General features: G+C 44.2%; 6 protein-coding genes and 1 long non-coding RNA gene across 8 annotated transcripts in view; 4 read left to right on the forward strand and 3 right to left on the reverse strand.

Moving 5' to 3' along the window:
- The first annotated feature begins 7,828 nt into the window (after positions 1–7,828).
- Positions 7,829–17,442, forward strand: Fkbp14 (peptidyl-prolyl cis-trans isomerase Fkb14). Its single transcript, XM_075688778.1, has 3 exons — positions 7,829–8,131; positions 13,146–13,422; positions 14,816–17,442. Exons 1-3 carry the CDS (start codon positions 7,947–7,949, stop codon positions 14,981–14,983), a joined length of 630 nt encoding a protein of 209 aa, XP_075544893.1. The 5' UTR covers positions 7,829–7,946; the 3' UTR covers positions 14,984–17,442.
- A 9,647-nt stretch (positions 17,443–27,089) lies between these two features.
- On the reverse strand, positions 27,090–80,069 carry LOC142579003 (prolyl endopeptidase). Its single transcript, XM_075688774.1, has 19 exons — positions 79,841–80,069; positions 78,194–78,321; positions 76,503–76,598; positions 74,362–74,530; positions 71,969–72,070; positions 71,415–71,557; positions 66,515–66,627; positions 60,903–61,048; positions 54,641–54,745; positions 51,148–51,252; positions 50,390–50,470; positions 45,984–46,097; positions 43,184–43,326; positions 37,670–37,786; positions 36,137–36,232; positions 35,198–35,299; positions 33,987–34,146; positions 30,280–30,348; positions 27,090–27,294 (listed from the first exon to the last, which is right to left on the reverse strand). Exons 1-19 carry the CDS (start codon positions 79,904–79,906, stop codon positions 27,229–27,231), a joined length of 2,121 nt encoding a protein of 706 aa, XP_075544889.1. The 5' UTR covers positions 79,907–80,069; the 3' UTR covers positions 27,090–27,228.
- Positions 80,070–83,107: 3,038 nt separating this feature from the next.
- Positions 83,108–83,602, forward strand: LOC142579007 (uncharacterized). Its single transcript, XR_012827347.1, has 2 exons — positions 83,108–83,213; positions 83,267–83,602. It is a non-coding gene; the product is annotated as an uncharacterized LOC142579007 (long non-coding RNA).
- A 1,174-nt stretch (positions 83,603–84,776) lies between these two features.
- LOC142579004 (E3 ubiquitin-protein ligase RNF14-like) lies at positions 84,777–118,462 on the reverse strand. Of its 2 annotated transcripts, none has more exons than XM_075688776.1 (9): positions 118,344–118,462; positions 117,651–117,836; positions 111,404–111,531; positions 109,275–109,446; positions 107,154–107,261; positions 104,879–105,105; positions 95,257–95,485; positions 91,144–91,316; positions 84,777–85,203 (listed from the first exon to the last, which is right to left on the reverse strand). In XM_075688776.1, the coding sequence occupies exons 2-9, from the start codon at positions 117,820–117,822 to the stop codon at positions 85,006–85,008; spliced, it is 1,407 nt and encodes a 468-aa protein (XP_075544891.1). In that variant the 5' UTR covers positions 117,823–117,836; positions 118,344–118,462; the 3' UTR covers positions 84,777–85,005. The 2 variants fall into 2 exon arrangements, with proteins under 2 accessions (XP_075544891.1, XP_075544890.1); XM_075688775.1 differs by lacking the exon at positions 118,344–118,462 and adding an exon at positions 117,997–118,307.
- On the forward strand, positions 118,395–120,474 carry Tim9b (Translocase of inner membrane 9b). The gene is made up of 3 exons (XM_075688777.1): positions 118,395–118,548; positions 118,766–118,861; positions 120,130–120,474. The coding sequence occupies exons 1-3, from the start codon at positions 118,522–118,524 to the stop codon at positions 120,280–120,282; spliced, it is 276 nt and encodes a 91-aa protein (XP_075544892.1). The 5' UTR covers positions 118,395–118,521; the 3' UTR covers positions 120,283–120,474.
- An 8,044-nt stretch (positions 120,475–128,518) lies between these two features.
- mRpL30 (mitochondrial ribosomal protein L30) lies at positions 128,519–134,706 on the reverse strand. The gene is made up of 3 exons (XM_075688779.1): positions 134,449–134,706; positions 130,863–131,168; positions 128,519–128,973 (listed from the first exon to the last, which is right to left on the reverse strand). The coding sequence occupies exons 1-3, from the start codon at positions 134,491–134,493 to the stop codon at positions 128,692–128,694; spliced, it is 633 nt and encodes a 210-aa protein (XP_075544894.1). The 5' UTR covers positions 134,494–134,706; the 3' UTR covers positions 128,519–128,691.
- Positions 134,707–135,024: 318 nt separating this feature from the next.
- LOC142579009 (uncharacterized) overlaps positions 135,025–135,311 on the forward strand; it is a 19,308-nt gene continuing 19,021 nt past the window's right edge. The window contains exon 1 of the mRNA XM_075688780.1: positions 135,025–135,235. Within this exon, the coding sequence (XP_075544895.1) occupies positions 135,185–135,235 (51 nt within the window). The 5' untranslated portion in view covers positions 135,025–135,184. The remainder of the gene's footprint in view (positions 135,236–135,311) is intronic.

Below are 135,311 nucleotides of genomic sequence, written 5' to 3' on the forward strand. Positions count from 1 at the left end.
AAAAAGAAGTCGGAAATGTCGTGTCAGTACCCTTTGAAGGAGAACGACAACGACCACCGCTCTGAAAACGACGAAAAACAATTAACACAGCCTGTTCCATATTGGTCAGCATTGCGTCTCTTGCATAAATACACCGTCCAAAAAAGTGTTTTATCTCCCTAAACAGTTTGATGGAAGTACTTCTACGATTTATCGTTCGTATATGCATTTGCCCTTGAATTTCTTTCTTTCTTCTTCTTCTTCTTTTTTTTTATAGCGTTTGCATCCTTTTGAAGTCTTCAGAGTCATGACGCTCGCTCAGCCGCTCTTCATTTTCGTCACTAGACAGATGAGTCTTGAGCAGGTAACATTTTTTTATACTTAAACTTCTGGAATGGAGGTGATTCTCCAAAAAGTGAAGCCGGTCACCACCATCCTTCTAGAGGCAAGAACACGGTATTCTTCTATCGTGGGCAAGAAGCCCCAAAATACCGTAGCCGCTGTAGCAAAACCTTTGCTTCAGTTGGGAACGGTTGGGTAGGCGCTCGTGTGTATACCTCACGCCAATATTAAATTTAAGCTTTAATTACCCGTTGGCACGTCATTGCGCGCGGTTTTCATGTAGTCAATGCGCGGGCTCCATGTTAGAAGGAGAGGTTGGGACTTCGCCACTGGCTTGCATCGGGTTCGTTGTGTTCTAAAACACAGTCGTAAGTTCAGCGCTAGTCATGCGCACTTGTTCCTTTGTCTACGGCGCGTCTGCATGTTACGCTGGTTTCCTGCTCGTTGACACGTATATACCAATAAACTCGCCCAGCAAGAAATTATGTTGTAGTGTAACGTGAACACAAGGGAGCTTGTGCTCAATCGCTAATACAAAAAAAAAAAAAAAAAAGAGAGAAGATTGCAGACTGCTATGCTATATCTAAGGTTTCGGATACACCACATCACTAAGAAAACTAAGCGAAACAATTGTGAAGAAAAAGCGTGAACACTGCTTTCAAGACTTGCAATATCTAAAATTTAATGGGCACCTGACGTGAGCTTCTAACTGAGCTTGTAGTGGACCTATATGCATTTAGAAATATTTAGGTGTTAACTGGAAGTGTTTTCTACTGTTGCTACGGCTGTCTAGCGTTACTGTTACAATAACAATAGTTGTTCTGTTCTAACAATAACGCCCTGCATGTCTGGTAGCTTTTCTCGTATATGGACGCAGGAACTTATTTTCGACAACGACGATACACAATTGTCAACTGACACATCTGAAAGGGACACTAAAGTGAAAAATGATTTCTTCTGCATCAGTTAATTACCGTTCTACAACACCAAAAACACCCCTCTTACAACGATAAGACGTTTGGTAAGCCAGAAAAAGCGCAAGAGCGAAATACGGGTGGCGACGCCTACTTAAGCTCCCGCACCTGGGGGCTGTGACGTCTTGGATTTTGATGGCATCTTCTAGGGCCTACTAATTATATATAGCGGTACAGATTGAATACATTGTGTTCTAAAGGAACTAAATATTAAACATGGTAAGTTTCGGGAACCTTTATTCAGCCAACGCGGCCTGAATGCGAAGACATACTTTGGAATCCCTGACGTCACGATGACGTACCGGTGCTGGGCTTTCGGCGCGAAATTCAAATACTGATATTTGGACCTTCATTTTCTCATCTAATAATCAAACTATCTTTTTTAATGACTGCCTGCAAGGTTCTCAAACAATGCTTTATTAGTCTAAACTGATTTATTGTTTCGCTTTAGTGTCCCTTTAAAGAGGTTCCTTCTCCATTTTTCATCGTGGAACTGCGAAGGCTATCGAGTGCCGCAGGTATATTCTGAGGCTGCCTATGCTGGGTCCGCCCTCTGCTTCTTCCAATACGGTCGCCGCGGCTTCACTCGCTGCTGTAGGCCACTGTAGGCACTGCCACTCCAGAAGATTTAGGTAGTAATCTCCTTGGGTAAGCAGTTTAAGCCACGTTAGACACCACTAAGGGATCTAAATGAGGAAAAAAGGAGGGGTGGGAGAACGAGGGGCGGCGCCAGAGGGGGGGTGCCGCCCCCCCCCCCAATTTCCGCCAGCCCTCCCCCTTGCCCGCCTCCCCAAAGAGCGCCGAAAAACTGATCCAAGGGAGGCCAGTTCGTTTGCTCGCTCGCAAGCAGTGCTCGTATCGCGGGAGGAAACGCCAGCCCATCTCGCCACCGGAAGAGGCTCCAACGTGTGGTCAAAGCCACAGGACCTTTGGGTTCCCTCAGGATGTCGCAGAAAAGGTCCATTGCCGACTTTTTTTTTTTTTTTTTCGAATGCAAGCAAGTGGGTCAAGCGACAATGCGTCCACACCGTGATTTCTGCTTCAACAGTGGGAGATTTGGAGACGCTCCATGAACAAGGAAATCCTTCTCGTCGCTCCGTTTTGACTCCGCTTGAAGAGGCTGTGAACAGCATCGCTTCCGACGACGCTTGTCCGTCCTCGTCGCTGCAAACGGACAGTGAGTGCGACGAGCTTTGCGCATCGTGTGCAGCGACGGATGAACCTGATTCCGCGACCGAATTCACCGCCTCGGATGTGGATGGCGAACATGCAGGCCAGTTGGAGATTTCGAAATTTAAAACGGAGTCACTCACACAGCCAATACTCAACCCATTTCCACCTAAGAAGTACAGCAAATTTGAGCATAAGCTTCCACTCGGTCTGGTACCGCCTATTTCCGTGGTTGGAGTACAGCGCGCAGGCTGACGCATGTTTCTGTTACTCTTGCAGAATGTTTTCTTCTGGTGCCAATGAGAAATCTTCATTTGTCAACGGTGGATACAGAAACTGGAAAAAAGCCCTGGCAAAGGATGCTGGTTTCAGAAAAGTAAGAAAACTCACTCGCGCATAAGTCTTGCCAGACATCGTGGGTTTCCTACACGCAGATGAAGTTGAGAGGACAGAGCAAGTAAGTTGCAACACATCTCAGCGACGGGAGGTGGGGGAAAATTGCCTCCATATAGCAAGAGTCGCAGATATTTTGCGATTCACTGCCGTTCAGGGAATCGCTCAGAGGGACCGCGGTGAAAGTGCCACAAGCGAAAACGAGGGAAACTTCGTTCAGCTCTTCAACTTGTTTGGCAAATATGATGATATTGTCAGAAAGAAACTGAATGGTGGAGCAGCGAACGCGAAGTACGTTCATCATTCGACACAAGACCAGATCCTCGAAATTCTCAGCCACATCACATTAACAAGTATAAAAGAAGAGATGAAAAGCTCCAATTACTTTGCGCTTATTGTCGATGAAACCAAGGGCCTAAGCAAGACGGAACGATGATCAGTTGTAGTAAGGTACTAAGCAAGTGAGGCTGTTTTTGAGCGGTTTCTCGGATTCCGCAACGCTGAGCACTTGGATGCGAGGTCGCTCCTGGGCTACGTAAGGGAAACGTTGAATCGCTGCTGCATAGATACGCAGCTGTGTATTGCTCAAACATACGATGGCGCGAGTGTCATGAGCAGTGGCGTAGCAACAGAGGGGGCCGGTGGGGGGGGTGGGGTGGGTGTCATATACGTCTAAAGACACCCCTCTTTCCGCCGGCTATACCCGGGGAGGGGGGGTGACAGAAGACCTATGGGCCCCGGGTGCCAGACGACCTAGCTACGCCACTGGTCATGAGCGGTACATCGAGGGGCGTCCAAGCGCTGTTCAGGCCGGAAGTGCCGCAGGCTGTGTACGTCCCCCCACCGCATGAACCACCGCCTGAATCTACTCATCGTGGATGTGTGTAAGGTGATAAAACCGGCGAGGGATTTTTTCTCTGTTTTAGAACGCCTCTATGTTTTCCTGAGTGGATCTGCAATTCACTCTCTGTACGTAGATGTGCAGAAGAGGTTGTCTTTGGCAGTGATAGAGCTGCAGCGTCTCAGCGATACACGATAGACCTGCCGGATAGCGGCTTGCACAGCGGCAATGAAAAGCTTTCCTGCTATCCTTGTATGTCTCGCCGAATTTATCGCTACAAACAGCAGGCGGGCAATGGAAGTTAGTGGTCTAGGCTTTACTTTTGACAAGGTCAAGCACGTCGTGTCCTGTAATTCAACGCGTCCTAACGTTATATATATGGCGAGGCAAAATGGCGCGTTACGACGTGAGACGCGACGCCCTGCAGATTTTAGTGACCAACGTGTCAATCAGCCACCATGGTGGACATTGCAGAGAAAGCGGAAAGTTTATTCAGCGCTAAGACATGTTGAATAACAAGACACGACGTGCTTGACCTCGTCAAAGGTAAAGCTTCATGTAGAAAGGCGCCAGAATACAATGAGAGACGCGCAGCGAATTTCGGCACCGAACGCTTCTCAATATATATATATAGTGGTATAGAGTGCCCGCATCACAGCTGTGGAATTACTAATTCCAACGTCCAACTGATGACGAGATTCTTTCTTTATTCACACTGCTGAAGAATTCGAGCATGACGTCACATGATGGTGCAGATAGCCCGGTCGGTTCTGAGCTCTTAGCGCACTGAAGGTCTGAGAAGTGTAGGCGAGCCGGATGTATGATTGAAGCCCCGTGTTATATATAAATAGGCGCACCCAAGTACCTTGTTCCATTGTTCTACACGGTTCGACAAACTCAGTTCCTAACTCATCACTGCGTGGCTGTCATTCAATCACATTTTCTTTTAACATACAGCGCCGTACTCGAAACAGCCATCTGGCTTACCAAGGCATCGATATATAGAGAACAGGGAAAACAAGACGTCTCGCAAATAACAGTGGCCTTGTTCAGGTGATTGAAAGTCCACGACGACAAAAAGACTTCCGGCTCAGGGTAAAATGAGCGAGAAAAAAACTGCAGTCAAGGCTGCCGTCGCCAGCAACTCACAACTTCTAAAAGCATCATTTATTTTCGTTATGAGCCCTGCGGCAATGTTAGTTCTTACTGGTGTTGCAGAGGTCACGGGGCACCCTCTTTCTTTTTCTTTTTTTTTTTTGTTCATCGCGCACACTTGTAATACGCGTCTTAAGAACTTGACTGGCGTCGCATATGACCTGCCAGCTAAGCCCCGAGGGAGGTCAGAATTTCGGCAAGCGAAAAGTGTAAAGAACGTGCCCTTATTTAAACGAATCATCAAATTAAGCTGGAACTCGGGACTATTTCCGTCGCGTGCTGAGGGCGTGTAAAATCGGCTGTCCGATTGAACTCGCGCTCAAAAACTGAACGCCGTACAGTAAATTCATAGGTAATTCATAGACGCAATTGCCACAGAGATAAGACTATAACTTTCCAAACGACATATTGCTAGGTGCCGGCTGAATTAATCGTGCGATAACCACCGCGATTGACTGCTTAATTAAATGCGATTAATTCGTTAGCTTCCAAGTTACTTAAATTGGGAGGAATGTTAAAATTGCGGTATTGACGCCCTTCCCGTAAGTGCTGAAGGCGTGTCCGCATATGTATATACGCATGGTGCGCCGTTATAACTGTCACACACGTTGATCAATTAATTGTGCCTCTAAGTTTTAACATTTATCCACATCGTTTCGTGAAAGATTTCTTCAATCTTTCTTCTGTATTTAGGCCGCGTCTCAAGTTGGTTTGTTTTACATTGCGCAAAATGGGCACGCCCTGGATCTCGTCGGCCCACAGTCTGGTCACTGAGCGCGAGGCCAGACAGCCTCTCCTTCCGAAGTTGCCAAAATTTTATAATTTCCGCGCAAGGTTGTCCATGGGCTCTCAACGTAACCCGCAGTGGTCGTCCTCTCTCAGTGGCCACTTCTCACCTTAATAAAGTTGTGAGGAATTAAGGGAACCCAATGCTAGCCACGGAGAAGGCCTTGGAACTGAACGTGTCGGCGACAACACTGAGAAGAGCCGTGCTGAGGGACCTCAAGGTGTTTCCCTTCAAGTTCCAGAGAAGACATGGACTGACAGAGGTACAGAAAAAGGGAGGATGGGAAAAGTGCCGGCTGCTGATGGCACGGGCCACGAACGGGGAACACTAGGAATTTCTGTTGTCTTTGAGATGAAAGGCGGAAAGATCGACACTAGCACGTACTTTTAAAGTCATTCTAGAGCCTAATTCGCTGCCCTCATCCTTGTCGCACTTCGGCGAGCAGTCACGGAATTGGCAGCAGGACGGCGCCCCAGCGCAACAATCGAAGAATCAACAGCACAGCAGTGGCATCACGCTTTCATGCCAGTCTTCAAACCAGTTGAAAAGTGGCCGGCGAACTATCCTGAGCTAAACCCAATGGACTTATGTGCGTTGGCTAGTCTTGAAAATGAGGCACACAAGCGTGGTCGCCCTGAAAGCATCGCTGGAGCGAGCGTGGAGACAAGTTCTGTTGGGGATACCTTGTGCAGACAGTGACTGAAGCGTATACCCAAACGTTTAAAGGCAGTGATCGAGACCAGAAGCGGACACATTGAATAAATGGTTTGTGTTGCATTCCTAATATATCGGGTTAATGCCCTACAAAAGCTTCCTCAGATTTTTTTTTTATTCTTAACCAAAATATTAGGCGCAAACATTGTGACAGTACTTGCATGTGGCGCAGCTTATAAGTAACACAAAGCTTGTCAGCAATGTCGCGCGCCTGTTCAGTTTTTTTGTCCTTACTTCGAGCGGTGCTGCTTTACACGTATCCGACTCAATGCTAATAAAGTTTGGTTGATTGATCGATCGATCGATCGATTGGGCCCCAACTTGCCCGATTTATCACACTGTATATAGCTTTGCAGTTCCGCAAACTCAGGAAAGCGTGCTTTAGTTGAACGACCCCATTGCCTATTGCAAGTTGCAACATCCCCATAAAAGAGTGAGGTGCACGAACTCGTGGAGTTTTTCGGTCAACGCAACACCCAGGCCATAGCGTGAGGTACATAGCGTGCATGTCGGTACTGCTCAATTCGGACCACATATGGCTGTTTGACGTGTACGTGAGTGTAAGCACATAAATGCGCTGCTGCAATTGACGCGAGAATGAGTGGACGAATGAAATTTCATTTAAAACGCCTCTTCGTTCTTGAGTCAACTAAGATGCTTGGAGCGTCTTGTAAGTTCTCACCGACACGATAAGGCGAGTTACAGGACACACCAAGGCACCTTTAATGTTATAAATTGCCATAGAACATGGCCACTTTACATATTGTGCTGGACGCTTGGATTTGCTTCGTGAATATAACTATCCTACTACAATCATACCACGCGCCTTTCTCCGCTGTGCTGCAAACTTTCTCACAGTTCCAGCTGCTATATGACGGTGTCGAAAATGCGATCGCTGTTCGACGCACAACGTACATGAATATTTATGCCGACTTCTCTGCTGTTTTAATCGGACGTTAAAAAAAAATGGCATATATATGCACGCTGACGCCGCCCCTTTCAGCGATCTTATATCTCCACGTGGACATATCTTGCTTTGAAGCATATATTCAAATTTCAGTGACCTTCCCCGCTCACTCATAACGCTCTTTTTTCTACACACACACACACACGCACAAATTCCAGTAGACATCCAACGTGAGAAAGGACGAAGCTTTATTGAAGAGAAAGGATGAGAGGTCATCGGGAGAGCGTGTCTCTACTCTCTAGCTTGCTACTCCTTACCGATGTGGGACATTTGTAAAAACACACGTAGTCTATGGTGCCCAATTAGCGTCAAGTGGTAAATATAACTCCCGTACGTTCCGTAAAGTGCAACGAGTCTTGGTCCGCAAGTCACTCGCGCCTAGTTGTATAACACGTACAGATTGAGCAAAAAAACGTTTCTCCCTTCCTGCACGATACAACTCATCCACAGCGATTTCTCCACATGTAGCACGGAAAGCCCGCGGAGGTCTGGCCACTGTGGCGTTGTAGCAGACGTGGCTTTTTCGCTGTCCGCCGTCCGGTGCAGCGTGGCCGGCTTCAAAAAAGTTTGCGTCTGCAGCTGCGTGATCGATCTCGCATCGCTCACTTTTCAAAGAGGAGCACGATGAGGTGCCTCGCGGTTCTGATCGCTGTCGCCGTTTGCGCGCAACCAGCCCTGAGCGGCGAAGAGGAGCTCAAAGTCGAAGTTGTAAAAAGTTCCGAGAGCTGCAGCCGCAAGAGCAAAAAGGGAGACATCCTGTCGATGCACTACACCGGCACTCTACTAGACGGCAAGGAGTTTGACTCCAGGTGCGTACTTGCCGACCCTGCGCGCAGATGCCGCCAATTACGAACGCGACACGCGGAGGCGTGTACTCCGCGCATCTTTTCAAAAAACGATGGTGAGAAATGTTGCGGTCTTTGCGTTGTTACTGCGTCTCTTTGAGCATCGCTGGGTTAAGTCGAGAGGATGAAGAGCCCTGTTTGCTAATTGGTATTTTCTTGTTTTCTATCCATAGCCATTCATGGGAAGTGTCGGGACGTAGACTGTAATTAATTTATTACCGTGGTTTCCGGCACACCCTACCTTGACGTGTACATATTTGAATGGTGAGTTGTGCACTGCATATTCAACGGTCAACACGTATACGTGCCACGTAACTGCAAGACAGTTGCTGATACAAGCGCATTTCCACAGCGGTTCGTGCGAACCACTCGAAAAGTGATACGGCTTTTTGTAAAACACAAGATTCCGAGTATAGATACTATAACAAACTGGAACCCATATTTTTCTTTTTGTTGCTTTCCTCGCGTTAGTTAGGATGTGTATGTTGCATACAATTCAGCCTCATTACTGTGGGTATACGTGTTAGTAAATGTATACGGACCACAGGTTCGCCTAAAAAAAAAAAAGCAAAAAAGCAAAAAAAAAAGCTGCATATATAAATTTCCTCGTAATTCAGACGTACAGACTGAATGCACAAGTGCACTGAAAAGTTCGCAATGCCAAGTTTGGACTACCGTCATCAATCTCAAGTTACGTTCATATGAGGAGAAGACAGTCGGTTTTATCGCGAAATCCGTTGTCTAGCTGTACACTTTTTCTCATGGGAACATATGCCAGATCACTTTGCAGATATCAGCCAACTCCAAAAATTCGAATGGTCGATTAAAAAAAAAAAATCACCCTGTCGTGGCGATAAAAGCAGTTTGCTCCTGGACCAGGATGTATAGACACAGTTTTCACACAGAGGGACACGAAATCGCGATCCAAATGCTTGCGCTTTCCCAAGCTGCAAAATTAAAATGCACCTGGCGGCGTCCAGCGACGGACAGTTCGACAGCGGAACACACGTCGCGATTTCTGAAAGTATCCCGTTTCCGTTTTTTTTTTTTTCTTGTTGCGTCTCTCAGCTCTGGATGAACAGTGCCGATTGTTCGACACGCTTTTTTTCGAAGCAAGCGAAACATGGCGCCTGGAGCCCCCTATCTGCAGTCTCTGATAAGTTTCCGTTTCACGCATGGAATGGCCTTGTCGGATAGCGCCGCCGACACTCTATAGGAGTTAGGTTAGGATAGTTATCGGACACTTTAACAAAGGCACTATTGATCGAGTCGCTCGTAGAGCTGACAAGGAAAGGACAGACGAGAACTTGTAAATTTCGCCAGTGACATCATAGTGTGTGCAAGTGGATGTTGTTAACAGCGTAATTTTTTTTTTACCTCGGAAAAGAAATTAGCAAAGTTTACTCGGATCACGTCACTACAGATTATAATTATCTGCCCTGGCGGACCATACTCTGCAAGAAAAAACCAAAGCAGTCTACTCAACAATTAATTACTTCAACTAAATTCTTAGTTACAAATCTTACGATGCAGGTTTGTGTTGTCAAGTTGAAGGGAATCATTATACGAGTCGAGTTCCATGTTTTTACAATTCAAATCGCCCAGTAAACCGAAATAACTGGCGTCAAATTAATTATATGATTTCACATGCCGCACTACGAAGCGTGCGGGTCGCAGAAAAAAAAAAAAAAAAGAAACATTACCTATGTTTTTGTGCTGTCACGTGCCTTTTGTTCAAATTTATTATTTCCTAAACAACGCCGAGCAGGATGTGCGTTGCTGCTGCCTAGGGAACAGAAATGTGATGATATCTCCGACTTCCACTTGGTTCATTTCGTGTAAGGCACCTCGGCAGGGTATTCCCCTGCGAGAGCACGTGAGTTGCAATTTACCCTGGTTAATGTGGACTGCTTGCAGGCCACATACTTGCGCAAAAAGAATAGCGCGTTAACGCAGTCGTTGAAACGTTGCTCTTGAAAAAAAAAAAAAAAAAAAAAAAGAGGACCAGTCGAAAGTTTGATCCTTGCAATGAAAACCTGCGGATGGGATGAACTTCCTTGATGAACCTAAACCGCAACATAAATTAAGCGCAGAGAGCGCATTGGAAGGAAACGCACCACTAATAACGGCGACTATATATTGTCGAAGAGAAAAACACAGTGAATACCGCTGAAGACACATTTTGTGTGAATTAAACGCATTCTTATGGTTTAATATTCCTAGGTTATATCGTTCACTGTGTCGGAGACGCGGCGTATAAAATGGTCCTGTGTGTTCCTGCCTTCTGTCTTCGTCATATTGCGCTCTCCCTTTAAGATGTTCACGTGTACTTTCCACGATAGAGCAGAACCCTGCAGTACAGCTGACGAGACAGATCTGCGCGCAAACGCCCCATAACATCTATAATGCTGTCAATGAAGCTGCTCAGTGGGCGACTTATTCATCTATTGAGGGCGAGCTCCACCACTGGAAAAGCTGGCGCCACCGCCGGCGTGCATGACGTGGCATGAGGGATCATGTGGACACAGCGGCCGCGTCGGCTGCTTCCGAAGCGCCGAAGCGAGCTGCAAACGAAATTTTCAAGTCCCACCTGCGCTGCGGTTCTGATTAAGTGGTGAGGCTTTCCCGCCTTAGGTGTCTGTTTGACAACATTTGAAATCACTATAATAGGTAGTGGCTGCCTTTGGAGGCGTGCAGTATGGTAGGCTACTGCTCGGTGCCGCAGTGTCGGACGTACGCAACGGAGCCCGGTGTCAGCCTTATTTTACACGTAGCCGCAGGACAACAAGCTGCGTGAAGCTTAGCTCGCGAAACTTAGAACCGGCAAACAGGCATCGGCTGCAACTCAGGTATGCAGCAAGCACGGACGCGAGGAATATTTCTGCTACGGAGCCGGGACTGCGATGTTCGGTGATTAGCAGACAACGCGCACTAAGACCTTCGCCCGCGCTCCCTGCCCGGCTAATGCCACGATGGTTTGGTTGCTAGACACTGGCAAGTTCACTGGAGTGGAAAGGGAGTGGTAAGAAGCACATTAAATAAAGGCATGATATATGGTCATGTTTGTGTTATGAATTAAACTGGATTACGAAAAAGCAGCAGCGCGAAATTGCCCGCTGATTGCATACAGTGCGACGCAACTTTAGAAATATTGAAACGTCCAAGAATTTAGAAGAAAAAAAAGTATTGAATCGTCGCCACGGCACATCACAGTCGCCGTAGGCGTCGAAGTTCCTTGTTAAAACGAAATTGTCTTTGAACAGCTCTGATAACGTCCACGCAACAATGGTTGCTTGTGGACTGTCAAATGCTCATATGCTGCAGCCTAAAGCTCACAGCAAGGTGCGAAAACGCTCTCAGTGAAAGCGAAATATTGCGCTTGGACATGCATGCAGACGCGCAGTCCGTCGCCGCGAACCCGTGCGATCACTGCATGCATTGAGGCTTCCATCTGTTATGCGCCAGTTGGTTATACAGACCGCCCACTATAAGAACATATTTCACATAGTTTGCGCTCAGCGATTGCCGACCTTTCACCCAAGAAGCCGGTTCGGGAGACCATCGCGGCGACCGCGCGCAGTGGCGTTCACTGTACGCATTCGGTAAAAAGATTGCGTCTGTAAACGATTATGTGCTTTCAGTCTGCCCAAGATTATTATTTCGACAGTAACAAAGTTCCCTCGTTTTGAGAGTACTTACACAAATGTACAGGAGGGCTGCCGCATGGTGTTTTTATTAAGCGCCGCAAGCCAAACCTATGAGGAGCGCGCCGCGTGATCCCTTACTACGCAAGGGAGGCGCTTCCGACAGATGGCGACTCCGTAAGTCCTCGCCCCCAATACGGAGTCATCGTTTTACGGAATTCTAGTCCTTGAGCTGCGCTAATCGAAGAGGCGGACATTACGTATACTTGCACGAGAAATCGAAACACTCATTCGACTAACTAAAAAATTCACTAATTAACGTAATTACATTACGACGCATATTACGATTTGCTCTTTGTAGCCGGTGAGTTTGCCATGGCGTATCAACTTGGAATCATTTTCAAGATGAGACCAATTTGGAGGTATGCGTCATCAAACTCGCCGTAAAAATGCACTGTTATTTCACACATTTTAACAAAATGCCCTTTTACGCATTGAAGCACAAAAGTAACTGGAACGCCCATGTATTTCGTCCCACACTTTAGGAAATAGTATCTCGAAACTGGTGTCATCCTGGAGATTGATTTCAAGTGAATAGGTCTTGCAAACAATTCGTAAATTTCGACATATGCCGTAATTTATTTAGGACTAGTGATATTTTGTTAATTAGTCGAATGTGTGTTTCGATTTCTCGTGCTTGTAATGCCCGGCTCTTCGAATAATTAAACTCAACGGCAAGAATTATGCTGGCAAGAATTAGGCGTTCTTTAGAAATTCTGGAAAAATTAAACTGATTTTTGAGCTGCCGCATGCATACACGAGCACCGTGCAGGTGCTATTTGCTATTTATTTAAGTACAACAAGCATGTATTTGCCATGGAGGCGTTCTTTTGCAGAGTGTGACGTCACGAAGATGCGCCAGCACTGCTGTCGGATTTGTGCTGGTAAAAGTTCGAGGAAACTCCTCCGAGGTCAATTTGCAGAAAGGCGAGAAAACAAAAGTTTGCCTAAGTTGCTAAGTAAAGATTATACAGGGTGTGTTTCGTCTTTTTTTTTAGACCATGCAAACTTTCTGTGGTTTTTGCAAAGGAGTTCCTAGGCGATTTGGACCTACTTTGCAGCTAAAAACGTGAGCTTCGGAAGAGTAATTAACAAAAATTTCGTAATTAAATTTCTTTTTGTTAATGCTTAAGGGGCAGTTGTTTAAATGCTAATTTGAAGACAGTAACATTCTAATGCACCCTCATTTAAAAAAAGAGATTTTGAAAGCCGAACCCAATTTGAGACATACACGACTCGTCTAATCTGTAACGTTTCGTGTGCTGCTGCCGCAGCCGGCAACGGGGCGAGCCGTTCCGCTTCCAGATCGGCTTGGGCCAGGTGATCAAGGGCTGGGACCAGGGCTTGCTCGACATGTGCGTGGGCGACAAGCGCAAGCTGACCGTGCCCCCGTCGCTGGGCTACGGCGAAGCGGGCGCCGGAGACCGCATCCCGCCTGGCTCGACGCTCGTCTTCGAGACCGAGCTCACCAAGATCGAGGACGGCCCGCCGCCTGTCAACGTCTTCAAGCAGATCGACAGCGATCAAGACGAGCATCTGACGCGTGAAGAGGCGAGTGAACGCTTGTCGGTTGGCGGTGTTTCACGAGCAGCGAAGAGTCGCCGATGCGCGCAGTGCTTGAAGAACGAAAGGAATAGTCGTACAGGGTGTTCAGTCACAGTTGTGAAAGGACGCGCTGCATTCTCGCTGGATCACCTTTCGGGGACACACTATATCAATTTCGCGGAATTTCGCGCGACTCTGCACCGAATACGTCGGCGCCCCTGGCACCGCGTCTTGACCACGTGGTCTCCTTGACAGAGTGCCAGTTACTGAGTGCTATAATCTGAACACTGTCACATTTCGCCATCTTGTCAGCTCTGATTGGCTCGCAGGGCTGCTACGGCATTTCCGATTTGCTCAAAACACCGACTTGGCGGAATTCGACATGGCGAAATTTTGAGCTTCTGAACTAGCACACACGAACGCTGCTGCTCGCAAACGCCGACGTGTCCGGTGCCGGGTTACGCAAAACCTTGCGAGAGTGATGGTATCCCCGAAAGGGATCTAGCGATTTCCCGGAGGTCGCTCGTGGCTTTTCGCGATTCCGGGATGTTATTCCGGACATTCAAATTCGTCATACCGTTGAATTCCGCTATATGTTGGCTCTTTGAGCCAATAAGAGGAGCTGTAGCAGCCGTGTGAACCAATTATAGCGGAAGATTAAGAGGCCGAATTCGAAAATATGGAGGAGTTTGACACCATCCAAATTAGCACCACCGGAGAAGCTTCCCATGCACAGGGTAGGGACGTGGCGATTTCACACCCTGTGCTGCAGGCAGCATGCGAGCGCGCGTTGGCGGCGGCATGACTCGGCACGCGGGCATGCGTCGCCGCTGACTTTCGCACAACCACTGTGTCAAGATGCGAAGGAATGTACTTGGCGGTTTGCGAAGACGCTACCGGTGCGGAGTGACACGTCGTCGCGCGCTTCTTTTTGCATTTCCAGTGACAGTAGCCGACGCCGAATGATGCTAAAATGATAGGTGTTTTCAAAGCTGTTTTGAACACGAGTTTCATACAATAATTGCTTATTATTGTAGGAAACTCCATGGTTATTCGAAGGCCAAAACAGCTGTCGTTAGCCGCAAAACGCATTCCTGTGTTCTAGGTAATTCTGCTATTCATGCATATTGCCGTCGTTCTGACGAACTATTTTGTTGCGGTCTCTGCTTACGCGGTGCTCCGAGGTGGCGGCCCCGGATCAGTCATATGTCTCCACTTTGCTTTATGGAGCACCTTTTGGCGTTCTGCATGGTTAAATGCCACACGTGCGCACATAAATATGGAGGTCTAAAATTTAGTCACGCAGTAAAGGCGCTGAACGAAAACCGCGAAACGGTTAATGCTACCACCTCTACCAACCGCAGCTCATGGACTGGACGTATATTGTACTTCCTTGCAGATCAGCAAATACTTGAAAGAGCAGCTCCCAGCCGCACAGGCTGCTGGACTCAAGGACCTGCCAGACACGGACAAGATGGTCGAGGAGATCTTCCAGCACGAGGACAAGGATCGCGACGGCGTCATCTCCAAAGAGGAGTTTAGCGGCCCCAAACACGATGAGCTCTAACCGCGTCTTTCTTGCAACAACCCGTCTTGACTTGGTGTGAACACGGGACACGACAAGAGCATGCAGTGTCCATTTCTGGGGTGCCCATTTGTCACACTGCACTTGCACTTCAAATAGGGCGTTAAATGTTAAACTTTTCGCTAAGCTTCACTAGTGCCTCACTCACCACTCTACGTGCCAACCAAAAACGCATCTTCGGGGGAAAAGAAGAAGGGAACAAATCATGTGGCAGCTACAGCTGCATCCATTGCTCAGTTTTGTACTCGTGTGAAAAAAAAAAAAAAAACCTCCTCCTGATATTTGAACACCTTTTCACCTTCCGACACGTTGCTTTAGTGGTGACAGGAATGTTTTAGCATAGCGGAGTCATACTCACATAGGCATAATTGAAGGTGCAGAGGCATGCGACAATGCTAGTTGCGACACCATGCGGTAGTGTGTTCCAACAAAAGCATGCATTGTTTTTCTTGCAATAACGACTTTGTTACGTGTATCCTAAGACACAAACGTGCCAAAGCGACTTAATCATGAAGATATTCTTGTACGTTTTCAGAAGTCTTGAACGACAAGATTGTCATCAAAGGGAGACGAGCGGTGCAATATTGATGAGGACCAAATTGGCAGGACGTATGCCAACTACCAACCGAAATATATTCACAGAATACATTCTCTTTTAAGCACACTGTGCCATCATAGATGACTGTCTTGATTTAAGTTCACTGCATCACTTCTAGTGCCAAATGGCAGTGATAGAATGTGCAAAACTCTGGCATGAATGACCAGCTAGCTCAAAACAAGATTCTGCATGAATATTATGTGAATAACTGTGCAATTATATATCGCACTACAAGTTGACCACACAGCGACACAATGTGTTGCCACCATTGCTATCGAATACACTTTACAGTATTCTGGTGAAATGCCTATGCCAGTAAATCTCCGTTGTGCTAACTTAAGGGAAAAGGATTCTTTAAATATTTGTACTAGAGGCCAAAGATTCATTCAGATTCGGAGTTTTTAAATCGGAATTCAAGCATGTTATTAATTTTTGTGTAGCAGCTATAGATTTTGAGTTATGTCTTACACAACTACACATTATAGCGACTTCGTGGGCACTTTATTGTGTATTAAATTTTAGCGAAAAGCATTGTGCGGTAGCTTATTTAGCTCTTCGTAGACTACGAAGTGCCGATATCTATCTGAATTCCACGTGGGCCAAAGTTATACAATATTGTGAAATGTTGAACCTCCTTCCCCTTAGGTGTATACAATGTCTTTTGTACTCTACAGGTAACAGTTTGAAAACCTGGTGAAATTCTTGTTTGGTGTTGTTTCACACACTGCAGCAACAATGTTAATGTATAAGTATATAAATTATTTATTAATCTGTTTAGTTCTTTACAAGTCAATTTTTAGAACACATATTGTGGCTGTTTAACAAATAGAACAAATTACAACGCTGACCTTTTACAAGGAATGAGTATCTGTAGATCAAGTATGCATCATATACATATTTTCTTGTCTAGCACGTATTTATTGCTGCTTATGACACATGTTTTCATATGTATATCGCAAGACTGTATGTTCACAACCTTGTTAAATTTCTCAAACGGCCTTTGTTTTTGTCAATAAACTATTCTGAACAAAAGTTGCTTAAAGATGTTATTAATTACTATGCTTGTAGTAGTGCTGATGTCGTCACAACTGTAATGCTGGTTACTTTAGGAACATGTACCACGAAAACTTGAGCATTCTGCCTCATTCGCACACACTACAGTAGCCTCGATGAAAGCTATGAAAGGTGCATGAATTTAGTGCTTGCAACGTTGGGTCACTAAGAAAGATTGCAAAAATGAAAGGGCCTGCATAGAGCAATCTGTAGTACTGTATTTATCATGTGCATTAGCAGCCTGCAGGGATGCCCTTGATTCATGGCTCCGAAGCTGCAGAATTTATATAATAAGCAGGGTATCTAAACTTAAAGGTGCAGCAGTGGCGTACAAGTAGAGCATCTGCCTCGTGTAAAAGAGGACCGTGGTTCAAATCCCGATGCCGCGGAATTTTCCACTGAATTAAAAGAAAAATATGCATGTTGATAAAATTGTATAAACACGCCTGGAGTGCGGCCTGATCCCAGTGACCAGAACCGGTAACGCACTCCCTCACCAGAGCAGGATTGGCAACCCTGGGGCCGTATTCTGTAGCGGTTCGCTTTGGAACCGGTTCGGTCTGGCTGTTACGTCTAGATTAAGTCACTCGGAGAAAGGGTGGAACCGTGCGGCGTGAGGGGAACCAATCAACGAGCGGCGGTCTGCCGGAAGGTCACGTCATCATATTTGTTTGTACTTGGGGACGGTATAGCAATTCAAGGATGTTGCTGGTTTGATAAAAAAACATTGCTTTGTATAGAACACTTGCAAATATAATTTTCAGTAATAAACGTGAGCTTGCGGCGCAGACGGCTACTGGGAGTTGTAATTTTATTTGTGTTTTCTTATTTAGTTGCTAGGTGGTGGGCCATACGTTATGCAAACAACTTGCCTCGCTTTGTTTACGTTTTGGACTTGTTCGTGCACCGAAACCGAAACGATGTCGTCGCACAAGGACATGCAGCTGGGTCCTCATGTTTTAGCGAGGCAGCGCGAAATACTTGTTTCATTTGTCGAGGAGCACCCCTACCTAGCAAAGGTGTCGTGTGTGTTGGGCCAGCAGCTGACGGCGGCTTTCTGTTACGCCGTGGATGGGAATCTAACCCATCCTTGTTCTTTGCCCACAACCGTAATGGCCTTGGCGAAGGCTGTAATGATCCGGCTGACCGAAGGCTGCGACAGTGCAATCGCCTCTTCATTCCCGATGCACCGTTGAAAGCTCCTGGTGGCAAAAACTGCAGCGCGCACAGCAATTTCATCGTAGTGTGTCAACACCACGAAATCTTTGAGGTCCGAGATGTTCTTCCAGCTCATCGCAAAGACGTCGCACTAAGTCTTTGGAGAGCCTAAAATGCCTTCGAAGCTCTTCGGCCATGCCAAACGCGTCGCGTCCTTGCCTCTCGTCGCGTCGTTGTCTTTCGGCGCTCGCCAGCAGCACAACCAAAGGAGCCGACATTGCTGTCTCTGTCTCGTCTCGTCTAGGTGCTGGCTCGTCAGCTGGCGCGAGACTAGCCGGCAGCCACGGTTGCCCTAGCAACCCTCGACATCATGCTCGCCGCCGCGCGCGACCCTCGAGCGAACCACTTCTCCGCGGTTCCTCTCGTAGCAGGGAACCAGTTCCTTTCCAGATGATTGACAACCTGTGTGACGTCAACAAAATTTGTCGTCCCGCCCACAAGAGATGACGACAACGAAGCGCTGACCAATGGCAACAGCCAGACCGAACCGGTTCCAAAGCGAACCGCTACAGAATACAGCCCCTGGTGCATTACTTGACCACAACCTCCTGTATGAATACAACAATCAAACCCCGGCCCTCAGTCCCCAGCAGTTGCGAAGCAGCTGACCACGGCGGTGGTCAGACCTGTGACGCAGCAGAGGGTGCTAAGAATCCCTGGGTCTGCACAGGCTGCCATTGGCAACGTTTAATGCTAGACTGTTATCTAGTGAGGCAAGTCTAGCAGTGCTATTGGAGTAATTAGAGGGCAGCAAATGGGATATAATAGGGCTCAGTGAAGTTCAGAGGACAAAAGAAGCATATACAGTGCTAAAAAGCCAGCACGTCCTGTGCTAGCGGGGCTTAGCGGAGAAACAAGAACCAGGATTCGGATTCCTGATTAATAAGGATATAGCTGGCAATATACAGGAATTCTATAGCATTAACGAGTGGGCGGCAGGTCTTGTTATGAAACTTAAAAAGAGGTACAAATTGAAGGTCGTACAGGTCTATGCCCCAACATCCAGTCATGATGACCAGGAAGTCGAAAGCTTCTATGAAGACGTGGAATCGGCGATGGGTAAAGTCAAAACGAAATACACTATGCTGATGGGCGACTTCAGTGCCAGGGCAGGCAAGAAGCAGGCTGGAGACAAGTCAGTGGGGGAATATGGCATAGGCTCTAGGAATAGCAGGGGAGAGTTATTAGTAGAGTTTGCAGAACATAATAATATGCGGATAATGAATACCTTCTTCTGCAAGCAGGATAACCGAAAGTGGACATGGAGGAGCCCGAATGGCGAGACTAGAAATGAAATAGACCTCATATCCTGCGCTAACCCTGACATCATACAAGATGTGGACGTGCTCGGCAAGGTGCGCTGCAGTGACCATAGGATGGTAAGATCTCATATTAGCCTAGACTTGAGGAGGGAACACAAGAAACTGGTACATAAGAAGCCAATCAACGAGTTAGCGATAAGACGGAAAATAGAGGAATTCCGGATCAAGCTACAGAACAGTTCTTTGGCTTTAACTCAAGAAGAGGACCTTAGTGTTGAAGCAATGAATGACAATTTTATGGGCATCATTAAGGAGTGTGCAACAGAAGTCTGTGGTAACTCTGTTAGACAGGATACCAGTAAGCTATCGCAGCAGACGAAAGATCTGATCAAGAAACGCCAATGTATGAAAGCCTTTAACCCTACAGCTAGAACAGAACTGGCAGAACTTTCCAAGTTAATCAACAAATGTAAGACAGCTGACACAAGGAAGTACAATATGGATAGAATTTAACATACTCTCAGGAATGGAGGAAGCCTAAAAGCAGTGAAGAAGAAACTAGGAATAGGCAAGAATCAGATGTATGCGTTAAGAGACAAAGCCGGCAATATCATTACTAATATGGACGAGATAGCTCAAGTGGCTGAGGAGTTTTATAGAGATTTACACAGTACCAGTGGCACCCACGACAATAGAAGAAGAGAGAACAGTCTAGAGGAATTCGAAATCCCACAAGTAACGCCGGGAGAAGTACAGAAAGCCTTGGGAGCTATGCAAAGGGGGAAGGCAGCTGGGGAGGATCAGGTAACAGCAGATTTGTTGAAGGATGGTGGGCAGATTGTTCTAGAGAAACTGGCCACTCTGTATACGCAATGCTCATGACCTCGAGTGTACCGGAATCTTGGAAGAACGCTAACATAATCATAATCCATAAGAAAGGGGACGCCAAAGACTTGAAAAATTATAGACCGATCAGCTTACTGTCCATTGCCTACAATGTAGAATAGAATCAAGAACAAAATGGAATCACGAACACCTTAGACTTCTGTCAACCAAAGGACCAGGCAGGATTCCGTAAAGGCTACTCAACAATAGACCATATTCAAACTATCAATCAGATGATAGAGATATGTGCGGAATATAACCAACCCTTATATATAGCTTGCATTGATTACGAGAAAGTGTTTGGTTCAGTCGAAACCTTAGCAGTCATGGAGGCATTACGGAATCGGGGTGTAGACGAGCCATATGTAAAAATACTGAAAGATATCTACAGCGGCTCCACAGCCACCGTAGTCCTCCATAAAGAAAGCAACAAAATCTCAATAAAGAAAGGCGTCAGGCAGGGAGATACGATCTCTCCAATACTATTCACAGCGTGTTTACAGGAGGTATTCAACGACCTGGATTGGGAAGAATTGGGGATAAGAGTTAATGGAGAATACCTTAGTAACTTGCAATTCGCGGATGATATTGCCTTGCTTAGTAACTCAAGGGACCAACCGCAATGCATGCTCACTGACCTGGAGAGGCAAAGCCGAAGGGTGGGTCTAAAAATTAATATGCAGAAAACTAAAGTAATGTTTAACAGTCTCAGAAGAGAACAGCAGTTTACGATAGGTAGTGAGGCACTGGAAGTGGTAAGGGAATACACCTACTTAGGGCAGGCAGTGACCACGGATCCAGATTGTGAGACAAACAATCAGAAGAATAAGAACGGGATGGGGTGCATTTGGCAGGCATTCTCAGATCATGAACAGCAGATTGCCATTATCCCTCAAGAGAAAAGTGTATAACAGCTGTGTTTTACCAGTACTCACGTACGGGACAGAAACCTGGAGGCTTACGAAAAGGGTTCTACTTAAATTGAGAACGACGCAACGAGCTATGGAAGGAAGAATGATGGGTGTAACGTTAAGGGATAAGAAAAGAGCAGATTGGGTGAGGGAATAAATGCAAGTCAATGACATCTTAGTTGAAATCAAGAAAAAGAAATGGGGGGCATGGGCAGGACATGTAATGAGGAGGGAAGATAACCGATGGTCATTAAGGGTTACGGACTGTATTGCAAGGGAAGGGAAGCTTAGCAGGGGGCGACAGAAAGTTAGGTAGGCGGATGAGATGAGTTTGCAGGGATAACATGGTCACATTTAGTACATGACCGGAGTAGTTGAAGTATGGGAGAGGCCTTTGCCCTGCAGTGAGCGTAACCAGGCTGCTGATGATGATCTAAACTTAATGGATGCTGTCAGTCCTCGTATATGAGCATGCACAGCATCGCCACCACTTTTGAGAGAGCTTTAGAGATTTTAGAAACGGGACCGAAAGTAGAAAGGTGCCACCAGCCGTGCGTACAAAAGATTGCAGAATGAGTGCAAAAGAACCCAAATGGAGTTTGGAAATTGTGTATCCGCCTTCTGGGCTTTCTATGTAGCTAGAAATGGGGGACCCAAAATCAAGGGGTGCTATCAGATGTCTGCTACGAAGAAATGCAAGCAAAATCCACAGCAGTGGCTATGCCCCACCATGTCCTTCACAGCTTACTGCATGGGCTGGTTTGAAACGTTAAAGGCCAACTGTAATGAAATTTGGATTCCTAAAGCCCCTACTTACATATAGAATACATACTTAGCATCCTATATGTAAAATATGACATCTGAAATACGGGTGTATGCATAGCGGAAAGGTAGCAAAAATAGCCTTTTTTTATTAGGATGGAAAAAAGTTACGTTGCCACTGCCTCTCATTGGAAATGACGTACCACTTGAAACATCCAAAAACAGCGTGCAGTTCCTTGGCACATGTTTTCAAGATTTGGCGATGCCTATGGTGGCAGTGGTGCGCTGAAAATGCGCAGTGCCAATGACATTACTTCTGGTTCAGATAAGCGGCATGGGCCATGCTATTTCCTTTAAAACCTCTATTTACTTCATTATGCTATGGTTCGTTTAGTGTTAGCAAGCCATCTGCAAAGGATACCTCTACTTATATTGAAGCATGGTTTACATAGTGCCAGCGACCTTTGGAGGAGCCTTATAACAAGATCTGGTGGGTGTACAAGCACAGCCGAATATTGTGAAATCCAGTATATATCAAGCAGTCTCGTCTCAGATTTGAGCGTGTGAAGTTGATTTGCTTTGTGTATATTGCATCTCCTCGAGACACGGTGTGCACAATTGGGTGCGCCAAGACTGCATCACCAACAAAGCTCACCGATGCAAATATGTACCGTGGAATCTTGATAAATAGAAATCGCTTAAATGGAACTGCCTCTTAAACGAAACACCATCCTCATGGTTGGTTGGTTTGTTTTGTATTCATGAAATTGTATTCAGCTTTGTCTCTCAGTAAATGGAACTCCTGATAAACGGAACCAATTTCCATGGTCCCTCAAGGTTCCCCTTAAACAGAGTCCACTGTATGTTTAAAATGTGTTGCATACATCTTGAAACATTTTTTATTGTACCTGTGCTTGAATAGTATGTGTAAAGTGTGTTAGTAAAACAAGTTGGAAGGCAGACAGTTGAGTGTTTGTTCTTGGTCTCAGTATGTTGTACTAATGCAGCGGGTTCACTTCTTTCATGGTTTTCTGTACTGTTTTACATCAAGCAGCTTTTCCAAGTGGCTGGATGGATGCTTTACAAGTAGGTTAGACATGAAATAACCGATTTTCTCATATCTTATGTTCTTCTAGAGAATTCCCACACCGAGTTCACATTCCGTAAACTTGATAAAACTCGCTGAAGTATTGAAAATTCTTAATCTGTTCTGCATTTGTATGCTTTTCGTGATTCTCACAAGATGCGAGAAATGGAGTGAAACTAATTTTTTAATGGGAAGAAATAATTGTACTTAAAGGGGATATTCAGATATCAACTGTTTTAGTGGTTTGCGTGTATGCGTGCCCTCACATGCATAGATCATAAACATACTTCCCATATGAACGGAAAGTTTAGTCTCTATATCATGCCAGATCGCTCATCATGCTCTTAACTTTTATTTGTCATTGGCGTGGCGACTGCTGTGCCGGTGTTACTGCCAGGATCAGTCGCTCAGCGTGATGCATGACAAAAGAACAACAAATGAAACGGAATGTTACAAATTAGGTGCCCCAAGACTGCGATACGCTTAGCCGAGGTGTTAGATAACAGATGAACATGCATGGCATTTCCCACACATTGCATACATGCAGATGGTGGTAAAGTATAAAGCCCATGCAAGCGATCTTGCGTGTGACGACAAGCAACGTGATGGAGATGGCTGTTGCGTTTGCTCTTCGCCCACAACTTGTACCCCATGCGAGTGACGACTTCAAGCGATGTCTCCCTGGTATTGCCGGTATGAGGGCAGCAATATAGGCGCTGAAACTAGCGTGATGCGCGCTTTAACTTAAGTTGAAGTGTTTTACTGTAAAAAGCAGCATGAAATATTTCTGAAGGCTTTCCAGTAAGTTCTTATCGTTTTAATTAGCAAACTTAGCAATTAGCAAACTCAATCGTTTGCTCGTTCTGTGCCACAATTCGTAGTACTTGAGTGATGTACATCCAGTTCCGGCTTTGCGCTATTGGCTAGTCGTTCATAGCACTTCCGGGCGACGAGCGACGAAGTCTAGATTTGCAGAACCAAGTGAACACGCGACAAGACTGAGTGATCTGTTCAAGCGACGGCCCGCTTGTCGCTGTCGCACACAAAATCACGCTCATGAGGTTTAGCCTTAATGCACTAGGAACCAAACGCAGTGCTGGTGCTCTGCACTGCTACTTGCAAACGGCAGCTGTGCCCCCCCCCCCCTCATTGTGAGGACGTTTTCCCAATTAAAGTATGTTCAAAGGCACGACATGTCTAGGATGGACACAGTAATGCTTAAAGTACAAATTATAATGTATGTCAACAAGGGCTTGCAAGACGAGAAGCACCACATCTCTTCCCATTTGGTGCACTTCACTTCTTATGTTAAAAAACATATGTCCAGACAACAAAGGAAACCAGAAATCGCGAAGCACATCTCTACACAGTCAACGAATTATTTTTCAGATGCCCAATTTTTGGACACACCTGGTAATTTGGACACCTTCGCAGTGCCACCAACATACTCCCCCCGCCCTCCCCCATAGAGCCAATGTGTAGGGACGTCTGAAATTTTGGATGCTGAGACCCTTCTCCGACTGATATTTCTGACTTTTTGCCGTGACCGCAGGTTCGAAATGGCATTAATTCAAGCGACCACCACTGCCATTCTGATGATGTTGCAGCCCCAAACCAGCGCTCATGCCTGCAGATTCACTGGCAATTGTAGTACTGTGCTGTCGTTAGGCCTGGCTGCTTCGACGTTCACTATGAAGCTTCCTGCTGTTTGCCGCTGTCAGTAAAAGCGCCAACTCCGCCTTCGGCATTCTTGCTGATGGCATTGAAGCGCAGAAAGCGCTGCAAGGGTCTGAACCATTGCATATCAGTTACGGAAAGTCAGCTTCGCCGCAATACAGCTGTGTTACGCTGTCAAGCATACACAATGCATTGCCTTGAAGCATACCCAGAGTGAACAGAGGCCACTGCCAAGTGATAGAAAACTTTGTTACACACATGCACACCCTCCATCTCCTGTTCCAATACGAGCATCGAGACACTAATAATTGTACTGGCAGGTCTTTAAAGCTATTTCGATTTGAACCCTTGAGGGCATTAAAGGCATACATTCATTTTTTGTTGTTGACATTTTTACAGTCCCTAGGGTGTCTGATAAATCGGACACTGACTTATTTTTGTGCATGTGGTTTCTTTAAAAAGTAAATAATGCAGGCCAACGAGAATTTGCGTAGATAAGCTTGTAACATGACTTTCAAGCAGATTTCTCTCATTATATGCTATAGTGATTCAACTTGTTTTTGACTGAAATATTTGTGTCCAAAAGCAGATTATTGCCTGCATTAATCGTTTGTGAATGTTATGAGGAAAATCCTGACTTCAGGCTGCCAGAGAACAAAATGCCAAATTTCTCCGTGGTTTTTCTCTAGCAAGGAAATCCCCGATTTGTAACACCAAACTTTAAAAAAAATATATAAAACTAGAAAACAAAGGGCCGTACATATGAATTTATACATAAAAATTATTCTGTAGGCCACAATGCCATATCTCAGTAATGATCACTGGCAGAATATGGAGCCATGTCCCCTTTAACAGAGGACTACACTGTCGTGATTTGCCAGCTTGAACAGCATTCACAAGCCAAATTGCAGCTTACCACACTAGAACTACAGTATTTCCAATTTTTACATGTTGGACAGGCCCTTCGCACTCATATGCAACACAATGCTCATAGGTGGCAACCCAATGCCACTGTGTCATGCTAAAATTACCTTGCAAATTATTCTAAAGACATGACATGCTGCTGAAATCTGTGATAAGTGCATCATAGAGATAAGCCAGAGCCTACATGTTTGCAAAAACTAAAAAGCATGCATAACTGTAATGGTTGAAACGTACACTGATCAAGTTGAACTCAGCCTAAACACAGAAGCAGTTAAGAGGAAGCTTTAGCTCAGAGCCACCTCTGATTTCCCTATTCAAGTACATGTAAAATGCAGAAATGCATGCATATAGAGGCAAGCACTCGGCCCAGTTAAATTAAATTTGTTGCATTTAAGAGAGTAAGATAATTTCCATCGATACTAGGAAGCACAGATTTAATTTAGGGCTTTGAATTTTTACAAATATTGATGGAAATTGGCAAGCCAGAAACAAAATGCTAGAAACCTGAAGTTTAAAAATGCAGAATTCTGCACCAAAAATAAATATTACAGTTCTGTGAACTACATCTGTTACATAAACCTACAACTTACGTGAATTCATTATAATGCTTATGAGGGCTTTTGCAAAGTTGTACTTTCAACTTAGTGATAAATTTTAGAGCATGTAAATACATCAATTTTGCCTGCTTTAGATGCAACATTAGATCAGTTTACAGAATTGTGACATCACTATTCATTACTGAGTTACTGCGTTGTAAATCCTATAGCCCATCCTTTTTTGCATTTTTGCCATTTTCAGGAATAAAAAAAAAATAACAGATGATTACGATACTCCCCAATGCAAAATTTCAGTGCAGCTCTATGCGTGTTTTCATTTCACGATATATTGGCTGTCACGGACAATCTGTCTCGTGCGGCACATTGCAAATGGAGCGATTGTGGCACGACGGCCTCGCTAATCTGGTGATCGCAAGAAGCAGTGCGTGGGTGACATGTGGGTGACGCGTGGGCGTGATTCACAGCAGCCGCTAGACAGACAGACCTCCCAGACGACGTGCACTACTTTGGCACCATCTCGTAGCCATCGTCACCGCACTACGCTTTAATCTCACGCTTTTGCCATTCCCTCCTCCTCTACTTTACTCCTTGCATCTTTCATACCCCACTGCACTCTGCGTTCACTATTTCATCCTTCGCTGTGCCCGTTCGCCGAGTTAAGCCGGTGCTCGCCGCAGGAATGGCCGCCCAAGAGCTGCACTCTAAAACTGATGGCCTAAATAAAAATATGCTTTCTACAGTCACTCAGGTTTTAACTTTCTTTTTTAAATGCAATAAACCTCATCAAAATTGGTGCAGAAGTTGCCAAAAGAAAATGTTTCTGCACCCATGTATTCAGAACTTTCTTTTTTAAATGCAATAGACCTCATCAAAATCGGTGCAGAAGTTGCCAAAAGAAAATGTTTCTGTACCCATGTATTTAGTTAAGAGCTCCCGAGCTAGAGCTACACATATGACAAAAGTAAGGCCTGTTTCTAAAAGAAATAAGATGGCACGCATGCTTGCTCGCCAATGTTTTTTATGCACATTCAGTAGCACTGCTCTAGCCAATTAGCATGCACTGAAGACGATATGCTTAAAAATGACTAAATTTGAACACAGCTCCCCGTCCACTGCAGGTGTCAAAGTAGTGCTTGAAATTAAAACATCAACCATTCGTGGCAGCACACAGGTTGACAAAACCTTGAGCAACTCTATAATTTTTCACAGCAAAAACAGACTGTTGGTGACACCAGTAAGAAACAAAGAAAAAATAAAATGTGCGTGGCAAGAAGACCAGCTTGTCCATGGCACCTACTCCTTGAATTCCAAGTTGAGGCAATTCACCACAAAGCTGTACGTGTCTGTCAGTTCATCAATCTGAAGAAATGAAAAACATGACAATTATGCATAATCTAGTAGAAAAAATACCCTAAGCAAATTGCATATATGTGTTTACTTAGCAAGGACACCATGGGGGGGCATTGTGTAAGTGTCCACCTTACAGAATGTAAGTGGACTGTCCATTTCGGCTGCCGCTGGTTGCCTGGATAAGTAGAAGCGAAGAGGACTGGCCAGGGGCGTCTGCCTCATTCTCGCTCATACCCCAGCCCAGCTAACCAGCACTTCACCAGCAGCCAAAATGGACAGCCTACTAGGTGGACACTTACACAATACCACTCCGGGAGGCATTCAATATATGACATCAAGCAATCAAGAATGTAACAAAGATCCACATGGACACAAGACGTGCAATGCAGTTATAAATATAATGAAATTGACTTGCCAATGGCAGGAAAGAAGTTTTACCACAGGAAGCAAGTGTGGAGTTTTCAGTGGTGCAGTGCATCAGATGCTTTGCAATGCAATCTCGCACAGGTAATTTTCTTTTGGACAAGATCACTACGCTGCATCCCAAAACACTAAATTTTTTAGCAAAAAGCCACTAAGAGATACTTCTTACTTTCATAAAATTTTGCTTCTTTCGTGTTTCAATAGTTCCAAAATATCTTTCTTTTCATATTTTAACCCCCCCCCCCCCCCCAGCATTAAATTACCTCCTTCTGCGGTGAGAGTCAAATGTTGCAATGTGAAAAGCAAGAACTCCAGATTTTCTATCAGATCTCAAAATTGGCCTTGCCTAGGAAAGCAACTTTGATACACCTATATGACTCACTAATAAGCACTTCGGTATGTCTTTAAAGGGGCCCTGAAATACTTTTTATGATGGATTTGAAGCTAAACTAGACTATTTCAGAAATACTTCGCACCAGAAAGCAGAAGCAGTTACTGTCAATCAAAAGATCACCTTTGATCTCCTTTGCAGTGCTCCAGCTCCTTCTTCAATACCTTGTACTGCAAAGGCTGTGACAGAGTGTGGTGTGCTCTACTTAATGTTGCTGTGGTATGTAGTTTGAATTTGGTTTTGGATGTTCACGTAGACGGTGCTTCCGATTTTGGCATCTACTCTGCACCAAATGCAGTTGTCTCAGCAAGCCGCTGTGCACTCCGCAAGTCGGCTTGTCACGGCATCCCGTCAAGCACTGTCATCAATACGAAGCGATGTCTGCCAAGGCGTCTAGCCAGAAGTGGCCAGGAGTGAGCACGCACTTGCAAGCATATGTGTGGGTCTGACCTTAAGTTTCGCGCGGTTTGAATCTAGTTCAGTGTCTAAAGCTAATCAGAATTAAGTAATTAGTTTAATTCTGATGCAAGCGTGCACGGCCAAGCGTACGCAGACGGGAGTCTGCTTATGCTCTTATGATGGTAGAGATGCAATGGGGTCTAAGGAGCCACTGTGTAATTTTTGTTACACTTATTACACATACACATCATCAATGCAGACTATCTGAAGGCAAGATAAGCACACAAAAGTCAGTAAAGATTCTCCATATACAGTAGAATCTTGATGACACGAACCTTTTGGAATGGCACAAAAATTCATACTACCTGAAATTTGTCTAATTCACAAACGTAAAATAATCGGGAAATGAAGGGGGGACGTGGGAATGAGATGGCTAACCTGCTCAAAATTTCCGATTTTTGTGCCCCGCAATAACACCTTCCTTTATGCCATGACGAAATATTTGGAAAAATGCAGCAGAATTTGAAAAAAATTTCACTTTTTAGTGTGCTGTCATCAGGAAGAAACTCTGGCTTCGGGAAGTGCTATGCACCAATGATTGAGTGGCCGCGGCTTTCCATTGACACTGTGCCGCCATTATGGTATTACTGCGAACACAAGATATCGGAGGTTTAGATAGCTGCAGCTTTGTATTTCTTCATGCAGAAATAAAAGCAACAAATGCGAGCGCGAGAAGGGTCAAATTCCACCGCAATTCATTACTGTAGTTACGTGGCTTGCAGGGAGCGCGCTCTTATTGGATGATGCAAATTTGAATTACTGGCGCACTTGTTTTACACACATTTTAGCAGTAACTAGCTGCGCACTTCGTGTTCCGAGGCTGACATATCAGGATCTGCCGGGTTATCTCAAGTTTCTTTGGTTGCTGCATTCTAGCTGATGGTGATCTGTTTACTTTGTTTTTGCGGCGGTGAAGCTACTTCGTATTGTCTGATCTGACGAGTGCAAAGGTAGAAAAGTTTTGCATCGTCACCAGGTGCCGAGGACGGTGGAAGGTGTGAAACACAAAGATAAGGTTACTCATGGAAGCGAATGCTGCTGATCTGGCTTACACAGCAAAACTGGGTTGCCTGTGATTGCCAACTCCTGATACAGTTGCAAGGTGTTTGAAAATTGCTTACAAGTTGCATGATATACTGCACAAAGCGAAAGTTTCTTTTTGATGGGGGGAATGCATGGGGGTGAAGTCAAGGTGGAGTGATGCAAGTTGTCCTGGCAACAGGAATGTGACCGATAGATTGGTGCGGCTGCTCTGCTGGCCTGACTACAGCCAGTGCCTGGTACAGCTGGTACCGGTGCAGCTGGGGCCTTGCCGGCTCCACCGAGGATCACACGGTCACTCGATTGTTTTTATCATCCGCTGCGCCGCGAAACGTGCTTCGGAACATTAGAAATGTAACATGTTGTAAGCTAATGGACTTGGGTCAGGTCGTGTGAAAAATGAGTTCTATCATCTTGAAATTCATATCAGGCGTGATCGTATCACCGTGATTCCACTCTAGGTGGGACTAGTGGATTATTATGGCTTCTCACTGCAGAGGAATCAAAAACTTTGCTGTGGTGGAACTGCGGAAATGCTGTTAGCTGTAGCAGAATTTGTTCTTATTAAAACAGAGTACAATGTGAACATGTTCCAACGGGCACTACAATGCTGTCGTCGAACAGCCTGTCATGCCACTTCACAAGAGCCCTGCAGCTGTTTCAAAGATTCCAATGCTTACCACTTTGGAAATGGGCTTGCCATGCCCATGTCCAGCCTTGGTGTCGATATGGATCAACAGAGGGTTTGTCTGCACAGAGAAGAGCAAAACAAAGATGCAAGGAAGAGTTACTACGAATTCAGCGCACCATATTAAAATTTTACGTTCACAAGAAAATAGAAGTTTGATCCCGCTCAAATGGTAAAAATAAATCCAGATGAACATACATGAGTACTCTTTCTTGCTGAATAACACTTGCATAGCTAGCACACAATGCAAAAGTTGCAAACAATGTCACAAAGTTTCTGGGACAACATGGTGCTAACACTGACACTGGCAAAGCAGCTTGGAAGTCCTCGCAGCGGCTCCAACTGTAAAGAACACACCGTCAACACTGCTGGGTCCGGGGCATATCTGTTCATACACCTGCCAATGTGGCATTGTAGAGTGTGCTGACCCCTTGTGGATGTTTTGAAAGGTGTTAGAACTTCACATTGCCATTCCCTGACTCTGTATAAGCACCACATTCAGTTGTCTGTACATGTGACATTGTCTAATGCTTTAGGGGACAGTGGCAGCACTGCCCTTTGCACATTTGGACAGGTATCATCACCACTGACACTGTGCAGCTACCATATTTACACAATTGCAAGTCGACTCGAATGTCAGTCGACCCCCCCCCATATCGCGTGACAGGAAAAAAAAAAAAGAGCATACCCGAAGGCACATTCGATAACGCGAATTTATTAGTAGCTGACATGGTCACTGGACAACTCGTCTTAACTAGTGCTGCCATTGTCAGCACTGCTACGGTCCCACAGCGCATTGTCGTCCAGCGAAATTCCACATTTGGCAAACGACTGCACCACATCTTGTGGAACAGCAACCCACGCCGAATGCACCCAACCACACGCAACCGTCAGGGAGGCTCTTCTGACATGTTCGGTTGGCGTAAGTTCGTGGTCTTTTGCTGCCAGCCACTCGTACTCACAGCGGAGCAGGTCCTTAAAAGGCGAAGATCCGGGCTTGTTTCATGACCATGTCGCACTTCACTGGCAGGGACCGATCATGCATTTCAGCGATGTACGCCGCAAGCTTGGCTTACAGCTCCGGAAAGCGTCCAGACTTCGGCACGTGGGAAATTCCTCACTTGCCGTCACAAGTGAAAATTTCACTTCGCTGCAGTCGCTACTCTTGCGCCAAACGTTCAGAAACATCGAACTTGCGGCCCGCTGTGCAGTGATTTGTTTCTTAAGTGTAAAGGATGGCAGCCCTCTTGAACGCTGCTGTGGACGAGTGCCGAATGATTAGTGGGCCTGGAGCACTCATGATGACTGAAGAAGCATGGAAGTAGCACGTAGACGGCAGTCAAGTCGAACGCATCAAACCAATGCCTTTGGTCAAACTATAGAGAAAAACCTGTGAGCGGCATCTGCTCTTCCGTGAACTACCGATACTCCCCGCAAGCGCCGCCGTTCTGACGGTGCCACAGCGAATGGAACAGTGGCGCTTCCATCAACTATTGAACCCCCTCTCCCTCCATGAGTATTGTGTGCACTGTAAAACTCTCAAAAATGTTGAAAAACCCTTCCGAACAGAGAACAAACACGCGGGATAGCGAAAAGCTACAGGTAGGGCCATAGAGCAAGCATAAAATTGTAGCTACGTTGTAGCTCCCGTTGGTTTCACTTCTTTGGCAGTGCCATGTTTTGGTTTCGATTGTAAGTCGACCCCCCCACTTCAGATTTTCAAATTTAGAAAAATGGGTCGGCTTACAATCGTGTAAATACAGTACACTGTGGGTGTGTCGGGCTGTGCACTCCTCTTCTATCCTCATGTCGCAGTGTTCATGCTGTGCTTTCCTTCAAGCTTCTTTTCAGCTCTTCCAGAGATAGCAACGCCTTAACTCAGGAATCTTGGGTGCTCCTTGAGGCAGTGCACTCAGGAGTTTGTGTCAATCCTGAAACCAGCGCACTACTTTGCATAGCCTGTCATACTGACTCACGCATATATCATTTTCACTTTCCACTGATTCCACAGATGTGCGATAAAGGGTGAGTGAGTGACGAAGGATGTGAGCGGATTTTGGTATGATTGGGAGTGAGTGCCAATGAGTCTGAGTGAATGCGAGTAGAAACAGGAGTGAGTGCCGCTTAATGTGAGTACGAATGAAAGTCAGTGACAGTGATCTTGAGTGGGTACGAGCACGAATGCGAGTAACTGTCGGAGAGTGGGAGTAGATGTGAGTATGGCTTTGAGTAGGTGCCAGTAAGTGTGAATGGAAGTGACTATGAATGCAAGGGAGTGTTGGTGAGCATGAGTGGGCGTGAGTAAGAATTTGAGTGCTTATGAGTGCACATGAGTGCAAGTGATTATGAGCGAATACCGGCTTTCCTGCCAACCCATGCTACTTTGTGCTGTGGGCGTGCAAGGGAGCGTTGGTGAGCATGAGTGGGCGTGAGTAAGAACTTGAGTGCATATGAGTGCACATGAGTGCAAGTGATTAAGAGCGAATATCGGCTTTCCTGCCAACCCATGCTACTTTGTGCTGTGGGCGACAATAACTTGAGTTTTCTGTGCCTGCAGCCCCATAAAACTTTCTGTCCCATTTACTTGCACTGGACTGTCAAGAAAAAGGAAAGCATGTCTATTTCTGCACTCACTTCATAGGTGGTCATTTACTCAGCACTAAAATAAAGGAAATGCTCCTCACACCTCAAACATATGCAAGCAGCATTAGTTCTGCACTGCATTTACATAAAAACTTATTAGATACATCGAACAGAAGGAGAGCAAGAGTGCTGAAAAATGAGGATGTCTCGCATTTGGCAGGCTACTTCGGCCTGCCACTGCCTTTTGTTTTTTCCACTAAATCTAGCTGTCAATTCCAAAGGGCGAAACAGGAAGTCATCCAAAGCCTTTTTCCATGTGCAGCAAAACCATCTATCATAGCTGCTGCCAGTAAACACATAGTGTATTGACCTGATTGCAGCGTGCACCCGTTCTTTACGGTCAGAAATGGAAAGATGCCCTCGGCTGTAACACAAAACCCAGACTGCAAAACGCAATAACCTCCCCTAACCAGATTTTCATAGTAAGAGAGAGAAATAATGACTTGTTCTCACTTGGAAAAAAGAAAATTTGATACATCCAAGCCACTGTAGACCAGAATCATTCGTCGTCATTGTCCGAGGCTTTCACACCATCATCAGCTGCCCAAAGCGTAATGCCTGGTACCCACAGTACAGCAAAGCACAGATTCCAAACTTAGAAGGTGAGATTAAAATGACTGACAGCTGGGCAAGATGAGATCGATTCAAGCTGTGGGTAGCGCAGAAAACAGATAGAAGACAAGGAAGGAATGGATGACAGGAGCGCTCATACTGTCCATTCATTCCTTCTCATCTGTGTGTTTCCTGTGTAACCCACAGTATGTTGGATCAGAGATTGGGGTGTAGGATTTGGTCACACGCCTATTGCAATTTTGCTTTTGTTCTCAACTCTAATGTGCATACTTTGGAAAAATCATGCATAGTACTCAACTGCTTCTCAACAGAAAGTCCATCAAGGTAACCAGAAGCTCAGCAGAAACACAACATAATTTCTATAATGAATTTTTTTAAGAAATGTAACATTGTAGAGAATGTTTGTCTGTAAGCAAAACTGTGCGTTAGAATCGAGTGAACACAGTAATATGTGTGGCAGTATGCACCCCTCTATGCCTGTACCTGCTTGTTGGAATTCCCGTGGGTGTGTTGCAGCTGAGCAATGAACTTGAGCGAATGGCATGGCACGACACGATCATCATGGTCGGCCGTCAGCAGCAGTATGCAGGGGTACTGGACGTCGTCACCCATCACGGCCGGTATGTTATGCAGAGGCGAGTACCTGGCACCAGGGCAAGAAAAGTTGCAAGATGATTTCTTAGGCTCGACCACACAAAGACAAGCAGTTGAAGACAACAACTTCAGTTTGTTTTCTCACTACCAAAGCATGGGGTGTAGGACGAATAAGGGTGTTAAATGCATGAATAATTAAATATAAGCAAATCACATGAAGGCACTAAGACTTTCCAGAGAACCTAACAAGTTCCCTTACTTTTTTGTGAAACCAATGTCTATGCATAAGCAATATGCTGTGTGCCAGAAGGTCACTCCAGTGACTTTGAAACGCTACAACAAATAGGTTGATGAATTAGTACTAATTTTCGAGTTCATATCACATGTAAACTCAGTAAGAAGAATTTCAAAAGCAAAGCTTTTCTTCGGGAACCTCGCTGAGCTTTTGTGACTGTGGGTGCTGTGTGGCGTTTCTCTAGCCAAATAGGCCAACCAAATACAGCGGAGGACACGTGCGACATCACCGCCGCTGGGTTCCTTCAGCTGCCATCAGATGGCGATTGCCTCCACGCATACACGGCACCGACCGTGCGAAAACGAAAAAAAGAGAAAAATAAAGAAAATAAAATAAAAGAAAAGACAGATAGCTCGCCTTTACGTGGAAGTGGCAGCAGCACTGCATTAGCCTCGCTATGATGCCCGACTAAAGCCTTCCGTGTCGCTCTGTTTGGGCATTCAATAAACACAAACTCTTGTTTTGTCTCTTTATGCACTTGCAGAAAGCTTCACTGTATATTGAGTCCAACTTGTTGAATCCACTGAATTTTTTTTAAAGCTGAGAATCATTTGGCAACAAATATTACGTTCACCAACACTGGTATCACAAAAATGTTATAGAATGATGCCATCTGTTCACAGCATGACACAAATGTCATGCTACATGTGCTCCGATTATATGCAGCCTACTTGTACCAATAAATAAACGCATAAGGAGGTTAAGTCACTTTGAGTTGATGCAGAAAGCAACATCCGAATGTGTGTATTTCGGCAGGTACCATGGGCACTCTAACAGACAAAAGACTGTAAAGGATTTCACTGACCTGTACAGGTAACTGAACATTTTTTCATCATCTGAGCTTCCATAGTCTGATGTCCACGCATAACCAATGGTAAACTTGTGGAAACGTAGCATGTCCAGCACGCTGCACAGAAAAAGGTAAGGGAGTAAGGCACAAGCCCGTGCATCAGCTGTGGCAAATTCTGTTTTGCAGCTAAAAGGCATATAGTGGGAGATCATGAGAGTATAAGTGCATATTTCTGCACAAAAAGCACAATTCGATTTTCGGCAAGGCCCTGGGGGATGCAAACGGTTCAAAAATTAATTTTGAAGTCTCACTGCACATACAGACACGGTACACCGTTCAAGGCCAACTGAAAATTTTACTTTGGCTAAATTTGTTGTAAATTATTAGTGAATATATACTACAGAAGCAACCTTGGCAATGTTGCAGGGCCGCTAATCATCAAATTTATTTATTACCTGTTTTTAAGCACTGACACCTTTGCAGATGACAAGGGCACCTGTTGGTTAAGAGATATGGTACAGATCTCAGAACATGGCCTCTGAAATTTCAAGCACGCAGCGGGCATCACCTTATCTAAAAGGTCTTCTCCAGGTGCCGTACTGGTCCTCAACATTCCAGGTCTTTTCATATTCAAGCAAGTGTTATCGGCAGTGCATTTTTTTACTTTTCTATGGAAAATGCCCATTCTTGCAAGCTTTTTGTAATGCACCTAGTTGAATTTCGACACAAACAAACTTTGGCTGCTCCATATCTACATTGTCTGAAATTAGGCTTTTACATAATCAAAAATTTTATTGCAGTAGACTTTACGGGCAAAACATTTTTTTTTTTCGCATACAACTTTCAATTTGTACAAAGTTAAGCTAGAAGTGCCCTGCAAATTTTATCATCTAGTAGCTTGAGCATCACTATAGGATTAACTTGGCCAACTCAATAACCTAAAGAGACACTTACCCTACTTGGCAGATGACGCACTTGAACAGGTCTGGCCGCTGATTGGCACATGCTGCCACCACCAGGCCTCCATTGGAACCACCCTGCACCACAAGCCTGTGCAGGCCACACAAAGACTGCTCAAGGCAATAATAAGCACATGCCTAATGGTTGCAACGCTAGCACAGAAGGTGTCTTGGCTGCGTGATCAATAAGAGATCAAAATGCAACCAGCGACCAATCAAGCACACTGTGAAATGTGCTATGAAATGCGGTGCACGCTGTGCAGCGCGTTGACACCAGAAACGGTTGGATTGGATACAAAATGCAAGCTCACAGACAATCACGTGGCATTCTCCAAGTCGACATTTTATTTTAAACTCAATAAAACGGACCGGTAACTGATTACAACACACGTCTAGATACTTCATGGGCAAATAAGCTATATGTATATATATATATATATATATATATATATATATATATATATTACTTTATAAAAGTGTCCGAAGTTCTTTTTTTAAATTTTATTTCACTACCCTGAATTTGGCCAGAGGGCACTGCAACTAGGAAATATTCGTTCCGCTATGCTAAATGCATAACTTAAGGGTGAAAATCGGCCGCCACTCCGACGTGGCTGAATGAGGCAACTAGGAACAGAGTGCACCATAAAGACGCTCAACTAAAGCAGTCTAGTAGCGATCCCTTTAGTGGCAGCGTCTCTCTCGGCAGCGCTTAGAAGATAATGAATGCATTGAACACACATCATCTCTCATAGGAAGAGCCTATTTCCAGTTTGCCGTAGCTCACAATGTCCAACTACCATATTTACCTGATCCTAACATGCGGCACTTTCTTTTTTGAAAAAAATTGGGCCATAAATTGTCCTGATGGTGCAATCAGACGCAATACCAAAACCACTTTTGTGGCATTTGTATGCTTTATCGCACAACAAAAATGTATTGCAGCAAACCTAAATTTAATAAGTGTGTGGCAAAGATGATTTTAAGAAATTGGTTGCCATTGTGAAACCCATACTGCCGTGCCCTTGCCCACCCTTGCCTATTTTTCTTGCTAAAAAATTGGCTGCGCTTCTGCTTTCTACTTTGTTTAGGAGAGTTAATGTCATTTCTACATTAGTTGTCTACTTTGTACCTGTAGAACCCGGCGCGTGTTTGATTTGAGAGCATGTTAGAATTAGGAAAATACTGCCATATGAATCAGCTTTGTGTTTTGACGTTTTTTCTGTGTCTTGTTTAATGTGACCTGCAGGACAATTCAACGAATTTAGCCAGACCCGTCATGGTCGAATTAACTATAGCAAGCATATGCAGGCTAATGCTGCCATTATGCATGTGTTATGCCTATATAGTATTACAAAGGAAAACTTGTCTAGAATAGCACCAGTGAATATGATCAGGAAGTTTAACATAGTTCCTAACACTGGCTAACTAAATTATTAAGCTCACAACTTCAGCCTCTTTTATAGAAGTTCTCATTCCCCCTTTCGTTGTTTGCAAATGCACTACAGTGAGCCACATTGCAAGCACTTACTTCTCCTTGGTGGTGTAGCTGTTCTCGACGAGGTACTCAGCGGCTGACTGAAGATCGTCAAACGTGTTTTGTTTATGGAAAAGGCGGCCTGCATTGTGCCACGCCTCGCCATACTCCCTGTTTAGAAGACAAAGAGCACGTCACATTTCAGGACTACTTGGGGCTACTTCTGAGGCATAGCACTACAACATTACCACAGCAAAGACACACTTTTTTAGGCAAAGATAACTCTGTGCAATAAGGTTGCACATATAACTAATGAACAATGGTTAGGGCACTAAAAGGTAGCCTGGGATGCAAACTTTTCCCTATTTCTGAACACTGCTTTAGTACCAAATAGCCATTCGCACATGAGGTACCAGCTACCAACGCTCGTACTTGAAGTACGACAGTACTTCAAGTACTGTCGTACTTCCGGACAGTACAAAACAGATTAGGAAGTACAAATTGGACAGTACAAAACAGATTAGGAAGTGTTAGAATGACATCATTTCGGACATACCAGGCTGTAGTTTGGTATGACAAAGCTAAATAAATTCAGTGTCAGAGAAAGTACCAGTGCATGTAGTGTATAATCAAACTATTTATTTTTACATATAACCTACAGCAACAATCAGCAGTCAACACAAAAGAAGACAAACCTGCATATACAACCCATGCGAATAACCACATAAAATATCATTAAAATCTTTATGAAGCAATTAGTATGTTTGGTTATCACAGCTCTGACTGCTCCTTTTTGGTCAACCAAGGTGTGGCTTCATTGCGCTGTGCAGTGCATAGCTGTGAACCCACTGTGAAGACACTTGTAAGCAAAAATTATTGCATAGCCATACACTCACTCCATACTTACATTTTATAATACCTGGAGTGGGTCATACAGGTGCAAATACAGTATATCTATCATCAGGCTAAATGGCAGCCAGTAAATAATCTGCAGTCACAGCACTATGTTAATAAATGATGCAGTGAGTGCTCAACAATGCTGTTAAAGACCAAAGTAAGCAGTTATACCTCTGTCAGCCGTGATATAAATGATGCAATCATATATGAACAAGTTAATTTTGGTTGGAAAATCATGATACTACAGTGCCAATAAATTGGAGATACAAGATCCTCAGTTTGAACACAAGATATAATACAAGATCCTCACATGAACAAGCATCAACAAGCAGAGCATATTACTGTGATGAAATTATTTACAAAAAGCATCCTTAAAAGCTGGTTCCACATTAAAGTACAGAGGGGTCACAGGCTCCCCTGCCTGCATTCTGCGTGGCAGATGAAAAATAAAAAAGGCTGATTGACTGACCGATTGATTGTTTTCACATGACAGCTTGTTGGCACGAGAGAGAACAATAAGGGGAACTGGGGGCTATGTTTCGCCTGGCTTCACTGTCTGTTGCCTTGATGCGGTTGAAACAAAAAAGAAAAATCACAAAAGACATGAGAGTTCGCCCTCCCCCCTCTGGCAAGTTATATTCTTATTCACTTTCATTATTAAAGCGAATAGCTTTCTTCGTCTCTTCTGGCCATTTTCGTGGTGGTTGGACTTTCACCGCTGCTACAAAGGTAAGTATGCAAAAAACACTCTTATGCAACCGCATGGCGTGATGTGTTCATCATTGAACGCCAACTATTGTAGCTTTGTGAGACACATATGCTATAGTGCGAGAGCTTTGGGACATCTGAACGTTTAGAGGTGGCAGCCACCTTGCTCGGTGGCGCTTGCGCCACTTGAGACAACTCACATATGATGGATTGGCTTATATGTCTAGCCACATACAGTCGACTCCCGATAATTCGAAGCCGCTTAATTGGAATTTTCGGTTAATTAGAAGTGAAGTGCTGGTCCCGTCAGTTTTGCATGTAATCCTATAGAAGAAATCGCTCAATAATTCGAAGTCCTCATCCAGTAATATTGTTTAATTGGAAGTTAATTTTCAGCCGGGATCCTCGAGGTGACCGTCATTCTTTGGTAGAATGTGCAATTTTTCAAGTGTTGCAACAGTTCCGTGCTCCGTGTTGGTGTCATCGCCACCGCAGCCGCCCGCAACGCCATCCTTCTTGGAACGGTGCGATTATTCATTGCTACGGCTGCCGTGGCCTCCGCGATCAACTCCGGCGGGAGGCGAAGCGGCTTCCGCCGGAGGCCACGCGCAGCTGCCGCGCGTGGCCGGAGCTGATCGCGGAGGCCACGCGGGTGCCATAGGTGCACGCAGCGCTGCATACTGGCAGTGGCGAGATTGTGCGAGATTAGTCTTGCAGCGTGCGCAGCGTATGTTGAGGCGTTTGTTGGTCGAGCGCCTTTGTGCGGGAAGCTCGTAGGCTAGGTTGTTCCAAGGGGTACCTAGTCGCGCAGTTTATAGCCATGGCAAACCGTGGCTCTTATCGCACGCTCCACCTGGCAACGAAAGTCGAGGTTTTGAAGGAAGTTGAGAAGGGAGGTGCCGACAAACAAGACATAGTGCAGAAGTACGGGATCAAGCCGAACACGCTCTCAAACTACATCAAGAACAAGCGCACAATAATGGATGCATTTGAGAACGACAAGTTCAAGACTTCTCGGAAGCGAATGCGCACCGGCGCTTACCCAGAGTTGGAGAAGGCTCTGCTGGTTTGGATTAGGGAGGCCAGGAGCAACAAACTTCCTCTCAGCGGAGACATCGTTGCGATGAAAGCCCGAACGCTTGCAGCAATGTTGGGGATCGATGACTTCGTTTCGTCAGATGGATGGCCGACGCGCTTTAAAGATCGCCATGACCTGGTTTTCAAGAGCGTGTGTGGTGAAAAGGCGTCCATTAACCAGGAAACATGCGCCACGTGGAATGACTGAAAGCTGCGTGAATATCTCGCCGAATACAGACCGGAAGACATCTTCAATGCAGATGAGACTGCACTCTTCTATCGGCTTCTACCAGAGAAGACCCTGACATTCAAGGACGACGACTGTGCTGGGGGCAAACGCAGCAAGGAGAGAGTGTCGGTGCTGATCGCGGCAAACATGACTGGCACGGAACGATGTCGGTTACTTGTGATCGGGAAAGCCGCGAAGCCGAGATGTTTTAAAGGCGTGAAGACGCTGCCTGTGAACTATGAGGCGAACAAAAAAGCGTGGATGACGGCCGAAATCTTCAAGAGCTGGATAAGCAAAATGGACCGCAAGTTTGCTGCTTCGGACCGCAAGGTGTTGTTCCTTGTCGATCACTGCAGAGCTCACGTGAATGTGCCAGCCTTGAGTGCAATACGCCTCGCATTTTTGCCTGCAAACACAATGGCTGTTTTGCAGCCAATGGACCAAGGCATCATCAAGAATGTTAAAGTCCTGTACAGGTGGCACCTCCTCGAGCGCATGATTTTGTGTATGGATAGCTCCACAAAGTACAAGGTGAGCCTGCTTAGTGCCATCCACATGTTGGCGCGAGCATGGGATCGTGTGAAGCAAGAAACAATCGCAAACTGCTTCAGGGCTTGCGGTTTTGTGGCAGCTTCTTCGGAGGATGCCTCTGAAATTTCAGCGGAGGAAGCGTCAACAAGCGAGCTTGACGGCACTGATTTTGGTGATGCTCTCGGGGACGTCAATTTTGAAGATTACGTCGCCGTAGACAAGGCGGTCGAAACGTGCGGTGCGCTGACGGATAGCGAAATTGTAGAGATTATTCGGCCCCAGGAAGCGACCCAGGAAAGCGACGATGACGTTGAAGGCGAGCTGCAACCTAAGGCTGCCGATGTAGCTGCGGGCCTTGCTCTCACGGAGCGCTTCTTTGCCGCTGAAGGTAACGCGGAAGAAGCGTTCCGCCACATCTACAGCCTGCAGAACTTGCTTTCAGCAGCGCGATTCGGCAAGAAGAAGCAAAGCAAGATGACCGACTATTTTTCTTAGAGAAAATACTCGATTTCGCCACAAATAAAGTGCTGTTTTTTGTGTTTTGTGCTTAATTGGAAGTTCGTTTAATTCGAAGTTTTTTGCTGTCCCCGTGAACTTCGTATTAACGGGAGTCGACTGTATACTATGGCTACAGATGTGTTGACTAACGGCCTTGTTCTCTATGGAATTACGTAGTGAAACAAGAAACACTACCTAAATATTATGACCGCGTTCGTCAGTGCTTCTTTTGGCCTGGTCTATACCATGACGTCTGCCATTATATCCCTGTGTGTGACCTTTGTCAACAACGCATAAAGCCGACCAGACCCTTGCTGGTTGCCTTCAACCGCTTGACGTACCATCCGAACCATTCTTCCGTGTAGGTGTTCATCTTTTAGGCCCTTTTCCTATGTCTGCTTCAGGAAACAAGTGGATTGCTGTAGCAACAGACTATACCACCTGACACGCAATCACACGAGCTCTTCCGACAAGCTGTGCAACCGATGTTGCCGACTTCCTCCTAGAGAACGTCATCCTGCTCCCTGGTGCCCTGCGACAGCTCCTCACCGACCGACGCCGCTACTTTCTTTCTAAAGCTGTCAATGTCATTCTAGACTCATGCGCGACTAAACACAAACTTGCTACTGCTTAACATCCACAAACAAACGATCTAGCTGAGCGTCTCAACCGAACCCTTACTGACATGCTGTCCATGTATGTCTCTGCTGACCATCGCGACTGGGATGTTACATTGCCGTTGACCATCGCGACTGGGACCGTTACATTGCCGTTCGTTACTTTCACCTATAATTTGTCTCACCATGATACCGCAGGCTTCTCTCCATTCTTCCTCTTGTTTGGCCGCGACCCTACTCTACCTTTCAACACCCTTCTTCCTGCTAGTCTGAATTTCACATTCGAGTACGCACGTGAAGCCATACTCAAAGCACAAGAAGTGCGCCATATTGCCCAACATCGACTTGTGGAGTCACAGGAAAATCAGTGGCGCTTATACGACGCCTGCCATCATGATGTCCACTACACACCAGGCGCCTTGGCTCTTCTTTGGTCACCGTCTCGACGCGTTGTGGCCTCTCGGAGAAGTTATTTTCACGCTACTCTGTCCCTTACCGTGTCTTGCGTCATGTAACTGACGTTGCGTATGAAATCGCCCCTCTTGACCCAATCGTGGCTCAGCATTGCTCAGACATGGTCTACGTCGCGAGTCTTAAGTCGCATCACTTGACTGCCTCCCAACCAGCACCATGCCGGTGCTTCAGCCGCCGGGGGTCATATGACACGTTAGCAAAGAAGACGTTTTAAGCTTGGTCCAAAGAAGACAATGCTCTGAACATCGCGCGCTGTTTACCATCTTGTTAGCTGCTACAGTTACTGTAAGTATCCTGTAAATGTATTTCTGACTTCTTTTAACCCTGTAACAATCTCCTCACTACAACAAATATTCAGGTGCATCATTTTTTACATTAAGAATCATCAATGGCTTTATTTCTAATTTTATTTAAAAAGGGCAGTTAATTTCCCCAATACTTTCCCAGACTTAATTGTTTGTTGCATTCATGTGGTTGCAACAAAGCTTACTGGTGTGACAAACGCACAAAGGGAGCATGAAATAGAAGATCACGCACCCTCCTCCACGCACGTTGGCAATGGCATACACAAAGCCCAAATGCTGCATGAGCAGCAGGCACGACACGCTGAAGTAAGGCTGCAGGCTCCGGTTGAAGCCTCCGTAGGCATACAGCAGGCACGGCGATTTGATGGGCAGTCCCTGAATGAAGAACCAGAACTCATTCTTGCAATTCAGAGAAAAGCACATGTCCTGCATTTGTTACTTTGGCAGAGAAACAATGACCCCTTCTGCATGCTGCAGAAGAAATGCAAGTTACGCAAGTGGTTATATCATCCAGAAAGCAGACACAGCACAACAAAGAATGAGCATTGAAAGAAAGGGACGAACATGTCACAGCTATGTCATGCATGTCACATGTGTTGAAAGCATGACATTATTAAGACCAATGACAATGAGCAACAGTAACAATTAGAAGGCACAGAGACATTCAAAGACAACATGTGCATGCAAAATAGTCCCCTTAGAAGTCTATGCAGGGTGTCCCAGTTAACATGAAGCAAGTAAAGGGGCCCTGAACCAATTTTTATCGAAGTCGAGAAATATATATGAAGTTAAATTAGACTACCACAGGAATACGTTGCTGCAGAAAAGTTCTTCAATGTGCTCAGCAGAAGCAGAGTTATTGGCAATCAAACACACTGTTCGCGGTGCTTCCGCTCCTCATTCAATGATTTTCACTGTGAATGCTATGGCGGAGCGGGTGTGCCCACAATGCTACGCCTACTGAATGTCATCGTGGCGTGCAGTTCAAATTTTATTTTGGATGTTCATGCAGACGCTACTATTTCGGAATTTGGCGGCTACGACGTGATAAACGAGGCTGTCTTCAGTGAGCCCCAGTGAACTCGGCCAGTGGAATCATCATGGTACCCCGTGGCGACCGTGACATTTACACTACGTAGCAGACTGCAGCTACATGCAACTGCAGCATTTGCTTTGTGCATGACTACGCTAGAGTGTGCACTCGCACTCATATGCTGCTGTCTGACTGTGCTACATGGTGTGAACAGACTTTGTCCAGCACCAGCTTGACCGACAGATGGTAGTTACTTCCAACTATACATTTTGAAGCTCATTACAAAGCAAAGCCTGCCGAGGCATCTAACCAGGAGCAGCCAGGAGAGAGCATGCGCTAGCAATAGCAAGCATGCATGTGGTCTGACCTCAAGTTTTGATTGGTTCAAGCAAGTTGAGTGTTCAAAACTAGCCGAAATTAGCAAGACTTGACGGCTACAACACTGATATGCAGGGTGGCGAGCAAAGTTTAATTTCTGCATGGGTAGCTGCGGCCAAGCCTGAGCACATGACAGCTGGCTTATTCCAGAAGTATAAAATTATTATTGAAATTCGAAAGCAGATTTTCGCTTACTTCAGCCTGTTTATTAAACTGTGTCAATATGTATATACAGTAACAGTGGGACAAGGCACATTGATCCAAACACCCTTCTTGAATGATGTCAACTATTGGTTATTAGCAGCCGTGTATGGGAATCCACTATATTACGAAATTAAGCATCCAGAAAAGAGTGAGTAGCAGGCTTCTGTTGAAAAGGGGGTATTTGAGAGAAAGGTGACTTTACGCTCTGCCTGCGAGATCCATGTGCCGCACACGACTGCAAAATTTGTCTGCGATGTTCAAAGCAGTATATGCTATCTGGTGACTGTTTTTTTCACCAAGCCAGAGGGGTAGTTCAGGGCCCCTTCGAGGTACACTAATTAACAACATTTCCCTAATTAAGCTTTTAAATAACTTAATTTACGGAACACATTTCAGTTTAGAAGCTGTAGCTGGTGAGTTTGCAAGGCGCATCAGATGACACTATCAGTTTCAAGATATTCCTTCCCAATATGTGCGATGAAATACACTGGCATTCCAGTTACTTCTGAGCTTCATCGCATAAAACCACATTCTGTTAAAAAAAGAAGTGAAACACCCAGTGCATTTTTACCGCATGTTTGATGGTACAAAAGCACCGTACTGTCACAACAAACAGTTAAAACCCGGTTACTGCAAAAGGAGGGCACACATGAAGTATAAAAGCACATTAGCATGACCGAACTGGATGCATGGCAGCGCACCCCTCCACCCGCTCCAGGCCAACCACGACGAAGATGAAAATCGACTGCCGAGATGAGCGAGCGCTGCACATGGATTTCAGAAGCTGCAAGGAAAGTCAGTCATTTTCAACCATGTCAGGGTAACCTTGCTTTCTAGGCCTGTCTCCAGTGGGCTTCAGCAGCTGTGGCGACTGCTCTCGAAGGCTACAACGGTGGCACACCAGTGGAGAGTTCTTCAATTTAGTCCATCATGCATGTTGATTTATTGTGCAAGTAATGACTGCTTCTCCAAGCAATCCAGTTGAAGGATTAGAATTGTGCTATCACCCAAAGGTAATTAAAAAATTCTATATAGTCTAAAGACAACTAGTACACTGAAGGCTTCTTGAAAAAGTTGCTAACTACATAGAGTGGGCTTTGTTTACACAGAAGGCTTCGTTTTCTTTTCCTTCATGTTACCAGGGAGGCCCTGTATTTTGTAGCTAAGGATGAAAGCAGAAGAAAAACGTAAATAAACCACTTTTTTTCTTGGGAGGAAGGGGGGTAGCAGAGATGGTGAGCAATTATTTTGCATGACAGGACGATCATTTTGTTCCAAGAAGTCCTCCTGCACTCTTTTAACTGTCTCTGATTCTAGTGCATGAATCTCAATATGAAGCATGAATCAGCACGAAGTTCAACAGTTGCATGAAACACCAATATGAAGCAAGACACAGAATTTAGAAATATTAAACCACCTTTTGTTGAACAATGAACATGGGGATCTTGGTTCCATCCTTGCTTGTGTAGAACACCTGCTTGGTCTCGAACTTGCTGGCATCAAATCCAGGAGGACTAATTTTCTTGTAAACCTGCAAGCGGAAGAAGAGGAATTTTCTGGCACCGACACACCACACATCACGCTAGGCAGGTGTGCACAAAAGGACAATTATTATTTTAACGATGCTGAAGCTGAAATTCAAGGAAGGCAAATTTAGGCTTTATTTACACCCTTGGATTCAGGAAAATTTCTGGAAATTTTTTTTAAGCTGCCCTTCTTTTGACACACTGTGACTACCACTGCCCATATTTTATTGGCCACACATAAAAGGCTACTTGCCTTGCCTAGCTTCAGCATCAGTATAAAAGCTGTCTGTGTATTCTACAGTGCCTGCGGTGAAGGAAGTACGGCCTTCACCATGGGTATCTTTTGAAGAGGAGTTAAATGGCTGATTGATTTGTCATTCAGGAGCACAGGACTATGAGGGATGTAGTTGAGGGCTCTCGATTCATTTTCTGGGTGGTACCTTTAAATAACGATTTAAAACTCAATACACAAGTGCTTGTGCACTCCACTCTCACTGAACTGTGGTCACTGCAGCCAAGAATCAAACCTGTACGCTTGTGTTCGGCAGCAGAAAACCAGAGCCACTGAACTGCTGCAAAAGGCGTTCCTACGAACTTTTTTCTTTTTAAGTAAGTAAGTGTTGTATTTACAGTAAGTAATATAAAAAGCTCACTGCAGGGGCAGGGGCTAAAGGCAATCAAGCCTGACAAAGGTCCCTGTCCCTCCGCAGTTCGTAGCAGCTCACACGCTTCGAGTTCAACAGAGTGGAAAAAAAAAAAAAAAAGAAGATTGCAGCACATCAGTTTCAGGAAAATGGACAACTAGCAACTTGGAAGAGTACACATAACAAATCACATAAAAAAGAGAAAAATTTACATACAGAAGAGGTAGCACACGACATAATATATAGCTACACAAAATAAATTCCAATAAATTTGAAACTTAGAATGCATGAGGATACAATGAAATTACATTATACATGGAAACGCTCAGAATACTAATTCTTGAATGATTTAAGCATTGGTCGATGCATGAAAATCCACAGGTTAATGTTGATACTGTGTGCATGTGGTAATTAATAAGTTCTTTGCTTGTTTTTTAAATGCAGCACTACTAGCTTTAAAGTTCAATCTATCTGCAAGGATATTCAAAACATGATGTGTCTGGTACACAGCACTTTGTTTTCCGTAATTAGTTCTTACTTTAGGCGGTCGTATCCTTTGTTCTCGTAAACAGTAGTATGGTTTTTCGATGCGGTTTTGTTCATATAATTTATTTTGTTGAATTACTTGGAGCAATTTAAAATAGTACAACTGATCAACCCTGAGCATGGAATGTTTTATGAACAGTGGAGCAGTTGGCAGGTCTTGTAATTTTCCCCTGTACTTTTCGAAACAGCGCAATATTTTCTTCTGCGTAGTAATAAGTCTATGGTAATTTCTTTGCGATGTTGTTTCCCAGACTAATATCCCATAAGTTACCTTAGAATGAAAGAGTGCATAGTACATATTTAGTTTTAACCTTAACGGGATTAAGTGTACTGTTTTGTAAAAACAACCAACTACAGTAAAATCTCGTTAAACCGTACCCGCTTAAACAGTAGTTTCGTTTTAAAAGTAGTGAAGTCAAATCCCCGACTCAGCAGCCATTGAACATAATGTGTTTCGTATCCGCATAAACCGTACCAGCTTACTGCGTACGCATCGGTTAAAACGTAGCGTTTGAACTTTTCGTCGCGCAAACACGGCGCTGCGCCGTCTCCATCGGGCGGCCCGGCAGAACAACACGCCTCAGAGATCGGAACAACGGCCTCCAAGCGCCCTGTGCATTTGCGCGTGAAGCCACATCAACATCAACATCATTTCGACGCGGTGTCAGAGAGCGTTAAGGCGTCGTGCAAGCGAGGACTCGCGTCGTTCCGAAGCTTGGATAAAAAAGACGCCGGGTGCTCAGCATAGAAGAAAAATTAGACATCGTCTGTGCTATCGAACGTGACACGAAGAAGTCGGCGCTGACACGCAACAGGGATCTGCTGTTGACTACAGTGTGTGGCATTTGGAATGCGAAGAAGTTGCTCGGCAGCGCTGCTGCGACCGCGAAGATATGTCGGCTACGAGGTTCGACTTTTCGCCATCGTTGCCTCTGTTGTTGCCGAAGCGTCGACTAGCGACAGTGACGAGGACGACACGGAAAGCGATAGCACGGGCGATTCAGGCCCGACAGTGGCATAAGCTGCGCATTGCATCAGCCTCATGAATGCAATCGTCGCGACAACAATAGGGGCGCGATAACGTAACTCTATTCCAAATGAAAATTATTCCAAACTCCGGCACCCGTAATGACAAAGGCGCCCCCAGGACTTCTGCAGCACTACTGCGAACGTGCACGGTGAATACGTAACACCAACGAGGAATCTGCCATGCGAGTGTTTGCCGAGAAGAGGGGGCTGACTGAAAAGCTGGCACGCAGCTTCAGTAAGTTTGAGGCCGCTGTCGTCGGCGTGCTAGGCCGCCGCGGCATCAAACGAAAATAACGCTTTTGTCGCACGAAGTTAATAAATACTGCATGTTTTTTCCCCTTTCATCGCACTCTCTCTGAGTTCCGTTTTCGACAGGTAAGTGGGCGATGTCATGCTATTCGGTTAAACAGTACTACCGTTTAGTACGTACCTTTCCCGAGCTCCGGCCAACTACGGTTTAACGAGGTTTCACTGTATTCGCGCTAATGCGGTAAACAGGTGATTTACATGTGTATTCCAGTTTAATTCCTCCTGAAACCACACACCAAGAAATTTTTGTTCCCTAACGTGTGTAATACAATTTCCTTCAAATGTGACACGTATTTTACTTATAGGCTTGTTTATAGGTCGGAATATCATACAGGTTGTTTTTTTGGCATTTAAGCGTAGCTCATTTTGCCTTAGCCATTCTGAAAGATGCCTTAAATACTTATATACACTGACTGCAAGTGATGTTAAATTGTCTGATGAAAAGAAAACATTTGTATCATCAGCGTACATAATTAGTTCAGGGGAATCTGGAATTCCTACAATATTGTTTATATAAGCAAGGAACAATAGTGGCCCCAATATGGACCCTTGGGGGACTCCTTGGTTTAACTTTATCTTTTTAGACATTGTGCTATTAATTTGCACGAATTGATAGCGATATTCAAGGTAACTTTTGAAGAGTTGAAGTGCGACTCCACGCACTCCATATCTCGACAATTTCTGAATTAATAGTTGGAATTGTATGGAGTCAAATGCTTTTTGAAGATCAAGAAAGAGCCCAAGAGTGTATTTTTTCTTTTCCATATGGTCGATTATCTTATCCTTGATATATAATAGAGCTTGTTCCGTTGACTTACTTTTTTGAAACCCATATTGACTCTTTGTTATTATTTGATGTTTATCGAAAAAGGATGCAAGTCTATTGAAAATTACTCCTTCAAATATTTTTGATATTGCTGGAAGCACAGATATCGGTCGATAATTTGCTAAACTATTGATATCACCACCTTCATGTACTGCAGTGACTTTTGCCACCTTAAAATGTTCTGGAAATACACCGGCAGTGAGGCTGAGGTTGATAATATAGGCCAATAAATCACATATCAATGGTGATATCAATTTCAACTCAGCACAACCTATTTCATCAATCCCTGATGCAACATTATTTTTAAGCTTTCTGATTAAGTTTTCTACTTCAACCGGCAGATGGCCCATACTTCTCTCCCAGCCATTTCTCGCAAGCTGCGATGCTTAGGTATTGTAATGCCAAATTATTATTTAACAGACGAGCCAAGCAATGAATGAAGAAGAATCTAATGTGTGAATGCTTCTTTTTCAGATTATTTCACTACAGCTTGTTCCAGTACTTGCACAACAGGTAAATGCTATTTATACATTTCTAACTTATTCCTCTTTCGCTACTGTCGTTTCCTTTGATTTGTGCCTATGGGGTCTTTAGGGCTACAATAAATTAAATTAAATGTTAATGGCCACACTAGATTCACAAATATTGGCTCTGTTCTAATTGCGGCCCTGTTTACTACCCCTGTGGTGGAACACTCGAGCAAGCAAATGCACACAGCACTAAAAAGGGGACCCGGGATGGACCTTGCCCACGGGTGATACAAAAGCCAACAGACAGATTAGGAGGGCGAATAGCTAAGACGCAGAATTTTCAACAACACAATGTTGGAGATGTTGAAAGACCAGAAAGAAGTTCAGTATGTCATGCAAGAAAAAGAAAACTAATAGATTTTTCCATTAAAGGAGTTTTCATTGGTGAAAGAATAGACGCCCTTAACACTGACCTTGGGACTGATGGGCTCTTTGCTGAGGTCGCAGTAGTAGATGGTGCCAGGCGTCAAGAAGGATGTGAAAAAGTAAAAAATCTGCACAGAAAAGATAGCATGACGCTTTATAACAGTACACGTCACAGCACAAGCGCAAACTAGAAAAATAGAGCATACCAGGTTCTCAGCACATTAGGTGGCCCAACTGCTACACTGTGCCCCTTTTGTCTGCTTGTTTAACCAACATAGACATGCTTCTGTAGACCCATTTCTCCTCTGTAACATTTCCTCCAAGGTTAATATATGTCCCTAAATTTTGTTCGTTAGATTACATCACTGAGCAAATATTAATGTCAAATGTAAGGTTGTAACTGTCCCTATAGCCTTCACCAGCTGCTGCCTGAAAGTTAGCGTTTAACTCCTAGACTTGATGTCAACTTCGCAAGTACAGTGAGGTAACACAAGTTCTTCACACAGTCATGCCAAACATTGGCCGCTGCTGTGTTTATTTGCAAACTAAACACTAACGAAGCACATCAATATTGCAACAATAATAACACATAACACACAGAACTGAAATTGCTACCTTATGTGGGTAATGCATTTGGCAAACCTTACATTTAACAAGAAACCACCAGAGGAAACCGCTTACGGACGTAGATGAAGACCAGTAATTATCTGACTGTGGTAGCGGATGCGTAGCCGCACTCTTAGTGAAGCATTTTGTACTATTCCTGGCTTCGACTTAAAAGCCATAAAAGTAGAGAGACAATTACCTCATGGTCTTTCTTTTCACCAGCAAAACCAGTGATAGTGCCAACTTCTAGGGGAAAGTCCATGATTTTTTCTCCAGTAGAGAGAGCATGCAATTGAAGCACATTCTGCAATTAAAGAAAAAGGAAAACTTCATTCAGCACTTCAAAATTGAAATCTCATCATGTAGCTAACACAAAGATATAAATAACAGATGTTTGTCTCCTACATCATGAATATGCATCGTTACCTTATCATATGCAGGCACCAATGCAACACCTATTTTGCCTTTGCCATTGGTATTTCTGTTGCCATTTTCTCCTGCAATGACTTTGCAAAAGCGAATTAGTATTGCTCGTGAACCTATTGAATACCCTAGAAAATGTGCTAAAACACACTAAATTAAATTTTGTACCAAATCAGCTTAAAATACACTTAAACCACATTTTTATTTACTTATTAATTCACTTAACAGAATAACTACGTCACCTTGAAGGCATTAGAAAAGAGGAATAAATGCAGCAAACATAATTGACTACAATTTTTGTGCCCATTACAAAAGTTCAACCAATAACTCTTCCAAGAAAACCATGTACAATATACTCTCATGGCGCAGCAACGAAGAACCAGTGAGAGCCAAAACTGTGAGTCGCAAATTTAGCTATTCCTTTAGTGTGAAAACTTGCGCCCAGAAAAACAAGTCACACTCAAAGCACAATGATAGCAAAGAGTACAATCGTCGGTCATCGAGATGTGTGTCAATCCAATTGTTGCCTCTAAACAAGATGAAAGCCACGAGATCATAGCATAAGATCCCCAAGAATGGCAACACTGCTTTTTAAACAGTATAGATCACACAAGTGTCTGTGAAAGTACACAGACACTCAGAAATTCACATACCCGTAAAATTAAATGAGGAGATGGCAGCCACATCGTAGCTCAATTGTTACAACACCATGTGGGACATTCAAAGGTTGAGTGTCCAGAGTCTAGACAAAAAATGGCCAGCTGTCTTTTCTTTCATTTCTCCAACCTAACCACCATGTGAAATCAACAGCCCCCAACAATAGGGATTAACTTCCACTGTTCAGTGATGCTACTGGCACATGCGATTGTGGAGCGGCTTTCGGAGCAGCTAAAAGTGAATTTTGAAGCAGCAAAATGGACCTTCGGAGCTGGAGCGCTACATTGTTACCTACATAACATGGTGGGTTTGTGTGTGTTGGGACTTTTACATCAGAATGTTAAGTTAGCAAACTGAGTGTCAAACTCGAAGAGTTGCTGACAAAATTCTTTGAATTTCTTGCAACAATGTCCAAATAATTTTGCAAGTGGTCCAAAAACTGCAACTCACGTGGGAAAAATATATTTAATAGCAGTTGTCATAAATTTTGTCCTGTGTTGCGCTTGACCCTGTGTTGCGCTTGACCCTGTGTTGTGTTTGACTGTGTGTTTGAAATACTGCAATGGGCGACACTGCGAGGGCGGCTTGCTTTCGCTTGTTTGGCAGCTCGATGTGCGCCGTGCACCATAGAGAAGTGCAGATATGTGTACACATGACCTTTGACTATGCAATGCTGTCCAATTAGGCTGTAATGCGCAAATTCAGTTTGGCAAAAGCGCTCGCTGTAGGTGCCCATATGTTGCGCCCGGGGGCAACGTGCCTGATCTCAGCCTCCAGCCACCAGTGTAGCGCATGATCTCACACCCAGTAATCAAGGAAGTTTACTGGCCCGACCACACTGGAAGCTACCTAGCTGCAACAACCTGCTACGTGGCCACCATCACGTCAGCTGGCAATGAATTTTTGTTATGGAGACATGATGCAGTTAGGCTTAACCAACGGCGCTTCGTCTGTATCCAGCGGCAAAAGTTGCTGTTTGGTGCAGAGTCAACCAATACCTTTGTAGCCACCATAGATCCTTTTTCAAGCCATCCAATTGGCTTGCCAACAAAAGGGACAAATAGGTGACAAATTGAACAGCGGAAAAATTGTTCACGGCCTCTGTGTGCACAACAATGTGCGTGTTAAGTTCTAAAAATCAAATGAGACACCATACAGTGTTCAAAACTTCGAACACCATTTTACATTGGTCCTACAAGAGAGCAACGCGGGGTCTTGCTCGGTGCCAGTACCATCGCTCGCTGCTCCCTGAAAAGAGATGCTGTTCCGTTCCCTAAGCAACTCGCACATGGTGGGGTGGAAGGTATTCGAAATAGACAACAGCCCAAGGATGAAGCATTGGTACGATCCAGGCCTAATTGGGGGAGACTTGACTCGGTCCACTGCGAAGTTAACACACCTGCTGGTCCACACCATGCCACTTCAGTAAGCGCAGATTTGTAGGTGTCACTTCATCACATGATCCCGTTCTCTGTATATTTAATCACTTGCTTGGAAAAAATAAACCAGTTGTTAGTCGGCGCTCGTATAGTTCACTTCCTTTTGTCCTTCGTCCGGTTTACACTGCTCACCCCTAGGGATATATTCAGTCAACGACTCGCCTAGCTTGCTGTGTTAATGCAGATTTCTCATATTTTGCTGAAATGTAGCAGGGTCCACCTCTCGGCATAATTCGGCGCAATTGGCGCAGCGGTAGCATCACTGACTGTTCTATGCTTCACTAAGCTTTAGTGGTCATTGGATCGTTCAATGCTTTGTTTAACTAGCAAGCCCATGTAACTCCAAAGTCGCCAAAATAACCGTCATCAGCTGTTTCTTGTGTCCCTATCCCAACATCATCCACTTCTTCCTTACCAAACCGCTCCGAGCACAAGCATTAGAAATAGCAGACATACTATCCAGAACATCATGCTACACTACTTTGACGGTTGCTCTCAGTCGTGCGGCGTGCAATTTGAGAGGTACATTCACATGCAGCCACATGTAATTCAATCATTTAACAATCTGACACACATTTGACAATCCTACACAGCAGCAGTGAAACTTCCTTATATTGAAATTGTGTATAAACGCACTTCGTTATATTGAGGTTGAAAATGCCAGGTGTTCTATGGACAAGAAGTTATAAAAAGGGAATTGGTTTGTTACAGCAAGAATTCCATTATATCGAGGTTTGATTGTACAACGAAATTCTCCATATAACGAAGTAGTTTTACAGAAATAAATGCTGAATTACCGGCAAAAAATAGGAGCATTTCAATTGTTACACATTCACTCCTGTACAAAATGAGCGTTAAGAAATAGAAGAAAGAGGCAAGAGAAAGAGAAGCGGGGTAGGGGTTACACAGTGAGTAACTGCACTGGACACTGGGAAGCCGAGTGGTGTTACAAGTACATTTTCGATAAATACAAAAGCTGCAAGGGTCACTATATTACCTGACCACTTACAGATGCACCTGACTGGTCTGAACTGTACTGTCATTGCAAGCAAAAGTATTCAAAACTGTCCTAGATTCTACCGCACTCTTGGCACATTGTTTTGTACAATAATCACATTGTTTGGCCTGATCTCATTTGGCCTCTCATTTACTTATATAAGCGGCAATCTTCACCTTGACATCACGCAGGTAGCAGACCACTAGCTTGTTCTTGTGCACACAAGCTGCCCAGTCCAGGACATCTTTTTCATCCTGGAGTATTAGGTCCTTCCAGGATTCCTGCAGTAAAACAATTCGAGTTAATATTATTTTGCTACAGGTAAAACCAGAAGTGTACCCACGTAGAGACAGCATTTTTGTTCATCGTATCCTCCCATGGTATGATAAAGAGGCCAAGCTAGATGCCACCAGGTAAAGGTTTGAAATTATGGGTATGCCATGCACTGTGGGAGTCAGATTAAGCAGATCTTTTTTTCATGATTACACAAAAAGAACTTTCGTTTAGTGACCATTTACAAGTATATAGAGTACACTATAAAGTCAACGCAAAACGCTTTTCTCACCATAAACTTAGGGTGCTCCAACAGTGTAGAGAGGTCGTACCAGAACCGGAGTCTATGAATCCTACTGCACACCAAACCAAATTCACTCTGCACATAGTGTTTTTCAAAGTAGTCACACAGACACGGCCTGGGGGAGTATTCTGTAAATGTCCACCTACTGAACATATCCATTTCGTCTGCTACTGAAGTTCTGATTGACTGGGCTGGGGTATGTGTCAGAAAGAGAAAGGCGCACCCAGCCAATCAGCACTTCAACATCAGACAAAACTAGGTAGACACTTACAACACCCCCCCCCCGGTTTTAACTGCCGTCTTGTCCCTGCATATTGATGCCTATTGAGGCTTCGAATTTGTGGGCAAAGTGCATACTTTCGTTCCAAGCTATTCTTCGCTACGCATCGACGCTGCTTCGTTATACTTTTCTGGGCAAAGTGTTCACCGCACTCCTTGGTGATTATTGCCACCACTCAAAACGCTCCACCTCACCTTCACAAAAAAGAATTATGGGGTTTTACCTGCCAAAACCACTTTCCAATTATGAGGCACGCTGTAGTGGAGGACTCCGGAAATTTCGACCACCTGGGGTTCTTTAACGTGCACCTAAATCTAAGTACACGGCTGTTTTCGCATTTCGCCCCCATCGAAATGCAGCCGCCGTGGCCGGGATTCGATCCCGCGACCTCGTGCTCAGCAGCTCAACACCATAGCCACTGAGTAACGCCGACGGGTCTCACCTTTACAAGCCAGCATGCACTCGCATTCTAAACCAGGCTTTATTGCTTATCAAAGACGTTACCACTCCACCTGAAATTCTTCTAAGCACATCTACTCTGTATTCAGTACATGCTTCAGCCCCGTTTTGTTTGTGTTGGTACTCGAGTCTGCGCTTAGTGTATAGTACCACTGGTTGCTATGTGACACAACTACTTTTGAACATGTGCAGCTGAAATATTCCCACGCTCCCCACGCAGCATGTGCCCTCGACCATGCTCGGCTGACAGTGCTTTACCTCTCCCACGCTATATTCACACACGTCGCTCCCACCTCAAACAGGGAATGCTTGAAACATGGCTGTCATTGTACAGACGAACGCAATCACGAACTCATATCTTAAAAGGCACTTTAAAAGAAATAAAACATACACTAACCTAAATCTACGAGCTAATGATAAGAATGCATACTTTAGCACTTGAAACTTGTATTAGTACTGGGTATTTAATGTGCCAGTACTGATACTGTTTACCGTCTCCAGTAAAAAAAGCTGGATTTCTTTGTCAAGTTTACTTTCTTCAGTTATGCATAAAGAAAAAGAAAAAAAATGCATGCACTTCTCTTATATTTTGCAGTGCTAGGGTTAATACTCACATGTACAGCTCTTCGAGGAGAAAAGATCTATGTTCAACAAAAAACAACAGCTTGTGTTATGACTAATTTTTCTGTTGCAATGTACCCCTTACGAAGATGCGTTACACTATATGAAGCACATTTGAAAAAGGTCCATATTTTCAGCAGCACTAAGATGATTCCTGCCTTACAGAATTTGACGAGCATTCATTTAACCATTTAAGATAAAAGATACAAATACCCGGAAAAAAAAGTGTTTATTTTCTATCTAACTATGCAAAACACAAAGAATAAGCATAATGAACAAAAAGAAAGAAAAAATTGTGAGAACTTATTTAGCAACAGGAGGAGCCACCAGGCAGAAAAGTGGGAAAGGACTTCACCCCAAGCCACCTATGACTACATTTTGAATTTACACAGAAAGCTCTCATTATATGTGACCCATAGGCATACACTTCGCTTCCTTTGCATTACATGGGTGATACCACTGCAGGTGAAGATGTCGCATCAGTCTGTCTTCGCTGATCGGGCTTTCATAAGAAAGTAAGTCACAAGCCAAGTTCTTCTTCGTCCTGTGTTCCTGCTCTAAATCAGCAATCGACTATTACTGCCAGTCATTCAGTGTTGACCAAAGACATTTAGCCAGAAACTTCGTACTCAATGCCAAAACTCGACAAGAAATTTTTTTTCGTATGTTGCCCATAGGCAACACTGGTCTATAGAGGGTTAAAAGGACACTGAAAGCAAATATTAGGTCGCACTAAAATGATACATTAATGCTCCAGAACGTCTAAGGTGTCAATATTATCGGGAACAACATTTGCTGCTCACCTGTGATACATTCAAGTACCAGCACGATGACGAAGGCACTCCTCATTTTAATACTGCGACTGGTGCCCAACCTCACATAATAAAATGACAATAAAGAGACTACTCTCCCGCTCGGAAGTGGGCGATTTGAATTGCATTAAAGATATGCGGGCCCTTCAGACATGTTTTTCTCCTAAAAGAAGTGTTTTCTTGTCACAAACCAAGCACTGCGGCGTTTCTGAAATGGTATTGTAACAGTCCATGAACATAACATTTGCCTTTAGTGCCCCTTTATGTTGCTAACTGTGGCTGAGTACAAGGCTGCAACTTTATTCCTGACCACAGCAGCTGTATTCTGACAAGTGCAGAGTGCAAGCACAACTAGTATGTACTTATTTATCCAGGTGGTCAAAATTAAACCGGAACTCTCCACCACATTCATGTGCTCCCGAATTTAATAAAGGCATGAGCCTTTCTCTCTTCGATGAAAATGTAGCCATGGTGGCATTGTGATCAAACTCGGGAGCTCATGTTCATCGTCATCAGTCATGGCTACAGCAGCATTCCAAATCTGCTGAGCACAACTTTGGGCATAATAATGTGAAGTAAACAGTAAAAATTCAGTAGTAGTCATGGCTGAAATAAATGCAATACTATGAGGCTCTGCACTTAAAAACCAGCAACTTGGCTTAGAAGAATGTCAAAGCATGGTGTTCTGGATTAATTTTGACCCACTGGGTACAATGCACACCAATGTCTCGGCACACTACTTTTTATTCTCAAATTCAAATTTGCTATGCCGTTGTTTAAAAGCTATGTTGCGTTACATAAAGCAGCTACAGATGTGGACGTACATAAGAAGGAGACAGTTGCATAGGCTGTGAAGAAGAAAAACACGGTATTAAGTACACTTATGAAGGAATGAAACAATGATGAATCCTAAATAAATAAGGCAGCTGTTACCCTTGTGTGGATACAAAGTTCACAAATGTGAAGTGAGCCACCATGAACTATGGCAGGAATTAAGTAAACATAGGCAACAAGAGCGGTGGCACAAAAGCAGACACCGAAAAGGCATGGGAGACATCAAACAAGTCAAGGATATCATAAAGCAGAGCAAATAATGGCTTCTAAAATTGGAGACCTGTGAACTGTCAGCTTCCCCTCCTTTTACACAGTCTTGATGAGCTGCGGCCTTTAAACAGAGGCAGGCCATTTTGCTCCAATTTTTCTGGCTGTGTGTAATCCCCATGATCCATTTCTACCAAAAGAGCATAGAGCATTGTTTTCATACTGCATTTATTTGTTCATGCATGCAAACCCTACATCTGCTGCCCGTATAGTTTTTTAATGCTGCCACTGTTGTTTCTGCTAAGGCTTACTGGTACAGACAGTGTTTCTAAGACACGGACACAGTGAGGCACACAGAAAAACAAACGGGACTGCTAGAGAGAAACAAACAGAAGATTTGGTATCTAGATCATTGATTATACCCCATTACGAGTGTACGGCTTGGGCATCGCCTCGGTAGGCAATGATGTATGATCAATAAACCAAATATTGAACGATCTCCGATGCAAGTGCTGGGGCTATACTACGAATAGTGAATATGAGCTTTCTTGCATAATAAGTTTAGTTGGAAGCAGCGCTCCGTATGTCTTCCTCCTTGCCGCTGTCCATGTTTTATTTACGCTTTACCTGCCTTAAGATGTCACCATACCAACTAGCTCAGATACAGACCCTTGTTCAGTATACCTCTTAAAACCATCACCAACTTCATCAGTCACACTGGACTAGTGGATGCATCCCTAGTTGACAAGACTCATGCGAACTTCACCATGTTTTCTGTCACAGTGTAACATTTTAACCAGAATATAGACTTCATTCTCCTGAAGACACAAATGGCAGCAACCAGGGTGTCTAGCAAGTTGAAATTTCCAAATTCCCCAAGTAACACAGAACTTTGTTTTATATCAAGACAAGCTGACACCATGTCGCCCGATGCCGTCACTCTCTAGAAAGCACGTTAGAAATAAAAAATCTACTTAATCCAGTTTGAATAGTAAGAAGTAGTGTTTATTTTTTTTCAAAAAGAAAGCAGAAGGAAGGGGTTAGTAAAATACACAGTGAATAAAATATCTTCAAAAAGAATGGTAAAACCCATTGCAAACCGAGTTGAACATATTCAAATACGAATAAAAAGGAGATGCATAAAGAAGCAAATACTTTTGAATATGAGCTATCTTTTTAAAATGATAGCAAGCTCATTGGTGAGGCCCGAACTTCGTCACAAGTGAGATTCTCTCTTAATAGTTGGCAAGTCAACCTCAACTGTCCTGACATACTCTCAGCACCTGCACAACACCTCAGTATTGCATTTAATTGCTTCGAAGAGTTTATTTTGGTTTAGATGAGAGACATCTGCATTTCGGCGTCAGCCAACGCTTTCTTTTTTGAGCTTAAGTTCCTTCAAAGAAATGGCAGCATGCTTCCTTTCCCGTTAATTCCTCCATGTATCTGTCCTTTCTGTTCTCATCCTCCTTATGCTGTGTGTTTGCTCTGCGGACCATTTGAAGTATCCTCTCGGTCAGTTGTACAGCCTACGTCAGATTTTTTTAACTTCCTAGGGACCGCAAGAACATAAACAAAAATATCCATATGTTTTACTGCTCTTAAGGCCTCAAATCGCCACAGGCACGTCCAAAAAACCTCTGAAGGCCTGCCAGTACACTTATTAGGCATATCAGTGCTTGTACTAGAACAGGAGATGGCAGGTACATGTGTGTATAATTAAAAAATACATACGTGCTATTAAGCACTATCTTTGTCTTCTGAAGATTAATATGCAGAAGACAAAGATAATGCTCAATAGCTTGGCAAGGGAACAAGAGTTCAACATTGCCAGTCAGCCTCTAGAGTCTGTGAAGGAGTACGTTTACCTAGGTCCATTACTCGCAGGGGACCCTGATCATAAGAAGGAAATTTACAGAAGAATAAAAATGGGTTGGAGTGCGTACAGCAGACACTGCCAGATCTTGACTGAAAGCTTACCACTATCGCTGAACAGAAAGGTGTACAATCAATGCATTCTACCTGTGCTGACATATGGGGCAGAAACTTGGAGGCTGACAAAGAAGCCCGAGAACAAGTTAAGGACTACGCAAAGAGCCATGGAACGAAGTACGTTAGGCGTAATGTTAACAGACAGGAAGAGAGTGGTGTGGCTCAGAGAGCAAATGGGGATAGTCGATATTCTAATTACATTAAGAGAAAAAAAAAATAGATCTGGGCAGGAGGTGTAATACGTAGGAGAGACAACTGGTGGGACCATTAGAGTTAGAGTGGGTGCCAAGAGAAGGAAAGTGCAGTCAAGGACGGCAGAAAAGTAGGTGGTGTGATGAAATTAGGAAATTCGCAGGCGCAATTTGTAATGCGCTGCTAAGCTCGCGCAGGACAGGCAATAGGAGATCGCAGGGAGAAGCCTTTGTCCTGCAGTGGACATAAAATAGGCCGATGATGATGACTGCATCCCGTGACAATTGCCCCTTCCCACGCTTGTTGCCTCTTTGCCTCTTATGCCTTTTTGTGGACTATATGGTACAGAAGATTTACAGACTAACCATTCATTACTGAGTAGTTTGCATGGAGGCTATTTTTCCAAGAGCAGAAGTAAAGTACTGTATCTGAAATCTGACAATGAAGGCATAGTACAATCTCACCTCTGCACAGTCAGCCAGGTCGATGTTGACCAGGCCATAACGCGGCCGGTTCTTGTTGGTACGGAAGGTGAACACACTGCCTTCATTGGTGATGTAGTCATACTCTGCTTCGAACTTGCCAACCAGGCACTTCAGTTCCAGCTTGTCTGCAGAAGCACCACACAGGACACATTTAAATGCAACGAAAAGGAGTACCAAATTTATAGAATTAAATGAAAATATTGGTGTTCACATCTTTCATGGCATAAAGGAACCTAGCCATCCCTTCTCCAAATGCAGAGCAACCTTTCTGCCCTAGACACTAAGTACGCAGAGTCTAATAAATATCCATTTGGACACTCGCGGAACAAAGAAGAACCACGTGTGTGGGCCCCTTCTTGTCTCGTCCTGTGTGGTAGCACCGTTTTCATTTAAGCATGAAACCACTAGACGAAAGGTCACCTCCAGAACTCCTGGGATCTATAGCAGTTTATGAAGAACATAAGCAAAACAGGCACCCCATCACATCTGGCCTCGACGTCCTGTGCTCAAGTGCACTGAACACTGCAGCATGTCTAAGCTTTAGCTGAGCTGCCCAGAATTGGACCACTGCATTTGGCCAGGCTCGGCCCAAACCCGGCCCTTGGAGAACTTCATCCAGACTGGCCCGACCCGGTGCCTCAAAGCAAGATCCAGGCCCGGCCTGAGCCTGAGAAAATAAATTCACCTACCTGACGCGGCGCAACCCAAAATAAGGACCGACTGAGGCCCAAACCTGTCGTTAAGAGCAAGGTGTTTCCAATAGCAATAACTATACTTTTGTTGGCACATGCTTTGCCAACAACTACTTTAACCATCAGTGATTTATTTTCCAAAAGGGCCTCATGGTGGACAAAGAAGGCAAGACATACAGGGAATGAGGATTGTTTATTCAACTACAGCATAATGTACTTATCTTTCTTCAATCCTAGGGTGGGAATGGTAAAAAGTACATTGTAGCAGATTTTTTAGCAAGCAAAATGATTTGTAGCACCTATCTTCACTTCAGCAGCAATTTGCCAAACAAAGAGCTACATAGGATGAAAGCCAAATTCACTGGTTTTGTTGCAGATACAGTCGAACTTCGATATATGGAATCACGATTTTCTTGAAATACAATCTATGATCAGTCTTCACTTAAGCTCATGAAGATGCAATCGTTTATTTCTGCCCTAACGCAGCTTCACGCACAAAGATGCATGACAAACGAAGAGAGACTGCATAGTGATCAAATAGTTTCACAGTTGTCTGTGCACTCGCGTTGGCAAGTACATGTTCGAAGCAAGGAAATTTTGCAGAGCGCTTATTTAACCCGTACCCCACACATGCTAACTCAAGGCATCAATGCTGCTGGATTCAAGGCGTCGCTATATAACGAATGAGAAGAAAGGAAACCGAGGGCCCGATCTTTATTAGTCGCAACATAAGAAGACAAGAAACAATGACAGCAAGGACATAATAGGGGAAATTACATGCACTTATTAATTGAATTAAATATATGATAAACTAATGGAAATGAAGTGGATGAAGAAACAACCGGCAGGGGGGGGGGGTATGAATTGTGGGGATGCGCGACTCTCGCGCGTCCCCCGATATGTTTTTCCCGCATGGCGCGTCTCCTGTAATCCGGCTTCGCCGCGAGGCCTGCGTGATGCCCGCGGCGGTCGATGTGGTTGGGGCGCAGCGCGAGAGATGGCGCTAGTGTTGCGTTGCTAACGCCGCCTCACGGCAGGGTTACTTGGGGGCGCAGGGGAGGACGGGCTGCCTCTTCCCCGGCGGGTCGGCGAAGAGCGTGGACATCCCGCGCGCCGCCGACCCATGCTTCTGCGAGACCGCCTCGCGTGGCCGCCTCGGAACACGCCACCGTCCGCGTGACCGTACACGTGAATGACCAGGCGTTGGGATCCAGCATGGGGCGAACATATTCGCTCGCTTTCCGGTCGCGGTGAGTCGGACTTCTAGATTTGTCGCGCGCCCATCGGCATGTTTTGTGGATAGCAACTCGGCTAGCAGGCATTGATCTATGAAAGGTGCAATAAATGCCCTTGTGATTGTTTGCACTACTGTGTTGTCGTTCCTTTGTCCCAAGAGCACGGAGGAGAACCCCACAGAATCCATGTTTTTTCTTTACACATGCGATGTTCTTGCCAGTTGAGTTATATGGCACTGTAAGGTTTAGTTCTAGTAGATAAACATAAACACCCTAGAAAGTGGACGGGAAATCGGCGCCGCAGGAGCTCAACGTGCAGTACACGAGCATGTGCAGTGCTCTACGCAGAACTGCACAGAAGTTTTTTAACAGGAGTGAATAATTTCCAGGGTAAATAATTCTACGACAGCAGTGTACCTGTTGTGGGGCTTTAGGTGTCCCATCGTGGACAACTGAAATGTAAACAAGTTAGGGCTAACTAGAATGCATTGTTTTGTTTCCACTTTCACCAATTTGTGTTATGTTGCCATTATCCATGCTTGTACGCTTAGTGTGACACCTGTACTCCCTTTATTCACCAGATAAGTAGCAGTGCGAGATCATGCTCCCAAGTAGTCACTCGTGAAATGTGTTCTATTTTGTATTTTATTGTTTCTTTTGTCCAGAATGGTGCATTAACATTTATTAACATCTACCCCCCATTGTACACTACTACATTTCCCGTTAATAAATCTGCAATTACATAGCAAGTGCCAATTTACAAAACTTTAAAGGGTTCCTGAACCACACTTTACCGAAGTCAAGAAATGCATTGGATGACAAAACAGACCAGTTTAGAAATACTTCAACGCAAAAAATACTTCAATGTGTTCAGTAAAAGCAGAGTTATTGGCAATCAAAGAGAGCTGTTGGTCCACTTTGCAGTGTGCCCAGTACTTCAATGCCTTGTGCGGCAGAGTGGGGTGGTGCCCACAATGCTCCGCCTGCTGAATGTTACCGAGGCACACTGTTCAAATTTGATTTTGGATGTTCACACAGACGCCACTCGAACTGATTTTGGTGCCCACAACACGCCAAACTCAGAGGCTATCCCTCAGCTTACAGTTGAGTTCGCGGTGTCTCATTCTTTGCTGTGCTATAGTGTACTACATAGCCCCACGTGGCTTTTTTCGCACCAAGTGAGATGAGTATCATTTCGTATCACACTTATCTCTACGACAATCCCACAATTTCTGAGGGTCAAACAAACAATCTTCATGTTTGCTTGTGCGAGTACTTTGACAGCGGGCACATCAGCTAAGCAATGGATGCCACACTCCAGACTTGCATTAAAAGTATTCTTAACATAATGAGCCTCACCCACGATGGTGATACACCTCGAGGTGTGCAAGACGTTGGCACTTGGACCTTGATTCCCATCAACCACAGATATGCTGTTCAGAGCAAGCTGTTGTCCTCAGCAAGCTGCAGGAGCTTGGCAAGTGAGCTTCTTTCAGCACCCTGCCGCAGCTGCGGTACCTAGACTAGGCTGCAGACACAGCTACTTGCAACCGCAGTGGCTATGTGCATGACAGGGCTGGAGTGCACACTCGTGCCCATGTGCTCCAGTCTGGCTGTGCTTTGTGGTGCGGAGCAGCTTTGTCCGTCACTAGCTTCACCAACGGATAGTAGCCACATCCAAATTACATGTGTTTCACTGTAGCTCAATTTCAAGCAAAGTCTGCTAAGACGTTTAGCCAGGAGCGGCCAGGAGTGAGCGTGGGCTGGCAAGTGTATGTCAGGTCTGACCTTAAGTATTGTGTAGTTTGAGGCTAGTAGAGTGTCCAAAACTAATTGAAATTAGCGAGACCAGACGGCTACGACACTCATAAGCAGTGTGGCCAAAGTATCACTCCTATGGGAGTGGATGCAGCCAAGCGTTAGCAGATGGTAGTTGGCAATTGTATGATAGTCGTACTTCCGGAAGTAGGTATGTGATTCCTATCAATATTCGTAACAGATTTTTGCTTGCTTCAGCCTGTTTACTAAACTACGTCAATAAATATACACAGTAACAGTAATGAGAGGCACAGTGATCCAAACACCCCTCTAGATTGATGCGAGCTATTGGTAAATAGCAGCAATGTATGAGAATCTGCTATACGGCACAATATGGCAGCTCAAAAATAGTAAGGAGAAGGCATCTGTTGAAAAAAGTGAGAAAAGGGTATCTTTGAGACGCAACCCTTGAGAGCTCCACACGTCGTGCACACCTGCTGAATTTGGCTACGATGTTCACAGCAGCGTATGCTGTCGGCGAAATGTTTTTTGACTAAGCCCGAAGGGGTGATTCAGGACCCCTTTAAATGATCGAGTACATGAATTATCGTATTTACATGACTGTAAGTCGACCTCTTTTTAAAAATTTTAAAATGTTAAGTGGGGGGGAGGTTGACTTGCAATTGAAACGAAAACATGGCACCGCAAAAAAAAAAAAAAAAAAGCGAGAACAACGGGATATTAGGGAAGTTACAACGTAGTTCCAATTTTGTTAGCTCTACGGCCCCACCTGTAGCTTTCGACTATCCCACGGGGTTGTTCACTTTTTGGAAGGGTTTTTCAACATTCTTGAGAGTTTTACAGCGGACACAGCACTCACGTGGGGGTGTCGATAGTTCATCGAAGTGCCGCTGTTCCATTTGTGGCGGCACCCTCAGAACAGTGGCGCTTGCGGGGAGTATTGACAGTTCATGAAAGAGCAGACACCACTCGCGGCTCGTGTGTTTCTCTTTCCCTGTAGCTCTTTAGTTTCATGCATTCGATTTGACAGCCGGCCAAGTGCTACTTCCATACTTCCTCAGTCATCATGAGTGCTCTGAATCCATAAACATTCGGTGCTCATTCACAGCGGCGTGGAAGAGGGCTGCCATCCTTTGCGCTGAAGAAACATAACTGCGTAGCGGGCTGCAAGTTTGATGTTTCTTAATGGGTGGTGCGAGAGTCGTGACAGCAGCGAAGCAAAATTTTCACCTGTGAAGGCAAGCGAAGAGGTTTCCGCGGGCCGAAGTCGGGACACTTTCTGGAGCTGAAGGCCAAGCTTGTGGCGTACGTCGCTGAAATGCGTGATCGGTCCCTGCCAGTGATGTGCAACATGGTCATGAGACAAGCCTGGATCTTCGCCTTTTAAGGACCTGCTCCGCCGTGAGTATTAGTGGCTGGTGGCAGAAGAGCGCGAACTTACGCCAACCGGACATGTCAGAAGAGCCTCCAAGACGGCTCTGTGTGGTTGGGTGCTTTTGCCGTGGACTTAAGTATGTATGTGTGCAAATGCAGAATTTCGCTGGACGGCGATGTGCTTCGGGACTGTAGCAGCAATGACGATGGCAGCACTAGTGAGGAGGAGTAGTTCAGTGTCCATGCCAGCTACTAATAAATTTTCGCTATGGAATGCGCCCGTGGGTATGCTCTTTCTTTTTCCCCTGTCACATGCAATATGGGGGGGGTCGACTTACATTCGAGTCAACTTACAATGGTGTAAATACGGTATGCTTGGAGTTCAGAAAATTCACCAACCTACAGGAAAAGTATACAGTTTAGTAATTTTTGTGATCATTGTCCCAGCCACAATCATGCGAATAAAACATGGAAAACCTGGCACCAGAGAGCATGTTTACGTTGTGCTTACCTTTGATGCCATCGGAGAGTTTGGAAAGGTCAGCAACATAGAGCTGGTTGTCCTTGCATCCTTCTTCCACAGTCACAATGACATATTTTCCACAGTCGCTGACCTGGCCACCCCTTAGGGAAGAAGATGAATTGATAAGCCAAACCCATACTCACCAACCTGTGAGCTTTAAAATTTGTCAAAGCTTTGCAGACAACAAACGAGGGGGAGGGGGATAGCACAAATTATTACGAAGTTTACCCTAAACACACATCTTTTGTGGGATACATGCACACTTTATTAACTATGATTGAACTTTAGACACAGCACATCATCATCAGCAGACTTGGAACAACAGAGACTCAAGAGAAACAGATTGTTTTTAGATCACAGACTTTTTCAATGACTTCACTGTTGCCGATATCGCCTGCTTCAGGAAGTTGTCTAAAGCTTTCTCTAATGTATTAAGTATTCCTCTAATCTCCTTTCGCCGACTTCCAAGGGTATGGTCTGAGACTGGCAAGCAGAACAATTTAGCGAAAGGAATGAATTTTTCATGAAACATAGCACATTATTAGTAAAATTGGACAATGAGCGAATATTCTTAGACATTAGACGAAAATTTGGGAGGGTTGGTAGTTATGCATACCATATACCACTATCGCTTCTTAACCTGTAGTTGTGGTTTCATGACAATGAATCTGTGCCTCCAACTCTTAAACCATTAAACTCTGGGGTTTTACGAGCCAAAACCACGACCTGAATACGAGGCACGCTGTAATGGGGCACTCCAGACAAAGCCTAATAATAATAATATTTGGGGTTTTACGTGCCAAAACCACTTTCTGATTATGAGGCACGCCGAAGTGGAGGACTCCGGAAATTTTGACCACCTGGGGTTCTTTAACGTGCGCCTAAATCTAAGCACACGGGTGTTTTCGCATTTCGCCCCCATCGAAATGCGGCCACCGTGGCCGGGATTCGATCCCGCGACCTCGTGCTCAGCAGCCCAACACCATAGCCGCTGAGCAACCACGGCGGGTTCCAGACAAAGCCTGACCGCACCATGCAGCATTGGAGTACACGAGCACTAGTGCACACTCCAGTCCTGCCATGCACATAGCAAACATTGTGTTGTATGCATTACAGTTGCGCGCAGCTGCAAAGCACAGATACCACAGCAACCATGGAACGTAGAGACACTCGCACAACCATGCACTTTGGTTGGCGTGTACAGGCGACGTGGCTGCAGGCGTGTGGCGACGCGAGCCAGCCAGAGTGCCCACATCTGACTGGAACAGGTCGTCAGCTTCTCGAGTTGGACATCTTCAAGGTGCGTCGCCATCTTCGTCAAAGCTCGTTACTGTCAGGAATCCTTTGAACGCGAGTACCGAGTACAGCACCCATCACTTAACCGATGTGCACGTTGCCGACATACTCACACGACTGAACACAAGGAAGGTGTTTTGCTCAAATCTTGGAAACTGTGTCATTGTCGAAGAGATAAGTGTGAAAGGAACTGTGACACTCATGCCACTTGATAAGAGAAAGAACATCCGCACGTAGCCATCTTAACGCACTGTAGCACAGCAAAGTGATGGGACCAGCATTACTATAACAACAGCAACCGGGAGTGGCTCCTCAATTTCCGCGGACAGAAGAAACATGGCATTGAAGCCCGATGACGTAACATCACACCAGCGCTGCCCCGCTGCTTTAGAATGATGGACATTGAGGAGAAATGAGAAAGGTAAATACAGTAGAACCTCGTTGATACATTGCTGTTAAGTACGTTTTCCCGGCTCCAACGTTCGCAATTGAGAACACAAAAAACGACCCAATAGTTACGCTTATTTTTTTACCGGTTCATACATTGCTGGAAAACACAATTTTTCGGCACCAACGTTCAGTACGTCGCCAAACTGCGATCGTATGATAAGTTTTCCGGCCACTAGACCCTATGCAAACAAGAAAATGCATGAGGCGTGCGCGATCGAGAACAGTACATAGCTGCCCGCCATAGCAGCTTCACTGCAATACTTGCCCGCCTGTCTCACGTGAAAATGCCGGCACACACTCAGTTCCTCCTGCTTCAGTACCAGCAAATCTGCTCCGGGGTCATCGCACGTGGCACTCACAGCTATAACCACCAATCCTATTGCAATATGCATCCTCGCCTATCTGTTTCACAGTGTGTGGTGACGTTGGAAGCGTAGTGCACGCTTATAATAGGTCATAACCAAATTGCGCCTCCGCTGCTTGCTGCAGGCTGTGATCGTATACATTTTTCGCCCACTAGATCCCATGTGAACAAGAAAAGGCGCGAGACGCACGCAATGAAAACGCACGCATGTGAAAACCATGGCGCGCAGTTTCTTATTCCGGTACCCGCAAATCTCCGCCCAGGTAGTCCCACACCACATTCGTAGCTATCACTGCCAAACCTATTGTGATAAGCATCTTCAACCAAATGTTTTGCAGCGTGTGGTGCATAGCCATTGGTAAGGTACTGCACACTTTTAGTAGGCAATAATCCAAACTTGCTATTGTTCCCTGCTATACAGGTGGCCTGATGTGGGCATCACATTCTGCTTTGGCGGCATGTGGTGTCGCCCACCAGTTCGATTTCGCTTTGGTTTCCTGTCACCCTCTTAAAACACCACGTAATAGGAAAACAACAAGACGCGTCGGTATCTCGTGCCGCAACGATCCACGCGATGCTTCACATTATGTAGACGTGAACAATAGTAGCCTCTCTCAAGTTTTTTAGTTACTTCGGATTGTACGTTTTCCCAGTTAGTACGTTTTCCTCATGGTTTTCTCCAAAATGTATGAACGAGGTTCTACAGTAGTATTGCACTCGTAGTATGTACCCTCATATTAGGTCTTTTTGCAAAATTATTTTGATACAGTAGCCAACGGATTTTTCGGACTCGATGGTATTCTGGACTTCATAAATGCACCTTCAGGGTCCCCATAGAGCTAATGCATTTTTGCGAACAATTTTTCTGGCAACTTTGGGCCCCAAAGTTCCATTTAAATCACTCGTTCTGGACCACACTAGCCGACCTTGATGGCCACCATGTTAGATTTGCTGCTGGCTTGGCTTCCAGTGGCTGACTTCATAGCCTCCAAGATAGGGTAGCTCACACAGAGCCTGCGATATTCTCAATTCCTGGAAGTCATGCCTGTTCTTCCTTGGCTGACAAAACGCTCCAAGGGACGGCACTCTTTCTAGTTTCTTTCTTTTTTCAGTCAGCTCTATCGTCACAATCACTTAATGCAGGATTTCTTTTTTTATTTAGGGTTGCTATTTTGCATGTGGTGTGTCTACAGAGCATGCATGCCACGGAGATGTTCTTGCATCTTTGTTTGTGTTTGTGCAGCTTCGCATTTGTGTGATCGGCACCACCTTAGGTGTTTTCTCAATCTCCGGCAATGGAGATCGCCAATGCGGTGACGCTCTTGTGAGACTGTATACGGAGACAATATCACTCTTGTGCAAATCGAACCAAATCTGATTGCCTCTAAGCGTAGCATGAGACAGGTCATTATTAGAGATTTTTCTTCTTTTAGGGTGCTCTAGGCGTAATATATTTTATTTTTTTGGCTGAACAAGCTTTTTGAACTGTTCGATTTTTCAGACTATTTTTCGTTCCCCAAGAGGTCCGGAAAATTGATCGGCGACTGTAATATATTACTGGGAGGCACCAAACTGGTCAAAGGCATTCTTTAGGCTTAAACGAAGGTGGTTCACTAAGATGGAAATATTTTTAAAGTTCTGTACATACGTGTGTCAGAATGATTATGACAGCATGCCAGCTGTTACCATACCACACTATAGGCTTCCTTAATATACTTTCATAACAAACAATGTCAAAAGAAATGGTAATCCATGTACAGCATGGCCGAACTGGTAAAAGGAACACATGAGTGAACACTTGTGAATTTTTCCGTGTGGCTATTGTTGAAGTTCACAGCCTTAGTAACAGACGACTTGTGGTTGCTAGTACTGGCACCTTTCTACACTCCTGTGCTGTGTACCGACGTATCTGCAGCCAACACTCTCTGCTTTTGTGCCAATAAACTGAGGGCCACACACTGGTGTGTTCCCTTGAACAGTGGAGCGTACTGTACCACCTATGACTTTCATATTAGTTTAGTGTACCCCACAAAATTTTGCTTCAGCGACCTCACTTAGTACAGTAGAATCTCTTTAATTCCAACTCTAAGGGGACCAGAAATTTATTCGTATAATACAACGTTCGAACCGAGGAGAGCTCCTTTAAATACAGTGCCCGATTAATTGTGGGGTACAACACGCAAAACCAAAACCGTCACTGGATTGGTATTGAAAAGGGCTTGTCATTCCTCCATCAGCCTGTGACTACATGTGCTGGAAGAAGCTTAGGTTCCCTATACATAAAGACCAAGTGTGGCAAGATCACACCTAGCAGGCTTGTTTGCCGTTGGTTTGAGAGAAAATGTGACAAGGTGAACCGAGAAAAATGGTGCCTTGGTGCGTAGCGTCGCGTGGTAATGTGATCAAGCACACGCTGGGGGCTCCTTCTAAATACGATGGGAAAGGACGGCATGCACCTCTCTGCTTGCTTTGGTTCAAACTAGGCTCCCCACGCATATTCTATCATTCTTACAGTACGCAACATTGAAGTAGAAAGCAAACCTTCATCTCTGACTTGGGTTTGTCTGAACAGCAGCCATGGGAGTTTTAAATTCTTGTTCGAAATAACTGTTGTGCTGTTTTCGGAATCCAAATTCATGGTAGTTTTTCTCTATTCAAATACACAGGATTTTGCCGGGACCAGTATTACAGTTCAAATTATCAGTCAATTCAAATTCGGAGATATTGAATTACTGGGGATTTCACCGTATGCAACTTGATGCCTTCGGCATGACTTACACCCTCCACTGAGGCTTCTCTGGGAACTCTGCACAAAGGACGTCCTCTGTCTGTGGTGTGCCCACACGGTGGTAATAGAGCTTCTGATCTTGCGCCTTGTCTGTTCCAGTGCCGTCGGCCTTCTGGAGATTTTCGGGGTATTTCTGCGAGCAGAGAACACCAACACTATAAGGCTTTGCGTTCATACTATTCTGTGCAAGTGTCATTACAAGGGGGTAAGCCTGCTCAAGCTAACAGCTTAAACAAAGACTGCAGTAAAGGACACGCTGCCTCTAGGTCATTTCTACCGAGTGCGGAAGTGAAATATTCGGTTCAATTGTCTATTACAATGTCATGACAGGGTTCCATGAGTGGCTACATCTCTTTACCACATCGAAAGAATTGTGAAGTGCTGTGTAATGACCCAAACACAAGCACAGATTCAGCAACCATTATTCTATAATCGGCAGCGTTCACTGGTGTCACCAATTTACATGGAGTAATCATTCTTAATGAAGTGCGCTTTACAGAGAAAGCCTAATTAATTTTCAAGTACAGATTGAGAATACTCTTACACCGTAGAAGAACCCCTTGTTGTCATGCGTCCAGGACATATCTGTGTACCGCACCCGTTCCAGAGTCTCTGGAAAGTTCTCACCCGTGGCCACTCGCTTGATCTGCGTGAGAAATTCACACGAGTGAGATGAGCTTGAACCCTGGCACAAACATTATGCAATCAATTAATGCCACAAATAAAGCTCCACATTAAATATGAATGCAGGTTGACGAAGACTACAAACACCCTATCCTGGAGCTCTAAGTTGCAATCTTTAAAGGGACACTAAAGGAAAATATTAAGTCAAGCTGAAGTGATAGATTAGTGCATGAGAATGTCATAGGCACCAATATTACCACCAACAGAGCTTTAGTAATCAATAAATTGAGGTAAATGCAGGACATGATTAGAGACTATCCCAAGACATTCAAGTATTAGCCCGATGATGACGGCACTCCTCATTATAATTCTGTCACTAGTACTCAACCACTTGTAACAAAGAAGATCATTATATTGTATTATCAGTTGAAAGAAAATGCTGCTCTTCTGGTTCTATCTGATATTTAGAAAAAGAAAGAGCTCATTGACGTTACCCTTGAGAACGACGCAAGCAATCGAAAGGTTTAGTTTTCTCCACTCTGTGCCACCTGCTCTTTCGAGTTTCAGTAGTTCTGTCATCGCGTAGTCCTGCGCTGGCTTTCCTCACTCGCGAAACTCACACAAACTGCAAGCAGCAGAGAATTCCACGTCCATGTGATGTCATGGAATTCCTGAGCTGCCACGCCACTTGACCAAGAGCAGCTGCAGAGATGAATAGAATGCTCTGTCTTGGCTTGGTTTCTCTATGGCCGCAGATTTGGGCTTTGCACAGGAAACCGCTGCGCCATCTGTTGAGTGTCGTTTTGCTCACCGACAAAAGCAAAGGGTGGTGATGGCATATGCAACACCACCATGTCCCGCTTGGGGTCGGCTGATTTGAATTGCGCTAAAGGTATGCGCACCTTTCAGATGCAATTTTCTCAAACTAAGACTTTTCTTTACATAAAATAAGCGCCGAGAGGTTTCTGGAACGGTATTTTAACAGTTCACATCAACTTAGTATTTGCCTTCAGCATCCCTTTAAAGCATTTTTTTGTTTTATGCTTTCCCACTTCCATTCCATTTTGGCTAATGCCAGTTGTTTTTATCAAGGCGAAAGCCTTATATGTCACATTGGTCAGTCGACCTTGATCGAAAACGCATCGACAACACGACAGGTATAGAAGGGCTACAAACCCTTTAACTTTTGGTGGAAGTCAAGCCCACAACCTTTGGTGTTAATTATGGCTACAAACCCCTTGACCTTTGCTGGGAGTTGAACCACAACTATTTGTGGGAGTCAAACCTATGACCTTCAGTGTTAATGAAGGCAAAAATAATTCAGGCACAGTTAATTAGGATAAAGTTAAGGCACTCGAACCCAAGAACTTTGGTGGGAGTCGAAACCATAGCCTTTGGTCAGAGTCAAAAACCGACCTTTGGTAGTAATTAAGGGAAAATTAATTATGGCACTCAAACCCACGACCTTGGGTAGGCGTCGAACCCTCGACCTTTGGAATTAAGAAGGATGACTAGGCAAAGTACACTTAGTGAATCCAGGAGGATGACTAAATGAATTAAAAGGATGAGTAAGAAAATTAAGAGGGATGACTAAGCAAAGCAGACTAAGCAAATTAAGGGGGATGTGTACGTCACATATATGTCCTTAAAGAGACCCTGAAACAATCTTGATCTTGAAAAACAGCTGAGTTGTTAGGGTAGGTCCTTCTGATCATTAATTGTCGCATCCAAGTGTTCCATGTAAAGCGTGTAATTTTAATGTTTTAAAGATGTGCATTGCTACCAATCGTAACACGCCACTTGGCTGAGTTTTCAGCTGCCTCTGACCAGGTGATGCGAGGTGACCACATGACGCCAGTACGGTGAGCTATCCGAGTGGCTGCCCAGGGCGTGTCATCGATAATTTTTCCAACTTTATAGCAAACAAATGTTGTTCATAATAGTTGGAATGTTAGTTAATTTGTTTCTATAAAAAACAATATAACAGAAAAAGAATGCAAAAGTACAATTTATCACTACACTCAAGACTTCTGGCAGACAGCAAGTGTCGTCTGCTTGTATTACAACATGCTCCGTGTTGAGAGCTCTGCAGCCAGGGCTGGTCTCTGGCTTTCTTTTCGCAAGCACCATGGTTTGCTCTGTTACGTTGTGGCACAACTGTAGTAGGCACAGGTCCACCCAATAAAAAGTTGTTTCATAATTCACAGTTTTGCTACTGCGTTCTTCACAGTCGCTACAATGTAAAATTATAAACTGCTCTGGTACAAAACATGTGCAGTACATACTGCACGCTGGTGTATATAAGCCACTCACGAAGATCTTAATCCAGTCAGACCCACTGTAGCTGAGGCCATATGCAAAAAGTTCCCCATCTTCAGAAAAACTCGTGGAGCTGACAGACACTGTTCCATCCTCAGACAGCTCATTAGGATCAAAGAACACTCTTGGCTCAGCTTCGAGAGAGTCCTGGACATAGAGGACACTGAAAAGACGGCAAGAAAGCACAGGTTGTAAAGACACTTTCTGTTAAAAGGGCACTAAAGTCAGTTGAGGGTAACAGATGACTCGTTGAAAAGTATCTGCCATTTTGTTAGTGGAATAAAGTTGACCCAACTTGACTGATCTTTTGTATCTTTAAAGTACACTACCGTTGCTCAGGTAGAGAAACACGTAAAGGACATGTTGCGTGAGGATGCGACAATAGGTGACACTTTTAAACATGTTAATATACAATGAGATCTGCTAGTCTGAAGGCCATATGAGTTTTTGTGACAATCTTGTGTTAAGCCCAGACAACATGACACATCAACACTGACTCTTAAAAATTTTCTCACAAAGCTGCCACCCTAAATTGAGGAAGTTCTGTGCATTTTTTCCAGACAGAACACGGGAGCTTAATGATTAACTTCTCTGATATCAAGCTCACTTTGTACAATGCGCTGAAATCTACATAAGTCAATATACTGCACTTTTTTAGTGATGCTAGCTTTACCTACATTTCAGTTATGTCTGTTGCATTGTTCTTCCCCTCTTTCACAAAGTAATACCATACTGAAGTTAAGTATAGAGATAAGTTCCCACATGTGATCTAGGAACAATAAGAGTGCCAAGGGAAGGGAAATGTAGTCGAGGATGACAGAGGATAAGGTGGTGTGATAAGATTACAAAATTTGCAGGCATAAAACGGCATCAGCTAACGCAAGATGGAGGTTATAGAACAGGCCTTCCTCCTGCAGTGGACCTAAAACAGGCTGATAATGATCAGCATCATCATTCCTGAATCTTCTTTATCAAGAATAGTCATGAGAAATGTCCATGTAAAGCACTGACAAGAAAGGCAATTGCCTGGGCAGGTTGTAAGGTGTCAGTGAGAAAACAAAACAGAGGGACAGAGAAGGGCCAGAGAAGGATTGGGCAGGAACTATTGGATGATGATAGTAAAAGTCAAGCATTATCTTCCTGGTTGACCTGCTAAGATATGCTGTAGGGTAAGCTAACTAGTTAGCTCTATTGGCTAATGCAGTGAGGCGTGTGAACACTGTGACGCTGCACTGCTGAAGGACCGGTCCGTGTTAATAAACATATTAACACTTTATCGACGAGTGTTGCCTACAGTCAACATACCAGAATTTTTTTTTCTTGCCAAGTTTTTTCTTGCCAAGTTTTAGCACAGAGTACAAAGTTTCTGGCTAAATGTCTTCGGCCAACAGTGAATGACCGGCAGTAAGCGTCATTTGTTGTTTTAGAGCAGGAACACTGGACAAGGAAGAATTTCGTCATGCGACTCACTGTCTTTTGAAAGCAAGGTCAGAGGTGACAGGCTGATGCAAAGTATCCAGCTGCAGTGGTGTTGCAGAAGTGATATACAGCAAATGAAATGTACACTTATGGTTCACATATGAAGACAGCTGTCTATACAAATTGAAAACGAAGCCTTAAGTGGCTTGGGGTGAAGCCCACTTCCAGTTTCCTGCCTGTTTTCCCCCTATTTCTAGAGATTTTACCCTATTTTCCTATATCCAATTTTTCCCCTTTTTCTTGATTATGCTTATTTTTGATGTGTTTTTGCACATTTAGATAGAAAATGTACATTTTTTTCTGGGTATTTATATGTCTTGTCCTAAAAGGGTTAATGCCCTTGCGAGAACACGTTTTGTGCACTGGTAGTATCAGGATTGACCGACCAAGCCACTACCTTTGATTACATTTCCTCAAGGCTCGGCCCAGCTTTGATTGCCTTTTCTCCGTTATCGACCTAGCTTACTTGGCCAGATGGCCATCAATGCAAAGTGAGGGGGGAAGAGCCAAGGAAAAGCCAACTTTGAAGAAAGAAAGGCAAAACCACCTGCTCATCAGTGCCCTAACAAGCACGAGATGCTGGTGTCACCACCAGTATGGCAGTGTGTGCAGTAAAAGCTTACAGAAAAACATCATGTGCCAAGAGCCCTTTGTACCTTTGGTTCTGAAGCCCTGTGTTCATGTAGCAGAAGTAACGCTTTCCATGCTTCTTGAGGCAGCCAAAGCGAGGATAGTCATACAGCTGCCGTAGCCTGGTAAAGGGTGGGGGGAGGAGTAAAAAACACATGACAATGCACAGTGTCCTGAAACTGTTTCTGCTTTACATGAAATATGATCATTACATAAGCTGACAGTCACTGAAGACTAGACTGGCATACTCACATTATGAGAGCATTCCAAAGAGTAAAGAAAAATTTTTAGACAGGTTTCACACAGACGTACCAACTGATACGCTATATTTTATTTTATACATTCTACAGCCTATAAACTCTGGAAAGTATCTTAAATTGTTAACAACTGTTAAATAAACAACTGAAAAAAAAATCAATTTTCGGCTATATTTTTGAACAAGTTCATACCACTCCAACATCATAGTCGCCAATGAATCATTCTTCATCAAAGGTCTAGTTCAAAGGTCTCACTGCTTCCGGGTTAAAGTTAACACGGCCAAGATACATTGCCATTACACTACACACATGGTAAAACATCTCCTGCTTCATTATTATGCTCTGCCAAAGATGATGCAGATGTGTGCACATAACTGCACAACACCAACCTAAGCACCTGAGGTAAAGACCATTTGCAAGAGATAAATACCATGCTGACAGTAGATTGTGTGTTTGTGTATCCAATTTCTTGGCAGGTGCCTTAAGGAATGTGTGCTGTGCCTGTTTTCACAATGAAGGGTAATGCCATACGCCCTTTTACCAGTTGTTGCTATGCTGGTGCAGTCAAAGCACTGCGTCAACTGACGACTAATTTAGGTGCACCTATGCAGTTCTGCCCTGCCCCATTTATACATCTCCATAGGAATGCATCATCTCTTACAAAATTTTGTTGAACATGCTGTCATCAAAATTTACAGCTGCGGTGGCCTAATTTTTGTAAATGCAGAATTTAAGAAAGCCAATGTACTAAGATATCAATTTATATTAAGGAATCCCTAGGCAGTTAAAATTAATTTGAAACCCTCTACTACTTTGCTTCTCACGGCCGCTACATAGCTTTACGATCAAAACATCAACTAAGCAACAAATCAATTTTGCAGGACATCCTGCTCTTGATATCTAAAAATTATACTAGCAATTGCCAGTTCTTGATGATGCAAGAAGGAAATAACTATACTGCATTTCACGTGATGCTCCTCCAACTGACCAGGCCTTAAATTTCAAAACTGCAAAATAAATTGCAACATTTTCTCTCTCTGTTTATCATTCAAGTGTTCATGCTCACTTCCTTGGCAAGGTGCTTACACACACACACACACACACACACACACACACACACACACACACAGGGCATCCAGCTAACTATAGCCAGAGTTTAAAAATATGCGAATGCCATGTAGTTGGACAGAACCTAGGTAATGTTGTTTGCCGTCGCTTGGAGATACTTTGATTTTTTCATTATACATAACTAGATAATTAGTTATTTACCAATTTCTCAAATATTATAGTTAGTTTGTGTTGCTCAATACATGCTACATAAAAGTGTTTTTCTAAGCATGAAAGAAGCCAGCAAATTCACGCAAAATTGCCGCAGGACTGGCCACTAGAGGCAATTAGCTGGGACGACCTGTATAAAGACAATAATAGTCGAATCTTCGTGCTCACAGCTACACTCTCACCGTTCTTTAATCTTCTGACGTTCCTTGCACTGTTCCAAGAAGGGTGTTGTGACGGCATTCTGAGCATCAACAAAGGCCTTTGTTTCCTCACTATCGGGATCCTCCATCCACCTGTAGGGGTCTGAAACCTGTAATGGAAATGTTTCGTGCTGTTTATAAGGTCTGCATCATACCTTTAGGAAGAGTACTTCAGATAACTTCCTGCCAAACTGTCTAAATTATAAAACAAAAGCAAAAATAACAATATTTATTTATTGTTACTTATTTATGATACACAAAAGGTTCCCATCAGCTACCTTATAAAACAGGCAAGCACATAAAAGCATTTAAATGTTCTCTATTCTATATCCCGTGTGCATGGTTCCTTGTGTTGTTTTGGTGTACACCGTCAATGATATGTGAACAGTTTGTCGTGTGCTTCTCACGGTTCCTGCGAGACATTTGAGCACTTAATACTGGAGTGTCCTAATCTTGCGCAGTGCACATTACTACTAAGGGACTATTGTCTTCTTGGCCAGCGGTGCATGACCTCTAATGAGTGCCTGCACCCTTGCAGTTACTTATACATAATGCAATCAGGCATGTTGTGCCTTCCTTACTTTTCTAGAATTGACTTGGCTTACTAGTGTAGCACCTTGTTGTTCACTTGTGAGTGATGAGACGTCATACTTTCTCTATTTTTCTGTCATCTGTTAATTACCACGACTTGCAGTGATTTTTCTGTTCCTACTGCTGTATTCTATTCCTTGTCATTGCTTTAGTTTAGTCTTCGTGATCCGTCCTCGTGTTTTTATTTTTCTGCTTTCCTTCCCTTCTTCCTATCTTTCACTTCTATTTGTATTGGTAAAGAGTAGGCTAGTATTAACTCTAGCAACAGTATCTCTAGAGTAGGCAGGCGTGGTGCGCCTTCTGGTGACAGCCCACGCCCCTCCCCCTTAAATCAAATAAAATATAATTTGTCTTCAAAGTAGCTCGTTTCGTTTGTTCGAATTAGCCAAATATCACAGTTTTTTTAGCTTTCTTCTTGTAAAACGGTTACAAAGACAAGCAATTTTATTCAGCGAATTCTTCCAGCCCATTGCCACTCTTCCCACTCCTGAGACAAAAAATCACTTGCGTTAACTTCAGCCGCGTTAGCCACCCTAGCCGCGTGCGATCAGCGGGCTTTTTATGTTGAACGTTTGTCGTGCATTCTGCGCAAAGAATAACCTAACAGCACTCTATCAAAGCCAACCGATAGTACATGCCTGTCGGACATGACACAGCTGTTCGGAGGAGCTTGGGCGGGCAACAATGCTCTTCTGTAGTTCTTCCCAGTATTAACAATTGCGTGTAAACAGTAACACAAAAAGATGACTGATCTCTGCAGCACTAAGCTACCGCTATAAACCTCAACTATTCTCTTTTATTTTTTTCTTCTTCTGCATCTCAAAATATTACCAGGTACACATTTCAAGCAAAGCACGATCCTGACACCGCGGTGGCAGAGATCGGTGGGATTTTCGCATGCAAGTTTTTAGCACCGGCGTACCTAGCACCACACGCAACAAAACAATATGCTTCCACTCGTAGCTCTAAGAAAGCTCTTAGCCCGTTATCAAGGAGTCGATATAGATATGTTGCACTCAAAGGTGCGAGACAACTTGCCTTCACGCCGTGGTAAATGTCCACGACAGTTTCATCCCGCCGCGGCGTCGGATAACTGAACTTCATGGCTTCAAGATGCTTGCTAGAAAAACTTAAATAACGAAAATAGTTGAACTTTGGCTGAACAGGGGTCTGAGCTCCGCGTCGAAAGAACAATGAACCGAATCCGATCGCTCGAGCCGGCGCCAGGTTGTTCAGCGTTGCCAGGTGTTACCTGCTGCACGCTGCACTGCACTACGCCCCTGAGAAAGGTGGCGTTCCATTTTTCGCAGCACGTTTCGTCACCAGCAGTTTCGGTTTAGATCCTTAAAAGTATAAAATGAGAAAATTTTCACATATAATTAGAAGTTTATTACTTGACAAATACAAAAGAAAAATTACATTACCAATGCACTTTTACAGGCAAAATATACTGGACTGATGTTTGCACATGAGAGAGACGATACAAACGAAAGAAAGGCATTAGTGTTTTACATTTGACTCATTATTTTGCTAACTCCTTAGAGTCTTGGCCAGTCCCCTATAGTGGATATGAGCCACTAATAAAGGCAATTCGATAAACCAGAATGGCAGAGAGGTGAACCAGAACTAACAAACCAAAACAGTTCACTTACCTAGGTATCAAATGTGCATCTACATATGTGCATAGAGTTATTCCAAGTACGTGTACTCATATACATGCACAGGAAACGTGTGTCATAATGTACACTCGCAAGCAAAAGTTAGATCACTAGTGCCGTGGAAAAACTTTTCTTTGCAGCATGGGCATGCATGCTGATTAAGAGTGGTACAGGCTACATGCACATGTTCAAGCAATGCATTAAAAAAACTGTTACAAATTGCGGAGCTGTGCTAGAATAAATGTTAATTTTATCCTGATGCTGTGGTCTCCAGATTTCTTATAATTTTGCTCCCGAGGGTGGCAATTCACTCCTCTGCTTGACATCCCCAGAGAAGGAAGCTATGTTTTCATAACAGTTGCAATAGTAGAATTTGCAGAACTCCTTCAAGCCTTTGAGTCAGCTGAGGCTATCAGAGCTAGACACAAAGCAGAGGAGAAAACAGCAGCACCTTAAACAGGGAGCTGTGCTGCCCAAAGAGGGACAGTGAATGCTTCGCCAGGCCCAACTGCTTGCTACAGAACCACAGAGGCTGACCGTTTTGCTGATGGTAAACTTGCCAGAGCACCCCAGAACCTTAACTTGCAGAAATGATATTTTCACAGAAGCTCTTATTATCAATTGACTGTCCTAATTTGAACTAATTCATTTGAAAGCTGCGTTGTGTCTTCCTTAAGTTCACCTGTAGTTGTTGAATTCAAATTGAATTCTATAGTTTTATGTGCCAAAACCATGATCTGATTATGAGGCACAGTGTGGTGCTGTAGCGGGGGGCTTCAGAATAATTTCAACCACCTGGGGTTCTTTAACGTGCACCTAATGCATGGTACACAGGCATCTATGCATTTCACCCCCAGCGAAGTGCAGCTGAGGCCTCGTGCTTAGCAGCACCGCGCCAAAGCCATTAAGCAACCACGGCGGGTTACCTGTAGTTGGAAATTGCACTTTTGCAATGGCAAAATGGTGACGTTTACAATGAGAGGCAGTCTGCTCAAGTCTGATTAAAAATTTGTTGCTAAAGAAGGACTAATACTTCACATTTGAAGGAAACCGAAGACCGAAGTTAGCCAGTTTTGAGAAATGTTATGAGGGAGAGGAACTTATTTGCAGAAAGGCAGGGAGGGTGGCCTGAGCTATAGCTTGCTCTGGTCTGCTACTCTACACCGTGGAAAGAGGACGATGAAGAAAAGGAATAATGGATGATGATGAGGTGAAGGAAGTGTTAATATACCAGTCCACTATGTGTGGCATCACAGTTTCTCTGCTAAGAGCATTAATCAAGGAGTCCCTCAGAGCGTGATCCTAGGCCCGCTGCTCTTCCTACTGTTTATTAATGGGCTACCTAATGTTCCGACCTTTACTGACAGTATCTTATACAAAGATGACATGACTATAGTCACTTGTACTAATAATATCAACGAGCAACAACAGAAAGTTAATGTTGATCTGCATAAAGGAAGTTCTCTGTGTCAAAACATTATGTTGAGCATAAACATTCATCCTATTCATTAGCTCTTTCAGCTTAATGTTACCAATTTTGTATATAAACTATTTTGCAACATTGTAGATAGACTGCAGTGCCATTGAATCTTTTGTACTAATATTACTAGGTTCTCTGAAGTTCATAATTATCAGTTTTTATGGTTTTTATTCACCCCCAACATAAATTTTGACATCTACATCTAAGTGTCTTGACAACAACTTAATGCCTGTTTCGGATAACTCAAGATTCCTGGTGTAATCTGAGATAGGCATGTGAAATTCAATGTTTATGCACAATCGCTTGTCCAAAATATTTCTTTTGGAATCCATGTCATCAAAATCCACGCATATTTTTAAGCCACACATCATTCGGTCGCTTTGTCACACACACACATTCATAATCGTTTATCTTATTGTGTACTAGCTTGGGGCAATACTTGCTTCACATACCTCAGTCAACTTCAACACCTACAAGATCAGCCGCTCCCCCATCTCATGACTTTCACTCATTTCTTATCCAATGCAATGTCACATTAGGGCAGTCTGAACATTCTTCCTATTCATTAGCTCTTTCAGCTTAATGTTATCAATTGTGTATATAAAGTGTTTCGCAACATTGTACATATAGACCGCAGTGCCATTGAATCTTTTGTACTAATATTACTAGGTTCTCTTAAGTTGATAATCATCAGAAGAACTGCATATCATAATGACCGCAAATAAAGACGGAGACAGCAAGAGAGACCAGAAATGACACAAAAATGATAATCATCTTTTGCCTAAAGTGTACATGAACTACAGAACATTCACCACCACATCTGTCAGAATGTGTAATCCAGGTCATCATCAAAACTCGGTCATATATTCATTCAGCCACACATGATCCGGTCATCACCCACATTCTATTAAGAATTACTTTACGCAACAACACACAAATTAACATCTTAGCAATTGCAAGAATGCTACGCGTTATTGCATTTCCATTTATTGTACCATCTGGTACACCTTGTTTATTAACCATTTGTTACTAAACAGTTTTGCATTTTGTTGTTTAATGTAGTGATAATCTTTGCATTTAGTACAGAAACTGTGTAATACGTTACTGTAACCACTGTTCGACGTAATTTATTTGTTGGCCAATTCTTATATGGGAGTCCCACTTAAAGTTCCTACCTTTGGCACTCCCTGTGTAATAATAACAATGAATGTACTTCTATACAAAGGTGACCTCACTGGTAAGTAAACTTCAACTTTGAACTCTAAAGCCGCAGGTATAGTTCATTGGCTTGTAAAAAGGCTATAGCTTTGAACTCTAAAGCCGCAGGTATAGTTCATTGGCTTGTAAAAAGGCTATAGCTGCCCTGTGTCAACGTGACATAAATAAGACAAAATCGAGGGTATGCACTGTCATAGAGGCTGCCGTATTGTTGTACAGTGCTTTATCTCGATCTGTTTATGTACATAAATACAACAGAAGCAGTGAATATAACAAAATGACATACATACATCACGTGAGCACTTCATATACTTTCACACTCGTGACACCACACACTCATATGTGTGTTGAGGTTTCAACATAAAATTAAAGAAAAGGAAAGCTTAGTTTTCATCTCCAAAAACAATATTTTATGGACTTTTCGCCAAATGAGTGGAAAGAATACTTCATTAGTCAAAAATGATTCATTGCTAGTCTTTAGTGTCCCTTCAACACAGCAATTAGGTTTCTGCAAAAGTAACGTAGGAAACCAGGCGCTTTTGGGAACATTTACGCTCTACGCTACTTCAAAATGAGTATGCTTATGTATGCATGTGTCCCAGGTTTAAATCATAGGCATATAAAAATGGACAAGGAACTGGAGAGATTTGCTTCTTAAAGGGCCCCTCACCAGGCGACCTAGCAAATTTTGGTTATACGCTGAAAGTCATTATGTGCCCCATAAGGAGCATTCTACTGGAAGAATTTTTCATTAACAGCAGAACTAGTACTCTTTGAAGTCCTGCAAACCCATGATTTCAGGAGGAAAGCTCCACCGTTAACATAGACACTTTCTCTACTTGCCCCCGTCTAGCCTCCGCAAGCAAAAGTTCTTCCATGCATTCTCACATACCACAGCCAGGGGATCACGTAACGCACACGTCACAGGCTGCCCTTTTTTTCCCTCTTGTATTGTTGCTGTGTGGAGCATTTCAGGTGATGGTTCCGTGTGCGAGCTGTTGCACTTGCCATTTCGCACAGCGCACAATTTTGTGCGCTATGCATGAGAACACCTGACTAGAGATATAAGTCAGTGCCGCACAAGCACTGAGGCAGACACAAGTAGATCAAAGAGCATGATCGCATGCTGGAACCCCGTAGAAGGTAGCAGATAGTTTTGTTTTCTGCACATGTGACTGCATGACGTGGGAACAAGCAAACAAAACAGAAGTACATCTCTCTTGCTAAGGCAAGGAGCAAAACAAAAATTTGCAGATGTTCGGTTTGTAGGTTTTATTATTTCGCTACTTTTAATCGTCTAATGAAGCAGTAGATCAAACAAATAATCGCTGTAGCCTTGAATTATTCTTCAAGTCACATGGCGTCGCAGTGAGCGACATTTCAGCAATACGAATTATGTAGGCACACTTTTGCGTCTTATCTTGACTCTCCGGATCGGAAAGTGGCTCCCTTGAGAATGACGCACGGCGGTTGGTTTGAAATTCCGGCTGTCACTGCAGCGCGTAGCGGTGCGATAATTTGCAGATGTAATCGTAAGCATCCATTGTATACACTGCGCGTGTCTGTTTGAAATGGCCAAGCCTGGGGAGGGGACCTTTGAAATCTCATTTGCAAAAGGTGAAAAAGAAAAAAAAAGAATTTATTACAGAAGTTATATTGAAGTGCTCCCTTGCGGATACATGTTGGTTTCCATGGTGCACATCCAGTTTTTCATGCCACCGTCATGACTTCCATGTCATCTATGGTGATCCAATCAGCTGCAGTGTTGTGAGCCAAACACAGCCTGAATGAGGCTCGGAAAAAAACTAGGCACTGTCTTGGACAGGAACCGTAGAGGTAACGAATGTTCACAAAAACTCTCCGAATTCGTGATCGTCCTCTTCGGCAATCTCATCTGCCCCTTCAAACAGCTTGTTAAAGCAGCCGGACCTGGGATCACTGAAATGCTGGTATGGGTTCCCGGATGCCTTCAGGGCCACCACACATATCCAACAGAAATAGGTCCCACAGCGCCAGCAAGTCATCTTGTTGCAGCCATCTTGCTTCTGCAAAAGTAGAAATGGACAATAATTAAGTGAATTGCTTTATTTGCACATACAGTTGAACCTTGTTGATAAGGTCCCATTTATTATGATTTCTTGGCACCAGTGTTCATATTCTAGAACACAAAAAATGACCTGATACAGATGCTCTTGTTTTTTACCAGTTAATATGTTCCCAGAAAACAAAATTTTTCGGCACCAACATTCATTACATCGCAAAACTGCAATCGTACAATATATTTTTTGGCTGCTAGATCCCCTCAGAACAAGAAGAGGTGTGAGGCAGGCGAGGTCGAGAGTAGTAGGTACCCACCATGGCTGGTTCCCGGCTGGTTTCCTGCAGTACTCACCCACCCTTGTCATGTGAAAATGCTGGTACACAAGTTTCTTCTTTCGATACCAGCAAGTCTCCTCGTAGGGCATTGCACAAAGCATTCACAGCTATTCCCATCAACCCTACAGCGATAAGCATCTTTACCTATCTGATTCACAGTGCGTGTGGCGTAGTGTCATTAAACGCGTACTATGGGCTTTTTTAATAGGCAATAACATAATCGCTCCACTGCTCCGTGCTGCAGGTGGTACAAAGCAAGCGTCATGTTTTGCTCTGGCAGCATCGTACTCTGGCGTCGACCAGTTTGGTTTGGTTTCAGTTTCCCATCGCCTCGAAGCATTGCACAACATGAAAACAACAAAGTGTGGCTCGGGCCGCATAGGAGTTGGCTTTCACCATGCAGCTCGAGGAGCATCGGCGTCTCGTGTCGATTCGATTTTCGGTGAGCGAGCACGTGAAAACTTCCCACCAAAATGACCCGCCTGAAGAAGCTACTGACCCAGGCCAAACTTGAGAAGTGCAAATGTAAGCTTGCTGAAGCTGCAAGAATGACAACACGTCTTGGGCCGCTCGGGCAACACCAGCTCAGTGAACGACTCGTCATGCAATGATTTGCCCAATGCTTCCCATTGTGCAAATGTCATCCACAGTTGAGTTTGCCAAGTTTTTTGGTGACTTTCGGTCGTGCATCTTTCCAATTAGTATGTTTCCTCTCGTTTTTTTTCCAGAACGTATGAATGAAGTTCTACAGTCAAACCTCGGTATAGCTTACATGGATATAGTATATCTGATAGAATTTGTATGCAGTGGCGTAAACTGTTTACCTGTGAATGTTTAAACACGAGTCACCAGGAGTGAATAAACTCGCCCAGACAGCGCTCAGTGAGTGTGTATACTTGTTGCTTGTACAGTCTCCAGTGCTTTTCCCCATAAATATGTTCCAGTGAGTGTGTATACTTGTTGCTTGTACAGTCTCCAGTGCTATGTTCCACATCTGGCATGACAGGACGGGGCGAGCTCAATTATCATGCAACTACCGTATTTACTCGCATAATGACCGCACTCGCGTAATGATCGCACCCCTAAATTTTGTCATCAAAATTAGATTTTTGTCGTTTTCCATGTAGTGATCACATCCCGAACTTGCCGCAGCGATGTGTCGTGTGCCAAGTCTAGCTAATGCTACGCGGACGACTCTTCAAGACAAACCAAGCGGTCTGCATGCACCAAACATTCTTAAGCAGATGCCGATTTCATTCCTTTCATCACTTTCCGCACTTCCACGAAAAAAGAAGCTACAACCAAACTTGCCTTTATTATGTGCAGGCTTTATAATGGTTGTGTTCAACAACTATACAACAACAAAAAAGGTGCCTTTCGATTCTTCTCATCTGCACTCGTGGGCATGCAACAAATCGTGAGCGGCCATTTACACTGATACGTTAGAAGTGAATCCTATTCATATGCCACCGCTTGCAACACAGTTAAGATATTCACCCACCCTTCGCGGAAAGGGGCCGTGTTAGGATAGTAGTGAAAACAAATGACGCAGTTTCCGCAGCATGCCCGTCATGTGTTTCTATGTCACTGGCAGCTAAGCGCGCCCATCTGTTTCTGTCCCCTCAAAGTGGACATGGCTATGTTATCGCCACAAACTTGCCGATATTAACGATATTATTCATTAGTCATATGGGAGAAACTGTTTCAATGCACGTAATGTACTCATTAGAAGAAAAAAAATCATGTTTCGCTTGCTCCGCCAGACGCCATTTTTGTTTTGGTGTCCCGCACTGCTACAGTGGCAGCCGGCTATTTGTTGACCTTTTGTCATCCCGCAGCAAACACGGGATGAAAAAAACAATTTTTCTTTTTGCAGGGAATTTAACCCGCGCAATGATCGCAGCCCTGAATTTGATCAATTTTTTTGACAAAAAAGTGTGATCATTATGCGAATAAATGCGGCAAGCTCTGTCGGAAAGCCAACCTGTTTATTTTGCAGGCAAAATGCAGATGCTCAAGCGTGGGCCACCGAGAGAGTTCATGCAATGAACAAGACGTAAGCCATAGAACAATGCCATACAATAGCCTTATCTGTTACTATGACACATACAGTAAAAGCTCGTTAATTCGAACCGCAAGGGGAAGCAGATTCAGTTCGAATTAACGAAAGTTCGAACTAACGAAAGTGAAGGAGAGCAACAGTACACTGCGATTTGGAAGCAGTAGGGCATGTCAGAAATTTGGCGTGTCAGAAAGTGATGGCGTGTGCCGCGGGCACACGCCATCTTCAAGTCGAAGCTCTGGGTCCGACTGTGCCACACCACCGATGTCCACCGAAACGAACGTTAGCCGAGGCTTAACAGTATCACAATGATTCGCGACGGCCGATACCTCCTAAGCTGAAAACAGAGGTGCACAACCGATGAAGACTGCCGAGACAAAGACGCTGAACATGTGAAGGTGGCGAAGGCCCTGATTCGTTGGTTCTTGATTGCAAGCGCAGCTGCGACGTACTTGATTCGCTGTGTTTTGGCGCTTGCCGTGCCATCTCGGCAAAACATTTGCAGCTGTACAAGATTTGCAAAGCCTCCGAGATTCACAACGGCCAAGAAGTCTTGGAGATTACGTAGAACGGAGAGGCGGCAGCCGCCACTGCCTTCTGGCTGACCCCGCGTCGGTTAGATTTTTTTCCGATTTTGCCATCTCTCGCCGTTCTCTCCGTTTCGGAGACAATATAGCCTTGTGTGTAGGCAGTAGGCGCTTTTCTCTGGCCGTGTGCCAGGTGAGCGTAGTTCGAATTATCCGTGAGGGAACCTTCTCGCGTTCGAATTAACGGACTTTTTTATACATAGACTTCTGTGGAGCTTGGCCGGACCAAATCGTACAGTTCGAATTATCCATAAATTCGAATTATTGAAGTTCGAATTAACGAGCTTTCACTGTACCTGTGCACTCTCACAAGGTTGCTGCTCTCGCGCATGTACAAGCGCACACACTTCCTTCAGGCAGCACGTCATGAACGTGTGAGAATATGTTAGTGCAATGCAACAAGTGGTAGACCGTAACTATGAAGTCCAGAAGCCACAAACAGTGTCAACATTAAAGAGGCTTGTTTCTTAGGCAAGTTGTTGGTATGTTTGTTGTATATATTTCAAAATTACGCAAGCGAGACATACACAACATATCCTTTTCTCGTTTATGTCTCCCTCACATCTATCAAAGAGCACCTAGCTTGCTTCATACTAGCAGTGGGTATTGCGAACGAACAGCATGACAAAGCCAAACAACACAGCAAAGGAAACACGAGAATGTGCGTGATTTGTCTTTACTGCACAGTTAATTTGCAACACACACCAACTAACCTGGTTTTCCCTACTCCACGAGCCTGTTCTTGAAACTGCAGACTCCATAGAATCTCACGTTTAGTTCTTGTGGGAACTGCCAATAAATATGTTTTGCTGTTCAGTGTTCTACTGCCTAAGAATGCCTTCAGTAGACCAAAGAAAAAGTTACATACACAGCTTGTATTACAACTGAAAGCACACATGGAATTTGATCAGTTAAATGCACAGAACAACCCTTTACGTAGATGAAATTGATCGTGTGATGTAATCCTGTTGGGTCAGGATGAAACATTGTGAAATAAAACGAAGCACCAAGCACAAAAGATTTAGTAACATCGCAACGGTTTGTGGTGGAGGCACTCGCCCTCTGCAGGGAGAGCATTCGGTACATACATGCTTTCCTCTCGTTCACTGGCCCCTTTGTGTCTTGGGACTTGATCTTGCATAGGGTGCTTTTGCATGTACGGCGAGTGTGCGCCTTGTGTTGATGCTTTACGGGTGCTAAGCCAAAGAGCAGTGCCTAGTGCTTGCACGTGGTCGAACTGCACCGAGCCATATTTATTGGAGGCCCAAGCCGAAGGAGATTGCCTGAGCTCCCATGAGTGGGCTAACTAGTTATCGTGAGAGCAAGCAACATAGCTGCAGGGACTTTTCCCAGAGGTGTGTCAAGGGGAGCTTTAGCTCTCACACCTTTTGTCTGTATTTTCGCCCTTGGTGAATGCCCCTTTGGCTCCCGTGGACCCCAGAGCTGGGCGCTTGTGCAGTCGGTGCTGGGTGCCACTGGAGACAATAAACGGTTTCTGCCAAATCAGGGCAATATTGTGTTCTCTTGCATGCACAATGCTCGATAGCCCCCTTTGTGGTCTGAGTGCGTGCGCAGCAGCATGCTAGAATACGAGAGGCGACAGGTGACGCAGCCCTGTGGCTCACTAAGCTCAAACTCGTGGTGGTCAGTACTCCTGCGAGACCCTAGACACCCACAACATTTAACGTTTCAGCTCCCACACAGGAGCCTTGTTCACAAAACCTATCCACCATGTCTTGAAGAGAAAGAAGTCACTGGTTGCTCAAGACATAAAGCTAGAGGATCAAAGAGGAAGGAATGTAAAGGATCAGGCTTTGGCAAAACATGTAATGCCACTGCCAAATAAATGCTACCATGTTAAGTGTAAGTGCTGCAAGTGACATTCACATAAACGGGTCAAGTTGAAAAAAAAAATGACGTGCAATCAACGAGCGAGATAAGCGTCAAGGAGAAGCCCATATAATATGAAGTGCTCACTATCAACAATGCCTCTCACAATCAGGAATCTGGATGCACTGGCACATGCCAGAGCCAGATGTTAGCTGGAGCCTCATCCCAGTAGAACGAGCGCAAGCCATGTGAAAGGCAAACTCCTTGAACGCAAAGCCTCTCAATAATAGGACACCACAAATAAAGCCAAGTGCAAGAAGGTCACTGTGCTATAAGCCAGGGGACCTCTGAAGCACAAAGCCACGAGTTGATGACACACTGTATGAATAACCATTTTGCACAGTGCATGACCAATTGCGATGCTGCTTGTGCAGCATTCATGCACATGTAGTGTGCAGTGTATTCAAGAAATGCATCCCAGATGCACGCCATTCAAATGTGCAGCAACTGACACGAACCCTCTAAGCAATCGTAGGGTGCCTGCAATGTCATCCTTTGAGAGCTTGACACATTATAGGTGAATGCGGGTGTATCAGCAGAGAAGGTTGGCATGCTGATAATGCTAAAGTAGGTAACATGGCAGAAGGTGTACTTTTACCAACTGGCACAAGTAACTCACAATAGTGATGCACTCACCAGAGGCCATCCCAACAAAGGTCAGTGGCGCACAAAAGATCATTTCAGTTATGATGCAATGTCAGAGAACAATGGTTTCCACACATATGTATAAAATTTGTGAATGAGCAACAAAAGATGCACCAGTGCAAACAATGCACAGTACGTTTTGCTGTTAAAGGGAATATGAAATTAGTAATTCAGGACTATATCAATTCAGTTTTAACACGAAGGCCTTGGTAATAAACTTTCATCGATTTAAGTCTACTTAACACGTCACATAATGCACTTGGTTCCAATGGAGTTGATATGTTGATTTTATGTTGGTTTGAATACCAATTACGTGTTCATTTTAGCAGTGGACTGTACATTTATTCTTTATCAAGAATTATCTACCAACATGGCAAAATACCTCATGCAAGTAAAGCAAAGCGAGAGCAACAAAATTTACAGACCTCGATGGAAATGCCACAGTGCGGGCACTTCTTGCTGTTCTCCTGCATCCAGTCCTGGGAGAGCGATTCGTCCACCAGAAGCTGCAGGGTGCGCCGCCCGTACCGCTTCTCCATTGCTTGTTTCGCCGCTGGAGTTGCTGACAGGTATTCATCTCGGATAGCCCTCTGTTCCCCTGCATTTGGCACCATTATGCTCATCTTTAGGATGAGCAAACTACAGAGTTTCAAACTAAAGTAACTAGAGGGAACTCTGGCACTGCATTCCTACTATACCATGGAGCGACGGGTATGACACAAATTTGTCTAATCTTTCTGCTTGCCATTCAGACATTCTCATCAAATTATTTGTTACCCTTTATCGCCAGAGAAGTGGTTTTTTTTTTAAGTCTCTCACAGAATGCCAGAGATTACATCACTGTCAAACATGGTGGCTCCCATGCCAGCCTCTCGTGCCAAATGGGTAGCTATTTCAGACCCATTTGTCCCCTTCACAGGAAGTGAATGAAGTCGCAGACTCTTGCAACAATTCGTCTCACCTTGGCAGCAAATTTCGCGCATTATTTTGGTGGTATCTGTGACATTAGTTCTCGATATTGGGGCACAAATGCCCAGTTTATGTTACCACACATGTGCTTGATTGCCATGTCACTGGCTTGGATTGTCAATTGCTTAAGGCCGTATACACTCTTCGTTTGTGGTAGCTTGCACATTGAAATGATTCAAACACCCCTTGGCGATTGGTCCTGATCTCATGGGAGCTACAGAGAAACCTTACAGTTTCAGTTCGATTTCTGATTTCTAAGCTGCGTGGAGGCACCTGTCAAGCAACCTGGCATAGATCCGTCATGAGAAAACTGCATCAATGGCAGAGAGATACATGGATCGTGTTAGGCAACACAAACACACACAAAAAAAGAAAAAAAAAAAGAAAGCATTATGGCGGAGGGATTTTGAAACGAGTTAGAAATGCTGTGTGGGATAATAGCCACCCACACACTACTCATCATCATCATCATCATCATCAGCCTGGTTACGCCCACTGCAGGGCAAAGGCCTCTCCCATACTTCTCCAACAACCCCGGTTGTTGGAGAAGTATGGACACACCATTTATTGATTACTTTCATTCTCGTGGCAGGGCTCGCCAAGATCCACTTCTGCAGTCACCCAGAATGGTTCAGAAATCTAATAGCTTTAAATATTTTTTTTCTAGGTGTATATAAGCAATTTTATTTCTCTAAGTGAATGAAGGCAATACATCACCACATACCCCCCGAACGTGCAGTTATATCACTGCCCAAATGTAAAAAAAACTTGGTGCCAATTCTGCCGCGCAGATCAAGCAACGAAACCTGAGTCGATGAGCACCGCATTGAAACAACTTTATAGAACACACAATGGACAGTCGCTATCAGAGTCCGGCGACATCTCCTTTTCATTGTTTACTGACCACCGAAAGTCATCTTAAGTTCCATCTCTTGCAAACTGGAAAATGGCGACCGCAAACCAAGGCATAAAGAAACAATGTTTGTTCGATGCAGTCTGGCTAGCTAACTTGTATTTTCTTTATTTTAAAGAAACATTTTTTTTTCTTGAGTAGACATAGTTACGATTGTAACATGCATGCAAATATGAATGCACATTTTATTCAAGAAAGGTATGTGTTAGAATTGTGCAAATACTGCAACTTCTCACTGCAAATTGTTGCATTTATAACTCTTTTGTTGAAAATTGTAAATTTGCAGAGCCATAAAGTCGTTTGAAGCCAAACGGAAGAAACTTAAATCAATGTACTGCTCATGACCTATGCCAGCTGAACCTACAATTCCTACATTGACTGAACCACCATGCTTGCGGCTCCTGTAGACACTGGGCAACCAGGCTTCCCTCCAGTAATTTAAGTAGATAGGAAACTATCAGGAAAACCAAGTACAAAAAGCAAAACAGGGAAAGAGAAAAACAGATGCAGTGATTGGTTTGTGTGTCTGGTCTGAGCAGCTCCAAAATTTCAGCAGAACCGATCTCGCAATGACTGTCGACAATAATGCATTTCGCATTGAACCAATGTAGCGATACAACATAATGTCGCTATCAAAACATGTTACATATGAGGATTGTACTGCAGCGACACTCCTTTCTCGCGCTTCGATGGATGGATGCTATGAGCGTCCTCTTTAGAACGGGGCAGTGGGTTGCACCACCAAGCTCTTGTTATTATGTCGCCTAATGTCCTACCTATGTTAAAAAAGGAAAGATAAAACACACACACACACACACACACACACACACACACACACACACACACACACACACACACACACACACACACACACACACACACACACACACACACACACACACACACACACACACACACACACACACACACACACACACACACACACACACACACACACACACACACACACACACACACACACACACACACACACACACACACACACACACACACACACACACACACACACACACACACACACACACACACACACACACACACACACACACACACACACACACACACACACACACACACACACACACACACACACACACACACACACACACACACACACACACACACACACACACACACACACACACACACACACACACACACACACACACACACACACACACACACACACACACACACACACACACACACACACACACACACACACACACACACACACCTCCATTGTTCCTCCGTTGTTTGTTGTTTCCCTAATTTATTTCCACCATTCTTCCAATTGTCTCAAGGGCAAGCACATGTTTCTTCTTTCTTGTTGGGCTTCCCCATGGGGTTTCCCTATGAACATTCTGTGCCATCTAGTGGCGCTGCCGGGAAGCCTGTACGTGGCCATTTGGAATGCATGATGCGCCGGTGCGTGCGAACGCCGAGAAATGCATTGTGCAGCAAGCACGCTCCTCTCGCACTTCTTTGTGGGCATGTTCAGCCATCTAATGGCGCTGCCAAGAAGTCCGTGCACGGGGCGCTGGTGCCTGTGAACACTGACAATTATTCCCACGCTTGCCACCTACCCAATGGCACATACTGAGTGACCCAAAGTGGCGAGAGGTCCATTGAAGAGCGGCACATACTCATTGCATTCATGGCCCAGCTTGTTTAAGCGTTGGCGTGAAAGGGATTCATTGAAAAGCTGTGCATACCTAGTGCATTTGTGGCGCTGCCTGCTAATGCATAGGGTTGCTCTCCTTGAGGAAATTTTGTGACGTGGGTTCCATTCTGCCCAGCATAGCAGAAGCTTAACGGATCTTTTTCGTCATTGTGGAACGCCACATACCTAGCTAGCCAAGGTGGCATCAAAGCTGCTCACTGAAGAGCGGCACACACCAAATGGCACACACCCAGTGGCCCATGATGGCATCAAAGGTTCACCGAAGACCAGCACGGACTGAGCGGCACACATCCAGTGCTCCAAGTTGGCGTCAAAGAATTTATTCAAATAGCAGTACCTGCCCAGTTCTTTGTCTACGGTAACCCATGCCCGCACGAAGGAGGTTCTTTGAAGAGTGGCACGTTTGTACACATTGCCACATACCCAGTGACCCAAGTTGGTCCAAGGGTTGGTTTCGGGTCCCGTTTCCTCAGAAAAGCAGCCCGATGCGCTACCCATTCAACCACGAACTACCCAGTGACCCACTTAGGTGGGAAACTGGTTAGATAAAAACATACATGGACAGTTAGCCCCTGGAAAGTGCGGGAAGTACACTAAGAAGGCTAGCGCATTAGAAAAACAACCCTTATAGTCACATCCTGACACCTTCCATGTGCTGACCTAAAGAAAGCATGTGGATTACTAGAAATGCAAAAGAAAGTGTGACTATGCTTTCTTGTGCAGAGTTGAAGTTTCCAGGTAGGCTGCCCATCTTCCATGTTGTTTGAAAAGCAAAGTAGCCTGCGTCATTCTTGACTTCAGTGCTGTCTTGCGAAGCTATCTTTTTTGGCCAGCCTTGTAGAATTGGAATGAGACTTCTAGATGGCTGCTGTTCACATGTCCGTCTACTTACTAGCTGTCTATGGCTAATATTGAAACACACACAAAGCAAGCCATGCTCAAGTGACTAACCAGGCTTGAGACGGCAGGGCTGGACCCCGTGGTACACCATGCGGCAGTAGAGGCAGAAAACAAAATGGCAACTGGCACACTGTGCCATGGGCAAACCCGGGTCTAACACCACTGGCCGCTGGCACTGCAGCCGGGGGCAGTAGGTCAGGTCCTCCTGGGAGTCCAGGTAGGCACTGAGCAGGCTCTCCTCATAGCGTGAGCCAAGAGCATCACCAACTAGCGCCTTCACCTGCATATTACAAGAAGCGTCGTTGGGTGAGGTCATTCTATGCATGTTCACAGTAGATTCAACTGGTCGCGTTTTAGGGTTCCAGAACACTTTGATGACAATCTTTACATTCACCCGGTATAAATTGACTGTTCATAACATATTCACTCGGTTAATTCAGAATGTCACACTCCAGCTGGAGTGGGAACAAAATCTGACAGAATTTATGCCGCGCAACTCATCTAGTTGCTCTAAGAGCAATTAACATCCAATTCTAGCAGGCTTTCTCTCAGCCTCCTATCTCAAGAGGGCTCCACATCGCTGCAAACAGAGTCAGAGTGTGGTAGGAACCAGTCGAATGTACCATCAGAGTAAACATGCTTTCACAAGAAAAGCTTGAGGATCGGCACTACGTTTGACACTGGGCCATGGGAGCTACAGTAAGATCTGCAGTAGAACCTCATTGATAGGATCCCATTTCGTGCAATATCCTGGTGCCAACGTATGCAACCAAGAACATAAAAAATTACCCAATACAGTTGCGCATCTTTCTTACCAGCTGACATGTTTAAGAAAAACATGATCCTTTCACACCAACATTCAATGCGTCGCCAAACAGCGATCATACATTACACTTTCCGGCCAACAAATGCATCTCGGGTTGCTAGAGCCCCAATAGCTCGACGTGTGTCGGCATCCTGAGCGGCAACAATTTTCGCCAAGTCTTAAAGAGGCACATTAAAGCTTCCCAACAAATTGCCCAGTCAAAAGAAGCTACTGACGCAGATTGAATACGAGGAGTGCAAACATAACCTTGACAAAGCCTCAAAAACGACAGTGTGCATCTCAGGCTGCTCAAGCCCCACCAGCTTGGTACGCATTGGTGTCTCGTAGTGCAACAATTCGTACAATACTTCACGTTACATAAATATCAAAAATAGTTGAGTCTGCCCAATTTTTTGCAATTTTGGGTTGTACATTTTCCCTGTTAGTACGTTCTCTCACAGTTTCTCACCACAATATGTATAAAGAGGTTGAAAGGCCCACTGCAATGGACTTTCATTTTGGCTAAATTGGGCTATAAATGGGTAGCACATATAGTACTACTAAAGCAACTTTGGCAAAGCTGAGGGGCTGGTAATTGCCCATCTTTTTTTTAAACTAACAGCCCTTATATAGCAGACCAAAACAGACAAAGCAGGCACATGGTGGTTAGTGGATATGACAACTTCCAGCAAATGGCCTCCGAAATTTCCAGTGTGGAGTGGAGGTATTTTGTAAGAGTCCATATAGTAGACTGTCCACTTCAGCCGCTGCTGATTGGCTAGGGCCACTCGTCTCCTCCTCACTCGTACAGCTGCATCCAATCAGCAGCGGCCGAAATGGACAGTCCACTAGGTAGACTCTTACAGAATACCCCCCCTGATCTCAGAGGTCATGCCGAGGGACAGGGCTAGTTCTCGACGTTCTGGGTTCTGCGTCATTTCTAGTGAGTTGCAATGATGGAATATTTTATTAGTTTTGGTATAAAATACGTATATTTATGCAGGATTTTTTAGATGTATCCACTCGCATCTAGATATAAAATTTTGCACGGAGGCTGCTATACATATCTTCACTGTCTTAAACTAGGCTATTTACAGGGTCCATAATGTTCTTCAAGTTAGTCCTTAAAGGGAGCATCCATTTTGTACTTGGCTACTAACTACAATCCAAATATGGCATGCAGGGGAGTTCATTTACGGGCATCTCACACATGGCAGCCACAGTGTAAGAGCTGCATGCCTCCATTTTGTTCCATAAGTACTGAAAAGGCACCACCAAACTAGATGACAGTTTCCACATAACTGCAACCTACAGCCTTTCTTTTATTTATGCTAGCGCAGGTGCCGACTACGAGGGGGGGGGTGGTGAGAGGGGGGTACCCTGGGGCTCGAGCCCCCTCCAGAGTTATCCAGGGGGGGGGGGAGGGCAGGGACCCCCCTTCCCTCCCTCCCTCCATACACTTAAAGTGTCCTTACTATAACTTTTTCACCCATATCATTTGAGGCTTCTTTTGACTTGCCTCAAGCCTTTCCACTTAAAATTTTATTGAGGCTAGTAGCTTATACTACATCATTGTTGGCGCAAACATGCATACCTTTTAATTCACACTATCGCTTTTTTTTTTTTTTTTGCAAATCCTGACAGTAGGAGGACAAGTTGCATTAGAAGTACCAGTGGCGGCTGCCTCATCCATACTTTCTCACTTCAACCTTGTTTTAAATTTTCACTGTAAACACTGTGCACATACACAATATATTGAAATATATACACAGGACAAATGTCATTATATTTTTGAAAGAGAATGAGGTAGCCAACTATCAATTACTTCTAAAGGCATGGACAGCCTATGTCCAGAGAATTAATATACTGCTGTATGTTCACCTCACTTCAAATTGCTTTGCATGCCTTTCTGACTCTTTTATCAAAGGCGTGCGAAATGCAAGTCACTGATATGTGTCTCAGTATTGCTTCTCTTTCCAGTAAACAATGCTAACGACTCATGAAAAAAAAAACATTTCTAATAATTTATAACATTTAATAGGGATGGAAACATTGTCACCTGCATGCAGAGGTCATAAATATACACAGGGTGTCTGAATGAACTATCATTCATCAAGATTTAAAAAAGAGCAATGCATTGCTCAATGTTAATCTAGTGCATATTGTTTCCAGTAAAGTGGAGTAGCTGCCAGTATTTTTTTGTTACTAAGATTTAATTAGGTCATTGTAATTAATTATATATACTGAGGCATACTATCCTAATTATCAAAGTGTCAAAGAGGCATTTGTAGGCACAGCCAAGGGACATCTAAAGGCAGTATTTTCAGCAACGTACTAATTGCATACTAATTTTTTTACGATTGATAAATCCTGCGAAATATGAAGAATACCACGTGACCGCGTTCCCACCCGCATCATAAAGCAGTGCCCTCGAACGTGCTCCCTTTGTGTTAGCCAGGATGAAATAAAGAAAATAAAGAAAAACATAGTGACCAAGCTAGTGCCTTATCTGCTGCACCCCGGCCGAAGTAATATGCCGTGTTTGGTGTTAGTTGGAAACAAGCTGTGATAGCTGTTGTCTTAGCGTAGATAAAGTGCACGGATGTTTTTTTTTTACACAAGACCTATCACCATAAAAGTTAATTGACAGGGCCAGTGCAAATGTTTAAAGGTCCGTTTTGTTTCATTCCAGTCGCCATGTCTTTCTCTAATGAGCAGAAGGAAAACATGATCCTTGTCTTGGGAGCTGCAAATGGCAACAAGAGCAAGGCCGCAAATATAGACCAGTCATGGAAGCATGGTGGTAGACCAAACACATCGACTATGATCAGAAATTATGAAAACCCAAGACAAACCGGCAGCTTCAAGAAACAGCGGTGGAGGATTCCATCTTTGAGTCCTAGCCTATACATGCATGCTGTACCATTTATGACTTCAGACCCTCATGCTAGTGTGCGGGACGTGGCCGCCCATGTGCCAATTTCCAAGTCATCAATTTGGAGGATTCTAAGTGATGGCCTTTCATCCATACTGCTTTAACCAGCACCAATGCTAGGAAGATAGGGACCTGCAGAATTGCCTAGATTTCTCTAATTGGGTCCTCACAAAAGCCGATGCATCACCGGACTTTTTTTGAGCAACATCATGTGCACAGATGAAGTCAATTTTTGCAGAAATGCTCAAGTAAATTTGCATAATGCACACTATTAAAGTGGTTCCAATCCACACAGGGTAAAGTGCAATCGGCACCAGTACCAGTGGTCGTTTAATGTGTGATGTGGAATTTATGCCGGTGCTATAATCGGTCACATCTTCGGTCACACACTGACTGGACAGCGTTACGTGGACGAAATCCTTGAAGGAGCAGTGGATGAGTCTCTCAGCGAAGTCCTGCTGTCACGTCTTCCACTTCTGTGGTATCAGCAAGATGGGGGCACCCACACACACCAGCAGCCGAGCACAAAACTGGCTGGATACGACTTTTCACGCGCAATAGATTGGAAGGCTAGATCACACGACCTCTATTCACTCGATCTCTTTGGGGTTATGTGAAAGATCGCACTTACATGATCAAGACGGACATCAGATGAGCTCAAGGCAAGGATAACAGATTCCTGCCGTAGAATTCCAGCATCGGTCACCAAGAAAGACACTGAAGAGCTGAAGCGGACTCAGTACTGCGTAGCTGCAGAAGACCTATTCGAACACGTCCTCTAGGCAGCAGGTGGTGTTCAATGGGGCTTACAAATTCGTAGATAATAAGGGCACACTAAAATCTGATGTTTTTTTTAGGGGGTGCAGGCATCCCGATTACCAATTCGGCTCCATTTGGAAGTGGTGTATTTCCTTTCTTGATAGCATCTGATTTGCCTTTTCTCTATACGTAGGTCGCTTCTTTTTTGCCACGAACCTGTTTTTGCAGCATGCACACATTTTAATGAAAAATAAACCCATAACTTTACCCTAGCTTTGGTCCAAAGCATGTTTCTGGTGCGAAATATAGCTGCGCTTCCCACCTATCTTTCAAGACGAGCACACTTCAGTGTTGAAAGCCAAAGGGCTAGCAATACAGCCCAGCTCTTGATGCCATAAAATTGTAGCTTTAGCCAAGTACTTTGTGGTGTAAATGAGCATTTCTGTGACGTATTGGCGGACATCCACATGAACAAAGGACACCACTAGTTAGAACTTTCACTCTACAGCCCAAGGAGTGTGGTTATAAAGGCTTCTTCGTCTGTGACTGAAACGGACACCATGAAACAAGAGCAAGAGCAAACCACAGCAAGCAGTATTCAAAAAAAAAAAAAAAAAACGCACAGTTTTGTAAACATGCGCATTATACATGCACTTGCATGTAGAAATGCTAAGATAGCAGTGTCAAGCCTGGACCCCACATTTGCTCACCGGCACACACCAGCTTACATGCCTATGCACCTGCCCTGGGCGGTGTGAGGCAGCTCTGGTATGTACGAGCTCAAGTGGCACTGAGATCTGTACCGGCCAGACATGGATGCCCATACAGCCATGCACCTAGAGTTAAGCGATACACAAAAAACAATCTAGAGGACATGGCCTCTCAGAGCATCTGGCTCTGAGTGAAAGAGAGCATTCACTGTGGCAGCTATGTAATGGCAGTGCGGTGCAGACTGCTTCTTGTTTGCTGGCTTGACTAGGCTTGAACAAGCATACCGTATTTATTCGATTCTAATGTGCCCTCGATTGTAACGCGCACCCGTTTTCCATGAGAAGAAAAAAAAAAGGAGAGAAGAGTACAATACCATGCACCTCGTGCTTTCATATAGAACTATTTTCTCTCATTTGGAAAAAACAGATTTATTCCCAATACACTAAAGTTGCAATGAATAAAAATACAAATGGAAGTGGCGTACCTTGCCGCTAAGATTTTCACTGCGCCGGTACGAGTGGCATGGGGCAATAGATATCATTCGTCGTCGCTATCAGACAACTCCTTATCGCTATCAACAGACCAAAGCATTTCATCCTCGGTGCCTTCCATGGCATTCAAAATCCCGCACCATTTAAAGGCCTTGTTGATCATGGCAGACGGTATCGTGCACCATGCATCTTTCACCAATCCAGCAAAGTCCTGCAGTGAGGCACGATTCAGTTTATTGGCAGGCATGAATTCGTGGCAGCCACTGACAAGCCATTCGGTGTAGAGCGGCCGAATTTGATCTTTCACTGGCTTGTTCAAACAAACATTGAGCGGCTGGAGCTGCGATGTCATGCCGCCGGGTATCACGACAAGGTCGGTGTTGCATGCAGCCAGCTTGTCTTTGATGCGCTGGTCAAGGTGGCACCTGAACGCGTCGAGCACGAGTATCCCACGCAGACCCAAACTGCCACCGGGTCTCTTCCGCCAAACGTTATCCAGTCAGCGACCAAGTCCATGGTCATCGAACCTTTTTGATTTGTGCACACAATCACGCCACTCAGAAACACGATTCCTTTCGGGAGCGCCTTCCGTCTGAAGATAAGATACGGGGGCAGTTTGTGCCCATCCGCAGTGCAACAAAGCATTGTGGGGATTCTAGTTTTTTCATGGCCAATCTGTCCGAAGTGGTAGCCGTTTCTATGGCGCAACTTCAAAACGTACTGCTGAAAACTGTGCAATTTCTCTTCATATTCTTCAGGCAATTTTTGGCATATCCCTGTCCGCCATCGAAGAGAAAAGCATTTTCTTTTCATAAAATTTGATAGCCTGAACCTGCTCGCTTTGAAGCCACTTCACATTAGCCCTTTCTGTAGGGCTAACCGCATTGCCTGTACTTTGAGCAGATCGGTCGTCACAGGCCGCTGTGCCGCTCGCTGCTCTTGCACGTATTCCGTGAGCCACTCTTCTGTTTCAGCGAAGTGGCCCTGTTTCGGTCCACTGAAACCCTTCCTTGTTGCTTTGCTGGCAAAAATATTCTCCTTCTGTTTGCGCCAGTCCCGCACACAAGTTTCGGGAACTCCGAACGCCTGTGATGCGGCCAAATTTTCGTCTCTCCGCACACATGATAACTTTCCTTTTAAACGCGGCATCATGGTGGACTCAACGTGACTTCGCAGTCGGTGCTTCCATGCCGATTGAATAGATGTAGAAAACGGGAAGACATGCGGTAGACTAGGTTACACCAGCGGCCTGGTTACACATGCAACATGGAGGTATGCACATAGAGGAAGCTACGGCAGCTAGGCTAAAAGCGCGTACGAGGCAGCCATTTTTCGAATGCCGATGGTGATATGGTAATGCGGATTTAGGGTCATACTTAATTCTAATGCACATGCAATTTTTGGACCTGTTTTATCAGGAAAAAGGTGCACGTTAGATTTGAGTAAATACGGTAGTATTCAAATGAATTTTGTCTGCTACGTCAGGGATTCTGGTATCCGGGTAGACTAATGCCACTTTTTCTTTCCACTGGTAGCAATTTTAGCTCACCAGAGGAGCAAAATATTGTAAATATAAGCTAAGAGAAATGAACTCTCTACAGTAATAGTTGAGACTGCAGCTGGATGACTTCTACAAATACACTCCGAGCACATTGAGCTCATGCATGCAGGCACATGCACCAGCATACATGCAGTAGAATTTTGTTGATACGACTCTGCACAATATGTTTTCCTGGATAACACATGTTATTTTATTTTCCCGGCCAATGTCCCATAGGAGCAATGTGTTTTCATACGGTTATTGTAATCATGTTTTTTCTGAGATCAGATGATACGACGGCAGTAGTGGGCTTTTACTGGTATTTCTAAAGCTCATAGCTTTATGTTCCACTGTACCAGCTTAAATAACATTCCAATGACTCATGGACAACGTCTTAAGCCCCAACCACACTGAAGGAAAAACACATGCAGCACACCACCGGCAGTAAAGCACTGCTGCAGCAATGCGGCCTAATCGCATGGCAGCGCAGCAAGAAAATGGTAGTTTCTTTTTTTGACTATCAGGGGAACTTTTTTACAGGCATTGAAAAGAAGGAAGTTCAGTGCAAAGTGACAGGCTATTTGAACATTGCTGAATAAAATCGTGTTGGCTGCGGTTCGTATGGCGCCAAGTGATGCTGCTCCGCACAACACATTATGTGGAACACTATCACTTGATGGCACACGAACCTTTGCTGTTGAGTTTGTCACCGATTACGCCTATTTTCGTGCTTTTTGAAGCTTGCTTTGGCTAATGCAATTTTTGGATGATGCGTTTTCTTCTACGGTTCCCATGAAGATTATATCAACGAGATTCCACTGAACATGGAGATGCTCTATCTTTTTAGCACTCAAGGCAAAGTAGGTGCATGCGCATGTAGGAGTGAGCCTGCATGCACCAACGAGCGTACTTCAAGTCCCGATTTAGGACTCATGATGTGCCCATCATGCTGCCAATAGTGCCACTGCTTGCAACACTCACATTCTGCAGCAGCATATCACTCGAGTTCACCGGCCGCATGAGGAACTTAATCATATGCTGCCATGGCAGCAAAATGTGCCCCCTTAGCTGCAGTGTGAAGTTTACATTCAGTAGAAGACATTTTAGCTCTGTGGCTATCAGGAGCTTTTCATTCGTATAGGGTTAACCTCCCTGCCTTTCCTTCTTTGTTTCTCTCTCTCTCACTCTTATAGAATGCTATCATCTCTTTGGCACACAAAAGCTTATCACTGATTAGCTTGTGCTATATTGTTACAATCGACAGCGAATGTACTGATCGTGCCAAGGTCCTGCTATATGCACAGTCCCAGTCAGTGCAACTGATTTTTGGTTGTGGTGATTTGAATGTTCACGCTTAATTCATCTTCCTTCCAAAGTTTTCAATATCTGTTTCTTACAACATGTGCTGTGAATGTGTATTTGTTGTTCTGACTAATCCTGACGGTGGAAGCGCACTCCAACGATTCCACCCCCACCAAAGTGCAGCACCCAATAAAGACTTATTATCGGACACATTATTATGAGCTAAAAATATCCCTGCCCCTTCCAGTCCGTGAAGATGGTCGAGCAGCCAAGCTGTGCTAGTGTTACACTGAGTGTTACACCATGCAAGTCAAACTTTGCAAGAGGCCTATATTGTAAATCTTTTGTTTCACCATTCTTTCACTTCCAGGCGCTGCTGATGTGTTTCCGCGTCTCGGACGCGCACTTCGGCATCAACCCCCAGCGCTGCAGTTTAAACTTGGCATCTCTCGGGAAAGCTTGGGGTCGGCCCTATAATGATGAGCCCATTCATGAGCCAACTCTCGCTGACGCTCACGGTAAGCAGCTTCTTCCTCAGTAGTACACACTACTTGTGGCCTTCCCAAAGTTGTAGACGGAATGTAATGTGCGGAACCACTAGTAATCCAAAGCTCCGTATATTGGGTGCAAATCCCACCACTCGAGATGCGGGCGTTGCAATCATTTTTAACATAGGTTGGATTGGCTTGACGATTGACGTGGCTGCTGGTAATTCTTGCTGGCGCAAGAAGTGACCGCTGATACTAGGACCGCGATACTAGAAACGCGATACTAGGACCGCCATGCGCTCCTAATATCGCGTTTCAATCGCTGGACGCTGTTTGTTGGCCACAAACCACTACCAGCATAACATTTGTTTCTTTCACGGCAGAGTGGAATCAATCGTCTATAAATTTGACGCCAGTCTGGCTCAATCACCAAAAATGCACCGTGCGACAACTGTACAAGATTCGCATATAAGACAGCATTCTCACAGGAGGAAAGGGGTCATACCAGCCCATTTTCCCCGTTGAGCTCTTCTTTTCCTCTCCCGCTAGGTCACAACGCCCCTTTTAAGCGAAGTCTGACAACAACGGCACAGGGTCCGCATAAACAGCTTCGCTGTAAAAGAAACACAAAGTGTTCGGTACCTGTGTGGGCACCACCTGCGTGGTGCATTTCTCCTGCGGACAGCGAAGCTGGCTGGCACAGCCACTCTCGATTTGAATGCGAAAGTGTTCGCGGAGGCAGCCACGGCAGAAAGGGTGGTCGCAGCCAATCACCAGTTCAAACTCCGAGCCCAACTTGGATGTCAGACACACTTGGCAGGTCAGCCACTGTAGGTCAAACAACCGCCGCTTTTCTCGGCTGTTGTACTCTGCACGAGAGTAGAAACTGGTTTGGGCTCACTTATAGTAGGCACCCATGAGAGTTACAAATGGCACATTAACAACATAATTGAGAAGAAAAGTATGCCATTACGAATGTGTCGGGTTAAATCAAAAGCTCAGAGGCAACATGAAAACTTGACTTGAAATGAAGTTAAGAAACATGTAATGAGCAGTAGGAAGAAAAACTACAAAAATTATACAAGTTTATACAGGCATACAAGTTTTAGTTCAACTGTAACTAAATTTCACTTTTGATGAATCAGTGAAAAATGAGCAGTACAGACGCCAATGGATTTTTTTGGACTCCAAAAATTCAGACTTGATGGATATTCTGAACTTCATAAATGCATTGTCAGGGTTCTCATAGAGCTAATGCACTTCTGCAATAGATTTTTCCGACGAATTTAGGCTCCAAAGTTTGATTTTCCAGACTAAACTGCTCATTCCGAGCCGCACAACCCGATCTTGGGGGGCTGCCATGTTAAATTTTCCGCTGGCTTGGCTTTCTGTGGTCTACTCTATAGCCTCCAAGTTGGGACGCACACACTTTCAATAGAGAGCGCGCGACATCCTCCAGTCTCGGAGGCCATGCCCGCTCTTTCTTGGCTGACAAAACACTCTAGGGGACGGTATTTTTTTCTTGTTTATTTCTTTTTTCGGTCAGCACTCTTGTCATAATCACTTAATGTGGGATCCATTTTTATTCATTTATTTATTTAAAGTTTCGGTTGCTATTTGCACATGGTGTGATGTCGCATTTTTGTGTATGTTTATGCTGCTTCAAATTTGTGTTGGCCCCACATCGTGTGCCTTCGCAAGAGCCAAGTGATGCGAAGCAACGTGGCTGGTTTCTTCAAGCAAATCTGATCTCCTCCAAGTGTAGTATGAGGCACGGCATTATTAGAGCTATTTTTAAAGCCGCTCCAAGCGTAATAATTTTTCTTTTCTTTTTTGACCGAATGAGTTTTTTCGACTGTTTGATTTTTCGGACAATTTATCAGTCTCCGCGAGGTCCGGAAAATCAGTTGGCGACTGTACAATATTCAAGCCATCTTGGCAAAGTAACATAGCTGATAATTGTCTGATTCCTGAAGCAACAGCCCTTGTATAGCACCTTAGCAGATGATGCAGGCACCTCGTGGTTAGGGGATATGATGCAAATTCCAAACCATGGCCTCTCAGATTTTCAGTCTTAGAGTTCAGGCCCAAGTGCCACAATGGTTCTCAATATTTTAAGTTCTGCGTTATTTCCTACAAGTAGTAATGGTCAATTTTTTTTTCAGTTACAGCATCAAAAACATCTACTTCTGCTAGCTGTCCGTGATGCATCCACTCATATTTATTTCAAATGTTAAATTCTGCATGAATGCTGTTTTACATCTGCACTATATGTAACTAGTAGCTCTTTATGTGATCAAAAATTTCACTACAGTTTGCTATTAAACATAATGTGACAGCAGTGCAGATTAGGCATCAAATGCAGCTACATGGCATTCTCACTAAAATAAAGTGCCTCGCTGCCCATAAGGGTAACAGGATGAGTGCTAATTTGAGGGTGGTGGAGTCAGATGGAGTGATTTGATAAAGAGAGAGAGGGCAGAGCTAGGGAGAGGGGATTTCTTTTTTTTTTTTCGTAATAGCAGTGAGGTCATTGCTGTAGATGACTATGCCCACATCTGACATTCGAACCCCTTTGAGATTTCAGCCTAGTTCTTTGCAGCTCTGCTGACTTAATGGTTGCTGAAGCTGCCCATTTAGCAGCACTCATTTAGCTGTTGACTCAATAGACTACTGGTCTGAGGGCCTTTGAAATGCCCATGTGACACTGATACTTATTACTTCCAAAGTGATGTCACCCGTATGGCTGTCAATCTGGAAGTGGTGCAACTGTGATAAAACTGCCAAGTGACAAGAATGTCTGCCTGCTTCTTCTCTCATGTGATGTCACGCCAGAAGGCCAATGAGCATATGTATAGCCCTTGTGATTTTTCAGCGCAGTATATGATTTCAATTAAAAAGCAAGTGAAGAACTCACCAGTGAGAAGAGTTGTCAATGTTAGCGGGTCTACTGCCTCCTTAAAGACACGCACGTCAGTGCGTCCATGGCCACGGTATGTGTAGCACTTTTTCCACCTTGTTCTCCCTGCGGAGTTAAGAAAAAAAAAACATTTCGTATTGAAGCAGCATTGACATATCCAGGACAACTCTGGAGCATATGCTTACAACAAACAGACACATAGCAGTTTGTTAAAAGAGTACCAACACATTTTTTCACTGTTGTATAAACTCTACCCCCATATTTCTTGCCTGTAATAGGATAACACTTGGCAAGTGGTATGAAAGCTGGTATGTACTTATAAGATACATAATTTGACACTAAAGTTGGTCTTGAATTGCCAGACCTGGCACCATTGTCATTAACGTGTCAGCATAACACTAAACGAAATTTGCCAACATTGCGGAGTAATAAAGCTAGGTATGATGTCGCTCATTAAAAAATGAACAAGAGTTGGCAGTTTCCTAAAAAGCAATAGCAAAGTTTAGGGCTGTGCTTGAACTCCTCAGATGGTGTTCTCACTATATGCATGCTGGTGCATCACATGTTGGCGCAACGCAGCATGCAAGGTAACTACTTTTGGCCAGAAATAATAGTGCCCAGGCAGCTGCCAGGTGTCACACAATGCTGGCATGTTAAGATGCGCCGTCAGTGGTACAGTTAAACCTCGATACTATAACCAAGTCAGTAAAATTGGCAATTTGCTTCATTATAGCGAAATTTCGTTACATTGAAATTATAACTTTTACGCAAACAAGTGCTGTTGCTGATGTAATTTTTCTTACATGGAAGGGGCTGCTAAATATTCCGAATTATCGGGCGATCAGTAAAAGCAAACTTGAGTGAGAAAAAAATTCATTGTATCAAAATTGAGAGTCGGTGATGAAGGGTACAGGTTCACGCTGTGTCAAAGATATTTTCACATCGGCGATACAATGCAAAGCCAGCTACACTTTTGTGTCCACTCCACCCCAGCGGCTGATAGTGTCAACCACAGTGTAACGTTGCCACCATGAAAAGCACCAGAAGTGCAGGGAGTTGAATGCTTCGTCATCTGACTTCAACGTGTGTCCAAAGCTCCTCCTTACACAACCTCCAGCATTAAACCCGCAAAAAGACAGTACACGATGCCATGCCATCTCAGCTCGCCCAGTCTTTACACATACAGCAGATTACCTCTAAAAAACAGGCTGCACAGGATGTGTATGCACTCAGCCATGTTGACAGCTATGCAAAGCCTACACTAAAAAAGGAGATGTGCTGGTGAATGTCTCCTTTTCAGCAGAGAGGGTACATACCAAAAAATAAATACGAAAGATAACATCCCCTCAAAGTGCACCCCCTCATCGCCCCAAATGTTGAAACACGATGCCGAATGTTCCTTTTTGCATACTTGTACATTGCTGTAGATGCATGTTAAGCCACACTTGAGATGTTCACCGCTGTTTTAATATGAAATCAGACTACTCTGTCTTAGGGACAAAATGGTCACACAATGCTCGAATAAACTCAAGAAGATATAAAAAAGACAATAATCAGTGCCATAAAATCCACGTAAGTTCACAGTGACAGATGCAGCTAATGGCTTAAATGCTTGTTCTCACTGTTTAACTGAACTGCACTAAAGTTGCCTTCCATGCGGGGGGAACTTGGCCATTAGCCAGAAGACTTCCCTTCACTGGCCAAAGACAGGTGTGGTTAACCTTCATGTAAGCAGGACAGAGATGTCAGAAATGACAAGACGACGAGTTCAACGTGGTCGTGTATACAGAATAGCACCCCCGTAGCGACATGTGGATTGCATTGTATTATAGAAATTTTGATGATGATAGATTATCTCTATTGGAGTTTTGGTTTCATATTCCAATATAATGCGCATGTCATTATTTAGTAAACTTTTACAGAAAAGGTAGGTACGCATTAGAATTGAGTAAATAAGGTAGATGGAGTAATGAGGTAAGGAATTCTGTGGGGTAGAATGGAGTTGGCCAAGTCTTGGTGCAAGCAAATGGACACCATTGGGAAAGCCTTATGGTGGAAGTCGACATAAATGGACAGACAACAATGGCATGTGATAAAATATGGCTACAGTTTTCTTACCATATGCGCGAAGTCTGGTCAGTTCCTTGAAGAGAGGCACCAAGGTGTGGCTAGATGACAGTCGCAGAATGTCTGCTGCTTCAGTGTCCAGCAATGTCATCCAGCGGTACAGCACCACAGTGTTTCGGTCCTGATCCCAGCTGCGATCTAGCGCATTGCTTAACTGCTCCAGCTACACACACACAGAAAGAAATATGAAAGAAAAGTGGAGACCATTACTTTTACATCAACTACTGCAGCAACAACAACAAAAGCAACCGTGGAGATAGGCTTTAAAGGGACACTAAAGAAAAATATGATTTCTTCTGCATCAGTAAACTACCCTTCTACAATATAAAAAACCCATCTTACCACGATAGGACGTTCGGCAAGCCAGATAAAGTGCAATAACAAAAGACGGGTGGTGACGTCAACTTGAAGTTCCCACACCAGCTCGCTGCAACGTCACAAATTTTGACAGTCTTCTAGGGCCTTGTCAACTCTAACGGTAAAGACAGACTACACAGTGTTTTAAAAGAGCCAAAGACTGAACATGGTGAGTTTCAGGAACTTTTACTGAGCCAATACAGCCTAAACACGAAACAAAACTTGGAAATTTGCGACGTCATAGTGACATACTAGCATTGGGGATTCGACGTGAAATTCAAAAACTAAAACTTTGACCTTCATTTTCTCTTTTAATAATAAACCAATTATTTTGAAATTAACAGACAACAGAGTTTTCAATTAATGCTTTATAAGTCTAAACTGAGTTAATGTGTTACTTTAGTGACCCTTCAACGTGGAGCTTAAAGAGTTCGCAGCTGAAAAACTGTGGCCTTGAAAGTCACGCATTCTGCAAGTCATGTGGTTTCGCTGAAAGTGTGGGGCACCCAGGAGAGACAATGACCACACTTACTGTAGCAGCGACAGCTAGTGCAAGATAACTTAAGATTACTCATTGCTGGGCCAGTTTGTTCATGTTGTACTGATAAAGATGAATGAGTGCAAAATGAAGACCGAGGTGGAAACAAGTAAACAGGACACATGCTCTCTTCCAACTATGAAAATGAGCACTCTTTCTGTTTTGCAACTATGCCACACAGTTGGAAGTGGGCATTTCCTTTTTTCTACCCGAGTCCTCGTCTTCATGTTGCACTCATTAAATGTGACTGATCAAGAGTAACTGCAGCTGACTGTCACAGTTGGCGCAATTTGTTCTCCACTTTCTGCAATGCTGCTTCTGAGAAGTGGAGCACCTTCATACGGGCTCATTTAAGGTTAACTGGCATATGGCCAAAGAGTTTTACTGCCGTTCCACCGCACAAACCTACAACTGTTGAGATCGAAAAAATTTTGCTGCCAATATGAAAAAAAGAAAGCATCCGACTTATATGCCTCAGTATCAACCCGGAAACAGTCGATGAATCGCTGCATCTGTGGGGATAGGTGGTCAGCTGCATGTACAGCAATGCACAGGGCAGTGCTTCACTATGAACAGTTTGGGCTGAATTATCTAGTAATGAAACATACTCAAAGCACTGAACTGGTAACATGGTGTCCGCCATCATCAAATTGTTGCCTGATAGTTGCTGTACCTTATTATCTCCTATGGAAGAAATGCAGATTATCACACAACACAGAACTTGCGCACTCAACTACAGAATTTGTTTTTCCCCCTTCTTAGATCTTTTGTGCATATTCGCCTTGCATCCTACCTACTCAATTAAAGAGTAACTGAAACGAAATTTCATTTTGACTATATTGGTTATAAATGAGTAAATGTACACTAACAATGTTGGCAAAGCTGCAGGGCTCGTAATGGTCCATCTTTTTCATTATCAGCTTTTAAACAGCAGCTTGGCAGATGACATGGGGACCTGTAGTTGAATTGAAGCTTTTCACTCGTAAGAGCAATTTGCCAATGGCCAGCTGCTTCACTGTTAATATGTCCAACACTATGATGCGATAACAAATGCAAATGCGATATTTAAGTGAATCCACTGCAAAATGCTATCTTAGTGGATATAAGTCAGTTATTTAGCTGGAATGGTCATTTATACCTGGAGTGCCTCTTTGTGTTACGCTCAGTAAAAAAGCAATTATTTTGCAAGTACTATGCGCATGAGAAAGTAAGCGGAAAACGTCACCTCTTTCAATGTAAGCCACGGGCAGCTCAGGCAGAAACGAGGTGCAGATTTAGAGGGGTAGTTGGCAGGCAACTGAAAGTCCAAAACAATTGGAGGCAAATGTTCCAGCGAAATCTCCTGTATTTCTTCTGTAAAAGAAAATAGAATATGACATCACGACAAGAAGCTGAAGGAAGGCACGGCTGAGACTGATGGCGCTGCACAACACAACAGACATGCTCCACCACACCCACAAACCCAAGCACACCTTACGTACCACTGAATGTACTTGTCTAAAAACAATATTGCCAGTTTCGTCCGAAGCCAAAGCAATGAAAGCAACAGCAAAGTCTAGTGTTGCCACTCAAGCTCCTCACGTAGTGCTCTGACAATATTGTCATGGTTCACTGACAACGGGGGCTTTAATTGAGAGAGGTCATCCTGTCACACTTTATTGGCGCACCAAAGGATGGGGAACGCAGTTTTCTTCTACTGAGCCTACGTGAATTCTCGAGCAAATTGTCTTTGTTGTCGCAATTGGGGCTCGATGTAGATTGGGGCGCGGCGATATGCAGAGGTAACACGGTGCGACGCAGCAGGCAAGACAACTATTGCCACTCAGCAGGAACAGCACCTTGGCGGATACCAGGTGCCTCACAACGCTGGCACAATGAGCAACACCAGCAGCAGTTTTATGAGCATCACACCTCAATGATGTGCAAGGTGAGATCAAAACAGTCTGCAGTTGTCAGCGCCCAAGGATTAGGTAGATTTAGCTTGATATTCACCATCCTTTCCGCTCAGGCCATTGTATGCACCACGGTGTGGTATGCACGCAGCTGCTCGGGAGTGCTAATGAGTGCACACACAATGCTCGAGCCAGCAGCAGAAGCCAGAACACTGCTCTGGCTCCGGCACCATCGAATGAGCAGTGTGTGATGGTGTGTCCACTTCGTCATTTTTGCAGCCAAACACAGTGTGTTTCTGAAGGCCTTCTAACCCCTCTTGTACACATTACAGGAAAAAAAAGTAACCTATTACAATTACATAATTTTAAAATGTAATTAATTAGTGACCAATGGCTGCCCACGAAAGTAACTAAGCAATTACTGAAAAGTAATCAATTACTTTTAAAGGGGCCTTGAAACCAGAGTTTCTAAATAAATACCTTAGAGGGAAATGTGGTGCTAGTGTTCACGGCGGCTCTCCTGAGAGTTGCTTCAACCTATGTGGGAATGATGGGAAGCACAGGGTTTGGATTGACTGAGCTTTATACTAGTGGAGTTTGCATGCGTCACAGTAAACGAAGCTGTATTAAAATATTTTCACATAAAATCCAATTTTATTTCTGCAGTATTATATATTATACATTACACAATACGCAATACATTGTATGAAGTTTGTATGACTGAGATCGAAGCACGGTTTACCACCAGTGTGCACTAGGGTATGCATTGTTCTGCAATTCTGTTTCTGATTTAGCGCCAGTGAATAATTATTTATTTTTACAACAGCAATAACAACCCTGCATGTGCTTATATAAAAATACTAATCAAGTATTTATGGAAATAAAAATTTTGTTTTGTGAGAAAGCGTTGCACCTTGGAGAAGAATGCTACAAGTGTCATCTGCTACAATGCATGCTCGCTGCGAACAGGAGACTTTTCTCGCAGACGATAAGCACTTGCGAACTTTCTCGTTCTTCCGAAAGGCTGCATCGAGTGTCACAATTGCTGAACGTCGTCAAGTACTTTTAAGCAAATCTGCTGCAGAGCTAGCTGGGACGCTTGTGGCCTCCTACAAGTATGTTTCATTATATATTACGTTGACGCACCGCTACTTCTGAAGCGTGTGCCAGCCGCTCTTATGTCATGGCTTTGTGCTTACCCATTTTGCGAAAGCATACTACAGCCAGGAAGCAGCAACCTTTCCTACCACAAGTAAGTTTGTGTTCTCAAATGTCCTGAGACATGCATTTCAATGAGCACATAAGCAAGCAATGCATAATGAAGCCCTCAATCAAATTTGATTGTCAAGCCACATGAAGTACAACTGTCTATGTAGTAAACAAAATGTGTTATACAAGCAGTCAGCCACCTTTCTATTGCACTCTGCATCACTATTAGAAAAATGTTACTGGCAGGCTATAAGAAACCCAGCACATGTGTGCAGCTAAACTTCACAGCTTTAAGGCTTACACTGCAAATATAAGCATGTAGAAGCCAAACAGCTGTAGCAAAGCTGCAAGTTGCATCTACATACTGACCGGGCAAAGAGTGACTGAATGAAAGATGTTATGTGCAACGGCAAGAGACAGGAATAGAGCAGTGTGGTTCAGAGAGCGAATGGGGAAAGCCAGTTCTATTTGACATAAAGAGAAAATAATCGAGCTGAGCAGGCCACGTAATGCATAGGGCATATAACCGATGGACCGGTAAATGCCGGCCCGATCAGTCATCCCAGAAGAAAGCACAAGCAGACGCACAATCACGACACCTTTTAATGAAAGCCCCACTTAAGCTTATTAGTAGGCACGCCATGCTTTCTAAGTGCTTTAAAGGTTTTAAACATGGAGCATGTACATAGTAGTATTGTGCTTGTATCAGTAGCACCTTCTGTTTGCTCTTCTCAAGTTTGATAAAGCACGTAATGCTGCGGCGTCAACCTAATGCACCTAACAAAACAAGGTCAAAATGGTCAAAACACTTTCTTTCGACATTTGCGACGCTGTCGCCTGCTCCTCAGGGCTTCAGCACTACGCTGCAACACAAACATAGGCCCAGCCGCTGGCCCAGCACGCTATCGCCACTTTGAGCAACAAAGGCAGAGAGCCTTGCATCACAATGCCCCACTGGGGGGTTATAGCAATTGAGCTTGGAGCAAAATCAAAAGTGCCCAAAAAATACCTTTAGACTAGTTCGCCAATCAACAGAATACCAATCCGCAGCCTGTACTTCCCATCATTCCCATGACAGTTGAAGAATCGCAGCGCCAGATTCCGTGCTAGTTATAGAAATATAAAACTATGCCCTGAAACACTTTTCTAAATAATCACTGAATGGCCTCACTATTAAAGGACGTTGTCTCACAAATCTCTTGCTTGAAAAATTTTATGAATCGTTCAAGCATAAATGGAGTTATCACACTGATAAGCAATTTTTCTTTCTTTTCGTCTCCGCTGGTATGCTGGAAGCTACACAGAGGAGAAGCCAAGAGGGCCCGTGCCCACCCAAAAGTGGAGTGTCTCAGCGGCGAAAGGGAGACTTGTCGCGGCACCACGCGACAGCCGCAGTAGACTACACTGTGCAGCACGTCGTTGCTACCTTGGAGGCCACGCGTAGACCGGCAGTACAAAAAATGAAATGATTTTACTGTTTTCTCGAGATCGTAAATATATGTTTCATTTATTCAAATCAATATTATCAATTATGTATTACTAAGAATGTTCTCACAATCACGAAATCACACTATAACATTGGTGGGCACTGCCGCTTGCGTTGACGCTGTAGAGGACATTCGGTAAGTGTGAGCAAGCGATCTTTCGCTGTTTTTGACACAAGATGGTAAATTTCCAGCTGCATGCAGTGCAATAATATTTGACACACATGTCTTCTTGCCTGGCTCTTTCAGTGCATCCTTTGCAGTTTCAGATGTTGCTTACTTTCACTAACACTTGCTTTTCAAAAATTTTTGTCATCTTCTCTCGTTTGTTTGATGAAGCCACAAGCAGTGACACTAAAAAATCACTATATGTCTGTGCTGGAGAGAAGGGTCGTGCAACCTATACATCACCCTTCTCTATCTGCGAAAAAAGGTTGGGTAATATTCAATGACAATGAAAAAAAATTGAAGTCTAAACTCACTGAACATGAGTCCTCTGATGCAGTGACGCTCGTGCCATATGTAACATGAAACCATCACGAGATGTAGCATACGGTGCCAACAATCAGGCCCTGGACAACTTGTCATTAAGATGCAATAAATACGGATAACAGGGTTTGCCTGTCTGAATATGTGCAACCACAAGGCTGCCGTGTGCCATGACTGGGGATGTTCTACTGTAGTTCCTGGCAAATTCAAGTGGTCAAAGGTGCAATGCCTTTTGCAGCTTGTCTCAACAATTACATGTAACTAGTTACTGAAGAAAGTAACTGAATTGCAGTGAGCATTAGAAAAAAGAAAAATAAGCAATCAATTACAAAACTGCAATAAATATAACTGATTACAAGTAATTAAATACATGTAATTCGTTCTGCTACAAGTGTGCTTCTAACCCTCAATTCAGAGAGTCAGAACAGTTGATACCAAGTCAGCACAACAATGGTTGTTGCATCAACGCTGTGATTGTGCCTTAAATGTCTGTATATATGCTATCACAATAAAATATACACAGAACCAAAAGCCTACAACTCTCAATAGATACTAAAGGGACTCAACTGCAAGAAAACTGGAAGTTGGGCGAGTTAGTTAACATTCGAACTAAGAAAGCACAGCTGCAGATATGGCATAGAGAAGGAACAAAAGAAGCTGAGGCAAGTCTTTATTTTTCTTCCACGAGCCTGTATTTGTAGGGGAGCAGCACTAAAGTGTGTGTATATATATATATATATATATATATATATATATATTTGAAGTATGATGAAAACATGTTTAAAAAAAGACCTCCCCTTTTCTTCCCCTGTCCATTTCGCTGCGCAATGTAAACCACCGCTGCTGACCTGATATTTTCTAGGCTTATTGCGCGCTTAACCAAAATTTCCGGCAATACACAAGAGCAAGCTGGAGGGAATGAACGCTATCACTGTTTATTGGTCCATGGTCAATCTCGTCCATAGACTGCCTGATAGGGATCAAACCTTTCAATATATATATATATTTAACTCTTTCCTTTCGCCAAACAGCACAAGCTGCACTTTCGATGGAAATTCACAAGCAAAAGTGAAACATGGCGGCACGAAGACTCCCAATTAATACCTCCAATTCGACCCCGGTTCTGAAAATAAAATGTCATAGAAGAACCTTTGTCAGGTTGTTTTGACCAGGTGGCATGTATGAGAGATGCACGCAACATGTCCTCGAATTTGTACTTGTATAAAACAACAGAGTACACATGTGATAAACACTGTACAAAAAATTACACATCTGACATATAATGACAACGAAAGAAATTGAACTTGGCCTCAAAGTGATGACACTGCTACAGAAATGTAATGAAAAACATGCAATTGGCCTTATCCTGCACTGTAACCCCCCTACAAGGTATCTAAAAAAAACAATCAGTGCCTTATTTTTCAAACTATAGTTTTCATAAGGTAACATGCTTAATTGGTCCGTCTGACAGCCATAGCTGCTTCTCTATTTGATCTGTATTAATGAAATTTAAAATATGTGCTCAAAGCAAGACCATACATAAACCTATAAGTGTTTATGGATATATGTGCAATGGTTAACACAGACAACATTTAAGATAAATTTGCAAATGCAGGGCAAAATAATATGGTGTCTGCGAGCGTGTGTCAAAGTGCATTCTTGCACCCTTTAATGAAGCACATGCCTTCTGCTGGGACATGGCATTGTTCATGCTCATCCTTTTGTGCTCATGTACCTGCCTGTATGCCTGCTTTTTTGCCAGTCTGCTGTCAGACTCGTAATGACAGCAGATGATGATTGCGCTAGGAGAGCGCCGCCCTTTTCAGTCGGCGGAGTGTGCAGTGCATTGCCACCACATCACAACAGCCGAAACAGACACTGCTCTTGTAGCGTAACCTTCTGCAACCATCGCAATTCCGACAGCAGGCTGGCGAAAAGTGGACGTATAGGCAAGCACACAAGCATGAAAGGAATGAGCATGCACAATGCCGTGTCTCGACAGAGAAGGCACTTGCTTCATTAAGGTGTGCAAGGATGCAGCTCGGCATGCGCTCACGGATCCCATATTTTGTCTCTGCCTGTACCTTGCCTTTGACACTACCTTTTCTATAACTGTTTTTACGCATAGTCTTGCCCTGTTGTATATGTTGATTTGATGATTTTCTTGTCTTCTCCCTGATTGACACATCTGAAACTATTCAGATGTTTTAAGGCTCGTGTATTGTGTCTGTGTGACACTTTGTACTGTCCAGCCACGCACGCAAACACTTTGCGCTCATGCGGGCTGACTTTGTGGGCTGACTTTGCCCAAATGCGAAAAAATAAATGTACATGCGAAGAAAAAAAGAAAACAGGAGGCAGGGGTGACACTCGAAGCGGCACTTTTAGGCGGACGCACCTGGGGCATTCACTCTAGGCACCAGCACGCGGAACGGCTTGGGAACTTCAACGCGAGCGAGGAAATGTCCTTCGGGGTAGTGGCCTTGCTTCTTGCTCACTCCGAAGACCGAGGCGTCGTAAATGCTCTCCAGAACAAGCAGCTCGTTCTCTTGCTCCTCCTCGTCTGCCATGCCAACAAGCGCCCCTAGGAAAAAAAATAAAGATAATAATAGCGCAGCCGAATCTGACACAAAAGCAATGGCACAATCGACGTGCGGCGTCTCAAGCAAGAGAAGACTGGAAGGACGTCTTGAGAAGCGATTCACAGCAGCGCCGCCCTTAAGATCGCGGAGCGCCGGACTCACTCTGAATGCTTGCTCGAGAAGATCATCTGTGATGTGGTCCAGCGTGTATCGCCCACGTCTATTCGAAAAGTCGCGCAGCAAGTACTGCACACGCACACATTGCTGAACCTTCCAGCACAGCAAACACAGAGTTCACACAGAATGGGCGCGTCCGCCGTGTTACTGATGGTGTTAAGGAGAGGAAAACAACAGCGTTGACGGCGTTAACTACAGGGTTTCAAGAAAAGCGATTAAGCAGTCAAGGACAAATATTCATGGAGCGTTTCCGAGTATTTCCGTGTTTCTTATCGGCTGTTTGGATTGGATTGACTACCGGCAGTTCTGTACGCTTTGGACGGTAAGTTTACCTTTTGCCTAATTATTCTTATTCAAGCTGCAGTCAGCCGTAAAATCCTCCTTCCGGCTCGCGTTGAAACAATAAATTTACAGTTGTAAACGTATGTCACCTTTTTAAAGCACCGTTGTGTTCTGTGACCGGCGCATGCGCAAATCCGAATATCAACAAACGTCAACGCACGTGTGTCAATGGCGGAAGATGCTGCGATTAGAAACGTAAGTTACGTTAAATACGTTCAATGACGGTCAGCAGCTCTCCAAATATTTACTTAAGCAATAGCGATGCTTTAACCTGATTCCATACATCTTGAGCACATTTATTCCGCGCTCATCAAGCGTGATTTACTTATTTTTTTTCCCCCGTAGCAGACCGCATTTCGGTGGACCTCTCAATTAAAAGTCCGTTTGTACATGTCTTTGTTTTTTTTTTCAGTTTCGAGATTTCCTTCTAATATACAACAGGATGACCGAGACGTGCTTCCGACACTGCGTGAACAACCTTAATTATCGGGACCTAACGCCGGATGAGGTTGGTTCGAGCCTCCAAAAACAGCTAACGCTGTAATCACCTGCACAACACCGCTCGAAGTTAAACTTCCTTTTTCTTTGTCTCTGACTGTGAGGAATCAAGCTGGTCCGCGTACAGGGCTCCATGGAGTGATAGCTTTCCAGTAACGCCACGCATAACTGAGAGTGATCGAACGGGCGGTTACCTTGCAAAGTGTCTACCAGTTATTCTAGGACGGAATGAGCTTTCTATGAGTAAAAGAAAAATGAAGCATTGCGCTGGCCCGACCAGCCAAGCACGCGATACTCTTGGAACCTCCCAGTCAGATTACCCCAAGAGGGGCATAAAAATGCATGCGTGAGTGGGGCTGGGGCAGTCTGTGAAGCATACAGCCTACTGTCCATGTGAGAAGTTCACCGCAACCCAAACAGACGTCGCTGAAGTGAAGCCCCACCAATTGGCCCCTTTCATTGGTTTGATGGGCTCTTCTGAGGCATGTTAACGTTGTTGGAAGCATGATGAATCTGCGCTGTTTAGTGGTAGTGGGAAGCAGCACTGACGTATAGTGAAGCGATGCAGAAATGATTTCTAATTTCATGCAGTGACTTCTTTAGGATGGTATGTTATCTAGTGAAATAATTCAAATGGCTTGGTTCCTCACTTGTCATCACAATGCACAGCACATCTGTCGTAGTGATGCTTGCGCAGCAAGCATCAGAGTGGAAATACTAGGAAGTGTATCTCAAGCAGTAGAATTCTGTTGTTGCCACAGGCGGTATTACAAAATTCGGTTCTGATTAAAAAAAAATAAAGCACCTGGTATGCATTCGCTTTCTGAGCAACACCATCCAGTGCAGGAAAATTCTGCGAGTCATGGCAGCCACTAAAGTGTGAGAACCAGAAATGGGACTTGTCCATTGTCTGCCCCTAATCTTACCGTGAGACCCATTGCAATAACTCGGCAGGTATGGCATTCCACTGCCGGGGAAATGGTCATGGATCAGTTACCAGGTGCAGTGGCCACATTTTGATGGTGTGTGTGCCGAGTTTCGGGTCGTTAAAAAGTTCAGGCCCATCAGCTGATAACTTAGTCTTATTGTGTGCAACAATCAGAGAATCGAAAGATCACAGATGCAAAGCCAGTTTTTTCCTGATTGGCAGACTCTCCCCTGTTGCAGTTTTTGCTGGATTGCACAGATTTGGTGCAACGGAGATAGTGACTTACGCCAAAGGAAAATTGGGAGCTGTAGGCGGTGTTGTAATTATGCTGGTGTTTGCCTCTATTTCAGAGCGAGTGTGTGGATCGCTGTGCCGGCAAGGCAATAAGTGTCAACCACAGAATGATGTCCATCTACATGGAAGTCCAGCCAGAAATGATGAAGCGCTCTATAGAAGCACAGCAACAGCTAAATGCACAACAAAGTGTAGAAAGCCCGAGTTAGTACTATGTAATGTTATTTTACGGGGAACTGCAGTCACAACTGCAGCAGTTTGTGGAATGCTGGGCAGTGTAGTAATCGTATTTTATGTGGAGTTCTGTACAGCGTATGGGTGTCACCAGAGGGCCCACGTGGCTACTGGTGTCATTGGTAGTGGTGTTTAACTTTCTTGTAATAAATGTTAATGGCTCTTGATTTGTGGCTTTTTTTTATATAACTGTGTTATCTGTTGTTCCTACACCTGCACATTTCGAGACCTTAGAGTGTGCCCCAGTGTCTTATCACACAGAAAATTCCTACATTTCTCTATGTAATGTGGTCAAGAAAAGCAAAGAAGTGAGACAACATAACGTTCACGAACAAATCGGAAGGAAAATTGCACATTGCTTTGGAAAATAAATTTAGAACATAAGGAAAAGCAGAGCAACACAGCTACTCCTGAATGTGTCTGCTGTGGTTGCTGTTAAGGTGCTGGTGCCATAACATAACTGGCAAAAAGAATGGATGAATGTGTATGTGTGAATTGGGGGACGGGCAGGAAGACGTACAGAGTGAGCAAACATTTTATGTCCCAATTTATCCACCGGTCATCATACCAATAAATTCCTGTCAGTTTTATTTTAAATGTGTTCTCATTTGGATTGATAGCATGGGTAGAAGAAATGTCATGGTATCAAAAGATGCCTTTCATCACAGGAATCCCTTCATGTCACGGAAAAGAAGTACTACAGACAGTGCAGGGGAATTCATTACCTAGCCAGTGGGATCAAAAAGGCACTATATGTAGGGTTCAGAGTTTTTTGTTTTTATTTTCCCGAAATTCGGAATACTACTTTTAAGTGTTTATTCCCACCCATTTTCTTCTTTCTTTTTTTTTTTTTTTTTGCAGTGAACATATTTCTCTAGATGAACTTTCACTGGCTTTTCTTGGTAGATAATATTTAGCCTGTATTTTGCCCATTTGTTTCGTTGAATATCTGGTTCGCTAATATTGTTGATGCTGATACATGGCATATACCTGCACTTCCTACCCTACGTCGTCTTCATTAATCTTCTAGCGCTCGGCTTCTTCCGATGTTAGTGGATGGCACTGACGACATCTTGTTTTTCCAAAACTAATGCGAGGCCTGTTAATGGGATGGCCCAAATTTAAGTTTAAAGAAAGACCTACAAATCCAGCATTAAGAAGATAAACGGTTGTTTTTGTGAAGATCAGTGGCCAAGTTCAGACCAGTTAGTAGAAAAAGAGAAGCCAAGTTTTCCCACTCTACTGCTGGGAGGTAAAACTTCCATAGGTACGACTCAAACTTCTTTTACATCTTGAAAGGATATTGCTCACTTGCACCTGCAAACGTTCACTCCAACGAACAACACACAAGCCTAAAGCTTACTGCGCATTATATTTCGCTAGCTATCACATCACTGCTTCACATTACAGGTGAAACTGATTTCTTTAGCACTACAGTTTTGAAACAGTGATGTCGAAGGCCCTGTAGTTTGGAACTAAGTTAAAGAAGGTGAAGTTTGGCCTTCAGTTTTCTCCACTAGCAATTGTCCTTCTGCCAAGAAAATTCAGATACAGTCGAACCTATAAATAATGAATTATCAGATATAATATAGTAAATCTAAAATTTGGTTGGCCATGCTTTGCTTCAGTGAGCGATCTACTGCTATTCTACTGAAATTGTGGGTGAAACATGGTACCGGTTAGTATAGCGGAGCAAATTTTTGTTGGCATGCGACTCAAAATATTATGCAAGTCAGCAGCAAAATGCGCATCAAAGGTAACCTTTAAATGTGTCCTCCATGCATGCTTTTGAATAAAATGGGTTGCAGATATTATAAACTTTTTATGGTCTCAGATGGCCTCGTGTTGCAATCCGTTTCTTAATTCTAAGTTTGGGTGTAAGGTAAGACCACATTTCTTTTTTATCAAGGCAAGAGTTTTGACATTGTGCATTCTCTTAACGAATTTCGAATATCATATGCAAGATTTTGCTTCAAATGCAACTTCATTACATCGAGGTTTGAACATAAAGCCTCGGAAGAATATCGGCACCAACTCACTTGTTTTTTGTGTGCCTGTATGTTTCTTTTTTGAATCAACCATGCAGTTTGCCACACATATGGTTAAATAAATGCGTGCATTCCTTTGTGACGAAGCTGCATAAGTGGCCTGTGGTGCTTGCCATTCCTATGAACCATTCATAGTCTGCGGACTGATCTGTCCATGTCCCAGCACCTCCAAGAACTTTTTCTTTTGCTGCTTTTGTCCCTCGACACGGCCACAACACATGACGAGCATCTGCTGTAGATGCATGGGTAGAGCATGGAGGGCACTTTGTGGGGTCTTCAGGCATGGTCTCCAGGTCCAAGTTATCGAAAGGGAAGGCGGCCCTTACAAACCGACTTTGTGTTCATCCTTAGATTGCTCTTCAATGGAATCGTTGACGGTGACACCAAGCAACTGCGATCGACTCTTCAAAATTGCATCCCTTGGTCAATTTTGACATTTTGTACAAAATAATGGCTTAGATTTGAGTAAAAGTTTACGTATTTGTGTTGACGGTTGAGACATTTGGCCAATTTTAAAGATTTAAAAAATATGCACCAGCAATCGAGTGCATAACTGCACTATTATCAGTCAGTGAATCTGTCTGAAAGATAGGTCCACTTTTGGGAAGCATAAAGTAATATACTCAGTTTGTTAACTATATGACAAACTACCTCTAACCCACACTTTCCACCGCACAGTGCAATAAAATTGTTAATAAAAAAGTTCGTAGGCCCTCATGCTACACCTAAGTGACTGAATTGTGACATCTGAGGTTCCTCATTCAATCACTGACTGCCGGCATAACCACAATTCAGGTCATATGGTGGCATGCTGTCACCACTAACCTAAGTGCTAGCAAAAGAATGCTTTGGCTTAACAGTGCTGACGAATATCTTCTAGAAGTCCAGACACCAACCACTATTTTGATGGTATGTTGTCCTACAGTTCATAATGCACAGCGAAAGATGTGGTCGTTTATATTAACAGAGAAGTAGCTAATTACTCGTAACAGCACTTCCACAGCATCGCATTAAACTCAGAGCAGAACTTGCTGCCTTCCATGACAAATAAAATGATCGAACTGAAATTCTGAGCATAATCTGAATCACACAGATCTCTATAAGCAACTCGAACCTTATAAGGGAACTACAGTAAGCATTCAAAGAAACAAATTCAGAGAAGCCGGAGGTACCAGGTGAAATAAAGCAAAGATAGATTAGTAATTTGAACTTTATCTGTTGATTTCTAGCCTTTTTCTTTCTTTTTGCTTTTGTCTGTTTCGTCTGCTATATTCTTTTCCTCTTCATTTTATCTCAAAGACTTCACATGAAGTCACAAGCACTGCATATGACAGGGCTGACATCTTCAACTTCCATTAAACTTTTCTCTCTCTCTCATAATGAATGAAATTCAAAGCCAGGGCCCCACAGATAGCACTCAGAATGCTGGCCAGTTAGTTTACCTTTTTAATGAGCAGAGCAACTTCAAACAGTCGGGTGTGTGGAAATCAAGAACACATGTAATTTCGGGCGAAATTAGGTCATCTCATCATGTTATACAGGTTGTACCACCTCGCTCGAATGTATTTAAACTGGTACAACCTGTGTGGCTAAATCTATTACATTGTTCTTTGCTGTCACCTTTCACAAGGTGGAGTACATTTATTTTGAATTAAGCATTTGAGTGTTTGCCTTAAAGCCTACTTTCACAGCACTACAGGAAAGTTAAGTCATCACTGAAAAAATTAAGTATTTGCGTCACATGTTTCACATAACCTTTTTTCTTGCCTCATGTTCAACAGCACGTCTAAAAGTGAATAAAATCCTTCGCAGATGTAAGCCAATCTCAGCAACTGACACATCAAAGACAGCGAAGCTGTATAAGTGAGTTCTCGCACCCTCCGGAAGCACCAGGGGTCTTTTTGCTGGCTGTTCTTAGTCATGATTCGTCACCGCTGCCTGAGCGTTCTTAGAGACGCCTCAGTCACATGGCTGCTTTGGGGCCCCCACGCAGGCTGCATTGCTGGCTGCTGTTTACCACCACAGTTGTACAAACTCCCAACTGATCTCCAACGTAGAGCTGGCAAAACATGATGTGAGAAACAAAATTTATGTATCACTGGCTACAAAAGAACGTGCAAAGAAGGTGTATATTCGCGTATGGTGTATGCAAGGTAACTCTTAGTTTATAATCACTGACAACTATGTGTTCAAGCAAAAATTCCGGACTTCGATCCAAGTTGCGTTGCTGATTGATACTGAGCGTGCCGCTGCCTGCCGGCATTCAGCACATGAAAACAGCTTCATTGTAAAACTGCACTGGTGCAGCTGGCTCATGCGAGGCTGCTACAATGCTCTCAAATGCAGCATGAACAAACGAACCTGAATCTGGCAGTAGTTTGGTAACACAGTCAAAGTGAACGGCATTGATTGTGAGCATGGCAGCTACACTCCTGTCAGACACTTGCTCTCGCAAGGTGCTACAATTCATAATTGCGCGCATACTGTGATTTGTAATAGCAATTCTTGCTCAACTTGCACAGCTCAACTCAACTTGTTCAACTGGCACAATTAGTGTAGTACATGAATACTTTGTTTAGCGCAAAACAACAGACACAAGAAAGACGACCAGGACAAGGCGCTACTCTCAACTGACATCATTTTATTGCGTCACTCCCTTATAGACAGCTCAAACTAGAGGAACATGCGCAGTGAGCACCATGTGGTGGAGCCACCAACATTGATCCCAAGAGCGGACTCATGCGGCAGAATCCAAAAAACCAAATTCAGCGCTGTACAAGGTTAAGGAAGGCACACTAATGCACTGTGACCCCAATGACTGAATGAAAAATGCTTCCGATAACTCTCGGGCGGTGGTGTCGCGGCTCTTTTTCAAAATCGTGGTATCACGAAACATGGGTTTGCACTTGCATATTTTACAATGCTGAGCCAAATGGGAACCTGTGCCTGTTGGTATGGATCGCTCATGTTCTCTAAGGCGCTCGTTAACAAAGTGGCCTGACTGCCCTACATACACTTTGCCACATGACAAGGGAATCTTATAAACCACACCGACGCTTCAATCTACAAACTTTGCGTGGTTCTTTTCACAATCTGGTTTTTTACTTGTTTTAGAAATACGGCTGCACAACATTGACAGTTTCTGAGGAGCGGAAAACACTACCGGAATTTGGTATCTAGTGACGACATTCTTTAGATTGTGAGCCACTCTGTGGCAATACGGCACAACTTCAGGACTCTTCTTTTGTGTGATGCAGTTACTTTTGTGCCGCTTCCCTTTCAGTTTCTGAAGCAATGCCTCCGAGACTGACGTCACGACCACACTTGGGTAACCAGCAGCCTGCAGCCTATTTACCTGTGCAATGAAGCTCAGATTTGCAGAGTGATGACAAGATTTCATTAACGAAGATTCTAAACACATCAAAGCAATGGCACATTTCAGTCTCTGAGTGCGCAGATGCGTAAGGTAAAAGTTCCTTACATGCACGTGGCGAGTACATGTACATCCAACAGGCGTGGCCTGTTTGTAAGGATAGTTGCAAATCTAAAAACTGGAGTTTACCGTCCCTAGATAGCTCATGTGTGAAAGTTAAACCTTTGCCATTGTCACTGAATAGAGTTAAAATGTCAGCTACCGTAACGGAGCATTCGTTGTTAGTCTGTTTTATCACAAGAAAATCGTCAACATATCTAAAAATTTGAACCGAGTCATTGTTTAAGGCACTCTTAAGAGCGCGGTCGACAAACGATAAAAAAATATTACAAAGAGCAGGCGCCACACATGAACCAATACACAGACCATTTTTCTGGATAAAAAGGTTATTTTCGAACCGGATAAAAGTAGCGCCTTGTCCTGCCGTCTTTCTTGTGTCTGTTGTTTTGCGCTAAACAAAGTATTCATGGATTCGCACCAACTAGCCTGCCTACGCATAGTGTAGTACACTTGCATCTCATTATAATGAAGTCACATCTGATATTCATTATGTCCTATATTCGTTATAAGCATATATTTGTTACATGTTGATATCGCTTATAAACATTTTAGATTTGTTTCATTATACAGAACTTCGTTCATACGTCTTGGAAAAAAGAAAACGAGAAAAAGCGTACTAACCGGGAACACGTCCGATCTGAAGTAACTAAAAATTTGACACTCAACTATTGTTAACATCTACATAATGCAAAGCGTCGCGCGGATCGTTGCGGCACGAGAAGCCAGTGCCTGTCGTGCTGGTAGTGCTTCGACGGCCTGAGACACGGTTTATTTTCCTATCCCACCACCAAATTTCAGGCTCGTTCAAGTTGCGTGGTGTTTTAGGAGGGCGACGGGAAATCGAAACGAAATTGAGCTGGTGGGCGACACTAGTTGCCGCCAAAACGAAACGTGATGCCCACATCACGCCACCTGCAGAAGGGAACGGTGGCGTGTTTGGATTATCGCCTACTAAAAGCATGTAGTACGTTACTAATGGCACTGCACTCCGCGCGCTGTAAAACAGATAAGTGAAGATGCTTATCGCAATAGGTTTGGTGGCAATAGCTGTGAATCCGGCGCATGCGACTATCCGGGCGGAGATTTGCAGTTACCGAAATAAGAAACTGTGGGTGATGCCGTTTTCACATGAGACGGGCGGCAATATACTGTTCTTGATCGTGTGTGCCTCGCGCCTTGTTCAAATGAGATCTAGCGGTCAGAAAACGTATGCGATCGCAGCCTGCAACAGAGTACGGTGGCAGGTTTCGGTTATCGCCTATTAAAAGCGTGCATTAGGCTTCCGACAGCATGATGCACTGTGAAGCAGATAGACGAAGATGCTTATCGCAATGGCATTGGCGGTGATAGCTGCCAATGCTGCATGCGACAACCCTGGAGAAGATTTGCTGGTACTGAAATGAGAAAATGAGAGCGCATCGGCGCTTTCGCGTGAGACGGGCGAGTGAGTGTTGCGGCGAAGCTGCCGTGGTGGGTAGCTATATACTGTTCTCGAAGGCGCGCGCCTCATGCATTTTCTTGTTTACATGGGATCTAGCTGCCGGAAAACGTATCGTACGATCGCACTTTGGCGACGTACTTAACGTTGGTGCCGAAAATCGCGTTTTCCGGGAACGTATGAACCGGTAAAAAAACGAGCGCAACTCTATTGGGTCATTTTTTGTGTTCTCGATCGCGAACGTTGGCGCTGGGGAAACGTACGTTACGGGTACTTATCAACGAGGTTCTACTGTACTAAATAATTTCTTTAAATCTGTGTTCATTATATAGATCTTCAAGTATACTATTGTGGCCAAATGAAACATGAACAGGGAAGTACAAAGTATAACACCACTTTAAAAAATCCCTACCGGGTTTGGGCATTGCAAACAGCCAAGTGCAATGTACAGATCACGTAGTGGTAATTGTGTCTGCGAAGTATCAAACAGCTGCACCACATAAGACTGGTTGAAATTTCAGACAGAAAAAATGCACGACCTTCCTATCGAGGGAGCCCTGCTTCTAGCCAGAGAGAAAAGGTCACACCCGCAAACACCTCTACGCAAGACGCACTGCTGGCAAGGTCGCCAATTACGGCACATGACCTCAGTATAATGCCAATGAAGAATGTGCTATGCCACCACTAGGAGAGCATTGCACAGCAAAAAAGGAAGAGTTAAATAAAAAAGGGAGGTAGGGGTTGCAACTGAAACGTGACGCAGTCCCTCGGCTATGGTAGGAGAGAAGGCAGGGAAGGAATGTCAATTGCAGATGCTAGTCAAGGCAAAGGAGAGAGTGTGTACATTGGCAGTGAAGCCGACCTCTTGGCAGTGTAGCAATGCAACATTTCAACTTCTATTTCCTTTAATCAAGAATCAACATGAAGACTTGTTGCCATAAAGCTCTCCCTTGACAGTGCCCTGCAACTTTTAGTTTGTAACCAAAATTTGCAATGGGGCCTGGTGAGGGTCTCGTAAGAGCAATAACTTGAGAGTGTGATTTTGCAGTGTTCCTTGCACTTTTAGCAGCAAAAATGTAAGCCCCACGTTAAGTGTACATATTCGAAACCATGTTGGCACTGCATGGAGTGGCAAACGAAGAATGAGCCATAGTTAACCCTAACTTGTTTGCATTTAATTTGTCTATGATAGTACATACGCGTGAATAACAGAAGCAAGGGAAAGGTCGCAATGAAAACCAGGAAAAGCTTTATTCTTAACATTCCAGAGCAGACACAATTTTCTCCTTTTCTATGTGTACCTTTAATGCACTAACCCCATCAATTGAGGTCACTACTAAACAGCTCTATGTTGAGTGATGCCAAAATGCATGTAATTCTGATCTCCGATATCACTTTATTCTATTCAGCTCAAACCATGGTTCCACTTCCGGTGTAGCACTTTGGCTAGTTCTCTGCCATCAAACTTCCTCTTTGCATGTCTGGCTGGCTCGAACAGCTGTTGCTCTGGCACCTGCAGGTTGCGCACGATGCGGAAGACACCGTCACGACTCAAGTGGGTACCCGTGATTGCCTCCGTAGGTTCTCCATCCGGAAATGTAATGGGGCTCACTTTCACCAGGTGCTTCACTTGCCACAGCATCTTGCACATGAACGGTGTGTTCTTCACTATGGTTCGGCTTCCAAGCTTCACAGCAGGACAAATGCAACAAAATTTCAATTAAGTTTTGCTGCATGGAACATATCAGTTGCATGACCGAACACTTGGCAATAACATCTTCTACCCAAGCAGGATCAAATAAAACAGCTAAACATGAATGAGCACTACTAACAATGTCTTTTTGCTGCATTAAAATGAAGGTTCAAACCCTCTAACCCCCACCCCCCCTCCCCAAAATGCCAGCAGGCATCACAGCACCTTACATAATATAACAAAAGACCTGTTTATGCGACCAGTTTGTGTTCATGCATTTAACATTCACCTGAATCTAAGTAAACGCTCATGTACTTGAGAGAACCACAGGGTGGTCAAAATCAATCCCGAGTTTTGCACGCTAAAGCCCAGAACTTATCTAATTTTGGATTTGGTACCCAGGAGGTTACAGTCACGTGTAAGAGGCAATACTTCAAGCATCTACAACTTGACGGCAGGTGTAGTTCGAACATATACACAGTGAAACAGCCACATTTATTTCAATGCTGACAGGGAATCTCCTCCACTGAGGAGGACACACAATTCCTTGAGATTTCAAGTTACGATCACTTGATGAAGTAAAAGTGGCATGCAACAATGAAAAAAAAAATTGCCAGCCATTCGTGAGTAGAATGAAGCCACAAGGGAAATCTATTGAAATTTCTCAGAAAGACAGGTTTACAGTTGAAGAAAAGTTCGTCCTGGTCTGGCGATCGAACTTGGAACCAACAACTTTCTAGGTCGGTCACTCTACCATCTGAGGATGTTTCCTTTTCATTAAATTTTCTTAATGTTATAGATTCCCACTAAACTCAACTGCCATATTCATTGTGCTGTGCTTTGAGTTGTTGAAAAATTCACCCTCTCCCTGTAATTTGCTATTCCCCTGGTTAACTCTGATGGTAGAGTAACCACCCTGGAGAGGCGTTGGTTGTGGGTTCAATACTCAAACCAGGATAGATTCTTTTTCAATTATGTATCTTTATTTTTGAGACCCGTATAGTTTACTGTGTAGCTTTGTGCTATGGTCAGGCAGGTGACAATTTTCTTTTTTACCATTTTCATGAAACTTTCTCTACCTTAACTACCAGGGGCCCAATTTTTGTTAGTTACTATCATACGAAGTCAACAGACAATGAAAGCAAGAAATGCATAGAGTAAATTTCTTTGTTCTTTGAGTTGAAGTCAAGAAATTATAATGTATAGGGAAATGAAAGTGAACGACAAAGCAACTTGCTCTTACCAATTGAGCTGCCGCATCGCTGGTTGCCCATCTACTTTCTTAGGTATTTGTGCGTGTGTACTACAGCTAGCCTTGGGAGTGTTAACCAGTGCCACCACTCATGGCCATGAGCCAGCGTCACCCATCAACTCACGATAAATATGGTGCAGGAGAGGAACAGTGTGGATTGACAGCTGACCCCCACTTGACCCCCACTTTGCACTTCCCTTCCCACAGACCCCCTTCTTTCTCAATGATATACAGACTACACCTTGGCAGTGTTGCAAATTTTTGGCAACTACTCTGCTGCCTCTGAGAAAGACTGAACAGTAGTGGAGGGTACGTGTGATACATTGTTTTTGTTGCTGCTGTGTCATATAGTAAAATGGCGCAGCGGTAGCTCAATTGGTAAGATCACCGCACGCATAATGCGACAAAGTAGGTTTGGTTCGCACCTGCAAGAAGTTGCTGTGTTTTGCCCGCTTTCATTTTCCTTTACTTTATCACTTCTAGAGATCAAAATAAGAAGATAAAAATAAAATTCAAGCAAATTAATTTATTCTTTCCTTGGTTTCATCGTCTCTTGGCTTCACACGATTGTTCCTCCAGCTTGAAGATTTCTGCACAACTTGCTGCCGGAACGAGCACACAAGAAACTCACCGGCCTCTTGATGCGGGCCTTTTTGTCCTCTTTGGACTGATCCAGTTTGAGCAGCTTGAGAATGTCCCGCTCCCAGTGTGGTACGCCATGCACGCTCATTACCCGCTCCACCAGGAACAGCTTGGGCACTTCCCAGTCTGCTGTGGCTGCCTTTTGCCTTGTCTCGAGAACTTCCTTGAAGATTTTCTCGGCTGTCCGTTCGTAGCCATTGATAGGCCGCAACTGTGCCCGCGACACGCTGGTGCTGGCAGTATCACTGCTGCTGCTGCTGCTTCTGCTAGATGCCGCGAGAGCCACAGACCAGACCTGTAAGAGGTGCACAAAAACCACTTTTATTTCTGGTGTTCTTTTTTTACACTCTGTTCAGTGCAGAATATGCGCCTTTTCATTTTATCCAAGTTAATTGAAATTCACTCAAGGAGCCAAGGAGTGACCACAATAACATTATTTACATTATTGAATGTGCAAATTACAAGAGATAGATGTATCACTGGTTGTGCAAGCACACTTGATTGACAGGCCTAGGCAGTGTTTTGTGGATGGCAGGGAACCGGATTGAAGTACGGATAGGTTTCCTCTATGGAACATTGGGATATGAGCCCATATTCTTAAGTTTGTTTTGAGTCATGATTGATGTAAAATGCTTTTGTCAGGAATGAGCCTGCAATGCTGTACATCACAACCAAAATGCTGGCAGCTGCAACGTCACAATGTGTTGGAAGGAGCCATTGTTGAGAACATGAAAAAGAAGCAGCTTAATCCCACAACATCCAATGTATCCTTTTTTTTAAACTACGCTTTCTTATACCTGCGAATTTTGGTTAAAACATGCGAGACTTAGCATTAAGCCCATAGCTATAGTGTTCTCCATACATTACAGCGATACTTCAGTTAAGGGTAGTTGAGGAAACCAATGACTAATTCTTTCTAATCCCATCTACTTATTAACTAAATTAACATTTATTTTTCAAAAAAATTTTTGTACGTATCTACTCCGCGCAGCTAGCTATGGACGTCAGACTCTGGAGTTTTGCAAGACGCGTGGCGCCACCCGCCGTTGCGAAGAGGCAGTAATTGAGTAGTGTGAAGCCCGACTCTCTTGCTAAGTTGTCCATGCAGCTAGCGACTGCGAAACAACGATTTAACTAGATTTTGGTCCATATTGCGAGTGTTTTGCGCATTTAACACTCAGACGGAGAACTATGAATTTCTATGCTAGTCGGACGTGCCGCCGAACCGCCATAAAGCGCTTGCTGGCTCACTCTTCAGACTGATGGCGGAAGCAACGGCAACCGCGATAGCTCCGCGCGCTACGAAGAAACGCCGCAATCGACGCTACTGTTGTGTTGTATATATTGCCATGAACGTGAAGGACGGAATAACAAAGTTAAGTTTTACCGATTTTCATCGCGATCGTATGAAGGGGAAAAGCGAGAGCGCTGGATACGGGCCGTTCAACCTGTTGGGTAATCGGATTACTTGCATTCCCCACAACACAGCGTCTCGCATGAGAAAGTGCGACAATTTTGTTCTTCTGTAATTGTGTTGCGTAGCCCTGACGGAGGACCGTCTTAACCAAGCGAAATATCAAGAATCTGCAGTCGCCACCTCGTTGGTAACAGAAAAAAAACAACGTTGCGAACCATCCTGCTTATGTGCCATCGATATCTCCACCTTGTAACAGACGCCCGCCTCCGCTTGACTCAACAAGTGGAACGTAGAGATTTGGCAGGTCAGGTTAACCAAACATTTTGGTTCGTTTATGAATTCAAAATCCTGTTCTAGAGCATCGTTGTATCGCGAGCTTATTTCTACTTTCGGTATTTTGTATGTCCTGCGCCGATACAACAAGCACGCTTTGCAATGTGCTGAGCCTGCTCGACTGCGTTTTTCAAATGTGAGCAATAAAGTTGCTGTAGGAGCACTGGATGAGTAATTGTGAAGTAACGCACGTGTGTAAAGAAAAAAATGTCGTGTTTATTTACATTTATTTGTGCGCGCTTGTTGCTCGAAGCGTCTGCGAAAAGTTCAAATTAAGGTACTGAGCGATGCTGTAGCTCCTGCGAGAAAGAAAGATGCAGCGCGTAGGCACTGTAGGAAGCTTACTTTCGTTATGATCGCACGCTGTTTGCTGCCTTTGAAAACGTGTTCTGTTTGCTGCCCTGGAAAAGGCTATTAAAGGATTTACTTTCTGTAAATAACTGCGAGACAAAACATTACGATAAAATACAAAAAATATAGGAGATACTTAAGTCTTGTGTTCAGGACATATTCAATATGAACCAATTTGAAATGCTTAGATTTTTATGCTGATATGCCTATAAACAAACCTGATGCTCTCTGTACTTGCGAGTTGCAGCACGCCTAAATAACACTTGAGACTTTATTTTATATTGTACACGTACTTCGCCCTGCTGAGCTTCCTTTCCGAAGCGTGGATGGGCGGAAGAAGCTTTCCAGGTCATTGATATTTAGGAAACCGTGCCTCAACACAAACGAAAGCGGAGGGTCAATTGTGGCCTATGCACCTCCGCTTGCGGACAGCTCTGCTTGCACTACTCAGTTAGCGCCAAGGCTGCGATTGGGGCGCTGGGGACGGGTTGTTCCGCAGCGCCGCCTGGGCAGAGTCGGAGGTCTATAAAGGTGAACAAGTTATAAAATTCCTTCACGTGGAATAATGTTTCGGCCGTATGGAAGATTCATGGTGTGGGAGAAACGAAGAGGGAAAGGTGGGGATGCTAATACGGGTGTCACACGGCGCACTTTCGATCGCGACCGGGATTGGCTCGTTTGCTCAAGCGACGGCAGGGAGCCAATTGCAGTTCGGGCTCGATCGCAATCCAAAGCGGGCGTGTGACTCCGGTATAACCAAGGCCTTGCCCAGCTGGCTACCCTACGCCTGGGGAGGGGTACGGGGCAAAGTTAGATTAGAAAAAGCGAACAGATAAAGAGGCCGTCATAGTGAACACACTCGCAAACGAACGCAAATACTGAGGAAAGGACATGATTGGTAGCGACATTGTGAGGCGTTTCGTCGTGCTCAATTGTTCGAGGCGACAGCGCAGCTTCAGCGCAACAGATACAGGATCTAGAAGCAAGCCTGTGCAACGCTTAACATTAAAACGTTCCACTACTGAGCACATGGCAATTACTCTGCCAACACCGAGCAATTAAGGTCACATTCGTCAATATAGCAACTATACTATGTAGCATAAACTAATTTCGGTTTCTACTGACGATAGCAAAAATTTGCACATTTGCAGGCTAGGCATTTACGGCTATGCGCAGCTTAGTAAGCCTACATAATTGCTTCACAGCGTCGAACAGAATGGTCGCTCCTCACGAAGCTATGACTGTAGTTCGTACAACATAATCAATAATCCCTACACACGTTACTTAGCGTGATCATTGTAGTTTATATCGTTTTTGCCCATCGGCGTTTAGCTCATTGGGGTGTAGCAATAGTGGATAAAATGTTTCAATGTTGGATGATGCGAGTCAAACAATTCACAGATATAAAAATAATCTGATAGTTTTCTTTATGGTGAAGTAGAAACTAAGACTTTAGGACCCTGTGTGTTCTCACCTTAGACACGGACAGCAACGCTGGACGGAACAGCGTTACGCTCATCTTTCCTTTTCCTGCCCGCACTTACAGCGAAAGAATGGTAAAGTAGATATCCTAAAATACGCCTACACCGTCTCTCATCGCCACATATTACTGCTAAACAATGGGAACACAACTAAAGAATATCAGTTCCAATCGGTCTCACGGTTTGTCGCGCACGCCGACGAAACGAGCAGGCACATGCAGACATGCCAGCGCAATGTTGCCTATGTTGTAAAAAAGCGCTAAAATTGGCGCAATGTGCGCAAGTGTTGGCTAAAAGTTGTTGTCGATGGCCCTTGCACAGCCGTGGCTTTTGTTTAAAAAAAGAAAAAAGAGTTTATGAGGTGCAACGTATTTTGCTTGTCGTATGAGACGACCTAATTCTAGCTCTGGGTGTTGTTTCACCTGCTTTAGTGTGTTGCTCGCACTTCGAAATCTATGCTTCAAAAAATAAAGAAAACCAATTCTTGGCCGTTGCTAACGTTCATTTTCGTCTTTTATTTTTTTTTTACGATTTTTTGTGCCACCTAGTGGCAAAGGCATCAAGCTTCGCCTCGCCCTCGCACACCTCCCGTGTTTCTGCTACACCCCGCGTTGTTGACAATCGACGGCGCGCAAGAGTTTTTGTTTTCGTGTTTGCGTGTTGCCGTGTCCGGCAAAGCCATGAAGATTCGTTTACGTCGCTACTAGGTTGCACTAGGATCTTCTGAGCATGGCGAAAAACAGGATGGTTACGAAACACTGCCCCAAATGCGAACAACAGGTCAGCATTTCTCAAGTGTACACAGCAACCCCCCTTTTGCACTTCCCTTCTCAAATGCACCCTCTTCTTTCTCAAC

Source organism: Dermacentor variabilis, chromosome 4 (assembly GCF_050947875.1).
Source record: "Dermacentor variabilis isolate Ectoservices chromosome 4, ASM5094787v1, whole genome shotgun sequence".
Taxonomy (NCBI): Eukaryota; Metazoa; Arthropoda; class Arachnida; order Ixodida; family Ixodidae; genus Dermacentor; species Dermacentor variabilis.

Coding starts and splice junctions, on each gene's coding strand:
- Fkbp14 (XM_075688778.1), top strand. CDS start 7,947: ATGAGGTGCCTCGCGGTTCTGATCGCTGTCGCCGTTTGCGCGCAACCA. Junction 8,132..13,145: donor GGCAAGGAGTTTGACTCCAG/GTGCGTACTTGC, acceptor CTGCTGCCGCAG/CCGGCAACGGGGCGAGCCGT. Junction 13,423..14,815: donor AGCATCTGACGCGTGAAGAG/GCGAGTGAACGC, acceptor ACTTCCTTGCAG/ATCAGCAAATACTTGAAAGA.
- LOC142579003 (XM_075688774.1), bottom strand. CDS start 79,906: ATGAAGTTCAGTTATCCGACGCCGCGGCGGGATGAAACTGTCGTGGAC. Junction 78,322..79,840: donor ACATTTACCACGGCGTGAAG/GCAAGTTGTCTC, acceptor TTTCCATTACAG/GTTTCAGACCCCTACAGGTG. Junction 27,295..30,279: donor GCAAGCCCATTTCCAAAGTG/GTAAGCATTGGA, acceptor TCATTTCTTCAG/ATTGATGAACTGACAGACAC.
- LOC142579004 (XM_075688776.1), bottom strand. CDS start 117,822: ATGGCAGACGAGGAGGAGCAAGAGAACGAGCTGCTTGTTCTGGAGAGC. Junction 107,262..109,274: donor GACCAGACTTCGCGCATATG/GTAAGAAAACTG, acceptor TTAACTCCGCAG/GGAGAACAAGGTGGAAAAAG. Junction 85,204..91,143: donor ACTGTGGCATTTCCATCGAG/GTCTGTAAATTT, acceptor CTACTTTTGCAG/AAGCAAGATGGCTGCAACAA.
- Tim9b (XM_075688777.1), top strand. CDS start 118,522: ATGGCGGAAGATGCTGCGATTAGAAAC. Junction 118,549..118,765: donor AAGATGCTGCGATTAGAAAC/GTAAGTTACGTT, acceptor TTTTTTTTTCAG/TTTCGAGATTTCCTTCTAAT. Junction 118,862..120,129: donor GGGACCTAACGCCGGATGAG/GTTGGTTCGAGC, acceptor CCTCTATTTCAG/AGCGAGTGTGTGGATCGCTG.
- mRpL30 (XM_075688779.1), bottom strand. CDS start 134,493: ATGAGCGTAACGCTGTTCCGTCCAGCGTTGCTGTCCGTGTCTAAG. Junction 131,169..134,448: donor CGTTGCTGTCCGTGTCTAAG/GTGAGAACACAC, acceptor CACCTCTTACAG/GTCTGGTCTGTGGCTCTCGC. Junction 128,974..130,862: donor AGGCCCGCATCAAGAGGCCG/GTGAGTTTCTTG, acceptor CCTGCTGTGAAG/CTTGGAAGCCGAACCATAGT.